This window comes from Monodelphis domestica, chromosome 6 (assembly GCF_027887165.1).
Source record: "Monodelphis domestica isolate mMonDom1 chromosome 6, mMonDom1.pri, whole genome shotgun sequence".
NCBI lineage: Eukaryota > Metazoa > Chordata > Mammalia > Didelphimorphia > Didelphidae > Monodelphis > Monodelphis domestica.
Window position 1 is genome coordinate 278356941 of NC_077232.1, and position 144179 is coordinate 278501119.

At 38.4% G+C, this 144179-nt stretch overlaps 2 protein-coding genes and 2 long non-coding RNA genes across 10 annotated transcripts; 1 reads left to right on the plus strand and 3 right to left on the minus strand.

Annotated features, from left to right (window-relative positions):
* The first annotated feature begins 2504 nt into the window (after nucleotides 1-2504).
* On the plus strand, nucleotides 2505-34263 carry COPS4 (COP9 signalosome subunit 4). Of its 6 annotated transcripts, none has more exons than XM_016422994.2 (10): nucleotides 2505-2737; nucleotides 16176-16255; nucleotides 19646-19797; nucleotides 20575-20678; nucleotides 24427-24580; nucleotides 25675-25825; nucleotides 27272-27442; nucleotides 29825-29940; nucleotides 32913-32997; nucleotides 33766-34263. In XM_016422994.2, the coding sequence occupies exons 1-10, from the start codon at nucleotides 2520-2522 to the stop codon at nucleotides 33897-33899; spliced, it is 1365 nt and encodes a 454-aa protein (XP_016278480.1). In that variant the 5' UTR covers nucleotides 2505-2519; the 3' UTR covers nucleotides 33900-34263. The 6 variants fall into 6 exon arrangements, with proteins under 6 accessions (XP_016278480.1, XP_001366158.1, XP_007495826.1 ...); XM_001366121.4 differs by having other exon boundaries at nucleotides 2505-2708; XM_056803278.1 differs by lacking the exon at nucleotides 2505-2737 and adding an exon at nucleotides 9623-9711.
* On the minus strand, nucleotides 8533-9715 carry LOC130455117 (uncharacterized). The gene is made up of 4 exons (XR_008913026.1): nucleotides 9500-9715; nucleotides 9110-9246; nucleotides 8923-9013; nucleotides 8533-8592 (listed from the first exon to the last, which is right to left on the minus strand). It is a non-coding gene; the product is annotated as an uncharacterized LOC130455117 (long non-coding RNA).
* A 331-nt stretch (nucleotides 34264-34594) lies between the features above and the next one.
* PLAC8 (placenta associated 8) lies at nucleotides 34595-72520 on the minus strand. 2 transcript variants are annotated; one of them, XM_056803281.1, is made up of 6 exons: nucleotides 72329-72520; nucleotides 55641-55659; nucleotides 46007-46148; nucleotides 41820-41944; nucleotides 35759-35874; nucleotides 34595-34835 (listed from the first exon to the last, which is right to left on the minus strand). In XM_056803281.1, the coding sequence occupies exons 3-5, from the start codon at nucleotides 46116-46118 to the stop codon at nucleotides 35770-35772; spliced, it is 342 nt and encodes a 113-aa protein (XP_056659259.1). In that variant the 5' UTR covers nucleotides 46119-46148; nucleotides 55641-55659; nucleotides 72329-72520; the 3' UTR covers nucleotides 34595-34835; nucleotides 35759-35769. The 2 variants fall into 2 exon arrangements, with proteins under 2 accessions (XP_056659259.1, XP_007495824.1); XM_007495762.3 differs by lacking the exon at nucleotides 55641-55659 and having other exon boundaries at nucleotides 72329-72518.
* Nucleotides 72521-97076: 24556 nt separating this feature from the next.
* LOC100026238 (uncharacterized) lies at nucleotides 97077-113074 on the minus strand. The gene is made up of 5 exons (XR_001622761.2): nucleotides 112969-113074; nucleotides 107358-107496; nucleotides 106103-106227; nucleotides 101133-101248; nucleotides 97077-97417 (listed from the first exon to the last, which is right to left on the minus strand). It is a non-coding gene; the product is annotated as an uncharacterized LOC100026238 (long non-coding RNA).
* Between the last annotated feature and the right edge of the window lie 31105 nt (nucleotides 113075-144179).

The following is a 144179-nucleotide window of genomic DNA, read 5'->3' on the forward strand; positions in this document are numbered from 1 at the left end:
CAGGAATGTATTGGGAACTTTTAAATTTACTCCACCCTAATTAGAAATACTTTAGGGGAAGATAAAGTTGTAAACTCCTGATTGAACAATGAAGGTACTTAACTCATACCTTATAATGAAGCTAGAACCTTAAGCTAGGTCTATTTTTAGATCTAATACAAAAAGGTGTTAAGTACCTGTAAAGGTTAAATTAATCACAAAAAGGTCAAGTAACTCACAAAAGGTGAACTTAACAAAGAAGTGTGAAGTACCTCAGAAGATAGAATCTAACCAGAGAAGGTGAGAACTAAAGAGTGGTGAGAACTAAGAATGAGCAGTCTTGGAAAAAAGTGTCTGAGCCAGAGCAGTTTAAATTAATTCTCTCTCTCTCTCTTTCTCTCTCTCCTTTCCTTAATTCCTTGTCTCTATATTAATTAAAATCTCCATAATTCCCAGCTGATTTGAGTATTTTATTATTTGGGAACTTTCCCTGTTGACCAATCATTTTAATTTAAGTCAAAACACTAAAATTATCTTACACATCTTTAGGCTTGGTTCTCAATCCACAGCTGCTCTTGTGTAGCTCGTTTAAAAAATAAAATTTACATTTTAAAATAAGGTCGTCATGTTGGTTCTAAAGCTGCTCTGGTTATTTATTTCCCTCCAAATTTCTCCTCTGTTCTTGTCTTGAAATTTAAAAATGTTTCATTGGTACATCTTTTCTTATTTCCTTTTTTTCTTGGCATCATGATCTTTAATCTCATTCCCCATCCCTGTTAACAACAGTAATCAAATAAAATGAGTGCACAAATTTGTCTTGTCTGAAAATGTTCGATCCCATCTATATTATTTTTTCAGTTAACCTTATTCTCCAAAGAGTAAAAGAACTAATCACATCTTATTTCTTCTTTTGTATCTCAAGAATTTATGGCAGTATTTTATATACCTACATTGTAAAATGGAATAGGCTTGCTAATTGTTCACTGAGAAATAATAGTTGAGGGGGCCAATCAGCAGCTTTTAAGCCAGTGGAGAGGTAGAGAAGAGGTGACCATCCCTGTGAAGGGTTTCCTAAAACAGTGAGGGGGTAATGTAACCATTAACTGTAGTTATGACAAGCAAAAAATGTTCAATGATTTCACCATTGTTATACTAGTTACTTAGCCAAAAGGTGACAGTGGATAGGACCTAGATAGGAAAGATAAAACTGGATGGTTCATATCCCATTAGATTTCTTTTATATTGCTATGTACTATGCCACATTGAAGAACCTTTTAGAGATCTTGTGCCCAAACTGCAGATGCCTGTGAGCTGCACCCCATCCATTTATCCTAGTAAGCAGAGGGAGGAAGTACTTGCATTGGTCTGTTGGATAGAGGGGTGAGGCATGTGAAAATTGTCCTTAGGTGTGGTGGAGAGGGGGAATGGAGCAGCCCCATCTAGCATTCCAGGGCATACATGCCACACTTTTGCCAACACAGGTATACCTTGGTTACTAAGGTTACTAAGATCATTTCAGCTATAGAAATCCACTGAGATATCTAGTTGCCCTGTAAGGAATGACATAACCATTACAGCTAACTAAAAGTTCAAACAGGCTCCCTCAGGAATAATGATGTCACTAGATTGCCTCAAGCAGAAGCTACTCAAAATGACTACTTATGTGTTGTACTGACAATTTTTTGATAATATGATTTGAACTGCTTAAGTTCCAACTCTTGAGATTCTATGAAATATATTAAATATTTCTTAACAATTGTGAAAAAGGAAATTCATACATGTGCAATGCATGGTATGTTGCCTCTAAGTCCCTAAACAGGAGGAACTGTTTCATTTCTGGCTTTGTGACCCCAGGGCCCAGCACAATGCATGGCATAGTGGCAGATTTGATTTACAGGTCAACAATTCAAAGAGAATGGGAGTCTCCCTGGCTCAGGGCAAATAGCAGGAACATATGGAGGCAGTCTACACTTTCTGTGAAATAGTACTAATAAGAGTAGCTTTATTTATAGAGCATTTCTATGTCTGCAAAGCATTTTACAAACATGCCATTTGAACCTCTCAACCACCCTGGGAGGTGGGTGCTATTGTTATTTCCATTTCACAGATGAAAAAGCCAAGGTAGGCAGAGGTAAAGTCAACTTGCCCAAGGTTACACAGCTAGTAAGGCTGTTTTTTAACTTTTTTCTTCCCGATTCCTGGTCCAGCCATTGTGCTACCTGTGGAGGTTGCCAATTTCAGGCTGTACTGAGTAGTGTCCTGGAATTGGAGTCAGGGAAGAAAAGACCTGAATTTGGATCCTGTTCTTTGGGACCTTGAGAAAATCACTTAACTTTTAAGCTCTATTATTATTATTGTATTGTTATTCCCTGACTTCCCTTTCATCATCTATAAAATAAGGAAACGCTAATAATTTCAAAGATTTCCTCCAGGTTCCTAAACAAGAATTCCATTAACAGCCTTTCCCCCGCCCCGCCCTCAACTTCCGGTCCCGCCTATACTTCTGGCACGGGATGCTCTAGCTTTCTCCCGAGTTCTCGATGGCACCTCCGGTTCCTCTGGCGAAACGCTGGAGGCTCGCACTCGTTCTCTCTTCCGAGAGAAAGCGTGACGTCCTGCGCCGGAGCTGGGGGCGGGGCCGGAGCCGGAGTGAAGATGGCGGCGGCTGTGCGTCAGGATTTGGGCCAGCTCATGAACTCGAGCGGGTCTCACAAGGACCTGGCGGGCAAGTGAGTGCCCATCGAGGAGGATGGAGAGGGTAGTGCGGGATGAGTCCGGAGCGCGGCGGGCCGGAGGTCGGAGGCGGGGCCCGCCGGGGCCTCGGGAGGCGTTGGGATGGAATGGGATATGATGGAGGGGGAGGGGAGCGGAGGCGCTCTAGGGGTGCGCATGCGCGGGAACCCATTGGCGCGGGAGCCTAACCCTGTCTGAGGCTAGAAGTTTGGTTTATGCCTATACCCTGGGAGCCCAGGGATGCTCAGAGAGCTAAAAGCTGGTTCTTGGGTAGGTCCTCGAGAAATCATGATTGGGGCTAGGCTCTGTCCTACGGATTTTCCTATTCGTGCATCGCGCTGCTTCACCTCATTCGTGTCTGTCCAGTCTATTTACATTTTATTCCCCTATCTCCGCCCGCTTTACCTGGAGATCCTGGGACACCGGGCTCCTGTCTCATCCTTAAACTATGCCCTACTTCCTACTCCGTGACATCCCCCTAAACCACGTCCTATCCTCCCTGACTTCCCATCATTCTCATCTACAATTCCTGCAGTGCCTCTAGTTTATCTTGTCGACATCTTATTTATGCCTAATTTTTTAATGTTGTCTCTTCCGTTCGATTGTGAGCTTCTTGAATGAGAGCAGGGTTTTTTTTTCCCCCCTTTTTCTACCATTCTCTGCATAGAAAGCATTAGAAAAAAATGCTTGTTTGACTGACCTGATTGGCTTCCCTGAATACTCACTCACATTCTGGCAGAAGTCAGCAGTATTGGTTGAGCCATGGTCTGAAGATGAAAAGTAGCACTCTTTCCTCTAGGGAAGTTCTTTCAATAAAATATTTTAATTATGAAACATTTATTAAGCACCTACTTTGTGTCAGGCAGAATGCTAAGCACTGGGGATGCAGACATAAGTCTGAGAAGCCCAAAGGAATAGCAGAAACAACATTGGATTTGGAGTCTGGAGCCCTGGGTTGAAATTATGGCTTCCCTCCCATTCAATTTTTTAGTAAGACACATAACTATTCAAAGCCTTATTGTCCTCATCTGCAAGATGAAGGGGATGACTTCTGAAGCCCCTTCCAACTCTCACTTTTTTTTTAAAACCCTTACCTTCCATCTTGGAGTGAATACTGTTTATTGGCTCCAAGGCAGAAGAGTGGTAAGGGCTAGGCAATGGGGGTCAAGTGACTTGCCTAGAGTCACACAGCTGGGAAGGGTCTGAGACCAGATATGAACCTAGGACCTCCCATCTCTAGGCCTGGCTCTCAATCCACTGAACCACCCAGCTGCCCCCATCAGCTCTCACTTCTAATTGCCCCCTAGAAGCTTACAGTCTCTTCCTATGAATACTTCATATAGAATATTATCATAGGCAGTAGAATCCTTGGTATTCTTAAAAGCTCAGCTCATACTTAATGCCTAGTGATTGAGTGGTCAAAGGATATGAATAAAGTTTCAAAATGAAGAATTGCAAACTATTAGTCATAGGAAAGAATGCTTAAAATTACTAATAATAAGAGAAGAACAAATCAAAACAGTTCTATCATATCATACCCAGGAAACTGCCAAAGGTGACGCAAGAGAAGAATGTCTAGTCAGTATTAGCAGAAGTGTGGAAAGACTGGCACACATTATAATGCATTGTTGATGTAGCTATGAATTAGTACAACCATTTTAGAAATTTGAAATTATTACAAATAAAGTAGTATATACCAAGGGCAGAAGCATCTGTGACTTAGTGGTTAAGAGCACTGGGCCTGAAATCAGGAAGACTCAAATTCAAATATAGCCTCAGATATATCCTAGCTGGGTGACCCTGGGTAAGTCATTTAACCTCTGATTACCTGACAAAAGAATCCACTGGAAGAGAAATGGCAAACTGCTGTACTTTCCTTGCCAAAAAAACCCAACATGGACAATGGTGGGATCATGAAGTATTAAACATGGTTTAATAACAACAAAAATACCAAGGAAATCATTGGTAAAGAGAAAAGCTTCCTTATTTGTAGCATCACTTTTTGTGATAGCAAAGGAGAGGAAACATAAATTGTATACTTAAAAATTTTGCAGAAATCAGGTAGAAGTAGCCAAAACATTGAATGACAGAGTCAGGATTTAAAACTTTCTTGAGAAGCTAGAATATTTGGTCAGGTCTAATAGTATGAGATTTAATAAGGATGAATATAAAGTCTTAAATTTCAATTTAAAAACACGACAAGCTACAAATACAGGATGGAAATGTAGTGGAATAGAAGAAGAGCCAAAGGCATAGAGGAATTAAAAAAAAAGAGAACTGTGGGGAAGCTAGGTGACTCAGTGGATAGAGTAACAGACCTAGAGACAATGTCCTGTGTTCAAATTTGATCTCAGACACTTTTAGTTATGTGACTCCCACTGCCTAGCCTTTACCACACTTCTGCCTTGAGCCACTATACAGTATTGATTCTAGGAGAGAAGGTAAGGGTTTAAAAAAATAGCTATGAAATGAATAACTTTGGTCTTATTTGAGAAAGAGGAAAGTCAACAGGTTGTTTTGCTGGTTATTGATGTTATGTATACTGTCAACCCCCAAGAAGGAGACTTGAGATGAGAACAGATTCATGAGAGTTATGCCAGATGACTTCTTGTGTGTTGAAAATCTTGGTTAAGATGTCAGTGAACATCTGTGTCCTGATGGTGCTATTATCTATTGGAAATTCCCCCCAAAGGATATTTGTTTTTGTTGTGAATTTGTTTTTGATGTGAATTGCAGACAGATTAACTTATAGCAAATAATGATATTATTGTTATAGAACATTTATTCATGGTACAGTATAGCAGTGGGACACACATTGACTGAACAGAAATAATGATTACTACTCAAGAACTCACATGCTAGGATGTTAGGAAAGAAGTCAATTTTTGTCACAAAGTGAATTTGCCCATAATTGGTTTTCTTGAGAACAAGAGGCTTCATAAAATGCCCAAATATAAGAGTGAATTTCATATTCTTCCTCCAGTACTGGAAGTGTAGAGAGATGGTGTCTATATTTTTAAAAGTCCCCCTTTTAAGTAGAATGCCACAACTAGGGAAAAGCTGGTGATGGACAAATGGTTCACCTGTGACATTATCTTACATAAATCTAATCCAAAGACTTGTGATTTATGTAGTTCAGAAGAAGAAATGCCGATTGACTCCTGGACAAATGTGCATTTTATAGCCACAGACTAGTCACATTCATGAGCAATCTGAGAAACTGGTCATCAATACAATGTATGATAGCTGGGGAAATATCAGGCTGTGAGGGGAGAGGAATGTTGAGAGGAATCTTGTTGAACACAGATGTCAGATGGCCCACTGAACTAGGTAAAAATGTAATTAGGAAATATTTAACAAAATAAAAATACAATTCAATGTGGATAACATTACATTTTATAACAATCAGTATGCTGACTGCAGGAAGCTCTCTGTATAAATTAGTGGCCCCATTTCTATTTGAGTTTGAGTTCACTGTTGAAGAAATTTTCATTCACATTTGAACTGCTGGCTACTGAGAACTCAATTCTGAGGTATCTGCATGGAAGAAATGGAATAGTCAACTCATTGTAGAAGTAAAACAACATTTTCTGGGACTAGTAATTTTTCAGTGACATACTTTCAGTAATTGAGATAATTTTCCATCTTTTTCCAGTATTTTTTCAATAATTTATTATGTTTAGTTGTATAGTTTCTCCTCTCTACAGATATATATAGTTTAAAATAAATTAGAAGGGTGAAATATATGAACAATGATTTTTCTTTGGTTAATGGAGAACTTTGGCATTTACCCAGCAAGTATGAGGCACTTTATATGTACCAGGCATTGTGCTAGACACTTGGGATATAGTAAAAGAAAGGAAAGAGCCCTACCACCAAGGATTTTACATTTTATTGGTAGAAAAACAGAAAAATAAATACAGACTACAGATAATTTTGCAGAGAGGAAGACAGCACCTGGAAAAGTTCAGAATAGGCCCCCATCACAGGAGATGTTCTACAAAGCAGGAGTGAGTGGAGATGGGTTTGGGCATAAGACAAAGGCTTGGAGGCAGGAATTAAATTATCGGAGAACAGCAAGTAGGCTGGCATGGGTTGGCATGCAGTTTGTGAAAGAGAGAAATGTGCAGGAGGGCTGGAACTAGATTTTGAAGGGCTTTAAATGCCAGATCAGAAGTTGGTGTTTCATACTAGAGACAAGAAGGATCTAACCAAGGTTTCTGAGCACGGGAGTGCATGGTCAGATCTGGGTTTTAGGAATATCACTTTGGGAGTTATGTAGAGGATTAATTTGGAGAGAGAAGGCAGAGACTGGTGCCTGGGAGACTAATGATAGCCTGTTTTGGTGGTTAAGGCCAAAAGTAGTGGCTATGTAAGTGGAATGAACGAGATAGGAAAGATACTGAGAAGGTGGAACCAACTGGGATATATTAAGGAGTGAATACTATGCTGAGTTCATGACTGGAAGAATAGGGGTACTTGGGGCATGGAGATTTTGGTTGGAAAGGGAAACAGCTTTGTTTTGGGCATATTAATGCCTGCAGAATATTCAAATCTTATCTTACTGCCATTGATCTTTTTCCAGTTATATCTCATATTACTTACTTTCTCACATGTCTTCTCAGTTGGACAGCTATATGTCTGCTAGACATACTGAATTCTACAGTCTCACTTTATTTCCTCCATAGCCATCTTTAAAATCTCCTGATTTACTATTTTCTTCCCTGCTGCCTACTCTTAAATCTCCCGTCCTGAAATCCTCACTTGACCCAACCACTTGAAGTCATCCTTGACTATTTTTAAAAAAACTATCTATTCTTATTACCTCTTCTTTCTTTCCTTCATTCACTTAAAACAATTATATTTCGGTAGAAATATTTTTTGACAATTGTTTTCTGACATTTTAGAATTTTTCTCCCCTCACCTCAATATGACCCCCTAGTAGTGGTAGTCTCTTGGTGACCGAGAATGACAATAGGTTATATATTGCTTATGTCATGATAGAAGAAGATACCTATCACGCAATTTTAAAAAAATTAATGAATAAAATAAAATGAAAAACGAATGCTTTGATCTGAAATCAGATTCCAACAGTTTTCTTTGGCTGTGGATATCATTTTTCATCATGAGTCCCTTGTGGCTTCATTGACTTTTCAACCCCCAACATTTTAGCTCTCTTCAAAATTATCAGTGGTTTAAAAAAATTTTAATCTATTGACAATTAAACTTGGATTAATCCTAATCCTTCCTGACTCCTATGCAACATTTTCCACTGTTGACTACCCTTTCCTCTTTGGGTTTCTGTGATGCTGCCAACCATATTTTCCCTCTGCTGAAGAAGTCTTTTTTGCCTCTAGGATAAAATATACACTCCTCAGTTAGACATTTAAATTTGGCATTTAAACCCTAGCTTACTTTTCTATACTTACCACACAGCAGTGCCCCTTCATGCACTCTATGTTCTAGCCAAACCATCTTTCCTGCTGTTCCCCATAAAGGACATTCCATGTCTCATTGCCATACCTTTGTACAAGCTGTCCCCCATTCCTTTAATATACTTCTTACTTATCTCCACTTCTTAGAACTTAGCTTAAATTCCACCTCTTTAAGTCTTTCCTTGTCTCTCCAAATTGATAGTGCTTCCTTCTGAAATTACCTTGTTTATTTGTGGCTTCTACTTTTGGATGTAAACTCTTGTTCAAAAAGACTTATATTTGCCTTTATATATCTAGCACTTGGCACAATCATTCATTTTTACCAAAGGAGCCTATAGACTGCCTGGCACATTATTAGGGGATTAGTAAATTCTTATAATAAACTTATCTCTGTGTACATGGCTCCCAGATTTCTTCTGGACTCCAGTTCTGCATCACCAACTGCCTGTGGGTGTTCAATAAACACCAAAAGCTCAGCAAATCATAGACTGAACTAGTTACATTCTCTCTCTAAACCCATCCCTTTTCCACACTTCTTGGGAGGGTGCCACCATTTCTTAGAATCATCAGGTTCAGACTTGGTCTTGTTGACTCCTTTCTCTCTAACCCTCCTCTGTCTAGCCATTGGTCAAGTATTTTCAGTTCTACACTCACACCATAAGAAGTATCTATCCCTTTCCCTCCATCCCTTTAAATCAGATGTTGTCTTAGACTTTCTCCTTGACTATCACAATTGCGTTTTCCTTCCTCCCTCTCCTTTCCTCCACAATCCAACCTTCACATAGGTGGCTGAATCATCTGCCTAAAGTACAAGTTTGACCTTGCCAGTCTTCCATTCTCAGTTAACTTCAGTGTCTCCCTGTGACCTGTAGGAGACAATACAGATTTATTTGCCATATTATGTCACAATCTTATTTCCAGATTTATTATGTATTATTTCCATTCACACACTCCATACATACTTTAGAAGATAGTGGATTTCCTATAATTAGAGGTTTTCAGATTGAGGTTGGAATAACTACTTGTTGGGAATGTTGTAGAATAGGTTTCTTTTCAGGTGTGTGGATTGCACTAAGTAACTCTTGAGGCTTTTTGTACTCTGAAATAATATGGTTCTGTTAAATCCAAGTCTTTTCTAATTCCACTATACTTTCTTTTAAAAAATTCACTTTAATTTAATTTTAAATTCAAAATTCTTCCTCTTTTTCTTTGTAGTTTTGCAGAAAAAAAAAGAAACCCTCAAAACTCTCATATTAACTATGTCCAAAAAAAGAAAATAAGAATCTGCCTTCTGAGTCTTTTCACTTCACTTTTTTGAAATCACCTCACTTTTTTGAAATCACTTCACTCACCGTCCTTAATGTTTCTTATTCTTTGTTGTTTCTACTGTGTGCTACCACACCAGAAAAATGGAACTTTGTCTTTAAAGCACAAAAAATTCAGAACATTGAAATAGATGTTTATTCCAAATAGAATCTTAAGTATCAAGAATGGAAATGTGTTGGTGCTTTCAGAAAATAGAACAGCGATGTGACAGTCTTTTGAGCACCAGTGAATTGTTTAGGTAGACCAACCATGTCTGTGGCTCCAGAGCAGAATGTTAATTTCTGAATTATGGCTTCCTACCTGTAAGAAGGTTTTTAGATTTCTTTGAGCAAAAGTATGGTAAAGTATTTTTCTGTTTTGTGGAAAAGATGGAGAGAGATGGGGTGGGTAGACAAGTACAAGTCAGAAGAGGAAGGAGTGCTTAGACAGGAGTTTGGGGAGAAAAGGATCTTTGAATTGGAGTGTATTCTATACTTTAATATGTGCGCTACAGTGCAGTATGTGGCAGTAGTGCCAGAAAGCTAATGTGAACTTGAAAGGGGGACAGTTTCTAGGAAGAAGGAAGTAGACCCTTTTCTGGGCAGACCACAGCTAGAGTATTGTATTCAGTTCTAGATGTTCTATTTTAGGGATAACTTCAGTAAGCTACAGAGCTTCTAGAAGAGGGCAAATGTAGGCTTAAATGTAAGGAAAAAATTCTAACAGTGGAACGATAGAAGTGGAATTATCTAGCCATAATCTGTTGGCTTTCCACCTTTCCCTTTGCCTTCCTATATAATACTAGGCTCTAGTATGACGATGAATGAAAATGGGAGAAAAATACTCAACTTATGATTAGGGCCAAGCTTATGTTATATGTTACATAACCTCAGCTGTGCCCTCGTGGCTTCTACCATACATAATCCTACCACACATTCCTTCTCAATTTACTCTTCTACTCTTCACAGCAGCTTTTCCAGACCATTTCATCTTTCTTCACACTCCCTCTGGCATTCCTTCTTCCCTATTCTAATTTGAAAACCTTGCCTCATAATGTGCAGAAAAAAATGAAGTCATCAGAGGCCATCTGCTGCTATCTTCTCTTTCACCTCTGACTCACATGAAGATGTGTCCCTACTCTTTACCCAGGCAATCCCACCCCATCCCACCCCACATCCTCTAGCAGATCATCCCCTCTGTCATCCTCACTCTTTCTAGCTCCTTCTCTGCTATCTACAAATATTGTCTTCTCCACTCTCAAAAAACTCTCCCATCCCCATTATCATCCTATATCCCCTCTGCCTTTTTTAGCCAAACTCCTTGAAAAGGCTGTTTACAATAAATGCCTTCACTTTCTCGCCCCTCACTCTCTTTAGCTCCTTGTCTTCTACCTTCTTCATTTTTAGTTGTCAAATTCAAAGACCTTTTCTATTTGATCTCTCTCCAGCTTTTGTCACTGTGGCTCACCCTCTTCTCTTTCCCCTTCTCTTCTCTAGGTTTTTGGGACACTACCCTTCCTTTCTATCTGACCGCTTCTTCTCAGTCTCTTTATTGGATCTTTATCCAGCCCATTCACTATTGGACCCTAAGTGCAAACTCTTATCTCTTCGCATGTGGATCATTTCAGTAGCCTACTGGTGGATGTTTGCTTTAAGTCATTTTCTCCTCTCCAGTCCTAAAGTTCAGGTCTGGCTAGGCTACTCTCCTACTCAATAAATGCCAGGTTATCATCACCTGGATCCAAAACAGAATCCTGTTTGTTAAAACTCCTTCATAAACTAGTTCCCCTAATCACTATTGCTCTCTCTTATTTCTTGGTTTCTTTCACTTCACTCTAAATCTGTTGATACAAGTTTTCCTAGGCTTCTCTGAAGCTGTCCCTTTGGGCTTTTTTTGTGACCCAATAATTTCCATTATATTCATATACTGTAGTTTTTCATAGATGCCTATTCAGTAATAGGCATCTTATTAGTTTCTAGTTTGCTATAACAAAAAGTGTTTCTAAATTTTTTTTTTATATATTTCTGATTGTGTAGTTATTTTGAATAGTATTTCCCTTTCTTTTTTTCTTCCTCTTGGATTTTGTTGTTATTATATAGAAATACTGGGGGCAGCTGGGTGGCTCAGTGAATTGAGAGCCAGGCCTAGAGATGGGAGTTCAAATCTGGTTCAAATAGGTTCAAATAGTTCAAATAGGTTCAAATCTGGCCTCAGATACTTCCCAGCTGTGTGACCCTGGGCAAGTCACTTAACCCCCATTACCTGACCCTTGCCACTTTTCTGCCTGGAACCAATACATAGAATTGATTCCAAGACAGAAAGGTTTAAAGGTTTAAAAAAATTATATAGAAATACAATTAAATTTTTTGTATTTCTTTTGTAGCCTGCCACTCTGCTGAAGCTATTGGCTTAATTAGTGTTTTTGATAACTCCCTGAGGTTATATATTTATTCCAGTTCTTTTTTGTTATAGTAAGAACTTGGAAACAACATACCTAACTGTTGTCAAAAGAATGAAAAATTCTGTTTTTTTTTTAATCTGATGGATTTTGTTGATAATACTCAGAAAAGCTTTCTTTTGTGGTTTTATTTTATTTCCTGCCACTTAAAAAATTTTTGTTTTAAAATTTTTTAGTTAAATCTTTAAGATTCTTTAAAGAACTTAAATTATGTAATCTTAAAGAGATAAAGTTGTTTCTTCAGAGGTAGCTAAGTAGTGCAGTGGTTAGAATACTGGGCCTCAAGGGAGGGAGGAACACAATTTGGATTTTATAATTTTGGAAAAGGTATGTTGAAAACTGTTATTACATAGTAATTGGGAAAATAAAACATCTTTGAGTTTAAAAAAAGAATGTTATTGGGCCTGGAGTCAGGAAGACTTGAATTCATATCTCTCAGACACTGTCCAGTTTGTATGACCCTGTGCAAATTATGACAATCAAATGAGATAGTATATTTGTAAAGCACTTAGCACAGTGCCTGACACATTAATAAATTCATGCTTCCTTTCTTTCTCCCTCCTTAACAACCCTTCCTTCCTCTATGTTGATTCCATTATTTTGTTCTTGTTTTAATGCTATAGCATTTCTATAATAATCAGATAATAAAATAACATTGGTGGCTATGAACATCCTTGCTTTGTCTTTGCTTTTGTGGGGAAGTCCTCTAGCATTTCTCTATCATAGATTACACTAACTCTTAAGACTTTAATGCTGATCATATTAAGGAAATAGGAAGCATTTATTCCTATGCTTTTTTTCTTTTCTTTTTTTTTTATTTTTAAATAATATTTTATTTGATCATTTCCAAGCATTATTCATTAGAGACAAAGATCATTCCCCTGCCGGTAGCCGACACGTGATTCCACCCTATGCTTTTTTTAAAGCATACATTGGTGTTATATTTTGTCAAAAACTTTTTCTGTATCTATTGATATAATCTTGTGAATTTTAAAAATTGCTTTGTAGTTCATATGGTCCATTACATTTATAGTTTTCCTAATATTGAACCAACCTTGTGTTCCTGGTATAAATCCAATATTGTTTTTTTCTGATATGCCGTTATGTAGCCTCTTTGTTAATATTTTATCTAACATTTTTAATATTCATTAGAGATACTGATCTGTACTTTTCCTTCTCCCTGCTTTACTTATGAGTATCATTTTTGTCTTATAGAGCTCTTTATTCTTACATAAAATTTATGACAAATTGCAGTTAATTGTTCTTTAATTGTTTTATGAGAATTCACTTGGTAAATCCATTTGGCCTTGAGGTTTTTTTCCTTCAAAATGTCCTTCATGACTTGTTTAATTTTTTTCTTTTTTTTGTAGATTGGTTTGTTTAAAAATCTTTTCCCTGTTTTTTTTTTTTACATATATATATATGTATATATATAAAATTCTATAATTGTCATGCCTGACACATTAATAAGTCCATCTTTCCCTCCTTCCTTCCCTCCCTTCCTTTCTTCCTATCTTTTCTTCCTTCCTCTATATTCCATTTTTTTCTCTTTTGCAAATATCCATCTATTTCATTTAAAGTGGTCAGTTTTATTGGCATATAATTGAGCAAAATTGCGTCTTACCAATTTTCTGTATTTCCTCTTCATCTGTTAGGAATTTTTCTTTTTGTCATTGTAGTTTTCTTTTTTATTAAAATTCATGTTTGTTTATTTTATTAGTTTTTTTAAATTAATTCATCATAGATTTAGAATAGGAAGGGGCATCATAGGCCCCCAATTCTAATTTTACTTCTGTTTGGTTTTCAAAATTTTTAGTTGATCTCTTGTTATATACACAATTTATTGGTTTGTTCTAGCGATGGAAGTGTTCAGAAATAAAATTTCCCTTAAGGGGTAATTTTGCTGCATCCCAGTTTTTGTACGTTATTTCATTGTCATCATCTTTGAAATTTATTTGAAATCTATTGTTTCTGTGATTTATTTTTTTAGCCACCAAATATTTAGAATCAAATTATTTAGTCTTCATTTAAGATTGAATCCCAAAGACCCTTTATTGATTAAAATTGTTATTTCATTATGGTCAATAAAGGATGTTTAGTCTTTCTGCATTCTTTGATGATGCTTGTCTCCCTCCTCTTTTTCCTCCCTCCTGGAATTCCATGGGGTTATACATATATTATTGCTCAAAACCTATGACTGTTGATTCTTAAAGGTTACTCAGCAGACAGCAAATTTTGGCAGGTTTTCCTAAGCTTAAAGGTTTCAAGCTTTGACTTGACAAACTTTTATGAGGACCACCCATGGCAAATTTAGATAGGCTACTTATTAGAAGATTAATCCCTAGGAATTAATTTATCTTAGTCATAGCAGGTCATGGAGAGCATTTGTAATCTATGTCAGTGTAGTATTCCACATTGATGAAATCATAGAGCCTTATTAATATTAAAGTAAAAAAAATTAGTGATTATGGATTTAATTGAGTATGAAGTGAGGATGCTGTCCCATACAGTATAATTTGTTGGGCAATAAAGAATTGTGTGTTGTATATCCCTATCTTTTTCTTCCTTTCAGAATTTCAGAAAGGTGTTTTTTTTTCCTTCTAATCTGTTGCTAAAGCACCTAGGAAACTTTCAGAGGTGTATGTCTAAGGAAGATAAAATAGTGTTTTCAAAAAATCCTTACTTTCTGTCTTACAATCTATCACCTAGGGGGCAGCTGGGTAGCTCAGTGGATTGACAGCCAGGCCTAGAGATAGGAGGTCCTAGGTTCAAATCTGGCCTCAGACACTTCCTAGTGTGTGACCCTGGGCAAGTCACTTAACTCCCATTGCCTAGCCCTTACCACTCTTCTGCCTTGGAACCAATACACAGTATTGATTCCAAGACGGAAGGTAAGGGTTTAAAAAAAAAATCTACCACTTAGTAAGGGCTAGGCCAATGATGGCAAACTTTTAAGAAATAGAGTGCCAGCCCCCCTCCACGTGTGCTGTGCCCCTCTCCTTCACCACATGCTGGTTATGCCCCACCTTCACCTCCCTTACCCCACAGAAAGCACTCCCCTTGGGCTGCTGGCTGGGGGGTGAAGTGAGGAATGTCCTCAGCAAGTATAGAGAGGGGGAGGGGAGTGGCTCCAGCGCTCTGCTCCCCTCCAGCTCTGCTGCCTGTGAGCCGTCCACCTTACCCGCTGTGTACTCTCATTGAGCTGCTGGGCAGAGGGGCTGGGAACATAAAAAAATGTCATTAGGCACAATGGAGAGGGGGAGGAGCTCTGCCCCAAGTTCCTCTGCCTTTTTAGTAATGAACTTGGGGCGGGGTGGGAAGAGAGGGTGGCTGAATGCCCACAGAGAGTGCTTTGTGTGCCATCTTTGGCACCTGTGCCATAGGTTTGCCGTCATTGGGCTAGGCAATAAGGATGAAATGACTTGGTCAGGATCATATAGCTAAAAAGTATTTAAAGCCCAGTTTGAGCCGAACACCCCACATCTCCAGTCCTGACTATCTACTGAGTCACTTAGCTACCCCTAAAATAATAGTTTTAATTAGGTTAAATACAACCAAATTTACTTATTTAATTTAAAAATTTTCCCATGGTTATGGTTACATGATTCATGTTGTCTCTCTCTCTCCTGTTCCCTCCTCCCTCCTGGAGTTAACAAGCGTTATACATATATTATCACTCAAAACCTATTTTCTTATTATTCATTTTTGTAAAAGAGCAATCCTTTAAAACCAAAACCCTAAATCACATACCCATATGCTATTAGTAGCAAAGTCAATTACATTTGATTGTCCCATAGTGTTTGTTACTGTGTATAATGTTCTCCTTATTTCACTCCACATCAGTTCATGTAAGTCTTTCCAGTTCTTATAGAAATCAAACAGTTCCTGAAAAGAAATTGATCCCTACATGGCTGCATATTGATTTAGAGAACCACAGATTCTTTGTTAGTGTTGGATTTTTATTTATTTTGTTAAACATATTTCAATTACATTTTAATCTGACTGGCCATATCAGGAGGGCAGTTGGGAGATTGATCCCTATGCGCCAATCTAAGCTAAAAGAAACTGACACCCAGAGTAGTGAAGGTCATCTCATAGGTCATCCCACAGAGTTGAGATTCAAGGGTGTAGCCTGGATGTAAAAATCTAGTGTTCTTTCTACTTTATCACACTATTTAGAGGACAGGTAATTAAGGCTTTGTCAAGAGAGTTTGACTTAAGTCCACTGAGCATCCATTAAAGTAATTTTAATTTTGTCTTGCTAGGTACCGGCAGATATTGGAAAAAGCCATTCAGTTGCCTGGGGCAGAACAACTTGAGGCTTTAAAAGCCTTTGTGGAAGCAAGTAAGTGGAACTGAAATTTCATATTTGGTTTCCTGTAAATTTGAAAATATTAAACATACAGAACTCATAAAAATGAAGCTAATCATATATGGTGCCTCTTGGTGTTTTTTTTTAAATACTGTATGGAGATTTTAAAACTTCATATGCCATGTGATAATTTTGAAACAAATATCCTGAAATTTAAGGAGATATTGTAATCTTTAATAGTAAATTTATAGTAGTTAATTTAAGTAAGTTATTTTAAAATTATGAAGTATATTATCAAATATGCTCATTTACTTCAAGGGACAGTCAGATTTTAAACATTTAATTTGTCATGAATCATAATTCAGTTCAGCAATAGTTTGTTGACCATCTATTGTGGTCTAAAGATAGCTAGACACTGAAGACAAAAATAACCAGGAAACGATCCCTGCCCTCAAGGAGTTTGCCTTCCACTAGGTGTACAAGTAAATACCAGATAACTAGAGGAGAGGGAGAAAACATTTACTTGTGGGGGCACCAGGCAGTGTTTGGGGAAGATTTTAACACTTGATCTGAGTCTCTCAGTATTTACTAAGCATTTACTCGTTGCCAAGCACTATACTAAGTACTGGGGTTACAAATACATTTTTCAGTTCTTGCCCTCAAGCAGCTTTAGATAAAGTGGTGACTAGGAAGGGCCGTTTTAAAGTTATAAAGATGGTTAGGGGGACCATAGGGGAAGAGGGAGGATTTTAAATTACCCTTTCCAGGATCAGTGACAGATTTGAATTAATGATAATAATAGTGATAGTAGCTATGTATTATCTCATTTGATTATCACAGTAATCCAGGGAAGTAGTTGCTATTATTATCTCCATTTTACAACTAAGAAAACTGAGAGGTTAGGCTAGTCTGAGACCAGAACTGAACTCAAGTCTTACTGACTCCAGGTCCAATGCTCCAAAAACCATGCTCCTCAATTTGATTTGAATAGAATTTTACAATTGCAATGGGGGGGGGGGGGTTTGGAGTGATGCTGACAATGTGGTGATTACTTGATGGGAAGAGAAGTAAAATGAGTTAGGGCATCAGCAATCAGGGCTTAGGTTCTGATCTCAGGACTGGCAGCTGGTGAGATAGTCTGGGAAGGGAGAATTTTGAAGATTGGGAAGGTTAGAGAACTCAAAAAAAGGTGGCATCCATTTTTTTAGGTAAGTAAAGATTCCTGGTCATCTGAAAGAGAATTCAGGGATGTTTGATGATGGAGGAAATTTGGAATGGTTGCTGTGATCCATGAACTAGGGGATATTAGCAGCTGAATCAGAGGATTCACAGTGAAGCAGGAGTCCAGGCAAAGAAAGAATAATAAAGATTTTTGTGGTGTACCAGTTGGCATGGTTTCATGACTTTTCTAGGAGTATTCTTCCCACCCCCCCCTCCCCCCCAGCAGTATTCTAAAGCTTGGGTATCAAGGCTAGAAAAGGAATGACCAAAGGTTTAAAATTGGTTGGGCATGAGTGACAAACAATTTAAGTGGCATTCATTGGGAGAGCTTCAGCTGCTGCTATTATTCCATAATAATCCAGGTCTAGTGTCCAGAGCTTTGCTTGTGAGAAGGGACATGGAACAATTGGGACTTCTGAAGAACTCCTATAATCCTCTGGAGAGCAGAGATAGAGAATTGATGATTGACCCCGGAGGTGGTCTGGAGGGAACGACTTTAATGACCAGGAGGAAAGTTTCTGGGCAGAGACAGAGCTGGCAGGGTTGGCTTAGAGCTGAGGAGGCCCTCACCCTGGTCCTTCAGGCAGAGCAGAGCAATTCTTCAGGGGCAGTCCTGCCATCCCGAGAGCCCCAGGGCTAGAGGGGCCAGCTCTTGGAGCTGGGCATGATTGGGCAAGGGGGCATTGGGCCACACCTTCATGATGACCCATTCAGGGAAACTTTTTTCCAGACATTTACAAAAGGAAAAATATCCCCAAACAATTTGTTCCTCAAATTCAAGTGTAGGAAAACAAAACAAAACTGTTGAGTCCCTCTGTTTATACCTGTTCTTTCATAAGAAATTTGGCTCTAGTCAAATGTAAAATAGGAAGGCCATGGGTTGCAGTGAAAGAGTGCAGAATTTGAAGCCTGCCTGAGCCCTCAGGCTGTTTATTTTATGGACAGAGGCCAGAAATGGGCCTCCCCAAGTGTCTACCCTGCAGGTGTCTACAGGATTTCAGCAATCTTCCCTGAGAGAATAAGGTGTCCTGCCTCCACCTTCCCCATTTAGTGTAGTCTGGGAGAACTTGACCTTCTCCATCCACTGAAGTTTTTCCTGGTGGTGGCAATGGGAAGCTTGGAGAACACAGAAGGATTGAAACTTCTTTTACTCAGCTGCTAGTTTTGAGTTTTGACTTCCAGTGTCCTTCAAGAGCAAAGTTAGGCTTTTTTTCTGACCTTTCAATGTCATTCTATAACATTTGAATTTTATTTGTATCCACCTTGCCTCAGCCTCAATTTCATTATTGTCTCTGTGACCCAAGACAAGACTTTTCTCCTTTTGGAGATCTCATTTTCTCTTCTGTCTCATCAAGGAATTGAATTACAAAATTCTTAAGGTTCCTTTCATCTCCAACCTGATACTTTAAATGTTGTTTTGGGGGTGCGGTGGGAGGAGGAGGGCCCTCTCCCCTAACACCTCTCTGTTATAAAGTGTCTGCTACTCTTCGCCTTCTTAAATGTGTCTTGTGGTGTCTGGGGTCTCTGCCTCCTCCAAGAAAGGAATGGCTGTTCTCTCTAACCCATCTCAAAAGGAGGGGGTTCTGGTATGCCATTTGCCCCTCAGTACACCTTTTGGTTTTGATGTCAAGATAAATAATTTTTATAGCTAGTGGCTCTGATAATAATCTATTCCCCTTATTGTTATCAGCTAATGAACAAAAATTACATACTGGTTTTTTGCTTTAGTAATAGGATCTTTAGTTTTGTTTATATATCTAAACTTAGTTTTTACAGTCAAAATGAATAAACTTTAGCAATGTTTGATTCATTTCATTCTGCTAAATCTTGCTTTTTTTATATTGGATTCATAACTGTTAATGCCATTATGTTTATACCCAAACTTTTAAAACAAGCAAGTGTAGGTAGGGGAAAGAAAGTACAATTCTCAGCTATTTATGCAAATTATCTTTGAATGTTATTTTTTGAAAATCAAATGTTTGATCATTCTGTTGTTTGGGGGTGCAAGTGTTTTGGGTTGTTTTTTTTTTCCATATAATTTGGCATCAGACCAAAATTCTTAATGGTTTTGTCAGATGAGTCTATTCAATTTTAGCAAACATGAGGTGTCTCCTGTATAAGAATTAAGCAAATGAAAATTTTGTCTTGCAAAATATTTGAAAAATATACAAATTACTCATATTTCTTTTTCTTCAAACCAAGTGGTAAATGAGAATGTCAGTCTAGTGATCTCTCGGCAGTTGCTGACTGATTTCTGCACACACCTACCTAATCTGCCTGACAGCACCGCCAAAGAAATCTATCATTTCACCTTGGAAAAGATCCAGCCCAGAGTCATTTCATTTGAGGAGCAGGTAAAAAGCAAAGAACCAGATCTTAGAAAAATCTAGAGCAGTGGTTATTTGTCAGCTTTTTAAGGACTTCTTAAGGGTTATCATGAAATTTGGGGGTGTTTTTGTGAAAGAAATAAACTATCAAGTGGTAGGATGCTACAATTCCTAAAAGACTGGGAATCACTGATCTTGTGCTCTGAATTTCCAAATACTTGCCATTATTCTTAAAAAGCTATTAAAAAGAATCAGTAATTAAAATGCAAACCTTGTGCTCAGAGTCTTAGAGCTAAGAAAATGCACCTTTCTTTTCATTGAAGAAATTGAGGCTCTGGAATGTTGCCCAGACCCTCAGTGCTGGTTGAGGTGTTGATTGTTCTTTGTTACAAAACAGTACTTGATGAGGAGGGAAGTAATTATTTGTAATACATACGTCAAAAAAAGGTAGCAGTAAAACAGAATCAGTAATGGCTAATGGAGTATAATAACTAATAATGGAGCATTTGGGTAATGCTAGTCAAATGTATGTAATAATATCTATAAGAGGGTTTTTAATGAATTGCCATTTCTCTTTTAAAAATGTATTGCGTCATATCACCTAGTTCTACATATTTGATAACTTTGAAATTTTAATTTTTTAAAATGTAAATCTTACTGGAAAAATGGTGTTTTATGAAAACATCTACTACTTGAGGACTTTAGGTCACCAATACTTAGAACTTGTTTACTCTGGACAAATTAATTTGATGGATCATTTGAAATTAGATCAAATTTAACAGTTGTTTTTTTCTTAAAACTAAGGTTGCTTCAATAAGGCAGCATCTTGCATCAATATATGAGAAAGAAGAAGATTGGAGAAATGCTGCACAAGTGTTGGTGGGAATTCCCCTGGAAACAGGACAAAAGTATAGTAAATAGTGGATGATGCTTTTTTTTTTCTTGTCTAATTTTTTTTTCCCATATTCCACTAGAACTTAGGTGCTAGCAGCCATGGTTATTTAAAATGAAGAATTCTCTGTTTTTTATTTTAAAAATCCTGAACTTTAAGACAAACATTTCTCTAAATAGAGCAGAATAGAAAAAGATGGTGTGACTGGCCATGAATTTATAGTGGACAGCTTTGCTTCTCCCTTCAATTATATGGCTAGTCTGAGGTGTAGTTTTCAGAGCTGTCCTGCTTGTCTGTATTTATTTTTGATCTTTGTTCTCTTCTGTGCATTTAAGAAACCACTTAAGTGACCCTTTTCTTTTTTTTTTAATTTAGTGACCCTGTCACTTAAAAAAATTGAAAGAAAAACCAAAACTTTATAAAAGAAATTCCCACATTAGCCAAGTCTGAAGAATTCTGTCATTCAGAAAGACAGATAGATATGTATAGATAGATGGAAAAATATTCTGTACTTTAATGTCACCTTTTTCCTCAGAAAGTAGTTAGCATATGTAAAGTTGTTTCCTTACAATGTTGTTATCGAACAGCTATTACTTTAAATCTAGTCATTTTTTCCTATTATTGTAACCCATTTCAGAAAAATTTAATGTGAACTGGATTGGTTCATTTATTTTATTTTACTAGTAAGAAAACTCCCTCCCTTGGTAAGTGCAGATCAGCACTTTCTTAGAGTAGCACTGTCTTAGTTGTCTAGGGGCAGTGAAAGGTTAATTGTTTTGTCTGGAGTCACACAGCTTGTATGTGTCAGAATTGGGAATTGAACCCAGGTCTTCCTAGCTTCGTGGACAATTAGATCATACTTCTTCCCATAGATTTATAGGTTCATTATATCATATTTTTTACTTTTCCTTTGAATATTGAAAGGATAAAGGCCAAATTTCTATGTATTCCAAAGCCAAACTGACTAGTCTTGTCTTCACAATGGAAAGAGATTACTGTATGACTTACTAAGAAGCTGCAGCAATCAAGATAGAACAGTCACAAAATCAGCCTCAAAGTTACTCTCTAGAGCACATTGACGAGGCCTTCTTTGCTTTTCTCATGATAAAAGATCAAAGTGAAACAAAATCATTATGTTCCAGATGATTTTCACTTGCATTTTGAATTGTTGACCTTAATTGTAATTCCTTAGTATATAAAGTACTTTGGCTTCAAAGCATGTTTTGTTTAAAAATTATTGATTTTTTAAAAAATCACTATGACCTTCCAGTACCTTTTTCTCTCATTCTTTCTGTTATAACAAAGAATCATTAAGCAAAATAATGATAGTATGTGATAATATCCAACAGCACACACCTCTATGTAGAGTAGGGCAGGTGTGACTTTTTCATGAGTCACAATTGGTCAGTATATTTGATCTGGATTCTGATTTTTGTATACTCTTTTCCTTTACATTATTGTAGTCATTTTTTAGGCTGTTGGTTATGCTCATCGCATGCTGCATCCAGTTCACGCTGACCTCTCCAAATTTCTCTGAATCCTTCATAGCCATCTTTTCTTAACAACACTGTTTGTTATCCATTACATCATTGTATGATAATTCATTTAATTAATTGTTCCCCTATCAATAGACATCCACTTTATTTTCAGTTTCTTATTTCTACAGAAAGTGCTCCTAGAAATATTTTGGCACACACGGAGCCTTTTTCCCACATCAAAAGTAAATTGCCATAAGGAAGATGAAAGGTATTAAATATTCCATTATATCACCAAAATCACTTCCTATTTTGGCTGGCAGATTTAAAATAATTCAGCTTTGTCAGATTTCAAAGTATTCCTCTCTAATCTTTTGCCAGGTGATTTAATCTCTGGCCAAATAAATATATTTTTTGTGATGGTGAGAAAGACCCCAGTGTAGGCTTCCTTACTACTTGCATTTAGATTATGGAACAGCTTGGTGACACTGAAAAGCAGTTAAATGAAAAACTTTGAAGGGGCTGTGAGGTGGCTCAGTGGAGATGGAAGATCCTGGGTTCCAGTCTGGCCTCATATACTTCCTTACAGTGTGACACTGGGCAAGTCACTTAACACCAGATGTTTAGCCTTACAGCTTTTCTGCCTTTGAACTAATACTCAGTTATCATTTTAAGACAGAAAGTAAGGATTTTTTTAAAAAGAAAAGAAAGAAAAAAGACCTTTGCTGTATGATAACCCATTCATACACAGCTTTTGATTTTAACTTCAAATGGACATTAGGTGACTCAGATTATTTATTCTTTCAGTACTTCTGAAAGGCAAGGTTTTCTTACTTTTGCCTTTATTTCTTCTAATAATATTGTCTTTTGGATTTTTAATATTTTTTACTCAAAAATATTTTCTCTTGTTCAAATCTCTGTGAAGATTGGATTTAGCTATCTCCTGATTGTAACAATAAAGATACTTAGTCTAACAAAATCAGGAATGTCTTGTGAACTTTACATTACTCCACCCTACTTAGTCTAACAAAATCAGAAATGTCTACACCCATACTTAAGGATGAAGTATCTAGGAGCTTTTGATAGACAATGTGCAGAAATAGCTAACAGACCCCTGGGCTGTCCTAAGTCAAGCTTAAGCTACCATTGGTACAGATGAGATGTAGGAAAGTGATATAAAGCCATCTATATATTTGGTATCACTTCCTCGCTTGGCTGTCTTTTCTCTGGAGAGGTGGCTCTGGCTGGCAGCGTGCTAAGCGTTGCAACATCTTGGTGTGGTGGCAACTATTGCCCGGTTTGGCGGTGAGTTTTCCTTGATACTATCCTGGGAGAAGCTGAGTAGCTAGTTCAGGTTTAGGCATCTTAGCTAAGCCCTCTTGGAGTTTAGGCTGATTCCTTCCTCCTTTACCTTCCAACACTATCCTCTTAAAAGCCCCTAATTTTAACTCCCCCTGCACAGGCCAGCCAGGAAAAATCCTACACCTTTTACCTCTCCCTTCTCCTTAATTGCTTTCCTCTATATTAATTAAAATTACCATAAATTTCCAGCTGACTTGGGTATTTTATTTCAGATATCCCCTGGCGACCAAAAATTTAGTTTAGGTCACAACCCTAAAATTATCTTACATCTGGCCTCAGACACTTCCCAGCTGTGTGATCCTGGGCAAGTCACTTAACCCCCATTGCCTAGCCCATACCACTCTTCTGCCTTAGAACCAATATACAGTATTGATTTCAATATGGAAGGTAAGGGTTTATAATAATAATAATAATTTCTCTTGCTTTTTCTTACAGCAATGATAGTTTAAACTCATTTGACTTAAATAACTAGAAAATTGCATAGTGGTTATTTGATTTAGCTGTGATTTTTGTTTTGATAGCAGTGAAATTACAGTCCTCATTGTTTGGGAAAACAGATTTTGTTATTGCTTTTTTCCATCTATGTTAAATTTAAGAAGCAATCATTAAAGCAAACATCTGCCAATGAAAGGCTGGCAAATTTTTGAGTATTTAGATAAAGTAGCTAAGAGGTAGCACTAATAAAACAAAAAAGGAAAAACATTAAAATATAAGCCAGGCCTGTGACATGAGAGAACAAAATGAGCTACTTTTACTAAGCTCAGTAATACCTTATTTCTAATAATATATAAATATTGTATATATTTGTGATTGCATCAGATAACTGAGGCTATTTGGGTACCTTCTGTGAGAAGCTAGCATTTCACTTGAGAGAAAGAACATTTTTTTTAAAGTTAATATTCTGTGTTCTTTATGTATTAATTGTAGGCAGTACAATGTGGATTATAAATTGGAGACTTACCTGAAAATTGCCAGGCTTTATCTGGAAGATGATGACCCTGTCCAGGCAGAGGCTTATATCAACCGAGCTTCCCTACTCCAGAATGAATCAACCAATGAACAATTGCAGATCCATTACAAAGTGAGCTCACTTGGATAGTTGTTCTTTTTTTCTCTCTCTCTTTCAATAACTCATAACAAAGATTTAAATACTTTTTTGATAGAATTAGGTTCCAGAGTGGAAAGATGCTCTGTAAGTATAGTGAAACTATTTATAAATTAGAGAGGACCCCAGGGAGAAAAAACCTAGTTATAACTAAGATCTAGGAGAGGTTTTTTAAGTTTGTTGGACTTAAAATTTTTTTTTGTTTCTGGCAACCATGACAAGAAGGAATAGAGAAAATCTCCCAAACAGACAAATCTCATTTAATTTCTTTTTAAATTCCATGTCTTTTTGCTATATGAACACAGTCTTAACTTACTAAATCTACCTCTTTGGAAAAGTTAGACACCAGCAAGGCTCAGGTCACAATAAAAATAGCTAAAGATTGATACCGGGGTTTTTTGCTAATATAGAATTTGAAATTATTAATGTTTTTCAGTCTTGTCAGGGCTCCAGCTACAAAGTGAAAGGGTAAGGAGATGTGTAATGTAATCATGAGTACCTGGGAGAACAACATACAGAAATCAAAGAACCTGGTGACAAAATTTCCCAGTGTAAAGGGGTTTACAAATGATCTTCCCAGAGGGGAATCCCAAGAGGGCAAACCAATGCCACCAGCATGGAGTTTCTCATCAGTTTTGGAGGCTTTGCCTTAAGCTCTTGGGGCCATAGTGCAGAAGTTCTTCCCTCCTTCCTCATTCTTTCTTTCTGCTGCATCATATGCCTGGTGTTTCTTCAGGCAATGGGTCATATTGTAGTGGGAAATCCTGTTTAATTTGTGATTGGACTATAGCCCAGATTCTTCATTTGACATCTGGGAATTGATGTTTTTAATATTTTGATAAATGAGTTTCAATAGAATTGGTTGCCTTTGGAGTCCTTTGTGCTTCATTTTATGGAATTTGAAACTTCGTTCTAAGAAGGGAGATAATTAACTTCCATAGGCAACTGCTTAGGGCTTTACAACACACTGAAGCCATAGATCCTTTGACTGAATGGATTTGGAGGGAGGTCCGTGGACTGGTTTTTTTATCTTGATTTTTGCTAATTTAGACATCTTCTTGCTGCCCCAGGTGTGCTATGCTCGTGTTCTTGATTATAGAAGGAAGTTCATTGAAGCTGCCCAAAGATACAATGAGCTCTCATATAAGACGATAGTCCATGAAAGTGAGCGACTAGAGGCCTTAAAACATGCTTTGCACTGTACCATCTTAGCATCAGCAGGTAAACACATTCAATATTCATTATCTGAATCCTATGCATCAAATGACTCTTTATAATAACTTAGAACTGTTTGTCACTATCAGAGTTCCTCTACCTATGGTTATTAAATATTCTGGGGGGATAAAAGTGAAACATTTTAACAAACAAAAGGGAGGTCACGGACTGAATAATTGCTCTTTTCTTTAATACCTGATTTCTAAATATATACTTACGTTGTTTTTTTTAAACCCTTACTTTCCGTCTTAGAATTAATACTGTGTATTGGTTCCAAGGCAGAGAGTGGTAAGGGCTAGGCAATGGGGGTTAAGTGACTTTCGCCGGGTCATACAGCTAGGAAGGGTTTGTGGTCAGATTTGAACCCAGGACCTCCCATCTCTGGGTCTGAATCCACTTTCAATCCACTGAGTCACCTAGCTGCCCCCTATATACACTAATGTTAATAATTCTTACATGCATACATCACTGGTACTTAAATGTGGTGCCTTGCTGTACTGTGAAATGCTTTGAGGTAGGAATCAGAACTCCAGTTTTAGGCCCCAGATCTACCACTCACTTGCTGGATCAAGTCACTTGCTGCCTCTGAGATTCATTTTCTTCATCTCTAAAATGGGATAATTCCTATATTCTCTACAAGGTTTTGAGAAGATTTAAGTGATGTCTCTGGAAGTACTTTGTGAATTTTAAAAGGTAATGAAGTGGGGCACCTACGTATCACAGTGGCTAGAGTGCCAGGCCTGGAGTCAGGGAGACCTGGGTTCAAATCTGGCCTCAGACATTTTCTAGCTGTGTGACCATGGGCAAGTCACTTAATGCCAGTTACCTAACCCCTACCACTCTTCTGTCTTAGAATTGATGCTTAGTGTAGTTTCTAAGGCAGAAGTGTTATTTAAAAAAAAAAAGATGTTGAAGTTATATAAAATGAGTGTAACCAAAAAGGTTTGTTCAAAGAAAAACTGAATCTGCTTCAATTTGATGGTGAAATTGCTATTATTGTGCTGCTTTGAAGCATTTAGATTCGTTGCAAGCTTCAATTCTAGGCCTTTCATTCATATGTCCCATACAACATATGAGAGGTAAAATATATATTTTTAGAAGCTATTTATACCAACCTGTGTAATATAATCACTCCAAGAAAACAAGAAGGGAATTGATGTTTAGTAACATTAAATGTGACTTTTGGAAATAATTCTGAAATCTTTTCATCTTGGTTTGTGTTTGCTTAAAAAAATAAATTTAAATTAAAAATACATTTGGCCTAGCTACATAAATGTAAAGCCAATAGCCTTATTTTTAAGAAATAAATTACCCAATGCTACAATAATTTATCACTGTTTAAAAGCTTGTTTGCTTACTTATAGTAAAATAGTTATAGAAGGATAAGAAACCATAAATATTAAGTTTCCTACTTGGAAATTGTTTTTATGATGCTCTGGTTTGTTTTTCTAGGACAACAGCGCTCTCGAATGCTAGCCACTCTTTTTAAGGATGAAAGGTGTCAGCAGCTTGCAGCCTATGGAATCCTAGAGAAAATGTATCTAGATAGGATTATCAGAGGAAATCAGCTTCAAGAATTTGCTGCTATGTTGATGCCTCACCAAAAAGCAACTACAGCTGATGGTATAGATAGATTTTACAAATAGCAGTAATACTGATGATCTAGCTTCATGAATGTCTTGATCCCATGAATCTTTGAATATTTCTATTTAAGAATTTCTAGATATTAGGTAGTATTAATTATAGGCCAGTGTTAATCATAGGCATTTTAATTTCTATGTCATACAGCTTGCACTGTTGAAAGTGTTGCATTTCTTAGATGCAAAGATAATTCCATTAGGGAAAATTGTTGCAGGTCATTAGATTTTTTTATGTCATTTGCAAGAAGGGCATACTTTTCCATACCCCAAAGCACTTAATAAATGTAATTATCCCCCAAAATCATGGATTAGTGTGAGCGCAGATACTATTAATCTTGTTTTAGATGAAGAACAATGAGGTACAACAACATTTGTGTACCACCAAACAAGTAAGGTAGGGGCAAAGGCTGAAATGAAATTTGTTTCCCCAAATTCCAGTTATTTCCCAGTATTACAGCATTTCAACTCTCTTTTTAAAATCCTTTTTTTTATCTTCATTATCCTCTTTCCTGACCTTCTTTAAAGTGCCTTTAAGAGACAGTATGATGTAAGGGAAAGAACCATGTGTTTAGGCTTAGCTCTGGCACTGATCAGCAATATGACTTTGGGTTGAGTCACTGCACATCATTTATCTCAGTTTTTTTCAACTTTAAAATTGAGACAATAATCCATGTTTCAAGTGAGAACTTGAGGTCTAAATAAGATTTTTCTTACTGTAAACATGAAACAGTGTTTTTTTTTATTTTTAATTTTTTTTTGTTACAATACTCACTTTTTTTCCTTCCCTCCCCTCCACCCACCCTTCCCGCAGCCGGCGTGCAATTTCATTGGGTAATGCTTGTGTCCTTGATCAGAACCTATTTCAATGATGTTATTTGCACTAAGATGTTCATTTAGAGTCTACATCCCCAACCATATCCCTTCGACCTATGTATTCAAGCAGCTGGTTTTCTTCGGTGTTTTTACTCCCACAGTGTGAAACAATGTTTTTTAAATCAACTTCATATAACAGTAGCCTGCATTCTTTGTTACTCCCTGGCATATTTTGCCTAATCTAGGAAATTAGCCACCTCTTCTTAGGGGGATCTAAAATCCACGAGGATGAGAGTCATCTTCTCTAGATTCCTTGGTACCACCGCATAGTCATTTTGGCACTATGGAGATTTAATTAAGCATCTGTAGTTGACGTCTGAGAAGATTTTTAAAAAATTTCTCTGATATTCATAGAACTCTTCTATTTGATTTTTTTTTTTCTGATCTCCTTTTCAATTCAGAAAAACAAGGACAAGAGGCAGTAGACTAATCAGTGCCTTTAAGAAAAAAAAAGATCCTAAAATCCCACCAATAAAACCTGTATTTTAAGGGTATATTTTTCTTCAACTTGTCTGGATTGTTGATTGAATAGTCTTACATTTTACCCACTTAGAAGCTAAGGAAACATATCGAAAAATTGTCTTTACTCAATAATTCTCTTGGATGGCCTGTTGTATAATAGGAATGGGTTCTCCTCATTGACTAGAAGTCTTTAAGCAAAGCCCTCATGACCACTTGTCAGGGATGTTGGAAAAGAACTGGCCCATCCAACCTCTGGTCTCCTGCCATGCTCTCTGAGATTCTGACTGATTAGTCACAGTGCATATAACTGGATTCTTGAAGAAATAATGCAATAAATTTGACCCAGGATTTCTTAGACCCTACATGTACATTAACCAGATTTGTTTGCATTTTTACTAATATTTTATTTATTTGGGATGTAGGCTGTGCGGTCAAAACCTTACAAATCAGTGCCTACAATAGTTTGTTTTTTTAAACCCTTATCTTCCATCTCAGCATCATTGCTAAATATTGGTTCCAAGGCAGTAAGGGCTAGGCAGTTGGAGTTAAGTGACTTGCCCACAGTCACACAGTTAGGACTTATCAGAGACCAGACTTGAACCCAGGACCTCCTGTCTCTAGGCCTGGCTCTATCCACCGAACCACCTAGCTACCCCTACAATATTTCTAGCTCAAGTTGTATGTGTGTTTTCATGACCAGTTTTAAAGGTGTATAGTCTTTTTTTTTAAGCTACCATTTATTCTTAACTTCTTTACTTTGGAAAACATTTAATCATTTGTTTTCTCTTTTAAAAGGTATGAGGCTATCTTTGTTTTAAGAAAACCCCAAAAGTTGAATTAGTTAAGCCATTCAGTGTTTTTATTCAAAATTAGTTCCACTTGATTGAATTTAGAATTTAGAACAGTCCCAAATGACCTTTTTCATGTAGTAGGAAGGATAATACAGATAATTATATAAATACTACATTTTTGGAATTCAAAGCAAAATTAGTTGAGAACTTAACCGTTGTCTTGTTTCAATTTACATAAGGTTCCAGCATCTTGGACAGAGCTGTCATTGAGCACAATTTGTTGTCTGCAAGCAAGTTATATAATAACATTACATTTGAGGAGCTTGGAGCTCTATTAGAGATCCCTGCGGCTAAGGTATTTGTTTTATGTTTGATACCAAATAATAGCAATAAATAAAGTTTTAGTGACAGAATGTTAGAATTAATTTGGGTCATTCAGCATCTGCTAAGTACCAGATACTATTACATTTACAAAGATGAATAAAAACAGTCCTGTCTTTAGGAAACTCATAATCAGTGGGTCGATATTTATGAGGATAGGTGAATAAATATGGCAAATGGCAGAATGTACTTGATATTTTAAGAGGTACAAACAAAGGACTGTGGAAATTCAAAGAAAGGGAAAATCAGAGATTGCTTCCTAGAAAAAGCAATATTTGATTTGGCCCTAAAGGATGTGCAACTACAACAGGTACTTAACGGGTTGGCTGGAGAAGGGCATTCATTTCAGGTGGAGGGAACTACATGAGCAAAGACAAAAAAGCTCGGGGTGGAGCATGAGGTGCTTTACGTGGAATAAATGAGGAATGAAAAAGGAAAGATTGGACCTTCCACCTCCAAAGTGTTGTGGTCTTTCACTCATAGAAGTGTGGCCGTAAGCATCCCAGTGCAATGATACAGAATTCGGGGCGTTCATATAACTATAACCTTCCACCCTCTGGACCTCCTTCCTCTGCTGGCTACTATTTGTATTCCCTTTGATGTCATCATTGTTGTACTCCTCAGGGACATTTTCCTTTTCAAGATTCACTCTCCTCCCTTCTCAGTTTTGGGCCTATAGTTAACCAGTTCTGTTCTATATAGTCTTAAACTCTCCAGTTCTTTGTCCTGCCCTTGTGTCTCTGAATACCTTGCCAGATTTTGAACCCTCTGTTACTTCCACCACTTGCGTTGGTTTCATTTTCTCGTGTCTTCCTGAATGGCATGACCACATTTATAAGATAATCTGAGGTCAGCTAGACCTTCACTGCTCCACAGCAGTTTTAAATTTTTTTTCCTGATTGATGCATCACATTGCACTGTACACAGTGGTTGTTTTAGACATTTTCTTCTCTTTTATGAATGTCCTCTTCAATACCTCACAACCCTGTAACATTTCCTATTCTATCCACCTTTGGTCTAGTGCTTTTTTTGTTTCATTTTGGTTTTTTGATTTGAGAAATTTTATTTAATTGATTTAGAATATTTTCCCATGGTTACGTGATTCATGTTCTTTCCTTCTTCCCCTTCTACCCCCCTCCCATAGCCAATGAGCAGTTCCACTAGGTTTTAAATGTGTCATTGATCAAGGCCTATTTCCATATTATTAGTATTTGCATTAGGGTGATCATTTAGAGTCTACATCTTTTGGTCTGGTTTTTGATGAAGTGTAGTGACCCTTCTCACCAAGGCCAGCTCTATTACTTGTGCCTTTGATCCAGTCCCAGTTGTCTCCTCCCACACATTGCCCTTTGTCTAGGACTCCTTCTATTCTTGATTAATCATTATTTGACTGTACCATTTCTTTCTGCTATTATTGTCTGTTTTCTCTTTTGTAGCCTGACTCTTAGATTCTTCTCTTTAACCTGTTTTAATTTGGCTTCAGACTTCATTACTTAGTTGAAACTCCTCCAGTGGTTACTGACAATCTGTTAATTGCTAAATCCATTGGCCTTTCTCATCCTTGACCTCTTTGGAGCATATTATCTCCATTCTTGAATTTTCATGAAATTGTTCTCATGTAATTTTCCTGCTATCTTCTTGGTTGTTTTTTCTTAGTCCCCTTTGCCTGAATCATGATTTGTGTTCTGCTCCTCAGATCCTCATAACAGTTATGTGATGTTATCCCCATTTTACAGTTGAAGAAACTAAGGCAGATAAGGGGCTAAGTGACCTGCCCAGATTCACACAGCTATTAAGTGTTTGAGACTACATTAAAATTTAGATTTTCCTATTGCTCTATCTACTGTGCTGCCTAGAGCTCTCTATGGTGAAGCTTATGGACTCTTTCAGAATAATATGTTGTTGCCTATAGATAATTGAAGGAAATGTTAAATTTCAGGTAGGTTAGTGCACATAAATATAAATCTTTTTTTGTCCTTCAAGCTCAAAATCCCCTAAAATCCCAGGTTAAGAACCTCTGCTCTTGGATATGTTGTTATAACATTTCCCCTCAATTTAACTTATGTCATTACACTCCATTTCCCAAGGAATTTCATTTTGTCTTGAGCATGTCTTTAAAAACAAGCCTCTCAGGAGAACTGATTTTCAAGACACAGTAAATTGGTAATAATGGGGATGGAGGGTTAATTTTCTAGGAAAAATTCCCCTATAGAATAATCACAGCTGATGTCAATTCAGGGCAACCCTTCAGTACATTTTCTGGTTAGACTTTCTAAGCTATGATCTTGGAGAGAAAGGGAAATAGCATGAGTGATTTGTCATCAGTCATCTGTCTTCTTTACATATATATATGAATATATGCCCCTAGATCCATGGCTGTCTACCTTAATATTGACATGACAACTAAGAAACAAAACCATGTCCCTAACCCCACTCCCCCTTTGCTTTTAATAGTAGCCCTCAGATTCTTTTTTTAATTAAAAAAAAAAGTATCTGAGAGAAAGTTAGGAAATCCTAAGGGTGAATCTGGCTTCAGACATTTCCTGTATGACCCTGAGCAAATCACTTAACCTCTTTTTGCCTCAGTTTCCTCAACTATGTAAAATGGGGATAATAACCTTACAGATAATAATCTTATCTTGCAGAGTTGCTGTGAGAATCAAATGAGATAATGTTTCTAAAGCACTTTTTTCAGATGTTTCTGGGTTGTAGATTTAAAAGTTTTGAATTATACCTATTGAAAAAATTGTGAAAAGTTAATACTTATTCAATATTGAATTTCCTAGGATTCCATATTATGAGAATGGCCTGCTTTAAGAGGTTGTAACTTCTTGTTAAAAGTCTCCAAGCAAAGATGGAGCACTTCTTGTGAACACATGTGGATAAGACTAAATGGCTTCTGGGATCCCAACTCTTAAGATTCTCTATGTAATTTCTTTTTTTCAGGCAGAGAAGATAGCATCTCAAATGATTACAGAAGGGCGTATGAATGGATTTATTGATCAGATTGATGGAATAGTTCATTTTGAAAGTAAGAAGGATTTACCATTTTTGTTATTAGAAATCTTAAAATGCATTTCAATAGCTGTTGATTTAAGTAGACATATTGAAAACAGAATTTCTTCCTCCAGTAGGTGGCAGTAATTTTATTTAGAACAAGTCTGTTATGTGACACAGTACCCAATATAAGTAATGTTGACTAATAATTATTGTAATTTTCTAAAAATAGTAGTAACCAATGTGCTTTTTGCTTCTCTGACACATTTTTATACTTTTTCTATCCATTGTTTCATAATTAACTTTCTTACAGTGAGATTTTTTTTAAACTCTGGAAGTAATTATTGAGATTTCACTCTGGAATTTTAATCTTGGTTTGACCCAGAGGCAGCTTGGTGTAATGGAGAGTTGTCCTGAAGTCAGGAAAATGTGGGTGCATCTACTGCCTGGGACTCCTCTTTCCTGGGTGACTCTGAGTCAGACTGAAAATCACCAAGGAGGAAGTGTTCAGGAGGTCCTTATATCAGCAGCGTCAAATTCAAATAGAAATTGATTTTGGGGGGTTGCACAGTGACTTGGAAAACCACAAGAAAATATTTTCTTTTTTGGATTATTTTAAAATTTAATTTGTTACACATTTTCTGATTACATTTTATTCTGGTTCTTGCTGTCTTGTGAGCAGGTAGCTTTACACTTCTGTCTTTCAACTGATAAAATCACAAGTCTAGTCCCTTTCCCTGACCCTTCTAGATATGTTTCAGTGATTAATGGAGATTTTTACATTTTTCCTCTTTTCTTTTAGCCCGAGAGGCTTTGCCAACATGGGACAAACAGATTCAATCACTTTGTTTCCAAGTGAATAACCTTTTGGAGAAGATAAGTCAGACAGCCCCTGAGTGGACAGCACAGGCCATGGAAGCTCAGATGGCCCAGTGACTCAACACTAATTTGATGGCTTCTGTGCTATCTTCTTCATCCTTATACAGATTAATTTCACTACAACTACAAAGAATCTGTATTGTGACCCTCCACATTTCAGTGTCCTCTTACAGCAGAATATTTAAAGAAGAATTATTTAAGAGGAGATGGTATGAATGAACCTTGAAAATGTCTAAATCCTTAGTCCCCCTCTTTGGTGGGTGTCCATCTATCAGTTGTTCTAAAGGCATTTGTTTAAATTGATGGAGTGAAATCTCTGTGACTGAAAATATTTGCTATAGTTCTTTACCTTGTAGTATGTTGTATATGTGCTTTATTCCTCTCTAATGTTCCAATAAAGAGGGGAATGAGCCAAATTAAATTTTCTGTTTTATTATTTTTTTCCTCCATCTGTTCCCCAGAATTTTTTAACAAAACCATATGTTCAAATTTTACATTTATAGATATTAATTATACCCAAAAAGAAAAAGCCCATAGTTACATTTGAGATTTGGACAGTTCATTGTATTTTTAGTTATTTTAAAATAAGGACAGCAGGGAAATGGAATAAAAATATTAAGTTGTTTATAGAATCTCCTCAAAAGGATGCAAGAATTCACTGGCAGTAAACTAAAGATTTCTGAAAATTAAATTATAAATGAAAAGTATTAAAATTAGTATCACTTAAATAATATAAAACATGTACACAGAAATTCTTATTCTGAATACTTTTATTTGCTTTCTATTAAAAAATCACATTACAAATCAAGAATTATGAGTCATGATACAGCAGAGATTAAAGCTTCAGGATAAACTGGCATGGCATTCCATCATTATTAAACTTCTAAAGCATGTAGCAATTTAGGACAAGAGTTAGAGGAATACTTAAAAGAGATATATTTTTCACATGTTAAAACTAATGTTGGTTGCTTCATCAAAAACACAAGACTTCATCTGCAAAAACAAAAAACCGAGTTAGAGTCCCCAAGTTATCACAAGATTTAATCATGTTCTAATTCTTATCTATTCAACTCTCCTTTTAGTTTTTTATCCACATAAGAGTTTTAAAGTTCAGTGAACAGGACAGTGGGCCAAAGAAATGAGCAAGAATCTCAGGAATCATGCCATCTAATGTCTAATGAGTCCTTCTCTTGCTATTTCCCCATTTTCTCTCTCTCTTTATTATATTCCCCTATTCTTCTCAAGTTCCAAACCCAAGCCAAGCCCACTCATTTTCAGTTGATCGTCTCACTTTTTTTTATTCAAAACGTGGAAATTATTAAGAGTTAAGTAAGCTTTCATCTCTTTCCTCGCTCTCACTCAGAATCCCGTAGTGGTCTCATTATCTTTATGAAAACTTTTTTTTTCTTTTAAACTCTTATTTTCTGTCTTAGAATCAATACTGTGTATTGGTTCCAAGGCAAGAGTGGTAAAGGCTAGGCAATGAGGTTTAAGTGACTTATCCAGGGTCACATAGCTGGGACGTGTCTGAGGCCAGATTTGACCCTTGCACTTCCCATCTCCAGGCCTGGCTCTCCATCCACTTAGCTACTTAGCTGTGCTGAAATAGTATTTTGCAGTTGTTACTCTAAAGGACTTTATGTGTAGTAAGGACTTAATAAGTATTCTTAACAGATTAAATCCTTAGTAGACTCTTGGGAAATCAAGCATACCAATTAGTTGACCCCATCCACTGAAATGGGGTACCAAACTAAATCAAATTTATTTTCCTTTGAAGAAATTAGCCTTTATGATTATGGTGACATGAGAGATCTAAGTTTTCTTGATTGAAAAAATTGAAAAAGCAAATTTAAGAAGTTCCACCTAGTTCATCTTAAAAGACCCATTGTGTCTGTGAAGAAACCCCACTGATTTACCATTAGTTTTTTCAGAAAGCATTCATTCCCCTCCTTCTATTAATGTCTCTCTTAAGTTGGCAAAGAGAACACACAGTACAACAAGTAGTCACCATGAAGTCACTGCAGATGGATCCCTGTTAAAAGAAGTAAAAAAGATCATTAAATCATTACATTGAACTCATTAAGTGGTTCCAAGATACTTGGATGGGGCAACAATAGGCACAGATCTTGGAATATTGAATCCAAGGTGATAAAAATCACATTCATCAGTTTAGTAAGGAAGGTTTTCTATTTGTCTTCCTTATCACATTTATGTTTTCTAATACTATATGGGATTAGGAATACTGCAGCATTTTAAAGACCTGGAATTTTCACCCACTAGTGCAGATGAGAAGACTTTCTCTATAATTCAGTAGGTGGTCTTTAGGAGTGATATCCACTCAATCTTATAACCAAATGGAACTTAACTAGACTGGTTATAGATATAGATATAGATAGATAGATAGATAGCAGGCAGAGGTCATAGGACCCATGCTTAAGCTTTTCCAGCTTCTGCTGACAGGCTGCAAAAGAGCTTCTGGGTTCCTCCCACAGAAAGATAGGGCATTAAGGATTGAGTAAAATATGTGAATGGTATCAGTTAATTAGCAGGCATGTAGGTTGGCCTGGTCAGAGTACTGGGCCTAGAGTCAGGAAGACCTACATTCACATCTGGGCTCAGATATTTCCTAACTGTATGACTCTAGGAAAATCACTTAATTTCAGTTTGCTCTAGTTTCCTCAGATGTGAAATGGGGGTAATAGCACTTACATCCTAGGGTCACTGTTTGGATCAAATGAAATAATATTTGTAAAGCACTTAGCACAGCACCTGACACAGAGCAGGTGCTCCATAAATGTTTATTCTTTCCCCTCTTCCCTACCAATCACTACAGAATAAACATCTTGTGTTTATTTGTATCAGTGCCACACAGGGTGAGACTAACAAAATAGGGTGAAATAATATGTAATTGATATTATACATAAAAATAGGATGCCCAGAGTAAATGTAGGAATTGTTAAAATACAGGGCATTCCAAAGGGCTTTAAAAGAATGCATGCCCTTTGACCCAGCAATACCACTTCTTTGTGCTGAGAATGCTTTCAAGTTATCACTAGAAACTGTCTCCTTGATTTGCTAAATCATTTTTTACTAGCAAGTTTATTGCATGTGTACCCTTTGCTGTTGAAATATCTTTATTCCTTTCTCCCCCTGTATCTTTATCCATTGTTCCATAAACCCTACTCCATATTTCTTCAACATCTTTCTCTTCTTTAGTTTTGTTTCCTTTTTGTACCCACTAATTGTATGTCAATGCAGTCCACCCCCACCCCTGCCCCAGTCCTTTTCCCCATTTCCTTTCCCAGCTTTGCTTTTTGCTATTACCCCCTTGCATCTGGCTTCATAATTGGCATTGTTTGGCAGCACCTGAGACTATCTGTGAATAATGTGATCTCACACCTTGGATGAATTTCTCCATGGTTTCTAAATTTGGGGCTTGCAATTACAATTGCAACATTTTGTATTTGTGTGTTGTTGCTATACTTTATGTTGCTTTTCCAGGACCCCTTTTTGTTAGAATGGACTAATTGTGCCTTTAAATAGCAGTCATGAACTATGTGTCCCAATTTCCCACATTTGGGTACATTTGTTAAACATTTAGGTACATTTCTCCTTTGATTGTTTTGTGTGTAATTTCTTGTTGGTCTATATTACTGCAGAGTAGCTAGATTTTTTTATTTCCTCAATTTCTTTTTGTTTAATTGTGCTATTTGCCTCCTTGAGCTTGGTTTTAAGCTCTTTTATTATCTCATCCTTTTCATTTAAGATTTCTTTATGACCTGCGAATATGTAAGTTGCAGTTTTTCTTAAATCTTCCAGGCTTAGCATTTCCCAGTCTGGGCATTGAAGTTTAAAATATGATCTAATAGGTGTGTTACTGCCTTTCACAAATTGTCTCCTTATGTGTTGGAGATTTTGTTCATTTAAATTTTCAAAGCCAAGCATGTCCTCTGGTACTTCGATTACCCTATCAATGAACTTTGATGGATATTCTCCACTCTCCTTCCTTAGCTTCTCAAATTGTCCCCAAGGATTTGCTCTTTTTGAAAAACTTTTCATTGCCTCTAATAGATCTTCTCTGGCCTTTCTTAGATAACATAGATTTGCATTATTAGATAAATTTTAAGTCTATCCCTTCCTGTGGCCATTGTATTGGAGGGGAATACTAAAAGATGGGGACTGAATAGATGTTACCCCAGGAAACAGGTTGAGGAAAAGGGGACTTGATTCTAAGGCACACCTTCCTTTTGTTCTCTCTCTCTCTCTCTCTCTCTGCTAGGCAGTCTAATGAAGTCCTTGCCTACCAAATGGTGTCAGCCCCTCCCCAATCTTCCCATTTGAATATTTAAATAGTCCCTCCTACTACAAAGTTAAAGACAGCTTCTTAGAGTAAAAAATCTAATTTATTCTCTTTTGGGAAAGAGGGGATAGGGAAATTAACAGGATCGAGGGGAAGGGGTTTCCCTAAACTATAAATCTATCTCTGATAGAAGGCTTCAGTTCAAAAGTCCTTTCTATTCAGTTGAGATCTTCACTGGGCAAGACTCTTTCAATTCAGCCAGATTAAGGAGGATAACAGCCAAGCACCTCTTCAGCCTTCCTCTTTTCAGAGAGGTTGGTCAGAGAGAAGTGAAGTGGTGTAGCCACCAGACCACTCCAAGAAGTGTCCAGAAAATCAGCTTTGGCCAATTGCCCCTCCCTTCCAACCTTTAGAATCTCTCCTTTCCCCAATGGGGTCTGTAAGGTTCCATCATGTTTCTCTTGAGCTCTTCTTTTGCATTTCATCTTCATCCCTTCATCATACTATGATGTTAAATTTGGATTGTTTCTAGTTTCATCAATGAACTGTTGCTTTTCCCTTTTTGAAAATAATTCTGAGAGAAGAATTTCAGTATCCTGGAAATTTGGATCATAAAACCTAATTGCTCTTTTAAATTCTTTCAAGCATTATACCAGTTCAGAAAACCAGGAAGTCATTCTTTTTTTCAGACTTTCAAAGTCTGCTGCTGTAAACGGCTTATGTGTTTTGATATGGCCTATGCCGGCATCTGCTTGTAGGCTTCTTTGATCTCTTAGTGGCAGTATTGGTATTCCCCCTTCAGCCCCATCTGTCTTTTCTTCCTCAGCTACATTGTCAGTTTTAAGTGTGTCTTGTTGTGTGTTAATAGCTTTGCCATTTTGTTTCTCCTCAGTTAGTTGCTTAACCACATTTGCTTTAGCTGTCATCTCCCTCATGGCTATAAAACATCATTACTGAGATTTCATTGTCTTTTGCTTTTTTCCCACAAATTAGATGCACATATTTTTTTCAGGGCATAGTATAAATGGACTAAGGAGAATAATACTCCAGCATATGTGGGAACAAATGGAATCAAGCGATCTAAACTAATCTTCTGCCATTTAAAGCTTTCATAGATGTTAAGTAGAAAATAAATATAATCTGGAATCATGACAAAAAATAAGGTGTAAACCATATAAAAGAAATGTCCCATCAAGACTAGATAACCAGGAGCAGCTGGGTAGCTCAGTGGATTGAGAGCCAGGCCAAGAGATGGGAGGTCCTAGGTTCAAATCTGGCCTCAGACACTTCCCAGCTGTGTGACCCTGGGCAAGTCACTTGACCCCCATTGCCTAGCCCTTACCACTCTTCTACCATTGCCTAGCCCTTACCACTCTTCTACCTTGGAGCCAATACAAGGTATTGACTCCAAGAAGGAAGATAAGGGTTTAAAAAAAAAGAATACTAGATAACCCATGGCAAGTAATAATCTCTTTGTTGTCTTGAAAAACCCTTTGCAATGGGAAAAAAAATAATGTCTTTATGTCTGGCCCTTTAATAGTTGCCTCCTCCCTTCATCATCATGAGTGGTTTCTTATTGGCTGTGGTGTTGCTAGGCAGATTAGCTGTACTTAATCAAACACTGCTGTCAGGATGACTACTTTCCATAGTCACACACCTTTGAAATGTATATAGGCCCAACCTCTCTGAAACCTTCTTGACACCTCCCGCTGCCTTCTTCACAAATTTTTGGTAAAAGAGGCTGGAAAACCTAGCTGGCTTCACCAAAACTGTAAGAAAAAATTCTACCTACAGATATTAATTTGGATTGGGTGAAATGGGGAAGAGGCATAACTTGAAGTTACCTAGAAACCTTTCTCCCTTGAGGCCCCCCCTCACCCTTACAAAGATTTAACTAAAGATGATTTAATAACAAGTCCAAAAGGGAAGGTATGAGGATAGAGGGAATGTAGGGATTGCCCTATACTTTAGCAGATTGGTTTTCAAGTCTCTCAGCTTTTGAGCTGAGCCCAGGCTTCACAGGTTTGTGGACAGTTTCTTTTATTCCTGTTCTATACTATACCTATGCTAGTTTTCTTAAGTTCAAAGTCTTTAGCAGTAGACAGCAAGAGGAAAAAAGATTCTGACCTTCCAAGCTGGTTTAGCCTGTCTTCAGGCTAATGCCCTAAAGACCCCCATTACAGTTCAAGCAGCTCCCCTTAAATCCTTTTGTTTGATGGCATGATCCAAAGGAATCCAGGTAGAGACAATAGTGGAGAAAATCCCAGGAATAGAGGTAGTTTCTATCCTGAGAGGCAGAGAGAGATCCTTCCAGTCCTGAGGTCCAGGAAAGAGTCCTCGCCAGAGTCACTGTCACCCTCTCAAGTCCTACTCCCTCCTCCAACTGCCTTTGTTGTCAATCAAACCTCTCTCCAACATTCCAAACCCTTTCTGTGCACTTTTCCCCACATAGGTTTGTACCCCAAAGAGATAAAAAAAAAAGATGGAAAAGGATGTTTTACAAAAATATTCATACCTGTACTCTATGGTGGCCAAAAATTGGAAAATGAGAGGTGTCCCTTGATTAGGAAGTGGCTAGACAAATTGTGGTATATGTTGGTATTGGAATACTATTTGTGCTTTAAGGAATGATGAACTGTTTGATTTCTATAAGAACTGGAAAGACCTATGTGAACTAATGTAGAGTGAAATAAGCAGAGCCAGGAGGACATTGTACATAGCAACTGAAACATTGTGGGACAATCAAATCAGACTTTGCTACTAAAAGCAATGCAATGACCCAGGACAACTCTGAGGGACTCATGAGAAAGAATGATGTCACTTGTTTATATGGGTATAAGTTCGGGGGTTTTGGTTTTAAAAGGTGACTATTATAAAGACGAATAATATGGAAATGGGCTTTGAGTAATAATATATGTGTAACCTAGTGGAATTGCTTGTCAACTCTGAGAGGGGGAAGAAAAAAGGGAGGGAGACAATATGAATCATGTAACCATGGAAAAACTTTAAATTAAATTAAAAAAAAAATACAGGGTATTCTATTATGCCCTTGAGCAGGGGCATAATAAATAAATAATATACATATAATAATATAAAAATGCTAATGAAACAACTTGGTTGTTTAAAAATGGGAAAATCAATATAATTTCTTCCCTTGAATCCTAAGGAATTTATTTTATATATTTAAAAACATTTTCAGAAGTGGTCAGATTGCCAAAGGCATACCAAAAAAAAATTTAAGGATCTCTGCCCTAAGGGGATTCTAATAAGAGTATGGCAGAAAGACATAGTTCTAGCTATTCATCTCCCTCCCCAAAGACCCTTTAAAAAAGAAAAACTAGGAAATGCCTGAGGCTTGATTTGAGCTCAGGACTTCCCATCTTCATGCCTGACTCTCAGTCCAGAGTCACCAACTACCCAACCCATCGTCCATTTTATTTCTCTTTCTCAGAGCATGAAATGAAGGGTGAGACAACATTGCAGGATAGCCAGTGTCTTGTATGTGGTCATAAATCTCTCCCCCTGGGTTAAGTCAAATCGAGCATTTTAGACCCTGGACTGAACACTAAGGGCAAAGAAAAGGTGAGGATCTAAGTCTCTTAACAATCTGAACAGATAGGATCCATTTGTATACCGATTCTGCCAGTATGATCATACAGGGGTGGGAGGTGACTCACAGTGATGCCATATCTGGTACGGTAGAGGGTCCTCATGGCCACACTTGATCCACACAAACAGCATTCATTCATGTCAGAAGCTATTTGGCAGGAGAGGCAAAGGGGACAGAATATCCCACAAAGACCTAATCATGGAGGAAATCACAAGCTGTAGTTACCTTGTTTTGTTCTTTCAAAGCTTGAATTCTCTAAAGCCTCCTTAAAGAGAAACTGCTAAATCCAAGGGTGGGGTGGGGATAAGAAAATCTCTTAACACTACATGCGAAGTCTGTTGTTTCTGACAGTGAAGAAGCACCCAATACTTTTCCCAGCTCCCCAACCTGGTTTTATGTGCCTGTTTAGCACCAGCGAAATTTCATGACAGATGGATGAGAGTAATATGGCTTATGTAAAACTTGACTATAGCTTTGGGGAGGGTAGAATTAAAAAAACATTTTTTTTTTAAATTTATGTTTTCGTTATCATGCAAAACACTTATGGGCCATTATTGTAAGAGCACACTCACACAAAACCACAACCTTAAATAAAACTGTAAATACAATGATGTAAAAGATACTCTGCTTATTTTCCTATGTGGGTATGTACAGTGTTTAATGAATGCTTGTTAGATTGATGGAAATGGCAGATAGGAGACTGAAATTTTTAAAAAAAATTCAAGAAGAGAAACCTAAGAATTAAATGTAAAGGTGGTGTTAAAATCTTTTTTTTTTTAAGCCTTACCTTAGAATCTATGTTAAGTATCAGTTCCAAGGCAGAAGAGCAGTAAGGGCTAAGAAGTTGGGGTTAGATGACTTGCCCAGGGTCACATAGCTAGAAATCATCCAAGGGCAGATTTGAACCCAGGTCTTCCCAACTCCAGGTTTACTCCCTATCCACCCCAATGAAGGTAACATCTTAATGAGGCCATGTCATTTCTGAGAAATAAAATTATTCAGGTAGATTGAGAAAATGCAGATGGAATAACAATGGTAAAAAAAAAAACTCACAAAAACCCAACCCTAAAACAACTAGGAGGCCACATATCTTTACAAACCAATGCCAAGAGAGCTTAGTGGGCAGAATTCTGCAAGGCTATTTAAGAATGAGAGCAGGAGGCAGCTAGGTGACTCAGTGGATTAAGAGCCAGGCCTAAGGAGGGGAAGTCCTAGATTTAAATCTGGTCTCAGGTGCTTACTAGCTCTGTCCTTCCCTGCTTGCCTCAGTTTTCTCATCTATAAAATGAGCCGAAGAAAAGAATGGAAAACCTTTCCAGTATCTTTGCCAACAAAACCCCAAATGGGGATCATGAAGAATCCATTATGACTGAAAAGTGACTGAACAACAAAAATCTAAGAATTATTTGCCTCTCCTCTCCAGTACAATGAAATCAAATACTATATTCCAGAATCTCAAGCAAGTAAATTGCCTAGAAATATTGGAGACAGAGGCCAGGTTCCAAATTGATAGAATCTATAGAATACTCACAGAGAGAAGTTTTTAATTGTTATTTACCCAGAAATATAGCCCCATATCCCAGGGCTTCAAGTAAAAAAAAAAATCTTGCAAATAGCCAAAAAATGTGAAATTTACATATCAACAATGTGGTAGGAACAGTATTTCCACGGACAACTTAGACTTAACATTCCTGGAGACTTGATTGTCTCAGAGGACTAAAAGCTCAAACCACTGACCTCATTTCTATTTCCCCTGAATACTGTATAATTGAAAATCTGTTACCCTAAAAAGAGAACTACATTTTCTAGGAGCCCACTGACTCCCTGTGGTTAGGTATTTCCTGTAGACAGGGGATATTAGGTGGGGACTGGAGGGTCCCGCCCTCTTTTTGGCTTGCAGTGAACATGGTGGTGGTAAGGCTGATGTTTTGAACTGGCTGATCAACCATGGGCATGTGTTCTTTATTTTGTATCTCTTTTATTCCTTTATTTCTAATGATCATTAATAAATCTTTTTAATATAATATTTTTATTATTTGAAATCTAATTTTAATTAACAAAGCAGCCATAAGGAGCTGGAGGGGGCTCTTAGGTACCTGGCTGATAAATCAAGATTGAAGTTTGCTTTGCTTGGCTGAATTACTTAAGAGGATTCTTAATGCCTTTACAAATATCTTTCTCCTGCTATGAATAAATAAAGCTTTTGTTAATTGTTGAATGACCCAAGAACATTTCATCTTGTTCCAAATTCAATCTAAGCTATCAGAAAACTGGCCCAGTCAGGCACAGTTTGAACAAAACAAGTACCAATTCACCCTAAAGAATTATTCAAGGGGGAAGCTGGGTAGCTCAGTGGATTGAGATTCAGGCCTAGAGACGGGAGTCCTAGGTTCAAATTTGGCCTCAGACACTTCCCAGCTGTGTGACCCTGGGCAAGTCACTTGAGCCCCATTGCCTAGCCCTTACCATTCTTCTGCCTTGGAGCCAATACACGGTATTGACTCCAAGAAGGAAGGTAAGGGTTTATTAAAAAAATTATTATTATTATTCAAGATCATAATGGGAGGCTGAAATTTAATATATTGAAAACAAGGGAAAGTTGCCAGCACTCCAAAATTGTCTCTCCTGAACATCTGAGCATACTTACACATCATGAGTAAATTAGGTGTTTTTTCGCAGATCAGGAAATTTTTTTCCATGTAAAAATTCCAGAACTAGGCAGTACCATTACCACTCACATTGGCCAAGGAGTTGACAACTTATGGAGATAATTTTGAATATGACTAAAAAATGTCTCAAGGTGCCAGCATGCTGGCCAAGGTGATAAATCTAATTGTAGCTTTTAAATCATACCTAGTGTAAGAGTCATTGAGAAGACAAATGGTGCTGAAAAATGAGGATCAAAAAGAAAAGGCTAATGGGGGGGGGGGGGGCAGCTGGGTGGCTCAGTGGATTGAGAGCCAGGCCTAGAGACAGGAGGTCCTGGGTTCAAATCTGGCCTCAGACACTTCCCAGCTGTGTGACCCTGGGCAAGTCAGTTGCCTAGCCCTTACCACTCTTCTGCCTTAGAACCAATATACAGTATTGACTCTTAAGACAGAAGGAAAGAAGGAAGGAAGGAAGGAAGGAAGGGAGAGAGAGAGAGAGAGAGAGAGAGAGAGAGAGAGAGAGAGAGAGAGAGAGAGAGAGAGAGAGAGAGAGAGAGAGAAAGAAAGAAAGAAAAAGAAAGAGAAAAGGCTGTTAAAAAATAGCTCTTGAGATTTTTAAATCTTAGTTCTTAAAAATAGCATTAAAATTTTACCATCAATATTTACTTGTGACATTCTTGGATTTATTCCTTATTGGTGTGAGTACTGGTATTATATTTGCCTCATTAAAGAAGTTGGATAGTCAAAAAAAAGCTAGCATTTATACAGCACTTTAACATTTGCAAAACACATCACAAATATTATCCACTTTATCGCAGCAACTGTATGGCTGAATAAAATCGGACAGGGTCAGAAAAATAATATTTTAATTACAGCAATCTAATTAGAAATATTAATAAAAATAGCTAATTATCAACAATACAGTAATCTAAGAGAATTCTGAAGGACTCATGAAAAATGCTCTTTAGTACTGGGAAAAGAGCTGATAAGAGTCTGAATGCAGATAGAAATGTTCTTTTAAATTCTTTGGTGGTGTGTTTTTGGTCCAAGTTTTATTTCATAAGAATGACGTATATACATATAAGTTTATATCAAATTGCTTGCCTTCTCAATGAGGGAAGAGGATAGGAAGAGAATTTGGAACTCAAAACAAAATTTTATATATATGTATATATATATTTTTGTCAAATGAGTATTTCATTGTAAAAATTTTAAATTTAAATATAAAAACAAATGTTATAAATGTTTACATGTAATTAGAAAAAGATACATTTTTAAATTACCATAAAATCATACTCTATTATTTATATTTTACATATGTATAATAAAAGTGGTGCTTTAAGGTTTGCAAAGCATTTCACAAATACTATCTCATTTGATCCTCACAACAACTGCAGTTGGTAGCTGCTTTTCACATTTTACAGATGAGGAAAAATGAGATGAATTAAATGTCTTATCCTGGTTCACACAACTATTAAGTGTCTGAGGCAGGATTTGAACTCAGGTCCATCCTGATTCCAAGTCCGACACTATTTAAAAATTTTTTTTAACCCTTAACTTACATTGTGAAATCAGTATTTAGTATTAACTTAGCATAAGGACTTACAGACTCCACAGTCACTGCAACAGTCTAAAAGGCCTGTCTGCCAATTGGAGCTTTGTGGATAAACACCACCCTGGGGCTGAGTCACAATGACCACGGGCTGTCCTTGTTGCATTTTTGAGGGCGGTACTTAGAAGAGCAGGGCCTGAAAAGACAAGGAGAGAAATGATTAATCTTCAAACATCTTATGGTAACTAATGACCCTGGCAATTAGGTAATGGCTGCTTGTCCATGTAGGGTGTAATGGAAGGAGCATCACTGTTGGCCCTAAAAGATGTGTTCCAGTTCCAACTGTGACCTTTCCCAGCTAATGTGGCCTCAGTGATCCATAACAGAATAAAGTAAAATTTAATAAGTGTTAAATACAAGTCATTTTAATTTATAATAATAAGCAATAATATTATAATAATTACTACAACTTAATAAAGTAATAAATTTGTTATAAGGGAGGGGAGAGTGGGGTGCTACATCACTGATGTAAAAACAGAGGACCTTAAAACATTTTTTAAAAATGAAAAGGAATAAAAATTAAGTGTACTAGCTAGATCATGGAGCTATGACAAATATGCTTCGCAATTTATGCGTTCATTCATTCACCTGTAAAGTTTTTGGCATAGGATCCCAGGGAGTAAATTGTCATTAATAGGAGAGAGTTGCCTAGATTAAATGCCCTGGAAATAGTTTATGAAACTCCACTTTCCCACCAGCCTTATCTTTGACTCACCACTCTCTCTTACCCCACATAGTCAATCTTGTTCATACCTCCCCAGGAGATCACCCCAGTTCAGGCTTTCATCAACTCTCACTTCTCACTTCACTTTCTTCCTTGTCTAGTCTCACTTCTTTTAATCTATCATCTTTTCAAATGCCAAAGAGATTTATCTTATTTAGAGATTGTGTGGACTGAGAAATTAGTGTGTTATTCTCAAGTTATTAATACCCACCCCCTCCTTCCTCAAGCAGGACAAAAGCCTTAAGAGTCTTAAGTGCAGTTGTCCAGGAATTTGCATGGTGCAGGTGTCCCAGACTGACCCAGTGATCAGATCATAAATACCAATCTCTTGAACTCCCTTTTGTTTTAGAAGTTTCTTCCATAATATAGGACTTCCTGCTTGACATCAGCTCCACCCAGATAATCCAGTCCTGACTTCCTCCTCTCTTTGTATAATATTCTTGTCCTTTATTTCTGGATTCAAACCTTTGTCTCTAACCCTTGTCCATTTCATTAAAATATTAATTTGCTTGAATCAATCCATTGTAAAGCTGTTCTCCATTTTCATTGGGGGGGGTTAATTAATTAATTTAGAATAATTTTCCATGGTTACAAGAATCATTCTTTCCCTCCCTTTCCCCCACCCTCCTCCTGTAGCTGATGAGCAATTCCACTGGGTTTTACATGTGTCTTTGATCAAGACCTAGTTCCATATTATTGATATTTGCACTAGGGTGATTGTTTAGAGTCTACATCCCCAATCCTATCCCATCAACCCATGTGATCAAGCAGTTGTTTTTCTTGTGTTTCTACTCCCACAGTTCTTCCTTTGAATGTGGATATAGCATTCTTTCTCATAAGTCCCTCTGAATTGTTCTGGATCATTACATTTGATTGTGCCACAGTGTATCAGTCTCTGTGTACAATGTTTTCCTGGTTCTGCTCCTCTCACTCTGCATCACTTCCTGGAGGTTGTTCCAGTTCCTGTGGAATTCTTCCACTTTATTATTCCTTTGAGCACAATAGTATTCCATCATCAACATATACCACAATTTGTTCAGCCATTCCCCGATATTATGTAACATACCAGGCATATTAGCATTTGGGAAGTATGATTTATGTATTGATATTGTACTACCAGACACATGGTCAGAACTCTTGATGTTAAAGGGACAGTCCTAGGCACTAGCAAAGGAGGAGCAAATTCTTGGGCTGGGCATGGAGACAGGTCATTAACATAGCGTGGTTTGAATTGCCAGCTCAGACTTCATTTACAAAAGTGTGGGATGGATTAAACTCCACCTCTTTGATTTTGTCATTGTCAAATTCGACCAATGTAAAAACCCATGTCATGATACATATACTTTCCTAAGACCCTCAATAAATACCAGGGGAAGGGCAATTTGGAACTATGCCCAAAGGGTGCTAAAAGAATATCTACCCTTTGACCCAGCCATAGCACTGCTGGGTCTGTACCCCAAAGAGATAATGGACACAAAGACTTGTACAAAAATATTCATAGCCGCGCTCTTTGTGGTGGCCCAAAACTGGAAAACGAGGGGATGCCCATCAATTGGGGAATGGCTGAACAAACTGTGGTATATGTTGGTGATGGAGTACTATTGTGCTAAAAGGAATAATAAAGTGGAGAAGTTCCATGGAGACTGGAACAACCTCCAGGAAGTGATGCAGAGCGAGAGGAGCAGAACCAGGAGAACATTGTACACAGAGACAAACACACTGTGGTATCATCGAACGTAATGGACTTCTCCATTGGTGGTGGTGTAATGTCCCTGAACAACTTGCAGGGACCCAGGAGAAAAAAACACTATTCATAAGCAAAGGATAAACTATGGGAGTGGAAACACCGAGAAAAAGCAACTGCCTGAATACAGAGGTTGAGGGGACATGACAGAGGATAGACTCTAAATGAACACTCTAATGCAAATACTATCAACAAAGCAATGGGTTCAAATCAAGAAAACATCTAATGCCCAGTGGACTTACGCGTCGGCTATGGGGGGTGGGGGGGGGGAGGAAAAGAAAATGATCTATGTCTTTAACGAATAATGCTTGGAAATGATCAAATAAAATATATTAAAAAAAAAAGAGGGAAAAAGAAAAAAAAAGAAAAATAAAATAAATACCAGGGGACAAGCACCGACTCCTCCCTTCGGCCTTAGCTGCCTCTCTCAAACTCCTCTCTTACCCCTCCTGACTCCTCTCTTGCTCTCTCTTACAAGCTCTCTCTGACTAGGCCCTTCGGCCTTCGCTGCCTCTCTCCTCTCTCCTCTTACCACTCTTGCTTCTCTGTATCTCTTTCCTTGCGACCCCAGTGCCTCCTATAGGAGACACCAAGGAGTTGACTCCCACCTTTCTTAGTGACCCTGTCGCCCCAGTGCCTCGGTGCCTGGGAGTGGTGGCTCCCCTCACGAATCTAGCCCTACAGTCACCCCCCCCCCAAGCTTCCCATTGTTGTTCAGACTCTACTGTCTATAGGAGTATCAAGGGGTTGATACTCCCCACCTGTCCTCTTGTTCCTCTTGCTTCCTGTCAGCTGGATTCAGGAAACAAGGCTGACCAAAGAAAAGATTCAAGGATCAGCTAAAGTCCAACTTGAAGTGGGCTGGCATTACACCAAAGCAACTAGAATTCGCTGCCTCTGACAGAAGCAACTGGCGAACCCACATTAACCATGCCGCCACCACCTTTGAAGATGAGCGACGTCGACGTCTTGCCGCTGCACGTGAACGCCGACACCAGGCCACAACCGCACCTCCCGTAACAACTGGAGTCCTATGCCCCATGTGCCACAAACTGTGCGCCTCAGCCTTTGGACTTCAAAGCCACATGAGGGTACATCAATAGATGATAATGCACAAAGACAATTGCCATTCTTGGTCACAGAGAGACCACCACTACAATAATTAGAATCTTTGAATTTGACCTCCCAGACGCCCCTTAAGTATTTCCCAAAATTCACTTTAATCTCTCCAGTGCCTCCTTGATTGAGTGATTCGGTGATTGTATTTAAATGGTGGTAGCTCCTCCCATGTCCTCTTTCTCTTGTGACCAGGCTGGATTTAGGTACTTCTTTTTCTTTAGTTATTATTAATAAAACTTTATAAAATATACTTTGTTATTGATTATTAATTTTAAAACCCATATTACTAATATAGTTAAGTTTGTATCTTTTTCTAATAATAAATCAACCCTGAATTTCTGATAAATCCAGTCATAGTCTTTGTTAATATTTTATTTAAGTTTTTGCATCATTATCACCAATAATGATTTGAGAAAAATCCACAATGGAAGAAAATTTGGGATTCAAATATTGTGTTTCAGAATGGAAAAAGGAATGCTACATTTTTTTATAAATCTACTTATGGAAAAAATAGAGGACAGATGGCAGGGGAAGATACTAAAATGGGGTGGAGGGGAACACCCTTATCTGTGAAGTATTTATGGTTCTTAAATGAGCAATCAAATTAACTTCTGGCCTTGTTTAATTTGATAAAAAGCAACCACACCCCTCCAAACAAACTGAAATCCATTCTCTCTAATCAAGAGTACAGGGAAATGAAACAAAGAAAAAAAATGGAATTTCTGTTCCTCATAAAAGTCATAATGCTTAGCATTAACTGGCCCTGGGAAGACTTCTCAAATAGATAGGAGTTACCTTTGCCCCTCCTATTTGTTTTCTAGAGCTCTTATTAACAGATCTGACTAAAAGTTAAATGAACTACACTCATCTATTAAAAGAAATCAGAGCTTAGTAAAAATAAATGTTACATAACAATAACTCACCTTCACATAGTTATTTAATACTGAAATAATAATAGCTAGCATTTACTTAACTTTCTCCCCTCTTCTTTAAAGCACTTACCTTCTATTTTATTATCAGTTTTATGATAGGAGAATAGCAAAGGCTAGGCAATCAGGGTTAAGTGACTTGCACAGCTAGATAGTGTCTGAGTTCACATTTGGATCCAGGTCCTCCCAATTCCAGGCCTGGCACTCTACATTATCTACAGCTGCCTCCATTTAACTCTTTAAGGATTTGAAAGTACTTTATTTAGGATATCTTATTTGATCATTATAAGAATTTAACAACGTAACAATGTGTTATTATTTCTCCCATTTTACAGATGAAGAAACTGAGGCTGAGATATCAGATAACTTACTTAGGTCCTTGCTAGTAAATATTAGGATCTCAGTGTCTTCCTGATTTTTAAATCCAGCACTCTATATCCACAATAGCAATCAATCAAGAAACATTTAATAAATGTCTACTATGTCAATAAACATTTATTAAGCACCTATCAGATGTTATGGGCTAAGCTAGCTACCACCTACCTAGTCATTTTAAGAGAAAAAAAGAGAAGCCACTTAACTTCCCTCAATCTCTGTTTCCTTATTTGTGAAATAGGGTTAATAAATCCCAGTTTCCCAGGGTTGTTGTGAGGTTCCCCTGCAAAAAATACTATTTGGAAAGCACCTTGCAAACATTAAGAGGCTATTATTATCATCATCATCATCATGATCATAGAGACCAAATTTGACCCAAGAAATGAACTGAGAACTATGGGTATGGAATATTACTTCTGTTTTTAGATGTAGTTGATTTTGCTGTATTGCTTTTTTTGACTTAAAAATTTTTATTAAAAGGAATGGCTGCTGGAAGAGGGATATATCTGTGAATTAGGGTCATGTAAAAACCAAAAGCATCAATAGAAATCATTTTTTTTCTTTTATTTAAAAAACTTAATATAATATATTTCTAGGTATTACAGTTCCTCTCCCCTCAAGAAGGCATCATCAGGTAAACAGATAGATGCATGTGGATTGTGTCATATACAGTTTCCACTTCTCAGTTCATTCTCTGGAAAGGTGATATTCACAAGTTATCCTCCAAATATTAAATCTGTAACAGTATATAACATTCTCTTGGTTCTACTCATTCCATTTTTCATTATCTTATAGTTCTTTCTAAGCTAAAAAATAATCAGCTCATTGTTTCTGATAGTGCAGTCATATTCCATCATAATACGAAGAGTGAATCAAACTTTGTCTATTATCAATCAAAAACTTAAACACCTCTACTTAACACTAAGAGAATTCCCAAGTCACTTGCTTAAAGTACTGCCCCACCCCTGGGGCGAGGCAAATTGAAAGACTGCAATTAGATCCCATAAAGTAGGGAAGGGACAGAAAGTGACATGGAAAAAGGACTATAAAAAGACCTGAACATCCTGTCTAAGGACCTTCTCCTTAGAACTTCTTCTTTGGATGATGTCACCTTTTGGACTTTGCCTTTGAGACTTGGCCTTTCGTCTCCTTTGGAGTTCATCTTGAGAGACTCTGCGTCAGTGAGCTCGACTGAAGGGGGAGACTCTTTCCCTGAATCCTGTGTTGGATTGCTGGGTGAATAGCTGGCCGTCTTTTCCTTGCTTCTGAAGAGATTGGTTCCAGAGAGGCCTTCCTTTCCTGGAGGAGGTTGTGCTGGTGGAACCCTTGCTGAAAACACCACCTGGTCCTCTGGCTAAAGGTTATCAAGCCCTGCCAGGGCTCAGCCAGATACTGGAGCAACATTCAGGGTGATAGGCTAGACATTTCTCTACCTTCTTCTTTAAATAAAACTACTAAAAGTCATTTTGACTTAAGCTATATTTTTAAATTGGCAACCACAATATTACTTTAGAACTTTCATATTAGCATAAAAACCTAAATTTTTATATATTTTATATATTTTTATATATTATATATTTGTTTAGGATCTTTATTCTTTTACTTTTCATTTTAATTTTTCATTTTATTTTATCATGGTTACATGATTTTTGTTGTCTCCTTACACTCTTCCCTCCCCACTCCCAGAGTTGACAAGCAATTTCACTGGGTTATCCATATATTATCACTCAAAACCTAAATTAAAAAAAAATTTTTTTTTAAAAAGCTAAGGGCACTGGGTTGAAAACATGGCTATTCCCAAGGTTCTTAGGTTCAGGGTGCTGGATTATCTCCATCAGGGCCTGAGAGGAAAAGGTGGTCAAGGTGATGGTGGTTTGACTTGTTTGGTTTATACTGCCTCAAGTCTCCCCACCCAGAATGCCCTGCTGCTTCAGCTAGTCTGGTCTGCCCACCCTGTGAGTGGCAGTTAGTTGGCAGTTGATGAGCATGGCTGGATCCTTTATCATAAGCTTCACTCCTGGATTATGGCTATGAGGGCTGGGCTGGTAGTAGGTTAAGTGTTCTGGTGGAGGCTGCCTACTGTTCCCAAGGCTTCAGTGCTCATTTTAGTATCTTCCCCTACCATCTATTCTCTATTTTTTTCCATAAGTAGATATATAAAATTGTTTTCCTGACTCTAATCAAGTCACTCTTCATCATTTCCTATACATGATTCCCTAGTGTCCCTTAATTTGTTATTGTTTAGTTATATCAGTCATGTCTGACTCTTCATGATCCCATTTGGAATTTTCTTGGCAAAGATGCTAGAGTGGTTTGCTATTTCCTTCTCTAGCTCATTTTGTAGACGAGAAACTGAGGCCAACAAAATTAAGTGTCTTGTCCAGGGGCACATAGCTAGATTTGAACTCAGATCTTCCTGACTCCAAGGATAATGTTCTATTTACTGTGCAACCTAGTTGATACTTGGAGAAGAATTCATAAGGATTAGAGATGCATATATTTTTTAGTTTTAACCTTTATACAAAGACTATTATGTGTTAAGCATTGTATTAAATATTTTACACATATTATCTTTTGGATCCTTAAAACCATGGAGGGAAATAGGTGCTGCTATTTTATTTCCATTTTATAGTTGAGGAAACTGATACAGGCAGAGGATAAGTGACTTTTCCAGGGTTTCACAATTATTCTCTAATCTGAGGCTAGGTTTGGACTAGTCTCCCTGAAGCCAAGCCCAGTACACCTAGTTGTTTTGATAATATATTATGGGGTATTAGTATTTTATGAAAAGATATTATTTTATCCCTATATTACACTTTAGGAAATTGAGGCAGATTGGTTAAGTGGCTTGCCCAAAGTCTCAAAACTAGTAAATGTCTAAACCACCTAGCTACTATATGTAGTTCCATACTTCCCACAACTTCAGAACCCCAGGCAGCCCACCCAACCATAGCAATAAAATTCAGTCTCTGATGAACAATTTGTTATCTGTTTGGATGAAAATAACCTTCCATGTGTACTCATTTAATCCTCTTTGGTACTTTTAGACCTTTTAGCTTGTTTGTGGCTCAAAACTCCTCTTAAATTGTTTGTTTTTTGTTTGTTTTGTTTTGTTATGTAGAGATAATCTAGTCAATTAGAGGTTAAGGAATTGACATTTTTTGGTAAAGAGGATAAAGGAGTCAACAGGATGTCCCTGTTGTTTCCATATGCAGATATCTGATGATGGAATCTGCCCCTACCTCATGGCTACCATGGCATGACCTCTGTGTGTGTATACATATATATGTTAGCTAATCTTTATGTAGCATCTACTAGGTGCCAGGCAAGTACTGTGCTAAGCATTTTATAATTATTATCGCATTGTATACTCACAATACTTCAATGTAGATACTATTATCTCTGTTCATTATGATGTAAATAGAAATTAAATGATTTCTCTAGAATCATACCATTGGCAAATATATCTGAGATGAGATTTAAATTCAGGTCTCCTAACTCTAGGCCCAATAATCTATTAACTGAAGCACTGTACATCATCTTGCTACTCTCTCTCTCTTTCTCCCTTTTCCTTCCTCCTTCCCTTTCTCTGTCTCTCTCCCTCCCCCCCCATCCTCTGACTCTGTCTCTCACTGTCTCATTTTCATAAATATATATATTTCATATATTAATTTTCTAATTACATGTAAAAACAATTTTTAGCATTCATTAAAAATATAGTCATCAAAACAATATGGTACTGGCTAAGAGATCAGTGGAAGTGACCTCAGCAAGACAGCCTATGATAAACCCAAAGGTCACAGCTTTTGGGACAAAAATCCACTATTTGATTAAAACTGCTGGGAAGACAGTGTCGGAAAGATTGGGTTTGGATCAATATCTCACACCCTACACCAAGATAAATTCAGAATGGGTGAATGACTTGAATATAAAGAAGGAAACTAAGTAAATTAGGTGAACACAGAATAGTACACGTCATGTCTTTGGGAAAGGAAAGATTTTAAAACCAAGCAAGAGTTAGAAAAAAAAATCACAAAATGTAAAATAAGTAATTTTGATTACATCTTTGTACAAACAAAACCAAAGCAACCAAAATTAGAAGGGAAGCAACAAATTGGGAAACAATCTTTATAACAAAAACCTCTGACAAAGGTCTAATTTCTCAAATTTTTAAAGAGCTAAATCAATTGTACAAAAAAAATCAAGTTATTCTCCAGTTGATAAATGGGTAAGGGACATGAATAGGTAATTTTCGGTTAAAGAAATAAAAACTATTAATAAGCACATGAAAAAGTGTTCTAAATCTCTTATAATCAGAGAGATGCTAATCAAAACAACTCTGAGGTATCACCTCACACCTAGCAGATTGGTTAACATAACTTCAAAGGAAAGTAATGAATGCTGGTGGGGATGTGGCAAAGTTGGGACATTAATGCATTGCTGTTGGAGTTGTGAATTGATCCAATCATTCTGGAAGGCAATTTGGAACTATGCCCAAAGGGCACTAAAAGACTATCTGCCTTTTGATCCAGCCATTGCACTGTTAGGTTTGTACCCCAAAGAGATAATAACGAAAAAGACATATTCATAACCAGGTATAGATATATATCAGGCCACTGGAAATTCCGAACAATCTCTTGGGAGAGACAAGCTGACAGCATTTATATAGGTTGGTGGGAGATGAAAACAACTCATGAGACATGAGAGAGAAGAAAACGAAGAGTTTGAGAAGCTCACTTTGTCAGGATATGAAGACCTGGAAAAGAAGAATGAGAAGAATCAGTCAGTCAGGAAAATTGGGACAGAGGTGTCACAATAACCTAGGAAGGGCCCAATCAGTGTCCAAATGAGAGGTGAGATAGAAATCCATATTATGAATCTTCAGTGAGAACAGAGGACATGGAAGCTAGGAAAAAAAGAAAGGAAGCTTTTTGGGGGGTTGTTAAATGGAAGAGAAATATAGCATCCTCACTCAAGGATTGGCAGGACCAAAGGAAGGGTTTTTGGGGGGGTTGTTTTTGTTTTAAGGATGGGGAACATCTGAATATATTTGAAGGGAACAAGGAAGGAACCTTGGAGAGATAGCAAAAAACTGAACATAAGAGCCAGAGGAGATCCTTGAGTAGATAAGTTGCTAGAGACAGAGAGGATAAGATCAAGGACACAGAAGGAAGAATTGGCTTTGGAGAGAAGAACAAACTCTTTTCATCAGAGACTGGACCTGAGGAGACATAATTGAGGGGGGAAATAACAAAATACATGGAACACTGATGAACTGTGAATTTCAAAACTACTCCACCCTATTCATACCATTCTTTAGAAGATCGGATTTAGCTATTTCATGATCAATAACAATAGAGATACTTGGAATAACAGAATCAGGTCTTGGAAACTACAATCTCCACCCTACTCAGTGAAACAAGATTAGGAAGGGCTGCAGCAAACTCAAGATTTAATTATTTGAGAATATGGCCTTCAACAGAGATGTGCAAAAAGGACAGACCTCTGGGCGGTCCTAGGTCAAGGGAGAGCCACCATTGGCACATGTGAGATGCAGGAAGTGAGGTAGAGGACAGCCTCTGGAGGTCTCGGGACTTCCTGGGAGGAAGGCGAGAGGAGTGTGGAGGCTGGAGCTTGAGGTAGAGGAGCCCTGTGGACTATTTCCCTTTAGATTGCTCATGTCAGTGATAAGGACTGATCTCTTTTCTTGCCTTGGCTATCTAGGGCCTTTAGGCATGCTTTGGCTCAGCCTGAGCAAAGTGGGTATTTAAACCCTCTTCCCTTCGCTCCCCTTTCCTTTTCTCTCTCTCCCTCCCTAATACTTTCTTCCTCCTGTTTGTAATTAAAACACCATAAAAAGGTTGGCAGCTGACTTGAGTGTTTCATTTAGGAATTACATAGCTGAATTCCTTGGCGACCTTTTAAAGTGATTTCAATATCACAGTTCTGGCTGATCACGAATGAAAGATTTCCCTCAATAAATTTCCTGAATTTTCTTGCTTATTACTCTACTTCCTCCTCACCTAGTCAGTCCTTTTAACAGCTAACTTGGCTTAAAGACACAGCTGCTAGAACAGGTGAGTATTAAAAACTTTTTCTCTCTTCTCTTTAAGTTAAAATTGGAATCAGCAGTTTTTTTTCCTCTTTTTTTTCCTTCCCTTTTAATCTTAAGGGGCAACTGGGTGGCTCAGTGGATTGAGAGCCAGGAAAATCTGACCTCAGATACTTCCCAGCTGTGTGACTCTGATAGCTAGATAGACAGCAAAATATGGTTAACTGATCCTTGTTGATTAGCAGCGAGGAAACTCTGGGAAATGGAGCCCTTGCTTTGATCTCGCAACAAAAACAGCTAGACCACCAGAGTACAAAGCCCATTTTCCTGCTTTCGGGTTTCTCTCCTTAAATTAGATAGAACACAGCTGTTTAAAATCTTAGCAACAGGGCCCTAAGGTCCTGGCTGGGAGAGCTGTTTCTAAATCTCCTTTCCCTTAGGAAACAACTGCCTAGATTAGGAGGGAAAAAAAAAAGCCTGTAGAAACTTTTGGATTTGTCCTGCTCCCAACGTGTTTTGTGAAGACCGTTAGAAAAATAATTACAAAAAATACATATATATATAAATGAATACTAGATTCTTTGGCATTTATATGGTGATTGAAGAATTAGGGGCATTGAGGAATACAGGATACCTCCAATTTTTTATATTAATAGGTAATGTCATTTTTGTACTCCTCAGCACTGTGTTTAGAGATGCTAACATAAAAAAATTAATTGCAGCTGCAGTTCAGAAAAACACTCAAAAAATTGAGGATAAAATGCAAGCCCAATTAGAAGATCTAAAATGTTTCTTACAGGATAAATTGGCAAACATCCACCCTACCAGAAACAGACCTGTTTCAGAACCTTTGAATGAGGAAATTTCCTTCCCTGAAATAGAGATGGAAAAAAACAGCTATATATGTTTTAAAGGGAAACAAAGAAAGGGAGGAAGAAAATAATGATGCCATGGAGGAAATGAAGAAAGAAATGAGATGTGTAAAAAAGATAGCTAAATTAGAAAGTGGACCTGATAATGAACAAATGACATTTGCCCCTCTCCAGAAATCTAATTATCAATCCATTATCTGCCACTTCTGTGGGAAGAAGGGCCACAATACAGTACAGTGTAGAACTTTTCTCAAGATTATAGGAAGGAATATGCGGTTTAATAACAACTACAGAAATGATAATTATAGAAATACATATAATTATGACAATGAAAACCACAACTTTAGAAATGATGACTATAGAAATAGATATTGGGAAAATGATAACTCACAAATGACTCCACAACAATATATAATAATATATATATATATATATAATGCTAATGCCCCTGAGGGGGGGCGCCTTTCAGGGGGGTGCCCAAGGAACTTCCCAAACACAATGAAGGTGTCAGGGGGCGGGGCTGAGGCACAGGAATCAGAGGATACAACCTTTGATTTTCCAGACCCTGATGTCCTACTACCCGTTGTCCCTATCCACTGCTCCCCCCCATACTAATGAACCCCATGTTACTTTAAAGGTGGGTAACACCTATTGTGATTGTCTATTAGACAATGGAGCTTCCTGGTCTGTATTAAAGAGAACACCTTATTTACAATGTTATTCTGTTGGCTCAGAGAATGTAATGGGAGTATTGTGAATCTTAAAAATTCTCAGACCCTACTTCAAAAGATTTGGTTAAGACCATTCCCCATTTTAAACAATGAAGGAACTTAGATCAGGAATGTGAGACCTCTACTCCACCCCTACGTTAAGCATGCTTTAGGGGAAGAAACTCCTTGCTGAACAATGAAAAATACTTAAACTCATACTTATAGTAAGGCAAAAGTTCTTAAGCTGTGCCAATACAAAAGGGTCCTAAGTACCTATAAAGGTCAGGCAACTTGTGAATTTACTAGGAGCAAAGAGGTGAGAACTTACTCAGAGGTTTTTTCAGGTGTGAACTTAATCAAAAGTTTAAGTCCACTCAGGTATGAATTAAGAATGGCCTGTCCTTTGGAAAAACGTCTACTGTGATTGGTAGATGTGAGAACTTAGGGGAGGTGACATAGGAGAAAATTCCCTTTAAAAGGAGGTCAAAAAGGAGGTCTTGAGAGATTCAGCTGGGAAAAGGTGAATTGGAGGAGGCAGCTGGTGTCTCTCTGAACACTAGAATCTTGCTTGGGACAAATCTTGTGGTGAGTGGATAAAAGACTGACAGATCTCTCTCTTAGGGTTTTCAGCCTAGGCTGGCTCATGCTGGCCTAGGCTGGTCTAGCCCTTTTTCTCATTATTTCCTTTCTCTCTCTCTCTCTTTCATTAATTCCTCATTTGTATTAATTAAAATCTCTATAAAACCCAGCTGACTTGTGTATATTTAATATTTGGGAATTTTTCCCTGGCGACCACCTTATATTTGATTTAAAATAAGACACTGTCTTGAAACCATATTTTCTGCAGTCATAATTTAAGCCAACCACTCTTTTATCTGTAACAGTTGATGACTCCCACTATTTTAACTCTTACAGTATTAGGAATACCCCAAAAGAGTTAAAAGACTTCCCCCTAGAATGATGTCTGTAGGACCCCTAGAGATACAACATTCCTTCCTTTTGATGCCTGACTCCCCTTTAAATTTGCTGGGCAGGGACCTTCTATGCAAACTCAGAGCCACAATAACTTGCTCCCCAGATGGTTTCTTATCATTGGAAGTACCAGAGGAATCTTTAAATTTACTCCCTATAATTCTCTGAGAGTCAGGAGGAAAAGGAGCATCCCACCTTTGTAATACCTGAAGATATACCGGAGTCTTTTTGGGCCACGTCTTCTACTGATGTAGGCTTACTTAAGTCAGCTGTTCCTGTGCAGATAAAAACTAAATCTAGCCCACGTCCTTCAATTACTCAGTATCCCCTCTCAAAAGAGGCAATAGAAGGGCAGCTGGGTAGCTCAGTAGATTGAGAGCCAGGCCTAGAGATGGGAGGTCCTAGGTTCAAATCTGGCCTCAGACACTTCCCAGCTGTGTGACCTTGGGCAAGTCACTTAACCCCCATTGCCTATCCCTTACCACTCTTCTGCCTTGGATTGACTCCAAGACAGAAAGTAAGGGTTAAAAAAAAAAGGTTTCTCTTGGGGGCAGCTGGGTAGCTCCATGGATTGAGAGTCAGGCCTAGAGATGGGAGGTCCTAGGTTCATATCTGACCTCAGACACTTCTCAGCTGTGTGACCCTGGGCAAGTCACTTTGACCCCTATTGCCTAGCCCTTACCACTCTTTTGCCTTGGAGCCAATACACAGTATTGACTCCAAGATGGAAGGTAAGGGTTTAAAAAAAAAAAGATGCAATAGAGGGAATTGCCCCAGTAATTAACTCATTAATTGATCAGGGAATAATAATCCCTTGTAAATCTGAATACAATATGCCCATCCTGCCCATTAAAAAACCAAAAAGAGAGCCGATGGCAAACACCTCTATAGATTCGTGCAGGATTTGAGGGCTGTGAACAATCACTTTATAAAAAGATACTCTGTACTTTCCAGTATCAATACTATTATTTCTTCTATTCCTAGCACAGCTACATACTTTACAGTAGTAGACATGCTCAGCCTTCTTTTCCCTACCCATACATGAGAACTCCAGGCATATCTTTGCTTTCACCTGGCAGGGCCGTCAATACTCCTCGAGTTGTTTGCCACAAAGTTTTGTAGATAGCCTGAGCTTATTTGAGCAAATTTTGAGCCAAGATACAGATAACATAAAGTTTAAAAACAGAAAATTAATCAAGTATGTAGATGATCTACTCTTGGCTTCAAGAGATGCGGAAACATGTCAGGAAGATAGCAAACACCTTCTTTTGGAATTGCACAAAAGAGGGCATAAGATCTCAAAGGATAAGGTTCAGTGGTGCCTCCCAAAAGTAGAATATTTGGGGTTCATCCTGACTGCAGGTGCCCACTTTATTTCTCCCAAACGAATTGAGAATATTCAAAATTTAAGCACTCCTACCACTAAGAAACAGTTGAGAGCAATTTTGGGAACAACAGGGTTTTGTAGACAATGGATTCCTTGCTATGGGGAAATTACTAAACCCCTTATAGCACTAACAGGGGATTCGGTCCCTGAACCCCTCAAATTAGAACCAGAACACCTGTCAGCTCTATCAGATCTAAAAAAGGCTATCCTGTCTGCCCCAGCTCTAGGCATCCCAGATTACAACAAGCCATTTACTTTGTATGTACATGAGCGAAGACGGGTAGCTTCAGGTGTTTTAACTCAGACTTTGGGACCTTCTCAACACCCAATTGCTTATTATTCTGCCCAAATGGACCCAGTAGCATCAGGAGCACCACCATGTCTTAGAGGAATTGCTGCTACAACCTTACTAGTGACAAAAACTGTTGATCTAGTATTGGGATGCCCATTAACAATGCCCACATGAGGTAGAAGCATTGTTGCTAAGACATAGAACACAGGCATTTTCTGATCAGAGAATTGCAAGGTATGAAATAACCTTGTTAAACAATGAAAACATTACCTTGAAGCTCTGTTCAACTCTTAACCCTGCCACTTTGCTTCCAGATTTACCAACTTCAGGAGAACCATTACATAGTTGTGAAACACTAGTGTCCATGACAGAAAAGCCTCAAAATGATCTCTTGGACACTCCCTTAAACAACTCAGATCTGGTCTTATTTACTGATGGTTCTTCTTTTATGAGAAATGGCATATGCTACACTGGAGCTGCTGTAGTCACAGAATTTGCCACTGAGTGGTCAGCTTCACTACCCTCTAATATTAGTGCTCAAGGGGCAGAACTCATAGCTCTGAAACATGCCTGTATAATTGCCAAGGGTAAAAAGGCAACAATTTATACAGATTCTAGATATCCTGTTGGCATTTGTCACTCAGTCGGGATGCTATGGCTCCAGAGAGGATTTTTAACCTCAGCTGGAAAATCCATAGCTAATGCAGAAATTATTAATGAAGTTCTTTCTGCTCTCAAACTGCCTGAATCCCTAGCTGTAGTTCATTGCTCTGCCCATACAGGTGGCTCTGACCCTGTCTCTAGGGGAAATGACCAAGCAGATGCCACTGCAAAGCTAGCAGCCATAGAAGGACCTGGATTAATTTTAGCATTAACAACCACTGATAATTTAAATTTATCACTTTCCTATAATGAAAAGGAAGTGGAAAAATGGAAACAAAAATTTAAAGCAAAACAGATTAATGGAGTATGGGTGTCATCTGAAGGAAAACCCCTGCTCCCTAGAAGTTTCTATCACCAAATTTGCCAATCTGTTCATAAAAATGGTCACTTTGGTACCCAGGGCATTGTGGACTCTGTTAGGAGAGTATGGATAGCCCCCGGTTTAACTACCATAGCCTCTAAAGTGTGTTCAGCCTGCTCTACCTGCCAGGCATATAACCAACACGCCTTTTGTGGCAAAGCTTTTGGTGGGTGTCCTCTGGCTTACACCACTTTTGAGCACCTACAGATAGATTTCATAACAATGCCAAAGGCCAGACATTATAAATTTTGTCTAGTCATAGATCAACTGACCAAATGGCTGGAAGCATTTCCTGTGACCCGAGCCACAGCAGCTTTTGTTGCTAAGGTGCTTTTAAAAGAAATTATTCCTTGTTTTGGCCTGCCAGCACGTATTGATGCAGATAGAGGAAGTCATTTTACTGATTCTGTCTTAAACCAAATATATTCTTGCTTGGGCATAACTCCCAAATTCCATGTTCCATATCATCCCCAGAGTTCAGGCCAAGTTTTAAGGATGAATAAAGAACTTAAAACTATGATTGGCAAATTATGCACTGAGACCCATTTAAAATGGCCTGAAATCCTACCTCTGGCCCTATTTTATCTTAGAAGCAGGCCTAGAGGAGACTTACAGATCTCACTATTTGAGATGCTTTTTGGACATCTGCCTATACAGGCTAAGCATTTCTCCCCGCCATATACATCACTATTAGGGGGAGATACTACTATTGCTTCCTATATATAGGAATTACAGCATAAACTGCATGAACTTCATGAATCTGGAGCTGCAGTACAAGCCGGACCACTAGACTTTTCACTTTAAGACCTGAACCCAGGAGACACCTTGTATATTAAGAATTTCCAGCATACTGGAGCAACTCAGCCTTTGTGGGAAGGACTATTCCAAATATTGTTAACTACTCCAACATCTATAAAGGTTGGAGAGAAGGACTCTTGGATTCATTGCTCACATGTAAAGAAAGAGAGCATCTGCTGAAACTGATTGACTGTATCCTATTATATGCATTGAAGATAATAATCCATTGACAAGTGGATGCTGTTTTTTCAAAAACATTGAATTCCTGATTTTTTTCTCTTTTCTCTCACTTATTTTTTTATTATTGCTTTTCTTTTGAATATTTGAATTTTTTCCCCTTTCCTCATTTCTTGTGCAAAAGGTATGTACAATTAAATTTTTTTCTCTCTCTGCAGTAATATGTTTAAATATACATACTTGCTATATTATTAAAATATACCCAAACAGCTTTAGACTGTGGCAACCTGCCATTCATTGATAAAATGTTATGGGACTTTGATTAATGTTTGTGTCTGATTCCAACAAATGGGATAAAAACAAGGAGCACAGACTTAACCTGAATAGTGCCAAAAGAGCACATAGGGAATACTAATGTGGACTCGAGGTTGCGATGCTTGACATATGTTAAGTGGTAGGACTTCCTTGTATCTACACTCTTTATGAAGTACTCATACAAGTATCAAAATTTGACTATCATGCTGGCTCCCTACATCCCTGAGAATGAAAAAAAAAAAGTCAGACCTGGGAATGACACTTCCCTATCAAAATAGAATTCTAATTCCTTTTCCTTCTTATAGTATGGCAACTTCCTGTAGTCTTGGCTGCAAATGGGTAAGTGAAATATTACTGCATTCTGTCCTACAGACTTGTGGGATAGACATTACTTTAAATTGGATTTGTACAAGAGCCTATTGCTTACTCAACATTTTATATACATAGATTTTGGTATTTTGATTCTGATTTTGAATTTTTTTCCTTCCCTTTCTCCCAAAAAGTTTAACTTTCTTCCATATTTTCCCTCTATATTTTTGTTTGTTTTGTTTTTATTGTTTTTGAATTTTTTAAATAACTGACTCATATACCCCCATAACTCAACAATGCATCCTGAGCTGATCTGGAATTTTTTTTAATACCCACTTCAGGGGGGATTGTATTTTAATAAAAATCCAAGATTTTGAAAAGTTTTTTGTTTTGGTTTGAGAAAGATCTTCAAGGAAGAAGCTTGCTAACTCCTAAATCCAGAGAATGAACTGTTGCAGAAAGATGCCAGAAAAAACTACATTACATCAAGATCAAGAATGAACCTTGGGGTGTGGTTGATTGAACTGAAGGTTGATTGAATTTATTTTGAATGTACACTCTTCTGCCAAAGGGGACTGCCCCTTAATTGGCTTTTGTCAATGCTCTCAGCAAAACATTGGTTTTGTGGTCTCTATCTCTCCTATTTCCTCTTATCTCTAACTATTTCAGTTTCATAGCTGGTATGTTTACAAGTCCCATCAGAGAGACTAGTCTTCCTCAGGCCTCAGGGGGAAATTGTGAATTTCAAAACTACTCCACCCTATTCATACCATTCTTTAGAAGATCGGATTTAGCTATTTCATGATCAATAACAATAGAGATACTTGGAATAACAGAATCAGGTCTTGGAAACTACAATCTCCACCCTACTCAGTGTAACAAGATTAGGAAGGGCTGCAGCAAACTCAAGATTTAATTATTTGAGAATATGGCCTTCAACAGAGATGTGCAAAAATGGAGACCTCTGGGCGGTCCTAGGTCAAGGGAGAGCCACCATTGGCACATGTGAGATGCAGGAAGTGAGGTAGAGGACAGCCTCTGGAGGTCTCGGGACTTCCTGGGAGGGAGGCGAGAGGAGTGTGGAGGCTGGAGCTTGAGGTGGAGGAGCCCTGTGGACTATTTCCCTTTAGATTGCTCATGTCAGTGATAAGGACTGATCTCTTTTTTTGCCTTGGCTATCCAGGGCCTTTAGGCCTGCTTTGGCTCAGCCTGAGCAAAGTGGGTATTTAAACCCTCTTCCCTTCGCTCCCCTTTCCTTTTCTCTTTCTCCCTCCCTAATACTTTCTTCCTCCTGTTTGTAAAAAGGTTGGCAGCTGACTTGAGTGTTTCATTTAGGAATTACATAGCTGAATTCCTTGGCAACCTTGAATTAATATATATCAGTCTTTTAAAGTGATTTCAATATCAGAGAACCCAGAGGATCTGTGTTTGAGTCCTACCTGACACTTTTTGGGTGACCTTGCTCCAAGTATTTTGTCTCAGTGTCTTCAAGTGTAAAGTGAGACTGGACTAGATGGCTTCTGGAGTCCCTTGTAACCTTGTCCTTATCTCCTGCCTCTGCCTTTTCTTTGCAATGTCTATTCCCTATGCCTGGAGCCTCTGCTTCTTGAGATCTGTTGTTTCTTCAAAACTCAGTTCAAGCATCACCTTCCACATGAATCCTTTCCTGACACTTCTCCACTCCAGGCTTCTCTCAGACCTTATATTTATTTTGTTTATACTTATATATGTCACATTGTTTCCCCTAGTAAGCTCTTAGATTGTTTCATTTTTGCCTCTGTGTCTGGAGTGAAAGAGGTACTTAAATTGAGGGATTTTGAGGAGTAGATGAGGGGAGATGACATCCTTTTCTCAACCGACTATGAGCCAAAGTCCTCTGTATGGGTGAGGACAAAGGCTGTGGTTATGGGAAGGTGTGCCAGAGGGTCATTAATAGCGGGTAAAAGGCAATCAGTCAACAAGCTTTTATTGACTGGTTACTATGAGCCAGGTTACTCAGATGAGATCAAATGACACAGGTGTGGGTAGCTATAGGACTTCCTCTAGCACCCTTTGGTAAAGGGTAAGGTCCAGTAATTATATGAGGGCAAATGAGAGCAGGTGGGGGGTGGGGCTAACATAGGACTTGTGACTGTTGATAGAACTCTAGGACAAGGGATTCAAAAGCAATTCAACTGGTTTATTATAGGACATACACACATACAGATAATATGTTTAAACATATATGTATAGTTCTTTTTTGTTATTCTGAAGGTAAAAAACACCAACATAGGCCCCATATACAAAGGACAGAAAAAGAGGGTTGTGTGTGAACTATCAATTACATGTGTCAACTCGAAATCTGGAGACCCCAAGTCTGCCCTTTATCCCATAAGAGTTTGCTGCAAGAGAGGTCTCAGACTAGCCATTTCAGATTGAACAATAGACCTTAAAGTAATGGATAATCCTGGTTTAGGTGGGAGACCTAATCAAATGTTAAGTACACGTTTAACCTTAGAAGCTTCTCCCATTGTATCAGAGATCTGTTCCCAAGAAGAACACCAAAATCTGGACTTAAAACATCTTTTTAATAACCATGGTCATTAGGCCACTCCCTGATATCCCAGCCTCTGGCTATGGTTTCACTTCCTAGCCAGTTTATATCCTGTCCCTGTAGTTTGGACATACCCATTTCCTTGTAGCTTCAGTAATGTCAATCAATCATATTTCCCTGTCTTAGTTCTCCAAAAGGGTAAATAAGTTCCTCAAGTTTTATTGTTCCTCAGAGACATCATCTAGCACAGTGATCCTCCCAGGGATACATTCCCAGAATCCCAGGGTGTAGGCCTTGTAAAGTTCTTAGTGCTGGGCTCTGTGTAGGGGCTGAATATTGAACTTATCTCTTTCCTGATTAAAGACTTAAGTTTTTCTGATTACTTTAGTAGTTCTGTGTTTTTTTTTCCCAGTTAACACATGTAAATCATTTTTTAATGGTACATAAAAACTTAATAAGTTTCCAAATTGGTGCCTTAACCAGTTTAACTCCTGTTGTCTATTTGTACTATCTGGGAAAGAATAAGAATAATAATACCTAGAGTCTAGATTGCATTTTAAGGTTTGCAAAGCAATTTACTTATATTATACAAGGTAACTCCAAAATCTTAGTGTATTTTAAACTTACTTAAAGTTTAAAAGGAGAAATATAGGAGCTTAAATTAATTTTAAGCTTGCTTGAAGCTTAACAGGGAAATAATGGCAGCTTAAATAAACTGTAAGCTTTTTGAAAGCTTAAAACCACACCAAAAGTCTTTGGAGACACCCTGTATATATATATATATATATATATATATATATATACTCTTGGAATAGAAGTTTTTATAAACTCTTAGAGATTAGGATATATGCTCACCATTGTAGTTGACATTTAAGGAGCATTTTACGGTTTTCAAAGTGCTAAACAAGGATTGTCATCCTCACAATAACCCATGGAAGATACTATTATTATTCCCATTGAACAGATAAAAAGTGTGGCTTAGCAAAGTGTCCTTGATGTAAAGTATCATGTACTACACAGATGATATGCAAAGTACTGAACACTATAGATGCAGGCCCAAGAGAAGGATGAAAAAACATGGCCCAGTCTAGCAACTGTTGGGGCAGATGAGGAGTTAGCCTACCAGCCAAGTGACCTGTCTAGCCACTTGTTCTGTTGCATCCGTTCCTTGAAGGAAATGGCATTTTGATTGGAGTTCAAGACCCGACCTTCTTCTGGACAAGGCATAATTTACTTTTCTGGAAATGAGAGGGCTAGACTATATGACCTTTGATGATCTTCTCTCCTCTCTATCTAAGGTCCTATGGTTAAGGTCACACAGCTATCAAAGTCAGAACTAAAATTCTAACAGATTCCCTTGGGTTCAAACACATCTCTTTCTGCAAACATTTAATGAAAAAAGTCTTCTACCAAAACTTTTCTTGAAATAGTTTTCTGAACAAAGTCCATTCTTACCCCATTGAAAGAACTACATTGGGGCAGATAGGTGGCCCAGTGGATAGAGTTCCAGACCTGGAATCAGGAGGACCTGGATTCAAATGTGACCCGATACTTCCTAACTATGTGATTCTGGGCAAGTCACCAAACCCTAGCCCTTGCTCTATGTCTTACAGTTGTTACTAAGACAGGAAGTAAGAGTTTAAAATAAAAAGAACCATACAGAACATTTCCTTTTATTGCTTTCAATTTAGAAAGGATGTGGAGAGGGTGTTGAGAATTCACCCATCTGTGGCCTAATAAAAGCAGCTAGAGGTAGGAAGTTCAGAACATCTCCTCTCCCTTTCTGGGAAACGGCAAGAAAAACCACAGTCTTCACTTCCTTGAAACTCTACATTCAAGAAAATATCCAAGATGAGCGGGAGAATGAGTAGTTTGAGAAAAGGAATGAGAATGCTTTGGAGCAAATTTGTAAACTTGATAGTTAATCTGTTAAATAAGTGTACTAAGTGCCAGGCATAGTACTGTGTGGGGAGGAAATTGAGGGAACCTTGAAAATGTCAATGTTCACTCTCTTTAAACACTATTAAACAATACAACCACTTAAGCTGTAATGCTTTATTGAGAGAGAGAAATGTAGGGGCACTGTCTCAAGTCATTGACCCAAGGCAGACACCCCAAGAGTTTATAGAAAGAGAAATGGCCATGAGTGCCTCGGACTCACCAGAGACAGCTTCACTGATTGCCTTACAGAGAAAACTCTGATATATTGTTCCTGATACAAAATATTCCCAGGTTTCCAACTAATAGGAAGATACAATAAATTGAACATTTCAAGAGGTTGGAGACAGAATTTAGTATTCTAAATTCTTCACAATGGACACACTCAAGCAAATTCACATCTTCAAGAAATCGGAGAATAGCTTCCTAGTGGATACATCCAAGCCAATCAATATTTTAAGAAAGATACAAAGAGGGCAGTAGTTTGGGACTGGCTTATCTGGGAGGTGCTGATGTGAGGATCAGTCAAGCCACAGAGCTGGACCTCAAAGAGGGTTCTATAGATACTAGCTAAAACAAAGATACAATAGGAGAGAACCCTAAAACAAAAGGGTACTCAAGACAGGTACTTCAGATTTGATCCTGGGTACTTCAGGGTCTAAGAACAGTCCTGCCTTAGGCAAATTTCCAAACTCAAAGGACTCAATTCAAAACAGTGTCCAAACAGGTAGAAGGATGGAGTAATCTTGTCTAGTAGGGAGCTTAGAGAGAAATGAATGAGGGAGAGGGGGGAAAAGCGTTTATACTTTGGGGGTATATTAATAACTCTGAATAACTTGAAAATAGCACACTGATTTCTCACTCCACACTGTACACTCGAGGTGAAATCTGGACCCCTCAATTTTACCCCTGCCCTTTGAGAAACCCCAGGACCAGGCACATCTATTTGGGGTTGAACTGTAGACCTTAAACTGTTTAGAGACCGGAGTATAGATGGGATCTATGAACATAGTCAAAATGGTGAGTGCCTTTGTTTGTTTTACAAGTTTCTCCCATTGTATTACAGTCCTCTCTCAGGAAGCCAGGCTCTGGCTCTAAGTTTGACCCTTTTCTTTGAAGTTGTTATAATTGACTGCTCCCTGATACCCCTGAGGCTGGCTGCAGACCTCTTTGCAGCCTGCTTGTAGTTTGTCTATGCATGCTTGCCATACCAAGTTCTCCAGAGGGTATAAAAGACCCCCAAGTTCTGTCCCTCTTTGGAGCTGGCATCCAGTGCCCAGTCTTCTCCCAGGAATACATCCCCAGAGTCCCCAGAGTGTAAGCCCTGTGTAGATATTGGCGCTGGGCTCTATGTGGTTGCTCAATAGTGTACCTATCCCTATCCTGATTAAAGACTTAGTTTTTCTGACTATCTAATAGTTCTGTATTTTTTCTAAGGTAACAGTACTAAACCTTGAGGATACCTTTGGGGGATAAGGAAAGGCAGAAATTCCCTATTCTCAAGAAGTTCATAGGTAACAAGAGTGACATCAAATTATTGTTGTTCAGTTGTGTCTCTGTGACTTGCCCAAGGTCACACAGCTAAGCACGTTCAGATTTGAACTCAAGAAGCTGAATCCTGACTTGAGGTATCCATTGAGCCAACTAATTATCCATTGTCAATATGGAATCTAGGAACCTCAAACTTGTGGCCTAGTGGGATCTGGTGAACCCTCAGATTTGACCCTGTACCTGTGAGAATCCACCCTGAGTGGAATCTCAGGCTTAACAATCCACTTCAGATGGAGACTAAGGCCAAGCAGAAGCCGAGTGACTCTTTGGTCCCCAGTTCGATCCTCGGAAGGAGGGTGTGATATACTCTTGGCTTTGGCTTGGGCTTAGTCTCCATCTGAAGTGGATTGTTAAATCTGAGATTCCACTCAGGGTGGATTCTCACAGGTACAGGGTCAAATCTGAGGGTTCACCAGATCCCACTAGGCCACAAGTTTGGGGTTCCTAGATTCCGTGTTGACACCATCATTCAGTACAGACAAATACTGGATAAATTGGAGATGATCAACAAGTGGTTGGTTAGAAGACTATCAGTGTCTGAAAAGCTTTCCCCCATATTTGACTTGCCTATTTTATTTCTTAACTATTTAGAACATTCCAAAATTATATATCTTCCTTTGTTTAATGCTTTCCAATCCCCCGGGTCTATACTTAAAAGTCAGGGGATCTCATTTTCTCTCCTTTGCATGTTTTGTATACCAGTTGAGAAGAATCATGCTTGGCTTTTTCTTACTAATGTCACTCATACTCTTACATTTTGTTTTTTAATGAATAAAGTTTCCCATAGACAGCTAGTGTGACAAAGTGGATAAAGTACTGCCTCTGGAACTCAAAGACTCATCTTTGAGTTCGAATCTGGCCTCAGACATTCACTAACTATGTGGACCTGGGCAAGTCACTTAACCCTGTTTGCTTTAGTTTTCTCATCTGTAAAATGAACTGGAGAAGGAAGTGGCCAAATTTGCCAAGAAAACTTCCAGTGAGATCAGGAAGAATCAGAAAAGAGCAAAATGTCTGAACAATAAATTTCACATTCTAAGTGCTGTCATAATAAAAAATTACATCCAGAAACTAAATTGGAAAGTAATAAATTACATTGATCCAAAACAATTCCACAGGACTCATGAGGAAAAAAAGCCATCCATTTCAGATGACATGGGCACTGTACCCCAGAAACCCAGGCCAACTATTATCAGGGAAACTCCCTTGCCTTTGAGTCCTCATGACTCTTAACCTAGAAACACCCAATGACCCCACCTAGGGTCCGGAGATGTTTACCCTCTTTTGCCCTCTAGATTTAAGATGGACAAAGAGATGAATCTTTATGCCTCCAGGCAGGCCCCAGTCAGATGACCACCTCATCCCACCAAATGCCTGAGGGACTAACACTCTCAAAGTCACATCCACACCAGGACATAGCATCTAAAGAGTATATAAACCCCAGAACTGATGTTGTCTGGGGGACAGCCTTTCCATCCATGCTGTCCTCCCAAGGAATTGCTCCCCATCTTGCTGTCCCACCTTGCTATCCTCCTGGCCACTCTCAACATTACTTTCTAAATTTAATAAATCTCCTTTTTGTTTTAAGTTAAGTTTTGGAGTCTTGCATGCTTGCAAAAGGTACCCTTCCCACCCATAACACAGAGAGAGTACTCATTAACAAGTAGAAGTATAATTTTCTTTCTTTAATTTTTTGGCCTTTTTTCAGGCAATATTGCTGATATGAAGATATGTCTTGCATGATTTTTTTGTATAACATTTATCTTCTGAGAGTAAGAGAATTTAGGACTCAAAATGTTTAAGGAAAAGAATGTTTTGAATAAATAAATAGCAAAATTTGAAGAAAAAAAAAAGAAAGGTATAAACTGACCCAAATCCTGAGGTGAAAATTCAAGTATCCCATGCTCTTAACCTGAGTGAAACCTCCAAGCTTAGAAACCTCAGATCTTTAAATTCATTAAATAATTTGAATAGATGAAATGAGTCTCTTTAAATTCATTAAATAATTTGAATAGATGAAATGAGTCTATCTTAAGACAACAGTTGGATCCTTAAAAAACTTTTGTAGAAAAAAAGAAGAAAAAGAAATGACAGGTATGCTCAAATGTGAATGTACATGGAGATGAGCAGGGAATTAGGGACCAACTTGGCAAATGTAACTCACTACACCCACTAAAAGCAACTTTTGTTAAAATAAATTAAACAACAAAAAAAAATCAAAGTTTTAGACTTGAAATTTAGTCCCTTTTCATTTGAACAACACAACAGAAGGTATCCTGCAAAGTCTTGCTTTAGTATAATCTTCAGAAATGATCAACCATCACTTGTTTATCTAGAGTATTATGTACTGGACACACAGGAAATCAAGTACTTAAGAAAAATAATGCCAAAAAAAAGATAAAAGATTAAAAAAAATGAACCTATTTGTTATTGATCTGATCAAACACATATTTATGGTCCTAAGCTACTTGCAAAGTTGAAAAGAGGAATCTTACCTGCTTGGAGTTCACAGGAGAAATGAAACCTATGCAGGGCAGGGGGAAGGCACAAATGTTTCTCTGAGAGTAATTAAGTGGAATAAAAGATAAGCTCCCAGGCACTCAGTGACCATGGGAGTTTTGAGTGTTTGTGGCATCCAGAAAAAAAGCAGCTTCCTGAAAAGAGAACTGTTTTCTGTAGCCACATTTTGAGCCTACCTAAGGTTTCACTAGATTGTGGTCAGAGAAAAGGGAAGTTCTATTTTGCATTCCAATGTGTATTTTACAGTTGATGGGTTTTACGCAAATACTTCCAGGTCCCTAGTAATGTGCACAGGCAAATGTGTTACCTCCTCATAAAGAAATTAGAGAATTACATCAGTCAATACAAATCAATCCACTGTCACCTAATTTGTGTGTGTGTACAAATATCATACAGTCAGGGGGTATAGAGGTGTCCCTGGGGTTCTGGAAGGATGACTTTCACAAGAATGCATGACAGGCCCCAGTCAGATGACCACTTCACCCCACCAAATGCCTGAGGGACGAACACTCTCCTTGGTAAAAAGTATAATATCCCCAGAACTAGTGTCCTCTGGGGGACCGCCTTTCCATCCATGCTGTCCACATCTTGCTGTTCCTCCTTGCTATCCTCCTGGCCATTCTCAACATTACTTTCTAAATTAATAAATTTCTCTTTTTGTTTTTAAAGCTAAGTTTTGTAGTCTTGCATTCTTGCAAAAGGTATCCTTCCCAAACCCCAGGGGTACACATCCAAAACCCCCATAACATTAGAAAAGTTATCAGATGTTTTGGGGTTAGGAGTCACAAGGACAGAAGGGAGCAAAGGAATTTCCCTGTTTACAGTTTGCTTGGGTTTTGGGGGTACGATGCCCACGCCTGTGTGAGGTAAATCTAGGGAAGGAGGAAGGGAAGTTTTTGTTTTCAAAAGTTGACCTGCAGCACTTATATGGGGTGTCAACATGGAATCTAGGAACCCCAAACTTGGGATCTGATGAACCCCAGGTTTTAGGACTAGCTTATGAATTGGAGACCCCAAAGTTTGCACTTGTTCCCTGTTCCCATGGGAATGTACCCTGAAGGGAATCCCAGGTTAGCAGTTTCAGACTGAGTGGGAGACCCTCAGGTGAATGATAAGCCTAGTTGGGTGAGACTAATCATATGCTAAGGACCCTCTTTGTCTTAGGTAGTCTCCCCTATTGTATCAGACCCTTTCCCAAGAACATCCACACCTGATCAGGAACCATCTTTTAGTATCCATTCTAAACAGCCCCTTCCAAGTTAAGGGGGGGTAGGTTTCCTGGGCACTCCAAATCTCCAGAGGAATCTCAGGTCACAGAGTACAAGAAGAATTTCCTATTCTTGCACCCCAGTAGTGCTGGCTAAAGGAAGCCCACTTGAAAGGAACTGCATGATAAAAGGAGTCTCTGAGAGATATATTTCCTTTGCAGAACTGATATGCACCTTCTCTCATGGCCAGGAACTGCTGTGCTTTTCACCTTGCACCTAGTCGCTGTCCCTAAGGGGTATAAAAATTCTGAACCCCATCTCTTCATAGAGGCAGACCTTTACATGCACCTTCCTTGGTCACTCAACTGAATAAATTTCTCTATTTTAAAAGATAATCATTGAAGCCTGTCATTCTTTTTTTTTAATTTTTTATTTAATTAATTAATTTAGAATATTTTTCCATGGTTACAAGATTCGTGTTCTTTCCTCAACCCTACCGCCACCTCCCTCCCATAGCCGAGGCACAATTCCATTGGGTCCGAGCCTGTCATTTTTGAGGGAGCCCCCTTCCCCAATCTGGGTAAATCTCATGCTCTCCTAGAACATGCTAATATAACCCAACTCAGGAGCCAATTCCCTACCTGAAGTTATGGAAGTGTATATATTTGTGGAGGGAGTCATTCTCTGCCAGTATCCCAAAGCCTCCCAGCATCTGGGGTACTCTTCAAAAGATTCTTCACCTAACCTCCCAGAAGCATGCCACCATTGTCTATGCAAGCTCATTCTTGGCAGCCATCAAATGATGTTAATATAGAAGGAGTCATTTGGCCTTGTGGAAAGATGCTAAAGAATTCCTGAAATTGTTCACTATTGGGAAGATGCTTATTACACAGGTTAATGGGGTTATTGGGATCCTGACTATTAGTGGCTATTCCAATCAATAGATCTTCCATGAGGCAGACCTGAAAATAGGGCCTGCCACTATCCCAGGGGTAGAATAGAGCAAATCTGAGTCACTCACTTGGAAATAGAATAAAGTTAAAGAAAACTGGAGCAATATTTTCTTTTACTCTCATTTTGTGGTAGAAAGTGAAAATGTTAGGGCAGTGGAGGTCTTTCTCCAAGGAAACTTTTGGCAGATGGATAATTTAAATTATAATTTGAAAAGGAGAACTGGGCCTTCTTCCTTCTTTCTCTTGATAATCCTTATGTCCATCCCTTCTGCTTCTTGGGGAAATGAAACTGCTTAATTTGCAGTAATTGGTAACATATTAATATCTTATCTAAACAGGGAGAGTCTCCTTCTTTAGCCTGTGAACAGGGAATGATAAACACTGATTCAAACCCTGAGAGCAGTATTCAGAATTAAAGTTACATAGGTTAAAAAAATAGGAAGAAAAAATGTCAGTTATACCCAAGGGGGAGGTATACCATATCACAACACATGCTCAGCTTTAATGGAAGTTTTCATTTTGACCTCATATACAATTTGAGCTATTAAAGTTTGTATAATATTTACAAATTAAATAATCTGGGCCTGGGAAAAAACCCATCCTCTTTAAAATAATAAAAGTTGTTTTTCTGTGCTGTGGTGTAGATAAAAAGTATTTTTGTGTCTTAACTACTTGGTACTTTTTATTTATTAATTTATTACCTGGGAGGTGAACTGAACAGCAGTGTCTATACTAATAATTTGGATTCAGAGGGGATTAGTGTTATGGGGGTCAATGTGTACCCCTGGGGTTTCCCTCTTTCTTCTGGGTGCCAAAATGTTATGGGCGGGAAGGATACCTTTGGGGTTCGGAAAGGATACCTTTTGCAAGAATGCAAGACTCCAAAACTTAGCTTAAAAACAAAAAGAGAAATTTATTAATTTAGAAAGTAATGTTGCGAATGGCCAAGAGGATAGCACAGTGGGACAGCAAGATGGGGAGCAGTTCCTGGGAGGACAGCATGGATGGAAAGGCCGTCCCCCAGATGACATCAGTTCTGGGGTTTATATACTCTTTAGATGCTATGTCCTGGTGTGGACATGACCTAGAGTATTAGTCCCTCAGGCATTTGGTGGGGTGAGGTGGTCATCTGACTGGGGTCTTCCTGGAGGCATAAAGATTCATTTCTTGGTCCATCTTAAATCTAGAGGACAAAAGAATCTCAGGACCCTAGGTGGGGCCATTGGGTGTTTCTAGGTTGAGTCACAAGGATGCAAAGGCAAGGGAGTTTCCCTGATAATAGTTGGCCTGGGTTTCTGGGGGTACACTGCCCATGTCATTAGGTTATTGGGACTTTTGCAATTCAGAGGTGGCTGTTAATTAGTTATTCCACTCATTTTCTAAGCCTTCTCAACAACAACAACAACAATAATAATGTTATTGTTGTTCAATTGTCTGGTGATCCAATTTGGGATATTCCTGTAAAAGAGAATGATTTGCCTTTTCCTTCTTCAGTTCATTAAAAAACAAAACAAACAACCCTTACCTTCCATCTTAGAATCAATACTGTGTATTGGTTCCAAAAAAGAAGAGCAGTAAGTATTAGGCAGTGGGGGTTAAGTAACTTGCCCAGAGTAGCACAGTTAGGAAGTGACTGAAGCTAGGAATCCAAGACCTCCTGTCTCAAGGCCTGGCTCTCTATCCATTGACCTATCTAGCTGCCCTCTTCTTCAGCACATTTTACAAATGAGAAGTTGAGGCAAATAGATTTAAGTGATTTGTCCAGTATCATGCAACAAGTAAGTTATCTGAGGTCAGATATGAACTTGTGAGGATGTCTTCCTCATTCCAAGCCCAGTATCTATTTAATGCATCAATAATAATAGCGACCATATATAGAGAATTTACAGGGTTACAAAGTATTTTATAAATATAATTTCATCTTAGTCTTGTTAACTAGAAAAAACACAGAACTATTAAATAGTCAAAATCACTTTTTAATCAAGGGCAAAAGGGTTCAGAGCTAAAGGCCTCAGTGCTAATAGGCCACGACAACAGAACTGCTCTCTCCCTGTGACTGCACAGAGTCCAAAGATTGAAGTCTGGCTGCCCTGGTCACTGACCCCCTGGGAGTGCCACCTCTCAAGATGGACTCTGGGAGTTGTGAATTGATCCAACCATTCTGGAGGGCAATTTGGAACTATGCCCAAAGGGCGATAAAAGACTGTCTGCCCTTCGATCCAGCCATAGCACTGCTGGGTTTGTACCCCAAAGAGATAATAAGGAAAAAGACGTGTACAAGAATATTCATAGCTGTGCTCTTTGTGGTGGCAAAAAATTGGAAAATGAGGGGATGCCCTTCAATTGGGGAATGGCTGAACAAATTGTGCTATATATTGGTGATGGAATATTATTGGGCTAAAAGTAATAATAAAGTGGAGGAATTCCATGGAGACTGGAACAACCTCCAGGAAGTGATGCAGACCGAAAGGAGCAGAACCAGGAAAACATTGTACACAGAGACTAATACACTGTGCTACAATCAAAGGTAATGGACTTCTCCATTAGGGTCAATGCAATGTCCCAGAACAACTTGCAGGGATCTAAAAAACACTATCCACAAGCAGAGGATAAACTGTGGGAGTTAAAACACGATGAAAAGCAACTGCTTGACTACAGGGGCTGAGGGGAAATGACTGAGGAGAGACTCTAAATGAACACTCTAGTGCAAATACCAATAACATGGAAATGGGTTTGAATCAAGAACACATGTGAAACCCAGTGGAATCACGCGTCAGCTATGGGGGGGGGGGGAGAGGAAAAGAAATTGATCTTTCTCTCTAATGAATAATACTTGGAAATGATCAAATAAAAATTATTAAAAATAAATAAATAAATATTCTTAGGGAAAAAAAAAAGATGGACTCCAGGGAACAAAAGAATTTGGGGAACCTATATACCATTTGGGAGATCCAGGGGCAGAGAAAGATGATTGACATCACTATAGCTACAAGGAAAATGGGAGTGTTCAATATACTGACAGGATACAATCAAGCTTGGGAAAGGAGTCATAGCTAGAGGCTAAGATGTAAGAGAAAGGGCTACTGTAAAGGATGGTTTCTGCCCAGGTATGGGTTTCTTGGGAAAGGGTCTGATACAATAGGGGAGACTACCTAAAACAAAGAGGGTCCTTAGCATATGCTTAGTCCCACCCAATTAGGATTCTCATTCCCCAGAGGGTCCCCCACTTAGTCTGAAACTTCTAGCCTGAGATTCCCTTCAGGGTAGATTCCCGTGGGAAAAGGGAACAAGGACAAGCTTTGGGGTCTCCAACCTCTAAGCTAGTCCTGAAACTTGGGGTTCACCAGATCTCACTAGGACACAAGTTTGAGATTCCTAGATTCCATGTTGACAGTCTCATAACAACCCTTGGAAGTCAGTGTAATTATTAGCCCCATTTTACAGCTGAAGAGCTTGAGTTTAAGTGATTCACCCAAGGTATCACAGCTAGTAAGAGTCCAAGACTAGATTTTAACTCCTGAAAATTAATTCTTGATTCTGGGTCAGTGATCTATTCACAGTACCACCTAGCTTTTTCTGAGAGTAGCAGATTCTATTTTGTGTGATATGAGTGGGGATGTCTAATACATAGAGGCAGCTCATTAGTAGCAAGGATTGATATAATTTGGGATCTGGCCCACTTGTCAAGAGGAAGCTTCTGCCTACCAAGCCAGCTGAGGGGAATGGAATAGCAAAATCCAGGACTGACTGCTCAGGTTGAGATCTAGTCTACAAGAGAGACATTTCTAGACTTATCTCTATCTGCCACCCCTCAAATTTCTCTAGTCTAGTAGTATAATTCTCCAAGTCTAGAACAAAAGTCACTTCCCTGAATACTCTTGAGCCAGAGTGTGTGTTTTAGCTTAGTCAACATTTTAGCCCTTTCCTACAAATCATTGCTTACAAAAAGAGAATCCACCCTGAGGGGAACCTCAGGCAAGCAGTTTCAGACTGAATAATGAACCCTCAAATGAAAGATAATCCTAGTAGGATGGGACTAAGCATATACTGAGGACCCACTTTGTTTTAGGTAGTCTCCCCTATTGCATCAGAGACTTTTTCCCAAGGAGATCCACACCTAGGCAGGAACCATCCTTTAGTATTCTTTGTAAAGTAGTCCCTTCTCTTACACCTTAGCCTCTAGCTATGATTCCTTTCCCAAGGCTAGTCTGAATTTGGGAACAACTTGAATTGAATTAAATGACAAACAAATTTTCAAATATTTATTTTTTGTATGCCATCTCTTCAAGCACTTGGAAGTATAATCATTAGAATTTCCCTACCAGTTAACTTGGGTTTAAAGTCCAGTACAGCCACTGCCATATTTCACAGGGCGGATGACTTGCACTGCTCTACATACAGTACTCCAGCCAATCAATTGTGTACCATGTTCTTTGTTAAAGGAAACTGAATTTCACAATAGGAGAAATAGGTTCCTCATTCCTAACACTTACTGGTTGATAAATTGTGAAAATCACCTTACCCAGCTACTCTGGAAAGTTGATTATTTTTGGCTCTAGTATAGAGTCCCCTAAAAAGGGGGAAGTAAAAAAAATGGTAAAAATTAAAAATATATATCAAATACATAACAGTTTGAATCAAATTTAGGACATTTCTTTATTGCTACAAAGAAAATAATAAGTATAGCATGCTTAACCACAGTGTGCATTAACAGAATGATTTAAATAAGATTCACTATAGAAAGACAAATGGATAAATAGTCGATTTGACATGGGCACTGTACCCCCAGAAACCCAGGCCAACTATAATCAGGGAAAACTCCTTTGCCCTTGCATCCTTGTGACTCTTAACCTAGAAACACCCAATGACCCCACCCAGGGTCCTGAGATGTTTACCCTCTTTTGTCCTCTAGATTTAAGGTGGACAAAGAAATGAATCTTTATGCCTCCAGGCAGACCCCAGTCAGATGACCACCTCACCCCACCAAATGCCTGAGGGACTAACATTCTGGTCATCCACACCAGGACACAGCATCTAAAGAGTATATAAACCCCAGAACTGATGCCTCTCCATCCATGCTGTCCCCATGGAGGAACAGCCTTTCCTTTCATGCTGTCCTCCCAGGGAACTTCTCTCCACCTTGCTGTTCTACCTTGCTATCCCCCTAGCCACTCTCAACATTACTTTCTAAATTACTAAATCTCTTTTTGTTTTTAAACTTTTAAACTAAGTTTGGAGTCATTGCATGCTTGCAAAAGGTATCCTTCCCGAACCCAAAAGGATATCCTTCCATGCCCATAACATTTTGACGCCCAACGTGATTTTAGGCTCTCCTGAAAGCTACGCCTGTACCCTGGATCGGACACGGCTTCTCAGGTAGGAAAGGAGCCTTTTCTTTGACTCCTGAAACCCCCATCTTTTGGGTGATATTTTTGTGGAAACTCTTTCGTGCTCTCTCTCCCATCGGCCCTAGATCAGTCTGGCCACTGGAGTTTGGGTCTATCTGTTGGCTCCCCGTCATACTGGAAGACGGTTCCAAGTTGTGTTTTCAACTGAGCACTTTTGGTCGGGCAACCTGTGGACATGCAGCGTTGACCCTCGGTGTAGAATTGGCCAATTCTGCATCTAAATGGGACAGAGACAGAGAGATTCCCCTGAGATTCCCCTTTGGGGCATATACTTAAACATTGGAAAAAATTGGCACTAAAGAAAAGGCAACCAATTTCTTTTTGTAATGCTGACTGGCCACCTTACATTTTTGATAAGCAAGAGGCACTTTCCATGGCAAATCCTTTTTTTTTTCCAGCCTGAGGTCAAGCCAGATAGGGACTAGTTCACCCAATTAAGACAAAGGGAGAAGCATGCTTGCAGGCCTCTCCTGTTGGGAGGAGATCAAGTCTAAGAGCCTGAGAGAAAATTCAGTTGGATTTTTTGTTTGTTTGTTTTCTCTCATGTTAAATAGCTGAGCAACATCAAAAAAAAGATGAGGAAATTGACTTTTTGTTACCCTAAAAATTCCAACACCAGGTGGCAATTGGACATATTTTATGGACAGAAGCTCTTTACCTTTTAGCTTTATTCTCTCACCAGGCTCCCAGTTCTCCAAACTCTATTTTCCACTTGGATTTTAAGGCAAAGGGCCCGCCTAAAAAATCCAGGTGAAGATGGGGGGAAGGAAACGGGGAAGCTTTTTTAGTTCACTGATCGGATCTGCCTTCCTCTACTGCAGAGAGGAAGAAGGATTGATTCTGAACAGAAAAACTGGTGAGGCACCCCTATTTTGGGGATTTTTAAATGTCTTAAAAGTAAGGGTTTTTTTTCCCAACTTGTAGAACAACCTATTAATTATCGTCTGTTTTGAGGTGAACAGGGAGAGATAAGAAGACCTGATAAATCTCCTTTCCCTGTCTGCTAGCCAGAAGGAAGTAATGCTTAAAATCTATTAGAGGTATTTATTGGTATTTTATTTCAAAATTGTGATCATGTATTTATATGGGTTTAAAAAATAACATCCTAATTTTAATTTTGTCAGACAGTGAAATTTGTTTGTATAGAAAAGCCACAGATTGGTTTTGTAAAATAGGTTTTTAGCAGTATAGCCTTGAAAAGACTGCATTCCATCCTTATCTACCTTTAAAGGAAAAATTCGTTAAAGTGTTTACATTTACCAAAAATGGGTTTTTGTTTAAAATTGTCAAATGGTTTTCATCCCAGTGTATTAAAGTTGCATTAACTTTATTATTACATCTAATTTCTTGGTCTTGAAAATAGATAATCAGCCTGCTTGTCAAAAGGCTTGCTTTAAGGTTTACAGTCCTTAAAAGGTTTCAAATCTCTAAATTTAAAATAGATCCTGTAATACTAAATGCTTTATGAAATTTTTAATGTTATATGAGTTGCTGTTGAAATATGTATTTTAAATATTTTTTGGATGCAAACAAAAAGCTCATTGCAAACCATAGATTTTGTTCAATACTCAGTGGTTACCTCAGTTTACCAATTTGTACTATGAACTGAAACTCATAATGGATGAGTACTATGCTAAAGATACAGTATTTCAATGATCCTTTAAATCAGAATTCTTTGGGTTACCGATTAGCAATTGAAGCGATATCAATAGAATGTGTGACTTATGATGGTAAAAGCAAGTCAGAGAAGGTGAAGAGTTATGTTGGGTTTGAATTCAGAAAAAAGAGGGACTTTGCTCTAAAGTCCATAAAGCTTGAGTATGTAGATTTGTGAAGGAAGAATGGAAGTTGTGTTCTGGCATTTTAAGCAGAGGGTTTTGAAGGAAAAGAGAGAGAGAGAGAAGGTGAAAGAAAACAGATATTTTGCTTTCATAATTGGATCTTTAACTTAGGGATCATTTCTAGAATTGATGTATGTAGTTTTGGAAAATCAAAATTCCTTAGAGATTCCTAACTGGTCTTGTCTTAGTTCCTTCAGATGGTCTAAGGTCAGGATATGATTTAGCCTTGATTTGTATTTACTGTAGAGCTAATGAATTCAACATTCCTGTTCAGGTTTTATGACTAAATTGTGACTAATTATTGCCAAAATATGTAAGAATAACTGCTATAATGTAGACTTATAGGCTTTAAGGAATCCTTAGAGAGGGTAAATGGTCAGAAAAGCTTCTTTGTGGGTATGGAAATTTGTTTTTGGACTGCTAACAAGCAGAATTTCTCTGAGCTGTTAATGGGTGAGACTTGTCCTTTAAGGAAAAGAAGGCCTCTGGCAGCCAGTGGCAAGTGCTCTAAGGAGAAAGTCCTAGGATGGTTATAGAGAAGGCAGCCCAAGGCTCACTGTGGACTGAATTTTCCTGACCATCTAGGTTGCAAATCCTTGAGTGAAATAATAATGGCAGTGCCAGCCATGCTTGGTACACGAAGCCACTCACTGTGTCCTTTGTCTCATGTGAAGATATTTTCCCTTTTGGACCCTCTTCCTTTGTGACATCCCCATAATCAGCACATAATACAAATTGGAAAATTAAAGTTTCCATTTCCCCAAACAACCTATTAGGTTAAAAATTGAATGTTCTCAAATTGTTAGGGAACATACTTTGAGAAGTAGGTGAAGTTTATTTGCAGCCTTAAGTGAAGTTTGGATCTTGAGCTTAGAATAGCTCAAAGCTTTCCTGAATTTTCCCCAGAATCTGGGGTAAAGAAATTCAACTGTAAAATATTGTTATTCAAGTGTTTATAGATGTTATAGTTAATGTATACTTTGCAAAAGGATATTCTTTAACAGAAACATCACATACCAACTCTGCAAACAACTCAGGAATCCGATTTCCTAAAGGGATCTTATTCCTGTCAGAAGATGATTTCTGAAGGTCTGTTGGCTAAGATACCCAAATGCAAATGTGTAATGCCAATTGTTATTGCAGTCACTGGACATTCCTCACATCTCGGAAGCAGGTTTCCAGCTACCTAGAACCCAGGCACTCACTGAGGACATGTCCCTAAGACCCTGTGCCCACAGCCTTTCCATCCCTGCTATCTTAACCCCTTTTACTTTAGCCTTTAACTACCTGACCATAACTTTCTTTCCTTAAAATTTGGGTCTTCTATGTTTTAAATCATGCATACCCAGCCGGCCAGACATATAATTCTCTGATTCAGCTTGGGGAAGCGTTAGCCAAAGTGGGTCCTTCTAACTTTTGGGTTTGTATGAAGCACCCCCAAAGTGGAGAGAACCCCAAGCCTCTAGCCCAAGATTTCAGTACCTCTGAGGTGTATCCAAGACCTGAGGTTGTACTTGTAACCTTGTCATCTCTAGTTGCTTCTAGGGTAAAAGCCCTTATGGGAGTCACCCAGATGCCAGATTCCACCATAACCCCGGCAACCATCCCAGCCTGATGCTCTGGACACTGTCTACAGTCAATGCCTCTCTCTCCTAAGGACCTCTCTACGCCCATTCTCAGCATTGAAGAAGTTACAGAAGACAGATCACCGTCCTGTTTTCCCTTACATATTGGAAGAGGGGGGAGATGACATGGGCACTGTGCCCCCAGAAACCCAGGCCAACTATTATCAGGGAAAACTCCTTTGCCCTTGCATCCTTGTGACTCTTAACCTAGAAACACAGTCCTGAGATGTTTACCCTCTTTTGTCCTCTAGATTTAAGGTACAAAGAAATGAATCTTTATGCCTCCAGGCAGACCCCAGTCAGATGACCACCCCACCCCACCAAATGCCTGAGGGACTAACATTCTGGTCATCCACACCAGGACACAGCATCTAAAAAGTATATAATCCCCAGAACTCATGTGGTCTGGGGGACAGCCTCTCCATCCATGCTGTCCCCATGGAGGAACAGCCTTTCCATTCATGCTGTCCTCCCAGGGAACTGCTCCCCGCCTTGCTGTTCTACCTTGCTATCCCCCTGGCCACTCTCAATTTTACTTTCTAAATTAATAAATCTTTTTGTTTTTAAACTAAGTTTGGAGTCATTGCATGCTTGCAAAAAGTATCCTTCCCGAACCCAAAAGGGTATCCTTCCATGCCCATAACAGATTCATTAAATACTTATTATATGCCATATATATATGTATATATATATATATATTTCTATTCTAATATAAGAGGGAGGTAGAAAAAGGAACACACTTCAGTGGTAACATGGCAGGGAGATATATGGAAAATATTGTGGAAGACTAGACCTCAATAAAATAAGGCAAAAGGTTGTCAAATAGAAAAAACGCAGAACTATTAAATAGTCAAAATCACTCTTTAATCAAGGGGAAAAGGGGTTAGCTCTACTAGGTTACGACAACAGAGCTGCTTCCTGAGACGGCACAGAGTCTGGACACCCTGGTCACTGACCCCTGGGAGTGCCACCGAGGAACAAAAGAACTTGGGGAACCTATATACCACTCTAGATGCCCTGGGGGCTTAAAGTGAGAGGGACAGTTGACTGACTTTATGATGGTAAGAAAAGAAAATGAGGAGTTCCAGACAGGAATAACAGTGAGGAGCTGATGCCCTACAATGGACACAAAAGGGAAAGACCCAGCCCAGGGCTGGGCTGCCTTGGTAAGGGACCTAGGCCTAGGGGGAGAAACCACTGGGATAAAAGGGATTAGCTGCTCCCACCCAAACTACTAGGATGTCCATTGTCTGGTGAAGTGGGACCTTCCCTCGAGGGAAACCTCTCCTGTGACAAGGTCAAAACCTGGGGTTTCTACCCTCAAACTAAATAAACTGGGGATTTCTATATTTCCGTGTTGACAAGTTGATATATCATAATGGTGAATTTAGGGGTAAAGTCCAGTTTAATAATATGGAGGAGGGGGCAGCTGGATAGCTCAGTAGATTGAGAACCAGGCCTAGAGACCGGAGGTCCTAGGTTAAAAATCTGGCCTGAGACACTTCCCACCTGAGTGACCCTGGGCAAGTCACTTGACCCCTGTTGCCTAGCCCTTACTTGGGCACTGTACCCCAGAAACGCAGGCAGACTATTATCAGGGAAACTCCCTCGCTCACTTCTATCCTTGACTCTGAATCTGGAAATACCCAATGACCCCCCCAGGGTCCTGAGATGACTATCTACCTTTGAACTTCCTCTAGACTTAAGATGGACAAAGAGATAAATCTTTATGCCTCTAGGCAGACCCCAGTCAGATGACCACCTCACCCCACCAAATGCCTGAGGGCTTACCACTCTAAGTTACATCCCCACCAGGGTATAGCATCTGTTGTAAAAAGTATAAAAACCCCAGAACTGATTAGCGTTTCCTTTCATGCTGTCCTCCCAGGAACTGCTCCCCATCTTGCTGTTCCACCTTGCTATCCTCCTGGCCATTCTCAACATTACTTTCTAAATTAATAAATCTCTTTTTTTTTGGAGTCTTGCATTCTTGCAAAAGGTATCCTTCCCAAACCCCAGGGGTACACATGGAGCCCCATAACATTACCACTGACTGGGAAAAAACACAGAACTATTAAATAGTCAAAATCACTCTTTAATCAAGGGTAAAAGGGGTTCAGCGCTAGGAGGCCTCAACACAGAGCTGTTCGCCACACACAACTGCACAGAGGACTCAACTCTGGTTGCTCTGGTCACTGACCCCTGGGAGTGGGACCAAGATAGATGATGACGCCAAGGAACAAAAGAATTTGGGGAAGCTATATACCATTTGGGGGAAAACCAGGGGCAAGGAAAGATGATAGCTACAAAGAAAATGGGAGTGTTCAAAATACATTGACAGGATATAATCAAGCTTGAGAAAGGAATCATACTTCTTGGAAAAGGATCTGATACCATAGGGAGACTACCCAAAACAAAGAGGGTCCTTAGCATATGCTTAGTCTCACCCAAATAGGATTGTCATTCCCCTGAGGGTCTCCCACTCAGTCTGAAACTGCTAGCCTGGGATTCCCTTCAGAGTACATTCCCAAGGGAACGGGGAAAAAGTACAAGCTTTGAGGTCTCTAACCTATAAGATAGTCCTGAAACTTGGGGTTCATCAGATCCCACTAGGCCACAAGTTAGGTTTTCCTAGATTCCAGTACCTAGTATTGATTCTAAGATGGAAGATAAGGGTTTAAAAAAATAGTATGGAGGAGGTAAAGGTAAAAGTGACATATAGCTAGAGTGGGCCCAGAAGCAGTATCACTGGATCAAAGGATAGATACAATTTAATTATTTTTTTGGTTTGGTTTCAAATTGTTCTCCAGTATGGGAATTCATATGAGTGTATTAATGTGCCTGTCTTCCCATAATCCTTTCAATAATTTCTATTTTCTTTTTTCTTTTTTTATCTTTGCTAATCCCCTGAGTGGGAGGCAGAATCCCAGACCTCTTAATAATAAAATTTGATGACATTTCTTTTTCAGGTATATTTCTTGACCTTTCTGCTACTTCAAAATACAACTAACCATCCTTTCTTCCTAGATACTTTCTAGTCCACTGGCTTCAGAGATGCCAACCTTTGGTTCTACTACCAATCATCCTCTAAATGAGGGGTGTTCCTCAAAGGTCTGCCCTTAGGCCTTTGAGTTTATCCTGGTCAACTTGGAATCTGGAGACCCCCAAGTTTGCCCTTTGAGCATTGTTAATTTTATGGCTGGATTGAATATATTTAATTGGTCACGAGGGCATTTATGGTAATTTATTTTACAATAGAGGGAAGATATTAAGGAAGAGAGAAAGAGAAGAAAAGGAAAGAGAGAGAGAGCTTCCTCTGATCCAGGTAGTGATTCTAAGGCCCCAGCCAGGAGAAAGGAGTCTCAAGACAATGGGCCTTTCCCGGAGGCTCATCAGCCTCCGGGAAAGGCCAAGGAAAGGAAGTCAGCCTTTACACTCATCCTTTGTCAATTCAATTAGCAGATTCTGTATCAGCCTCAACTCCAGGAGACCTGCTTCTTACAGGAGGTTCCACTCAAAGTGTGTCTCTTTCAAACTCCCAGAAGAACCAACAAAAACAACCAACCTCAACAACAACCAACACACTCAGGCCTTCATCTCTTTCTTTTAAAGACATTTTTTCTTGTGTCACGTCCCCTAATTCCACGTCTACCAATCACAGCTGACACTCTGCTCTAGGACTGCCCAGAAGGTAGTTAATTGATTCTAATTTGTTACCACTGTTGCACATGTGGGTCACAGACCTCCCACTTCATGATTAATTAACCTTTGGTGATTAGATCTAACATGGGCAGATCTTCCCACTCAACTTTAAACACTGTGCTTATATTTTGGGGGATTAAATCAACAAATAGGCAGGGGATTACAATTTAATCTTCACTGCTAAGTACCTTCATTGTTATGATGAGGGGAGAACAAAATCCAATCATCACAGAATTAAAGTACTAGGCACACCTGAATTATAGACCTTTAAATGTTTGGGGAACTCAGTTTGGGTGGATTTGGTAGATATAGTCAAATGCTGAGCACTATTATTTGTTTTAGTAGCTTCTCCTATGGTATTAAAGTCCTCTCTCAGGAAGCCCAGCTCTTGGCTTGATCCTTTCCTTTTGTATTCATTGTAGTTCCCCATTTCCTGATACCTCAGCTGCTGGCTGCAACCTCTTTGCAGCTTGCTTCTAGCTTGTCTATGCATGGTTGCTGTACCAAGTTCTCTAGAGGGTATAAAAAACCTCCAAGTTCTGTCACCCATCAGAGCTGGTATCTAGTGCAGTGCATTCTCCCAGGAATATGTCCCCAGAGTCCTAGGGTATAGACCCTGTGTAGATATTGTCTTTGGGCTCTGTGATAGAGACCCGATATTGAACCTTTGACTAAAGACCTGGTTTTTCTGACTACTTTAGTAGTTCTGTGTTATTTCCAAGTTAACACTTTTGGCAATATAACTGAATCTCACACCCTCTACCAATTCCCCAACACTCAATTTTTTCAAAAACCAGTTTGATCTTTCCCCACTCAACCCTCATTATTTCTGCCTATGGCAATATGGCCACGTCTGTATACATATACATCTCAATTTATTACTATTAGTACAGTCAGCTGGAATGCTAATATTAAAGTCTGTTTGGGATAGAAAGCAATTTTCTTTTTTAAACCCTTACCTTCCACCTTAGAATTACTATTGTATATTGGTTCTAAGTCAGAAGAGTGGTAAGGGCTAGGCAATGAGGGTTAAGTGACTTGCCCAGGGTCACAGAGCTGGCCAGATTTGAACCTAGGACCTCCCTTCTTTAGACTTGGCTCTCAATCCACTGAGCCACCCAGCTGCCCCTTAGGAAACAACTTTCGTAAGACTTCTAATTAGCCATGTTACATTTGACTTTGTTTGGTACTGTCTAGTAACTTGTTCTTTCCCCTGGCTTCTCTCAAAAGCCAGATCTTCCCTGGGGCTAGCTCATTCCTGACATTGTTTGGACATTGTTTCTCTCATACTCTTTGGGTTCTGGGGAAGCTCTAGACCTATGGACAGTCACAAGGTTAATGCTAAAGGAAGGAAAAACATAAGAAAGGCAAAGGTAGGCTGGGGTCTTAATATATGACCCTTAGTATATGACCACCTAGTTGAGTTCATTATATTCTGTCCGGTTCTGGTTTAGATTCCAAGGAGGACACACACACATGGTAATGCAACACACAAAAGGAACTTTATTAACCAAACTATAGCTTGGGGTTCAGTCCTAAAAGATGGTTGGCCCTGAGTCTGGGGTTTGCAGGCTTTTTATACACTTTTGTGGTAGAGGGAGGAATTCCTGGGGTGGGGGGAGTGAACTCCTGGGGCTGGGGTCCTTATCAGTTCCTGGCATATGTCAGGAAGGGGAGGGACAAGAACTCCTGGGGTTGGGGTCTTTATGGCTCCTGGCCGGTGACTTAGGTCAGGTCAGCGAAACCTGAAGTCTTGAGATAACATATGCTTATGGCAGTACATAAATAAGGACATGTCAATCTTAGTTCTTGGGACAAGGGGCCCATTAGGGTATCATCTGGAGGGCAAGTTCCCATAGTAACATTATGTTTCTTCAATTATTCGATAATAAACTCATTGAGGGCATAGATTGCCTTTTGACTCTTTTTGTATCCTCAGCTCTTAAAACAATACCTGGTTCATAGTAGGTGTTTAGTGAATGTTATTGATTAATTGACTGATGATTCATATGTGGAGTGGTATCTCCCACTGCCATTATGCCAGAGTAGAGAGGGACTGTCTTTTTAAACCCCTCACTGAAATTACATTTTGTTACTTGGATGGTATTCTAGATGCAGGTGTGGTACCATGTTTTATCCCCTCTCCTGAATCAGTGAAGGAGCCCCAAGCAGGGAGCTGCTTGGTCAGTACAGCACACTATAGAACATCTGACCAACAGACCCCTGTCAGGGAACCTAAATGTGCTGACGCCCAAAATGTAGAATCCAGGAGAAACTTGTGGGCCACATATGGTGGCTAGTGATATGCTGTTAGGCATTGGGTATAAAAGACTCTGCACTCACAACTGCAGGCGGAACTCTTGTGCTGAGCTTCTCCTAGTGTATACCAGAATAAAGGACCCTCCTGCTTGATTGCATTGTCTGTGGGTCTTCCATGGTGGTGGGTGATGAACTGGACCTTAACATTTGGGGGCTCGACGGTACCCCTCCACCTTGGAACCCCCAGGACAGGAGGGCCTAAGGCACTGCCTTGGACCGGACCTTCAGGTGAGCTGAGTGTTGTGTGGCTGTGGGTGCAAATGGTGACCAAATGTGTATGGGGGAGATGAGGACCCCTGATGGGCATAAGGCTCAGTGGGGCATTCATTCTTGCGGTTTAAACAAGAGCCCCTATGCCAAGCCCCAGGGCTCGCCTTTTTCTAAGGCAAGAGGCTTAGCCTCGAGGCATCGGTCCGACCCTCCCACCTGTTTCTGAGTGCGGACTTGGGAGTACCTCATTTCTGTGTCCTTTGAGAGAAGGCCAGTCGGGAAACTGAGGAAGTGTCTGTGATCAGCGGTGGGGAAAGGATACAGTCCAGGGCAGGTGCTGAGATCGGAACTTCCAGGTGGTTAGAGGCCCCTGAGGACAGAGGTCTGACTGCCATACGGAGTTAAAGTCTCCGTCAGGTTGAGAGAGCCCTGAGCTTGGAGCTCCGTGTCTCCACCAGGTGGACACTGCTCTCAACTGGTTTGAAGGGAAAGGGGTTTGAGTCCCCTTTTGGGAAGATATTGCACCCCTAGGAGAGACTGGGGGAAGCCCCACGATCTCTAGGTGATTTTTAGACACACTGAGGTTTTTTGCCACACAGAGGGATCAGGTGGCCAGCCGCTGGCTGCTTGCCCCTGACAGATAGCCGGAAGCAGCCGAAGGAAGCTGGAAACAGCTGAAGGGAGCTGGCCACTGATGAGTAATTGCGAATATCAGGTTTCTTTCCTGATTAAAACTAGCTGCTTTAAGCAGTTGTTAACCCTTTCCTTGCAACTTCTTGTTCTCAATAATAGAAAATCAGCCTGTTTGTCAAACAGCTTGCTCAAGGTTTTATGGTCCTTACAAGTACATGCCAAGAAATGAGATCTTAAGATAAGTTCCTAGGATTGGGGAGTTTACATGTCCACATCTCTGTTATTTGTCTTCTGGCTTATGCTGTTTGTCTTGTGTGTCTTTCTGTATTTGGACGCAGGTATGTAGATGTGTGGGAGAAGGTGTCCTATAGGGTTCTTTGAGTCTTTGTTGTGGCTGGATTAAAGGGAAAGAAAAAAAAAGGGGGGGAGTTTGGGATGCAGGGTTACAAAGGAGAATAGATTTTGCACCCCTGCTCCCTCTTCCTGTGTTCCAACCAGGCAAGCTATGATAAAGTAACACTGTGACAGGCTTCAGGGCGGGAGAGAGTGCAATTACCCATTCAATGATTTTTCCCTCCTTCTCCCTTTGGATGGGCCCCCAAAGGAGCGGAAGAGAGAAAATTCTGAGCAGAAAAGGGAGATTCTTACTCCACAGTTAGAAACTTTCTCTTAAAATTAATTCTCAAACTGGGTGGATTGCTAATGATTTTGATACGGTACAAATGTAATGTATTGTAGTTACTGTTTGTCAGATGTGAAATGTTGCCAGATTTTTATTGAACAACAAAACTCCTGATTAGAAGTTTGCTTTGTTAAACCTTGCAATGCATAATGATTTCAGTGAATTTGAGAATTGTATAAATGTGATTGATAGCAAGTCTGATGCAGAGAGGAAAGTTTATTCTGTATAGACAGGAAATTGTACTGACTACTTTATAGATGTAAAAGTCATTCAGAAAAACTTGTGTTGTTGAAAAGAACTTATTCTAGAATTTGAATTTGGGAATCCTTCAAATCACATTTATTTTAATATATGTGCTGTCAGAAATAGCAGCAAGAAATTATATTACACACACAAGAAGTTTTTTTTTTCTTTTTCAAAGTGGTTAATCTGTGCATGGCATTAATGAGATAAATGCTAAGAGTTGATGTTTTACAAAAGAGGAAATTTTTAAATAATGTTTTTAATCAAGGTTATATGAATTGTTTTTAAATGTGCAAAATGCAAAATGCATAGGAAGGAATTTGTAATCTAGATGCCAAATGCTGGAAATTAGTAATGCTGAGTGAATGCTAAATATGTATGCATTATATGATGAAGAGGATTAAGTTTTCCACCTAAATAGGTTAAGGGTATATGACATACAACCTGTGTGCCCTTAACAAGATAAATTCAACCAGCCCTGTAATCGAGAGGGCTTTTCATGAGGATTAAATACAGTCTAGCTTCAGATATATCAAAGAGGTCAGGCTGAAATGCCAGGTAACATGAAGCTAAGTAGGGAAAAGTGATTAAGTACATGTGAAGGGAAATAACTTTATGTCTTATAACCTATCTAGATAAGTTAATAATTGAATTTTGGGGTGTCTGGATTCATTTTATGAAGTGCTCCACTTCAATAAGAGTAATGAATAGAGATACTAATTGATACTATGAATTCTAGTGTGAAATAGATACAACAAATTATAAATTGGAATAATGTTGATGGATTTAAATTAGGAATGTAGCAATGTTTTGAGCTAGAAAGAGACTAAACTGGAGGTTCTATTCTACTTTAGACAGGTTTGAGAGAAGTACAGGTAAATGCTTTGCACCTCAGTTTGGTTACACTGAAACATTGCTAAATCAGAGTTATTTGGAAGTGTGGAGTTCAAATTGAAATCCACTGAGACTAAATTATTATGAAGGGGGTTTGATACATTCAAACTTTTACATTATAGTGAGCTCACTGGTTAAAGAAGGATGGGCCAAGGTTGCTAAGTAATAAAATCTAAGTCAAGTCCAGCAGCCTTGGGATAAAATTGCTCAGAAGCTATTAACCCCTTCCTTGCACCCAGGAAGAAGAAAGAAGTGCTTATAACATTATGATGCCATATGAACTGACATGGGGGCTTCAAAGAGTTAACAACCGCTGTGTGATAGAACTTAAAGATAAGTATATCTGAATTGTAGAAACTGAGGTTTTAAGGTGCTCAAGCAAGCAAATATTGCCAGCCCTGGCTGACCAAAAAAAAAAAAAAAGGCTTGTTTGCAGCTGTGGAATCTCACTACAAACATTCCAGGTCCAGAATGATAAAATGAGTTGAGTGATATGTAATTGATGAAGTTACCTCATACGAGTTCTGGGGATTGTTGGGTGATATTTTGATTACATTTTAATCTGTATAAGGATATATGTGACAAACAATAGCCAAAGAATAGGTGGGGTGTTAAAAATGGCATATATGTGAAAATGTTTGCTCAGAAATCTATGATTGTTATGTGAGTGGCTGCTAAAATGTGTTTAAGTATCATTTGGATATTAAAAAAAAACCTCACTGTAAATCTAACTCAACCATATAGTTTGTTGCCTCAGTCTACCAATTTGTACTATGAACTGAAATTTATAATGGTTGAGCTCTATGCTAAAGACTGTTCAATGATGTAATCTTTTAAATCAGAATTCTTTGGGGTTACCGATTAGCAATTGAAGTGATACCAGGGGGCTGGTTGTTTGACTTATGATAGTAAAAGCATGTTAGAGAAAGTGGGGAGGTATGTTGGGTTTGAATTTGGAGGAAAGGGACTTTGATTTAAAGTCCATAAAGCTTTAGTATGTGGGTTTGTAAAGGAAGAATGGACGGTGTGTTCTGCTTTTAAGCAGAGGGTTTTGGAGGAACAGAAAGGGAGAGAGAGGGTGAAAGGGAACAGATTAATGTTCTGCTCTCATAATTGGCTCTTTAATTTAGGGATAATATATAAAGTAATGTATGTGGGAATATCACACATGATTCTTTAATTTCTCCGGACAGTTACCCTGAAGTGATTCCTGCATGACCTTGTCTCAGTCTGTCAGATGGCCTAGGTCCAGGAGATGCTACAGCCCTGGTTTATAGGGAACTACTTAATTCAGCACTCTTGTGACTACACCTGATGTGTAAATACATGAAAATAATTGCGTGATCAGCCTTGTAGGGATATTAAAGGCTTGTTTGGGGGTGTGGAGATTTGTTTCTGTATTGCTGATAAGCAAATTTCTCTGAGCTGTTAATGGGTGAGACTTGTCCTTTAAGGAAAAGAAGGCCTCTGGCATCCAGTGGCAAGGGCTCTAAGGAGAGAAAAAGTCCTAGGATGGCTATAGAGAAGGCAGCCCAAGGCTCACTTTGGACTGAATTTTCCTGACCATCCTCGAGTGGAACAACAGTGGCAAGTGACAGCCTTGCTTGGTGTGTCTTTTGTGACTTGGAGATATTTCCCTTTCAGGGCCTTCTTCCTTCGTGACAATTCCCATGATCAGCACATAATGCAAATTGTGATATTAAAGTTTCCATTTCCTCAAACAACCCTAATAATTGGGAATTCTCAAATTGTTAGGAACATGCTTTGAGAAATAGATGGAGTTTATTCCTAGATGGCATGTATTATAATACATGCCTTAATTTACCACAGTTGAGGTTTGGTTCTTGAGCTTGGAAAGATAGCTCACAGCCTTCTTGGTTTCCCCAGCCTCTGGGGTAAGGAAATACATCTGTAAGATATTGTTACTCCAGTGTTTATAGATGTTAGAGTTAATGTGTACTTTGCAATGGGATATACTTTAACAGAAATATCACATACCAGCTCTGCAAACAACTCAGGAAGGGATCTGTTCCTGTCTGAAGATGATTTCTGAAGATGAAGTCTGTTGGTTAAGATACCCAAATGCAAATGTGTGATGTTCATTGCTATTGTATTAATGTCCTGTTCCTATCTGCTATTGGCCCCAGTACACTTCTCTCTTAGGGGCTGACTTCCCCTTGTGACCGGTCTGCCAATTGAGGGAAGGAGTGTCAGGACACCCTTCAGATCTCCAGGCAGTTCTTCACCGACCTGGGACCCTGGAATCCACTGAGGACGCGCCCCTAAAGACACTGTCTGCAGCCTTCCCTCCCCCTCATATTCCCCTCCCTCTCTCTCCTACACATAGGTAGGGACAGCTCTACACCCATGCTCAGCACTGAAGAAACTACAGAAGATCTGGACCTCCGCCCTTTTTCCCTTAGACATTTGGAGAGGGGAGGGGATGGGATGGCAGGGGGCACTGAACCAGGTGGGGCCTGAGACTCTGGCCCTCTGGGAGGCTGTGTGGTTCCCCTATGGATGGCTGGGCTGGCCAGATGGCACGACTCACCAGAAGCAGTGGGAAAACAGCTAGCAAAAGGAATACATGACCCACTCGCTTCCATTACTTCACTTTCTCCCCCGCCTCTTGGTTTCCCCCTCCCTTGTCACAGAGTATCCCTCAATCGGGGAAATATCTTATCCCACCCGCAGGAGCGCACTGGCTGTGCCCCCGTTCTGGCCTACAGCCCTGGGCCTCCCCCAACTCCCTCACTGCCCGCTGCACCCCCTCACAATAGTACCCCGAGGGACTTACTATGCCAAGCAGGACCCCCTCTTCCTTAAGGAGAGGGGCCTCTGTGCAGCCTTGGGTGAGGAATGTTGCTTCTATATTAACCACTCAGGGATTATTAGGGACTCCCTGAGCAAGCTACGAGAAGGTCTAGAAGCCCTGACGGAAGGAGAGGGAAACTGCTGGCCCCTGGTACGCCCACCTTTTCAATTCTTCTCCCTAGTCATGTCCCTCATAGGACCCCTCATAATCTTAACCCTACTCTTGACATTTGGCCCCTGCATTTTTAACCGCCTCATTCGGTTCATGAAAGGCCGGCTGGGTGCCACCCAGGTGTTGGCCCTCCGACAACAGTACTGACCCCTAGCGAGCCCCGGGCTGAAAGCCACGAGCTGCCTCAGTGGACAGGCCTTCCCTCTGCCCCCTAAGAGAAAAAGAAGTTGGGAATGAAGGAGCCCCAAGCAGGGAGCTGCTTGGTCAGTACAGCACATATCACTATAGAACATCTGACCAACAGACCCCTGTCAGGGAACCTAAATGTGCCGATGCCCAAAACGTAGAGTCCAGGAGAAACTTGTACTGATGCCCAAAACATAGATTCCAGGAGAAACTTGTGGGCCACGTATGGTGGCTAGTGATATGCTGTCAGGCATTGGGTATAAAAGACTCTGCACTCACAACTGCAGGCGGAACTCTTGTGCTGAGCTTCCCCTGGTGTATACCAGAATAAAGGACCCTCCTGCTTGATTGCATTGTCTGTGGGTCTTCCATGGTGGTGGGTGACGAACTGGACCTTAACATCAGGAACCTATCAGGGGACTCTCAACACTTAGTTGTGTGTGGAGTGAGAAATTAGTGTGTTATTCTTAAGTAATTAAGAATTACTGATATCTAAAAGCTGATGTTTCTCCCCCTCCCCCCATCCATTTCTCTTCAATCTCCCTTCCAGACAAGAGTTTGAGTTGGATCTTTGGAGTTTGTTTGGGAATTTGCCTGGGGCAGGTGTATCAGATTGATCTGATTAAATCTTAAGTACCCCTTTCATCTTAGAAATCTCTCCTATTATATTGGTCAAGCCCAATGACTGGACTGATTCTCACATCAGTCCCTCCCAGACAATCCAGTCCTGAATTCCTCTTTGTATCTGTCTCCAGCTTCCAGATCATTTCTTCAAAATGTTAAAATGCTTGAATATACCCACTGTCAAACTATTTTCCAATTTCTTGAATGTGTTCATTGTAAAGCCTTGGTAAAGTTATTCAGCATTCTGTTTCCAACCATGGTAAAAATGATATAATCCCTTCTGGGAGGCTTGATTGCATCAAGATTCTCCTATAACTAAGAAATCTTTTGTGTGTGTGTGAGTTTTTGGGCTGTTGTCTTTGGTCAATGGCTTGAAACAGTGTTCCCTCCATTTCTTTTTCTATCTCAATAAAGTACTATATTTCAAGTTATGATTTCCGCTGGACATATTTTTTTTCTTATAATGGTTCAAGAGAGTTTTCCTTGAAATTTTCAAGGTCCCCTCAACTTCCACTCCATATATAAGTTTTGGAGTCTTGCATTCTTGCATAAGATACCTGTCCCAAACTTGGGATTCACCTCAAGTCCCACACAACACCTTTAAATTTCCACTTCATACAGACATCTTTGATCAAAAGCTACCCTTTCCCCTCAGTTCCACCAGAAGTAGGCAAAGAATATCTTCATATTCTTTGGTCCTGGGTTCAAATCTGACCTCAGACATTTCTTAGCTATGTGACCCTGGGCAAGTTACTTAACTCCCATTGACTAGTCCTTACTCCTCTTCTGCCTTGGAACTAATATAGAGTATTGATTCTAAGATAGAAGGTAAGGGAAAAAAAGACTACAGTTCAATATAGAAATTGTCTGCATCAAGGGAAGGAGAAAAACAGCTCCATTTTGGGAGCTGTAATGCATATCAGGGACAATCTAATGGTGTATGTGTGTGTGGGCTCTGTGGAGATGGACATAGCTTTGGTTTGTTATACCTCCAACCTGGATCTCTAAGCCTGACTCTCAATCCACTGAGTTACCTTTGATCTACTACACCGGCAGTTTTTGACTTCTAAGGCACAGAAAACACTACCTAGATATAGTGGGATTCAATGAGGAATTTTGTATTGAGGGAGAGAAGTACTCTGGTGTGGATAGGTTTTCTAGATATTTGAAGAGTTGGAAGTGGAGAGAAAGAAGTCGATCTAGTCACAATTTTGAACTCCATTACAGGTTAGGATAACTCCCTGCTTATTTATTGTAGCATTTTCCTTAGAAACATTTTTTTAAAAGTCTCAACTTTCCAAGAAACAGTATTTAAAGAGAATAGAACAGTAATCAATTTCACTAATGGTAATCATCTTGTGGAAGAGTCAGGAAATACATTGATGTTGGCATTTCTTAGGGCAAGTTATGAATTTCTTGTGGATCCTGAAGTAAGACTCTGAAGGAATTTGGTTATTAGGCAATGATTCATTAGCAGGACGCAAATAGTGCTCAGTTAAATACTCTGATGACTGATGCTCTGTTTCCTCTGTAGTAAATGCAGGCTTAGCCTGTAATATGAAGACAAACACAAATGCAGTTCTCAGTTGTATTTTCTTACAAAGATTCCTCTCAATATCAACTCTTTTCTCTTAAGAGTCTAAATATTCAACTGAACCCTAAGTTATTTACATTATTTAAGGATCAAAATGAAATGTTATCCAATGGGTAAGAGTAATACGAGAGAGACATTTTAGAGGGAACAGAGCTAAAATTTACATATCTCTTTAGGGTTTACCAAATAGTTCCCAACAACCTTATGAGGTAGGTAGTGATAGACTTGCATCTTACAGATGAAGAAACTGAGGTTTAATGCAGTATTGTTATATAGCTGATAACTAGAAATCAGTAAATTTGGTTTTCAGCTTTTGTCACCATACAAAAGGGACTCTATGCTGTTGGCAAGATTCAGGTGATTTTTTTGGAGTTTCCAAAGAAGCCATGTGATGATATTTTCCTCCATTTGTAGTATTCAACCATTTATCATCAGTCAAGTTAGTTTCACAGTGGGGTCAAAGTATACCTTTATGGATCTGGTATCTGTACTTACAAATTTTAGCACTCCATTGACATTCAATTCTGGGCAAAGAGCTTAGATGCTGTTTGGATCTATAGGTATTAGCCACCCTAGACTCAAGGTAGGTGAGAAAATAGTATATAGGGGAAAATGGATGACTACGATCTCCCCAAACCCCCAGATAACTGATGCATAGTGAACAAGGGAATGGTGACATCCTACCTGAATGTTCAGCCAGTTTGTAGGCAATTTGAAAAGAAAGCATAATATTACTCCATCACAATCACATGTCACAATTTCTTTAGCCATTCCCCAATTGATGAACACCTCCTTGATTTTAAATTCTTTGTCATCACAAAAAAAGATGCTATCAATATTTTTGTATGTATATGTCCTATTCCTTCTTCTTTGATCTTTTTGGGATATAAACTTAGTAGCAATATTGCTGGGTATGCACAGTTTTATGGCCCCTTGGACCTAGTTCCATAAAGTTCTTCAGAACAGTTGGACCAGTTCTCTAATCTGTCATTAGTGTACTTGTTTTTTCCTCATTCCCTCAAACCTTCCAATAGGTTTGAGATGGTACCTCAGAGTTGTTTGAATTTGCTTTTCTTTAATCAATAGTGATTTAGAGCATTTCCCCATATGATTATAGATGGCTTTTTATTTATTCTGAAAACTGCCTGTTTATGTCTTTTATCAATTTGGGAATAACTCTTGTTTTTATAAACATGACTCAGTTTTATACTCAACATATACTTGACAAATGATGTCTTTGCCAGAGAATCTTGCCATAAATATTTTAAAATATCAATTAATTTTCTATGGTACTTTTAAGCAAAATGTTGTTTTTCTCATCACAACTTTTAATTAGTTCTATTTTTGCTTTTGCTTTGTCTGAGATCATGCTGATCTACTACTGCCTTTTTTCTTTTTTTGGTTTTGCTGAAGCAGAATAAATACTGCTCTAGACCTTTATTTTATTTTTAAACCCTTACCTGGAGTCAATACTGTGTATTGGCTCCAAGGCAGAAGAGTGGTAAGGGCTAGACAATGGGGGTCAAGTGACTTGCCCGGGGTCACACAGCTGGGAAGTGTCTGAATCTAGATTTGAACCTAGGACCTCCTGTCTCTAGGCCTGGCTCTCAATCCACTGAGCTACCCAGCTTCCCCCTTCCAGCCCTTTATTTTAATTGTGTGACATCTTCCTCTTTCAAGTGTGTCTCTTCTAAATGGTACATTTTAAAATTCTAGTTTCTAATCTATTCTGCTATGCACTTCTGTTTTATAGATGAGCTCATCCCATTCACACAGTTACAACTAACTGTGTATTTCCCTCTATCTTATTTTCTTCTGTTTCTTCCATTTCTATTTTTATCCTGTTCTCCCTCAAAAAAAAAAAAGCCCATTTTGGCCATAAAAAGCTACTACACTGGCAAGGTGTGGCCTCTCAGCCCACGAGAAGCCACAAGGTAAGAAGATAGAAAAGGGATAGAAGTTTCGGATTCCGCGAGGGGCGTGGCAGAGCCAAGTTAGAGATATGAGATGGCAGAAATGAGTCAGAAAACCAGGCCTTATTGATTATAATGGAGCCACAGCAGAACCCCGATCAGTGGACTTCTCAGAAAGGCTAATTCCCGTCCAGTGATCCAAATTTAATACCACACACAGGTCGGAGACATGATAGAGAAAAGAAAGTGCCTGGCCGAAGGCCAGGTCCCAGGTGAGAGAGATAGAGAAGGAAAGGAATTAAAGATGGAGCTTGTCCAGAGGCCAAGCTCCAGCAAAGACAGACATAAGTGAGAGCTAAGATCCAAGAGAGGGCAGAGATTGCTGTGGCTCCCCAAATATACATAGTACATAGGGATGATTATCATTGGCTAATGACAAGGTATAGGTGTGGTTTATCTTAGCCAGGCAAACACAAAGAAACCTGTTTTTCCCACCTAACCTGGGGGAAGCTGGGATCAAGGGTCAAAAGCTTTCCTAGCCAAGACTGAGCATGCTCTCTTCTAAGCCACTCTGTGCATTCTAACTGTTTCCCTTGTCCCTAGATAGGGGTGGACTGCTACACAAGGAGAGCAAGCCATTATCTCAGAAGACAATATGAAAACAGCTACATACAAAACTTCAAAGAAAAATGCAATGAATTTAGAGTTAGGGTTAGGGTTAGGTTTAAGGTTACTGTTGCTGCTACTATGTGTGGGCTCTGGACAGGCTTCTACCCCAGTGACACACACTTTTCCTGTTAACCTATACATTTTCTTAGGTCAGAAAAATTTCTTACCCTGATTTTTTGTTGATTCTGATGCTCTAAAATTTGACTTGAGTAGTTATTTTAAAGTTCTTTTGAGGAGAATTTTGAGAGAGTTCAGCTGTGTTTCCCCTAATCTGTCATCTTGTCTGTTTCTCAGACTCCAAAGTATCATTCTGAGAGTAAAATTCTTATACTCTTATTCCAATCCCACAGAACTGACTGAAGTCAAGGAAAAATAGTATTTTGGAGGTTTGTTATCAGGGAGAAAAGACAAGGTGATGTTGAGCAAAATATTATTTGGGATATATAGGTATATATATATACATATATATATATATTTATATATCATTTGAAGATTTCATTTCAACATTTGAAGAATGTTATCAATATTTTCCCATGAGTATGTTCTATAAGATTACAGTCTTCATTAAGGGGAGACTGTCATGATGGCTTCTATTAGTGGTTTCCATGCTCTGAGCTACAGCCTCCATTAAACAGACACTGTTATGATGATCTCAAACCTACCAGGTCTAATTTTATAATAGTAATAGATGTTTTTTTAATGACTATATTTCCTTCAACTCCTCATATCCCTCACTTCTTACTGAACAATGATATTCCATTACATTCATGAATTATTTTTTTATAGCTATTTTTTAGTTCAGGTATCTATAAATTTGAAGAGGGTGAGGGATCTGCCTTATATCCTTACAAAGTAAGTTATTATTTTACCATCTTTGGATAGTCAGGCAAATATACCAGGAAGATCTTGGGCTCACATTTATCCTCATCTCACAACACATAACAATACAGAAATGAATGTCATTCCTTCCTCACATACTATGGTTAGGTTCAGGGATATTCCAAGTTTCTATGGAAAAACATTAGGGAAGATGAAAGAAATATTTGTTAGTTCTTAAGTCTCAGCAAAGACAAATTTACAGGGACTTACCAGGAGTTGTTCTAAAAAGCATTCATTTCTTTCCTTTTTTCAATATCTCTTTTAAGTTGACAAAGAGTACAGTTAGGGCAACAATACAACCAGAAGAAATCATTGTAAATTGATCCCTGTATTTTAAAAGAAGAAAGAAAACTTATATGTAGGTCTTAAGTATTTGTTTCTAAAAACTATTTTATTGATAATCTTGAAAAAATTTCCATCACTTCCTAGAAATTAGCCCACTCTCCACCAATAGAAACTTCTGTAACCAGGTACTATTGAATAAGACTCATGAACAGATTTGCACCTGACAACATATGCCTTATTTTGCACCTATCATTCACTACTTCTTTGCTAAGAAGATGGAGGCTTGTTTATCTGTTGCATTTCTGATGATGAGTCATTGTGCTGGACAGCTTTCAGGTCTTCTGGTGTTTTGTTTTATTTTGTTTTTTATTATTGCAATCATTACATAAATTGTTTGCCTAGTTCAGTTTACTTTGTATTAGTTAATGTAAGTTTTTACAAAGTTTTCTGAATTCTTCACATTTTTGACTTTTTTTGTAGCACAGTAATATTACATTATATTTCTATACATAAATAGTCTATTTAGTTGTTTCCTATTGATTGGTAGTCATTTTGTTGCCAATGTTTTGCTACCACAAAAATAGTGCTGTAACTAACTATATGACAGCCTCTGTCACTGATTTCCTTGGAGTCTAAATGCCCAGTAGAGGAATTCTTAGTCACTTTTCTTGCATAATTCCAAATTGTTTCTCAGAATGGTTGGATCAGTTCTCAGCCAGACCAATAGTGTTCCTATTTCACATGCCTATCTTCCTACAGTTCCTCCAATTCTGGGTGTGCCAATCAATGTTTACCATCTGTAATTGGTAATTTGCAATACCAATTTTGGGAAGGAGGGAAAGAACACATGACAAACTTTTCAGTTTTATCAACATTATTAAAATTTTTTCTCTCACTTGTTTAAGTCTAGACATTGACCCAAAGGATAACTCAAGCCTTGATATGTAGTGTTTGTCTATTTCCAATTCATCTCAGGGGATGGGGTAGGAATAATGATGATGATGATGATGATGATGATGATGATGATGACTAGTACTTTAGTCTTTCAAGTTTGAGAAGTGATTTAAATAGTCTCTTCTGAGTTTCCCAATAACTTAATGCAATAAATAGTTATTATCATTCCCATCTTATAGATGAGGAAACGGAGTCTCACAAGAGGTAAATGACTTGCTCAGGATCATGCAGCAACTAAGTATCAGAGGTGGGATGAGAATCTTCTTGATTTCAAGTCTAGCACTCAAGTAGGAAAGCATTTATGAAACATCTATTCTGTGCCAGATATTCTGCTAAGTGTAGAGTTAATAAGGAAAGGCAAAAAACAGTCCCTACCCTCAAGGAATTGAAAGTCTAATTACAACACACAACAAACAACACACAAACAACTATATGTAAACAATCAATATATATGTTAAATGGGAGATAATCAGAGTGGGAAAATATCAGCTGCTATGCAACATTTTCACTAACTAGCTATGTGAATTTGAACAAATCACCCCATCTCCCTGGACTCAATTTTCTTTGTAAAATAAAAATGTCAGATCAGATGATCTCTGAGGTCATATGGAGCATTTACAATTTATTATTATTATTATTATTTTTAAAACCCTTACCTTAATACTAAGTATCAATTCCAAGCAGAAAAACTGTAAGGGCTAGGCAATTGGGGTTAAATGACAGGGTCAGACAGGAAGTGTCTGAGGTCACATTTGAACCCAGGACCTCCTGTCTCCAAGCCTGGTTCTCTAGCCACTGAGACATCAGGCTGCCCTCATATAAGTATTTATTAAGTGTTTTACAAATATAGTCTCATTTTATCCTCACAGCAGCCTTGCTAGATTATCATTCCTATTTTTTACACCTGAGGAAGCTGAGGTTTATAGAAGTTAAGTGTCTTGGCCAGGGTCACATGGCTAGGAAATGTCTGAGGTCAAATTTGAACTCAGGGCTTCCTGACTCCAGCCCCAGCATTCCATCCACTAGTCACTAGAGATACCTGGCAAGACGGAGTGGAAGAACACAGATCCTGGAGTCAGGAGTCCTGGATGAAGTCAATGCTTTATACACTGTGCCTCCAAAATAGTCTCTTAATCCATTAAACTTTTAAATTCTGTGAGAAGTTGACCAGTGGATAGAATCCAGTGGAATTGTGTACAGGCTATGGGAGGGGGTAGGGGAAGGTGAGGGAAAGAACATGATTCTTGTAACCAGGGAAAAATATTCTAAATTGACTAATTAAATAAAATTTTCAAAAAAAAAAATCACCCCAAAAACAAACCCTGTGGATTTGCTCATTGGCTCTGGGAGGAAGAAGAGGGAAGGGGAGGGAAAGAATATGAATCATGGAACCATGGAAAAATATTCTAAATTAATTAATTAAATTTTAAAAGATATTTTAAATAAATCATAGATGGGTTTTAGTAAAGATCCAGGCTAAAAAATAAAAATAAAAATTTTCTGCTTTACAGGATATGCAAACTACTTTTTCAAATAAAATAAAATGCAATTTGGGGCCTAAAAAAGTCTTTGGCTTGATTATGGTCTATAAAACATGTGAACTTTGGGCTTTACACCTTCAACCTGAAATTAAGCTATATATTATGGCAATTACTTCCTGGTTACCAGTGTTAGTTGAAGGAATCATATTTTTGGCCACTTTGTTAATGGCACTGAAGAAAATGGACTGCTTAGAGTTCACAGTTGATATAAAAAGATAACAACATGCCGTTGCCAAGATCTGTGGGTCCTTTCCAGTCATTTCCTTTTAAGCAAAAGAAATATGACTAAAGCCTCACCCCTGCCAAAATACAGAGTAATAGAAGAAAGTAGAATAATAGTCATGTAGGTATGAGGCTCCATGGATCCAGCCAGAACAAAGACATCAATGGGCAGAGTGTGACATCAGTTCAGAAAGACCTTTAATTAAATAAAAATTTTCAAAAGTATAAAAGAAATAGAAACCCAGTGGAATTGTGCATCGACTACGGGAAGGGTGTGGGGGGAGGGGAGGGAAAGAACATGAATCTTGTAACCATGGAAAAATATTCTAAATTAATTAATTAAATACAAATTTTCAAAAGTTCAGGAAGACCTGAGTGTGAATCCTACCTCTGAAGCTTATTAGCCGTGGGACCCTGGCCAAGTCATTTAATCTCTCTCTGTCTCAGTTTCCTCATTAGTAAAATGGGAATGATAATAATTGTACCTATCTCACAGAGCTATTGTGGTGATCAATTAAGATAACACATGTAAGGTGTTTTGAAAACTGTAAGACACAACGAAGATTCTAGCTAAGGTTGCAAGAATTTCTAAGCTCTTTGCTAGGCAGCAACAGACTACAGACAGGTAAAGTGCTATTTATTTATGTAACTCAAAAGTAGAAGAGAGACATATGTGTCTCATAATTCTTCAGATAAACATTTCTATCTCTATCTTTCTATTTCTATCTGTCTATCTTTCCATCTATGTATCTATCTTTCCCTCTCTCTCTTTTTCTCTCCCTCCCTCCTTCTCTCTTTCCCTCTCTCCCTCTCTCTCATTCTCTGTCTGTCTCTCTCTGTCACTCTCTGTCTCTCTCCCTCCCTCTTTGTCTCTTTCATTCTCTCTCTCTGTCTCTCTTTTTCTCTCCTTTCCTCCTTCTCTCGTTCCCTCTATCTGTCTCTGTCTCTCCCTCCCTCTCTCTCATTCTCTCTCTGTCTCTCTTTCTCTTTTTCTCTCCCTCCTTCCTTCTCTCTTTCCCTCTCTCCCTCTCTCTCATTCTCTCTCTCTGTGTCTCTGTCTCACTCTCTCTTTTTCTCTCCCTCCCTATTTTTTTCCCTCCCTCTTTCCTCCTCTCTCATTCTCTTTGTCTCTGTCTCTCTCCCCACCTATCTTTTTTTCCCTCCCTGAGCTATGTGACCTAAAAGAAGTGAAGAGGTTTTGTGCTTCATGTTAGTTTTGGGTAAAATGTTTAAATTGTTTACATTAAGGAAAAAAATCTGTCTTTAAACCAGGCCAAAGACAATAGTTAATTAGCACTTGTTGAGCTCCTGCTATTGTGGTTCCATGTTGGTCTCTTCCCAAGTCCATGGTCTATGGGGGTTTTTGGGCAAAGATATGGGAGTGGTCTGCCATTTTCTTCCCCAGTGGCTTACCTTTTGTCAGAACTCCTCCCTATGACTCTCTGTCTTGGGTAACCCTGCCCAGCATAGTGTCAGAGGTTGAGAACTTGGAGCTCATCTAAGATTTTGATTCGAGTGTCCTCTGACAAAGTCTGCCTGAGAGCGAGTACAAGTGCCCTCTCCCTCCCCTTCTTTAGACCTCTCATAGTAATACCTGCCTATTGCTGGCAGAGACTTGCTATCCGTTCAATGAACCTTGATGGTGTTTGGGTCATCATCTTACCCCAAGTGCCTCTGTCCTCCATCAGTGGGCAAAAACGCTTTCGACTTCATACTGCTCTGTTATTATTTTGATTCTTAGCTTTTCCCTTGCCCTTTCCTGTAGGCAAGGTCCCTATCATTTCCACCTTTATTATTCCTCTATTATTTTCCTCATTCCTTACCTGCAGAACCCTGGTCTCAGTCCTGCCCCTCCTTGGGGGCTTTAACAGCATAGCTCCTAGGGTCAAGGCAGTGATACAGGAGTGGTACTGTGCTACATCCTTATTAGACTGGATCAAGAGAAGGGGGTGAATTTGTGGAACTATTCAAAATTCTATGAGTTTTGTTTTTTTGTAAAGGAGGAAGGGAGCTGAAGGGGGTATTCAATATATGTCAAAAGGCAAGAAATAAAGTGACTGCATAGGACAAAATGGAGTCTCATATTCTCCCATAAGAATTTAACCTTTAACATTCATAATAGTAATTAATTGGGATTCAGGTGCCCACCTCATCAAATATTTTAAAAAAACTACTCACAGGGATGCCATATTTGGTCCGGTAGAGGGTCCTCATGGCTACACTTCCTCCACACAAACAGCATTCATTCATGTCAGCAGCAATTTGGCATGAAAGGCAAAGGGCACAGAATGTCCCACAGAGGCCTAGTCATGAAGGAAACCACATGCAGACATTACTCTGAATTGTCTCTACTATGGCTTTACTCCCTTTGCTTCAACCCAGATTTCATGGAAAATGTGCTAGCAAACATCTGAATAGGAATGGCCATTTGGCTCTTTCTTCTAAGCACACAGAATGAAAAGACGAAGAATGCAAAAACACTTACAAAAGAACCCTTTAGGGGAAAAAAAGGAACATAATTCTAAGAGAAATATTTCCTATGTTATTAATATTTCAGCATTTCCAAAGTTTTTTTCTTTTGATGATTTTTAGGCTTATATTTATGACATCAGTGACTTGGAGATGTCGGAGAGGACCGATTTGAAGTTTCTGAGGCCCCTTGGGACCTTAAAATATTGAAGAGCTGTGTTCAGGAGGTGAAGTAGAGAGAGTCAAAAAAGAATAAGTAGATACTTGAGAGGCATCTCTAAGGAGTAAAGATGATTGTGGAAAGGAGAGAAGAGAACAAATGATTTGGGGATACTATGAAGTTAAAGGGATAGCTTAAAAATAAACCTTGACACCAGAGGTTCATAATTTGAGGACTGTTTTTCAAAACTTTTTTGGTTAACTGTTTCAATACAATCAATTTCCTTTATAGTCCTTTTTATTTTATGCATTTAAAAACTTTATTATAAAAAAGAGTCCATAGGCTTCACTACCTTGCCAAAGGGATTTGTGACACAAAAAAGGTAGAAGTATATATTTCCTATCTTCTATGAGTATTAGCTCCCAGCTATCTAAACAACCAAAGTAACTGAAACTCCTTTCAAAGGTCCCTGGAGTCACTTTCTGTCTCAGTAACACTCTAAGACAGAAGGGCAAGGGTTAGGTAATCAGGGTTAAGTGACTTTTTCAGGGTCACACAACTAGGAAGTGCTGGGGGCTCATTTGAGAAGAGATTAAATAAGACAGGAGGATCAGTGCTACTAGCAACCATGTAAACTAAGGAAAGCCTTGCTTATTTATTGATTAATTGGTTTCAGAAGACTATTCTGTAGAGAATTTGAAATGTCCTTAAACAAGAAAGGGAGGAAGGACAAGCATTTATCATTATTTTGGTTATTTCTGTTATAAACTAACTCAAATCCAGAAGAAACTGAAGTCCACTTACAAATTCCCCAGTCATCAAAACAGTCAAATATTCCAGTTTGCCAATCACTTCTGGTTCCATAGCCTGTGGTAGCCCCAAATTGTGGCTGGTTTACAACAGGGTTCATTTTCAAAGAAGGAGGAAATCACAGGTTTACTGGCTGTGGAAGCAAGAGAATAAAAAGTTCAATTGTCTGGGGTTTGGAAGATATGGGTAGTAGCGGTAGTGAGGAGCCTAACTTCACTCCTCCTTTGTTGATTTGGAGTTATGATGACAAATGAATCTGGAAGAAAAAGGAAAAGAATATTATTTCTTTATTTCCTTCTTCCCCTCTTCTCTTTTCCTCTCTTTGCTCCTTCAATCAATCAATCAACATTTATTAAGTGTCTCCTCTGTGCCAGTCATTCCACTAAGTGCTGAGGATACAAGAAGAGGCAAAAAATAATCCTTGCCCTTGAGGAGTCTTTGAAAACCATCTTTGACAGTTCCTCTCTTCACACTCTATCCTGATACCAAAGTTCTCATTCATTCCTTTCTGCTTTCAGTGGATGTTTTAGTTGAAAAGGATTTCTGCAAAACGGTGTCCTTAACCTCTTAATTTGGAAAGTGACATTAACCATGTCATATTCTGCATAATATGAATTTTGCTCAGACTGTCTTAGCTGTGAGAATAACTGAATTTGTTTAATATTCTGATCAGGTGTCTTCTATGGAAATGTCAGGTCTTATAAGAAAAAAAAAAGGAAAAAATCTCCACAGAAATACATACTGGAACTACTGCAGAAATTCAAGAATTATGGAAAGACCACTTATAATGAATAATAAATGCCTTTAAAAAAGTGGAGAGTAGCCAGGTGGCACAGTGTATAGAAGGTCAGACTTAGACTGCAAAGTCCTAGTTCAATTCTGGCCTCAGATACTTCCTAGCTATGTGACCCTGAGCAAGTCACTTAACCCCTTTTGCCTAGCCCTTATCCTTCTGTCTTGGGGTAGTTGCTAAGACAGAAAGTAAAGATCTGAGAAAGCCAAAAGATCTATTTTCTCATGTTTCTTTTAATTATTTACTCATCACTTTTGAGAGCAACCAACAAGGATTTATTAAGCAATCTGAACTTTGATTTCCATTGAATTAGAACTACTCTCTCCAAAGTTACTAACAATATTTTACCTGCTAAATCCAGTGGCATTTCAAAATCATAATCCTTAATACTTGACCTCTCTTGATCAAGATGTTATTGTTTGACACTGTTGATCATCTTTGTGAGCAGTTGTGTTTCCTAGTTCTCCTTTTTTGTCAAACTTTTCCTTAGTTTCTTTTGCTGAATTGGCACCTATGGCTGATTCTTTTATGGGGGTGTTCTCTAGGATTCTCTCTTGGACTCTTTTCTCCTTTTTTGTTTCCCCCTGGGTTTAACTGTCTCCTCCATGAAGATGAATCCTAAATCTAGCTATTCTCTTTCACCTCTCTCCTGCCTCACTAATTGCTTTGAGATGTCTCTTCCTGGATGTCCCACATATACCTCAAATTCAGCTAGGTGGCACAGTGGATACTCATCTTCTTGAGGTCAAATCTGGCCTCAGGCACATACTAGTTGTGTGACCCTGGGCAAATCACTTAACCTTGTTTGTCTCAGTTTCCTCATCTGTAAAATGGACTGGTGAAGGAAATAGCAAACCATTCAGTATCTTTACTTTAAAAACCTTAACTGGGATCATGAAGAGTCATATATGACTGAAAAAATGGATAACATGTTTAAAACAGAACTCAATACAAATATTTTGCCTCCAAAAGTCAACCCTTTCAAGGCACCAACATCCTTCTAATCTCCTATTCACAATGGTGGTGTCATCCTTTCCTCTCTTCCAATCTCCATGTCATGTAAATGACCAAGTATTGCCAATCTTCCACAGTGTTTGTCCCTTCTCTTAATTCATATAGCTCCTATCCAAGTTCTGGTCCTTGTCACTTCTTGTATGGGAATTGTAATAGCTCTCTAATTGGTTTCCTTGCTTTTTTTAGTCTTTTCCCTTTCCAATCCATTCTCCATACACCTGTCAAATTAATATTCCCAGAGCCCAGACAAGGCCATGTAATTTAGCTCAATAATCCTTAGTGATACCCAATTCTCTCTAGGATAAAGTACAGACTCTTTAGCCTAGACTACAAAGATCTGATTGGTGTCTATCCCTCTTTATATTCTTATTTCACATTTATTCACTTTCCATTCCAATAAAACTATCCTGGGTATTTCCTGGGGATAATTTTTCATTACTCGTTACTACACCTTTGCATTAGGTGTTTTCAGAGCACAGTCTCCTCCTCCCTTCAAACCCTAGCTTCCTCCATAGAATACCTGCTATGTCAGGATTTTCCCGATTAGGGCTCTTTCCCTCTTAGAATTCCTTGGTTCAATTTTGCATATGCTCCAAAATTCCTTTTCTGTTGCCATGTTATATCCCCCAGTAAGTAGTAAGCACACACCTAAGTAATCTGTTCAATTAAAGTGATATCATCTCTGCTTTCTAAGAGCAGTCTAGTAGAGGAAACAAAGTATAAACAATTAAAAAGTCAGTTGGACTCCACAGAATGCAGGATTAGATGTCAGAATCTGGAACTGAGCTTGAGCTTTGCCACTCACTGACTGTGTAACCTTAGGTAAAGCGTCTCTCCTCTTTGGAAGAAAATATTTTAAATTGGCAATAATCTTTGATTCTCTTGTTACTAATCTGAGAGAAAGGGGCTTCAGAAAAGGGAACCATCAATGTGGAATGGAATTAGTTCACAAAGGATCTAGATTTCACTCAGGAAGGGTAGCTAGGTAAATGCTGCTGTGGGTAATAATGTCATCATTCAGAAGACAGAAGCAATTTTACAGGCTGTATAGCACAATTCCTTCATTTCATGATGAGGAAACTAAGGCTTAGGTCAAGGAACTTGTCCAAGGTTACTCAGGTAGTTAATGTCATTTCAATTTGAATCCAGGTCCTCTGACTTCAAATCTAGTGTTTTTATTTCTACTTTTTTTTTTGGTGGGGCTGTTTGCAATTTATTGATGATGCTCTTTCCACAGCATCACATGGATCCACTTCCTGATTGCATATAATAAATAAATTAAGTAAATAAATAAAACAAAATAATAATATTTGAAAATGTAACTTGTACAGAAGTCATTTTGTTTTTCCATAAAAATTTAGAGCACATCAGCACATCTATCTCAGAAGGGTCATAACAATGATGGACAATGAGTTGGGCCTATAATTCAATGGGAAGAAAGGTCTGATTGTGCTTTGAAAACTACAGTGTGCTTTAAGTCAAATGAAAAACAATTTTTTTGGTAATTTAATTCAATGCAACATAATGAACACAAATAATAAAGTGCCTGTTCTTTGCAAGACACCATACTAGGTGAAAGAAATAATATCTGCCCTCATTGAGTTCCAATTCCATTGGGAGGAGGAGGTGAGAGTATGAATAGAAAGATAAGTACAAAGTAATTTCAAGCAGAAGAGAGGGCTAAAGAGATGGAAGGAGAATCAATCAATAAGTATTTATTTAAGCTCTTAACAAAATAAACATGATAAAAACGAAACATTCCTTCCTCTAAAAGAGGTTATAGTCTATTGAGAAACAACATGTAATAATAGGTATACAAAATATATATGAGTTAATGCAAGGTATTTTGGTAGGTGGAGGTAAGGAAGATCAAGAAAATCTTAGGAGAGATCATTTGAACTAAGCTTTTTTCTTTTCTCTTCTTTTTTTTTTAATCTTTACCTTCTCTCTGTCTTAGAATTGATACTAAGTATTGGCTCCAAGGCAGAAGAGCAATAAAGGCTAGGCAGTTGGGGTTAAGTGACTTGCCCAGGGTCACATAGGTAGGAAATATCTGAGACCAGATTTGAACCCAGGACCTTCCATTTCCAGGCATGGCACTCTTTTCATTGAGCCATCTAACTGCTTTTCAGTGTTCAGCAAGATTAGCAAGAAGGACTGTCCAGCAGAGAGAGAACAAGGGGCCAGCAAGCCCACAATCCAGTTGAGGCTGCTTCTAACAACAGACTAACAAGCCCAGAGAAATACACTAAAGACATCCTCTCTAGAGGACAGCTAGGTGGCTCAGTGGATTGAGAAACAGGCCTAGAGATGGGAGGTCCTAGGTCCAAATCTGGACTTAGACACTTCTTAGCTGTGTGTCCCTGGGCAAGTCACTTAACCCCATTGCCTAGCTTTTACCAATCTTCTGCCTTGGAACCAAAACATAGTATTGATTCTAAAGATAGAAGGTAAAGTTTAAAAAATAAAATAAAATAAAGACCTTCTCTCCATACATATTTTCTGGCATTTTCTACATTGGTACCCCCATCAGGCACATAGCTAGGAAGTGAGATCTGAATCTAGGACCTCTGGTCTCCAGGCCTGGCTTGCTGTTCACTGAGCCACCCAGCTGCCCCCTGGGGGGGAAAAACACTAAAAAAAATCCATCCATATTTTTTCATCATATAGGAATTGTTGCCCTCTCATACCCGAGATTGCAAAAATTTGTGACTTTTCTTGGTGTAAGTGCCTCCTTGTCCACTTTCTCCCCTTTAGTTATATAGCACTTTAAAGTTTGCAAAATGCTCGTTTATTCTCACAGCCATCCTGGAAGGTTGTTAGGTGCTATTATTAAACCCATTTTACAGTTGAGGAAACTGAAGCAGAGAGTCACATAGCTAGCAAGTGTTTGAGGATGGATTTGAACTCAGGCTTCTTGACTCCAAGTACACAGCCACTGCATCACTTAGGTTAGATCCTTAACACCCCCCCCCCCCCCAACCCATACTTAAGAGAATCAGCTTCCTGAATTGTAGTAAAAAAGAAATCAGTAATCAGTATCTTGGGTCTGGGGCAGAATAGGGTGGTCATACCTCTTTGTAGAAACCTTTCCAAACCTCCACAGATAAGGGAAGGAACAAATATTTATTGAGTACCTCCTATGTACGCTTTGTGTCACTCTGCTAAGTGATTCCGTTGTCAACTGAGTCAACTGACAATGAATAAGTAGCCAGACCTAGACATGAAGCTTTCCCAAATTGGTATAAGTTCTTAGAGTTTATGCTTAAATAACTGATGCCATGCCATAAAGAAGACAATGCAGAGGGGCTTTGTAAAGGAGAAACATCCTCCTTATATGCCATAAGTGAGTAATAGTCGTATTCCCTCCAGGTTTTTACCTATTATAAAAGCAACATCTGTTGATTCTGGTAGATAACAGACTGGGAATAGCATCATGCTCTCCTCAGATGTTTTCTGCTAGTTATTCTAAATTAACTTTGGAAAAACAAACGAGACTACTCAACACAAATAGCTCAAATTATTAGGAATAAAAGTTGCAAAGGAAAAATTGATACCAAATAAAAAAATTTTGTGAATAGAATGGAATTAAAAATAAAACCCAAAAGAAATAAATCTCAATGATACTTGGATTTCTTCAATAATTTAAGTCTGAATAGGGAGAAAGAGAGAGAGAGAGAGAGAGAGAGAGAGAGAGAGAGAGAGAGAGAGAGAGAGAGAGACAGAGAGACAGAGAGACAGAGAGAGAGAGAGAGAATTTGCAATTCCAGAAGACATTTGGTATTGTACAATACTTACAATTCTGTGGTCAGAAGCAGGTTTTGATAAATAGCTTCTCAACAGACCAGGAACAACTGAAGGAAAATCCTGCTTGTGGATAAGAAGCTGAAACAATTATGAGACTCCCCTCCCAGGGGTTAGGTCAGAATGGGCGGGCCAGGGAGGTAGTGAAGGATAAATCTTTTAGAGAATTTTGTGACTCCTCTGCATCAGGGCAATACTATGGCAAGGTGGTATATATATATACATATATTAATATATTAAACCCTTACCTTCCATCTTAGAATTAATACTGTGCATTGGTTTTAAGGCAGAAGAGTAGTAAGGGTTAGGCAATGACTTACTCAGGATTGCATAGCTAGGAATTTTTTTTAAACATTGTGTATTATTTTTTATACCTTTCTCATTTCTTTTACATCATAGCCACATAATTTTTTGGGTTGCCAAACATTTATTTATTGCCTTCTTTTTAAATTTTGTATTTAGAATATTTTCCCATGGTTACATGATTCATGATCCCCCCCTGCCCCTCCCTAAAAGTTAACTTATATAGTAGAAATGTTTATTGAAGATTCCAGTCTTTTTTAAAGGCTTAGGGCATGTTTGGAATTTATGCTTCACTTAACTTACAAGTTAAAAAATAACAGAGCTAGTCCCTTGATTAAAAAAACAACACAAGACATTGTTAAGGTAAAAAGTACACATAGATACAGGAATCTTGCTAGCTATAATAATTGATGAAGGTGGACTCTTACAATATAAATAAGATTGAGAAATCTGCCAACTATGTATAGCTGAAAGGTTCTGAAATGTGCTGAAACCAGGAAGCAGGCAGAGACTATCTGTAAATGGCCTTGTTGTGGGGGTGAAGAGGTGCACCCCTGGAATTCAGGAAGGATACCTTTTGCAAGAATGCAAGACTCCAAAACTTAGCTTAAAAATAAAAAGAGAAATGTATTAATTTAGAGAGTAATATTGAGAATGGCCAGGAGGATGGTACAGGTGGAACAGCAAGATGGAAGGCTGCTCCTTGGGAGGACAGCATGGATGGAAAAGCTGTCCCCCAGATGACATCAGTTCTGGGGATTTTATACACTTTACAACAGATGCTGTGTCGTGATGTGGACAGGACTCTAGAGTGGTAAACCCTCGGCCATTCAGTCAGGGTTTTGGTTATCTGACTGGGGTCTGCCTGGCAATGACCCTCATAAAAGATTCCTTAGTTTTAGGGAACAAACAGATGTCTGAGATACAGCCTGATAGAATTGAGGTGCAGCCTAGAGGTGCATTTCTCTGTCCATCTTAAATCTAAAGGACGATCAAAGGAGGATAATCATCTTAGGATCCTATGGAGGTCATCAGATGTTTTAGGCTCAGTCACAAGGATGTAAGGGAGCAAAGGAATTTCACTGATAATAGTTTGCCTGAGTTTCTGGGGGTACAGTGCCCATGTTAGCCTGTCTACCCATGTTAAACTGTTCATGGAAGATAATTAATGTACTTAAAAAGAGACATACTGTATACACAACTGATGACATTATGGAGGAAGTTTCTTCAAATGTCCCATGGACATTTGCTGTGTTGCTCTCACTAGTTTTTATCTCCTTTCAGATGTTTGAACATAAAACTAGAAACAACTGAAGTTATTTAAACATTGCAACATGCTCTTTTTTTATTATTATGTTTATAACTGAATTGTTCTTTGTATTTGAAGATAAATTTTAAATGAGTAATAAATGAATATATCTCAATTTGCTAATAATTAACTTGGAAGTTTCCACATTAGTACAATAAATGTTACCATGTATCAGATGACTAATATTTATTTAATGATGGACATTAAATTCTGTACTAAGTATTATGGAGCAGGGAGAGGTATCTCTGTATGAGTTTGTGTGTGTCTAAGACAGAAGAGTGGCAAGATTAGGCAACTGGGTTTAAGTGACTCACCTAGGGTCACACAGCTAGAAAGCATCTAATGTAAAATTTGAACCCATGCCCTCTCAACTCCAGGCCTGGTACTCAATCCACTGTGCTATTTCTCTCCATGTAAATGAAATCTGAAATGTCTTTATCTGATCACAATCTGTGATTACCTCTCTCTCTGCCTTGAAACCTCATATCCTATTCTTCATCCACATCGTGATCTCCAATCCCTCAGTTTCTCAGTTCTTTCCCAGACCATCATTATTATACTAGCTACCTCTTTCCCCCATCTTGATCCCTTGATGAACAAACAGTTCAACTCTACACATTTCTCCCCTTTTGTACCTTGCCCCCTTGTAAATCTTACCCTTCTAGGGCTTACTCTTACACTATCTCCTGCCTTAACTTCTACCCCTGTGCTGCTGAATGAAGCTGGAGAAAATAATGAAATTGTGCAGACTAGGTCCACTACAAATTTATGTTACATAACCATAACAGGGCTCTCAACTAATTAACTCACTATCCCACTCATCACAGCAGCTCTTCCAAATCTTTTCATCCTTCCCCTAACCTCTCATAGCTCTGCCTTCTCATCTAAGAACCTTTATATTTTACTGAAAAACCAGGCCAGTCCCCTTCTCCTTATCTCAAATCATCAATACACCTTCTGACACTGCCTCTTACTTCACTCTATAAAGTGGCTCTGCCCCTGTCTCATCTGTCTCCTCTGTTTCCTCTGATCTCTCTGCTCAGGCAGAAATCCCACTTCAGGAGAAGAATCCTCTTCCTACTTCTGCCAGCTCTGCTCCCTCCCTTTATCTGTCTTATACTCTCTCCCCTGACACCACCTCCTCCTCCTCTGCCTCCTCCCTGTCCAATCCTTATCAGGAGCTGTTTGTCTTATGCACTGCTGCATCTGATCTGCCCCTTGAGGGAAGTGGCTCTGGGGAACAGGAAGGTGTGAGTTTGTGTCCCTTTTTCCATGCCAAATTTGGCACAGATCAAGAAGAAATTAGTCAGGTATCATGAAAACCTCAACCATTTCATTGACAGGTTTAAAGCAATCATCTTGAACTTTGATCTTACCTGGAGTGACATTGACCTGTCTAATTGTTGTCCACTGGAGGAAAAGTGGAGAATTTGGGGTCTGGCTCAGCAGAAGGGAAGTGACCTAAATCTCTCTCCATGTGCTCTAGCAATTCCCACTAATTTTGGGATACACACAATTTAGAAAGTGTGTATATGATGTTTTGGATGTAACATCTTAATTGTGCCAAACTTAGAACATTTTTAGGTACTGAATATGTCATCAGAATTTAGTATATACTGTGTGTATTGTTATCTAGCCAGTTCCTATCCACAAATTGTGACATTCTGAGATTTTCCTATCAAAATAATTAACCTACTGGTTAAAACTATAAATCTAGCATCAAGCTTGCTCTTTCTTGCTCAGCAGAGAGTGAAGTTTGTTCTCAGATCAGCCAACAACCAAAAAGTGTGTAGAAGCAATTAAGAACTAAGATTTTTCATTGTCAAGAAAAACTATTCACAAGCTCTGTTACATATCTAAGATACTAGCAAAGGAGAAACTTTTGAAACTAAATTTAGGATGGAACATCTATCAGAGTGAAGTTTATTTGGATTGTGAAGCAAATAGGACTGTTAAAAGCTAAGGAAAAATTTTGTAATCTGGAGAGTTTAGCACTGACATCTGTGACAAGGAAATCACTTTAAAAGACTGATATATATTAATTTAAGGTTGCCAAGGAATTCAGCTATGTAATTCCTAAATGAAAACTCAAGTCAGCTGTCAACCTTTTATAGAGTTTAATTACAAACAGGAGGAAGAAAGGAATTAGAGATAGAGAGAGAGAGGGAGAGAGAAAGGGGAGAGCAGGGAATAGGGCTTAAATATCCCCTCTGTTTAGGCTGGGCCAAAAGGCCCAAGCCCTTAGATAGCTGGGGCAAAGAAAGGAGATCAGTCCCTATTACTCACGTGACCAAAATGGAGAAACAGTCTCAGGGGCCTCCACCTCCAGCTTCCTTCAGAGCAAGCTTCTCAGAGCACCTCTCCAACCACTCAGAGCCAAAACTCTCCAACCACCCCCTCAGTCCTCAGACTCCTCTATCTTTAAGGAAACCATCCAAGTTCCCTCCCCTCAGTTCTCACATCTACCAATCACTGTCCATGTCTTCCCTGTGCCAATGGTGGCTCTAGCTTAACCCAGGACCGCCCAGAGGTCTGTGGCTTTGCACATGTCTGTTGAAGGTCATATTCTCAAATAATTAAATCTTGATCCTTTGCTACAGCCCTTCCTAAATCCTGTTACCCTGAGTAGGGTAGAGATTGGAATAATTAAATTTTGATCTATGCTGCAGCCCTTCCTAAATCGTGTTAGGACTGAGTAGGGTGGAGATTGCAATTTCCAAGACCTGGTTCTGTCATTCCAAGTATCTCCATTGTATCAATTCTAAAATCAATCATGACTCAAAGAAATTCCTGTTCTATGCTTAAGCATAGGTCAAAGCCCTTTCCATTGTTCAGCAAAAGGTTTCTGTCCTAAAGTAATCTTAAGAAGGGAGGAGGAGGAACCTCCCATGCCAATGGGGTTCACATTCCAATAGAGTTCCCACTCTCAATAGGAAATTTTTCAAGTATGAAATTTCCCAATGGTGAAGTTTCCAACATTTATAAGTCTAAGAAATTTTAAGGTTTACACATCTTGAAATTAAAAGTATAGTCAAAGCTGATCCTAAAAGACAATGGTCTAGGGACAGGCAGTTTTCTTGTTATGGCTATATTAAAATTCACAAGATTGATGAGTAGTGAAACCTTCTATAATTAAATTGATTTGAATTAACAAATAAGAATGCATGAGACCGGAAACAAGCTTAATTTGTCTTTCTCAAAAGAAGTACATCTTAGAACCATGGAAAATTATCCTAAATCATCTAATTAAATAAAATTTTTAAAAAAGAGAAAAAAAAGAAGCACATCCTCCCAGCTCCCGAAATCTTCAGAGTAAACAGATTCTTTATCTCTCAGTTTTCCAAAAGTTACTTAGCAATTGGTTCTCTTTAAGCATAAGTACACAGTCACAGTTCTTAAGGCAAGAAAGGAACACTATAGATAAAATGCATTGCAGAGGAAGCTCAGTGAAGCCCATGCTATATTATACTTTCCAGGAAATCATATATGCCTATTGTAACATATTTTTAGAATCATGGAAGTTAGGGAAAAAAATGTTCTTCATTAACAGTTTTTGTATTATCTGTGGAAACAGAAGTTGCAACTGAATCCTATCAAGACCTGCTCCTAAATAAATAGACAACCCTCCAACTCCTGCTTGAAGAGGCTTCAGGGTACTTCCAACACCACTTTCTCTCTTTCTCTGTTCCCTATCTTTGTTTCCTTCACAGGTTAAAAACCCATGTCTTTTTATGTTGTGCCGGACACAACATAATCAACTTTAAGAAAAGGATTTGAAGATATAAGGTGTGAATGCTTTGAAGCTAATAAATTTAAGCTATCTTCAATGGTTTAAGAGAAACCAAATAAGTATTTTTTTCATCTCTAGGTACAAAAACACCTGGGAGTTGAAGCCATTAATCAAGTGTAAGAAATTAAATTAAGGGTTTGACTAAATATGTGAGAATTCTAATATGGTGATCACTGATTTAAGGTATTATAGCTCAAGTTAAAATGATTTTTAATAGCTTTTATTTACAAAGAGTAGAAAGAGTGAAAGTAGGGCCTCCTCCTCCAAGAGGGGAGAGTCTCTCCAGAGCTAATCTCTCTCCAGAAGCCAGGAAAGGAAACCCAGCTATTCACTCACCCAAGAAACACAAGGTAATGTTAGTGGAAATTTAACTCCCTTCAAAATTATTAACCCTTTTTCTGACTGAATAAAAAGAGGAGAAGATGTATGAATTGGGAAGAATTTCCAGATATTTTAAGCATTGTAGTGATATGGGGAAAAAAATCTTATCAGTTAGGTCTATTATTGAATGGTGAGGCTCAGAAAGGACTGGAAAAATATTGGAAAGTAAAATTGGTAATCATTGTGTGGAAAAACTGAAAATACAACAAACCTTGCACATTTTCCTTTAGCTGTAACTTTTGATTTGTGTGAATAGTCACTAGCTCTGCAAAACAAAAAGCTTGTTCAGGTTATGAAATTTCTAAACTATGGAATTGGATCACTGAGAATATACAAGTCTGTTTATAATATAGCAATGATTTCTAATAATTAGTCTTTGTACCAGGATGACTTAAAACTTAAGGAGAAGAGAAGAGAATAAAGTAAAAGCTGTGAAACCAAATCTCTTTATTGTGCATGTGAATCCTGGACATTTTTCAGCTCTAGGCTATAATTGGTAAAATTTGCCATTTGAGGTAAAAGCTTTTGAGGTTGCAACTAATATTATTTTGAATTTTGAACTCAGGTATAGTTGTCCAATGGATCATTGATTAGTATGTTGGTAATCTACCATTCAAAAGAAAAGTCACAAGGTACTAAAATGGAGTGTGATCCTGACCTGTCACAGATGGAGGTCCTTATCTGTGTGAAGCTTGAAATTTCTCAGAGTTGTGAATGTTAAAAATTCCCCATTGGGACCATTCCCCATTTGGGCAGTGAAAGTAACTTAGATCAGGAATGTGAGAACTCTACTTAGATCAGAAATGTGAAGACCTCTACTCCACCCGTACTTAAGCCTGCTTTAGGGGAAAAAACTCCTTGCTGAACAATGAAAAGTACTTAAACTCATACTTAAGCCATGCCTATTTTAGGACTAATACAAAAAGGGTGCTAAGTACCTATAAAGGTCAAGCAACTTGTGAACTTACAAGGAGCAAAGAGGTGAAAACTTACTCAGAGATTCTAGTCTACTCAGGTGTGAATTACTCAAAAGATTAGTCTACTCAGGTGTGAACTAAGAATGGTCTGTCCTTTGAAAAACGTCTACTGTGATCGGTAGATGGGAGAACTTAGGGGAGGTGACATAGGAGAAAATTCCCTTTATAAGGAGAAGAGCAGTCTGTTGAAGGACAGTCTCTTGAAAACAGGAGGCTGTTGGGAGAGGGCTCTGGAAACAGGTCCTCTCTTGAGGACAGTCAGAAGAATCCCTCTCTGGAGAAGGATGGCTGGCTGAACTGGTGTCTATATTCTTGCTTGGACAGATCTTGTGGTGAGTGATTAAGGACTGACTGATCTCTCTCTCTCTTAAGACTCAGATCTAGGCCATGTTGGCTTAAGGCCCTTCATACTTATTCCTTTTTTACTCTTTCTCTTTTTCTCTAATTCCATATTTGTATTAATTAAAATCTCTATAAAACCCAGTTGACTTGGGTATATTTTAATAATTGGGAATATTTCCCTGGCGACCACCTTATATTTGATTTAAACAAGACACTGTCTTGAAAACATATTTTCTGCAGTCACAACTTATTCATCCACTATTTAATCTACTACAATTTATGTTCACAACCATTTTAACTATTACAGTTTATGGCTGACCACGAGGTTGGTGAGAAAACCCTCAAAAAGTTTCTGTGAAATCTCTTTCCTTTCTCTCTCTCTTTATTACTTGCTCTATCAGTCAGTTTTGTTTTCTTTTTTAACTTGGCTTCAAAAATTCAGCGCAAGAATGGATTAATAAAAAACCTTTTTGATTCTCCTTAAATTAATCTGTTTTAGATCTTAGCAACAGGGCCCTAAGGTCCTGGCTAGCAACTGCCTAAATTAGGACTAGAAAAACCTGGGAAAGCTTTTGCCTTGTCCTGCTTCCCACGTGTTTACTTTAGAAATATGGAGTTACAGCCAGTTCAGAACTTAGTTAACAACTGGTGTTTCAGTAAATACTTTGTTCTTTTCTTAGTACAAGCATTGGTCTGCAACTTACTTAATAGCTGGCTCATCAGCTCCATGATCAATCTTATAAATACAGACTTCCTTGTCTCTCTGAAAGGGCTCATCCCATGGAACTTATGACAAAATCTAATTGACATACTACTTTCTGTAATGGTAGAAATTTTAGGCTTCTGGGAGAGGTTATGAGCACTGTAATGGTTAAAAATGTGGCTACAGGATTTATGTAATATTGAACAATGGCCGCCAAGGAATTTACTTATGAAATTCCTAAAATGAAACACTCAAGTCAGAATGAAGTTTATGGAGGTTTAATCACACTGGGAGTAGGGAAAGGAGAGGGAGAGAAGGAGAGAAGAGAAAAGGAAAGGGGCTGCTCAACCTCTGACCCAGGCGGAGGGAGTTTTAGGCCCAAAGGGCCAAGGTGGAAAGAATCAGTCCTTAACTCACATGAGTGATCTGAAGGAAAGCTGTCTGCGGGCGTCCTCCCTGTCCAAGCTCCTAACACCAACTCCCCTCTAGCTCTCTCCACAGGAAGTCAGCGAATTCCAGAGGCTGTTCCCTACCTCACTTCCTGTGTCTCACAAATGCCAATGGTTGGCTCTAGCTTGGCTTAGGACAGCCCAGGTGGGCACTTAGTTATTTCTGATTTGTCATTGACTAGCACATGCCTGTGTAGTGTGGGTGTGCACAATTTTTGGGTGCTAGACCAAGATGGAGACTTTTAAAATTCACATTTCCCCTGAGTTTTTGATTGTTGTAATTATAATATCGGATCTCCTTGAAGAACTCATTTCTCAGTTAAATATACCTCCAGCTTGCAAAGAGATAAAGAAATATGGTTGTCAACATTCAACAGTGTGTTTCCTTGTCTGAATAGGGAATAGAATGTTTCCATCACCTCAGTAAAGACTCTTATTTTGGGGACTGGAAATATACCCAGAAGGGACACTCAATGTAGGCAAGAGAAAAAGGGGAAATGTCTTAGGAAACTAAAGAAGTCTTTTCTTTAGGAAAAAACACTATACTTACAATCAGGGACCCACATTAAAATCCCTATGCCATCACTTTAATAGCTATATAACCTTGGGAAAGTCTCTTCATCTGAGCCTCAATTTCCTTATGTGAATTTTAGATTTCCTATGTCCTGATTAGTTTTTAAAATCCTAACAGGAATATCTACACCCCTACTTAAGGATTAAGTGTTGAAGAGGATGGCCTATAACAGACATGTGCTAGCAAGTGTAACAGTTAAATTAGTTTCTCTACTAAAAGTATTATATTTTTAGAGGTTTATTAAAGATTATTAGAATTAAGAAATAAAGAAATACAAAATAAGAAAAGCATTTGCAACCTACTCACTACATCTTGCCTGCCCAGTAGAGAGATGTGTGCTTAGAAGCGAAAGCAGAGAGCAAGTAGGCGGTACAGTCAGTTTAAATACAAATTATTTTCTCGGCCTAGGTGAGGACTCAGGTGAGATTATAGGGCATTCTGGGAAGTGCCAAGGATTTCTGGGGATTAAAGTCTGGGGTTCAAATCTCCATTTTTACACAAGTGACAAATAAGAAACAACTGATATACCCCCTGGGCTGTCATAAATCAAGCTTAAGCTACCATTGGTACATGTGAGATGCAGGAAGTGATGTAAAAAATGGTCTATATATTTTGCAACACTTACCCTCTTCAACCTCTTTCATGGAGACATGGCTCTGACTCTCTCTGGTGGAGACATGGCTCTCTCTCTGGCTGGTGTGACTTGTGGCAGTGTGCTGGGCATCCTGGTGGTTTGGCGGGTTATGGCTTGCTGGTGTAACAGTTAAAATTTTGGGAAACTGAGGCAGGTAGAAATTAGTTTCTCTCTGCAAGGAGTATTATATTTTTAGAGGTTTATTAAAGGTTGAGTATTAAAGAAAATACAGAATAAGAAAACACATGTCTAGGCCCAGAGAGGCCTAGACACAACCTTACCTACATTATCAAAAGAGCCGCCTCTGCTTGCAAGCGGAAACAGGAAAGGCCAAGAGAGTCTGCCGTGGGCGGAGGCCCTCTAAATAATGATTTTGCTCTTGGCCCAGGTGAGAATTCAGTGAGATTACAAAGCATTCTGGGGCAGTGGAGCAAGGATTTCTGGGGATTGAAGTCCTGGATTGAAGTCTATTTTTGCATACCTCTGTTTGATTGTTATTGGGGAAAGGTTTCCCCAAAAAGGATCATGAAAATATAATCAAATTAAAGATTACAATAATTTGAGGATAAGGAGAAGAACAAAACCAATAACTGCTGGATGCATTGACAAAAAACCAGTTAGGGGGCAGTCCCCTTTCTGGCAAGTATACATACAAATAAATGTTCAATCAACTACACCCAAAGTTCATTTTTGTGCAGCTTGTGGTCTGGAGGCTTCTTCATGGTGTCTTCTCCAACAGTTCAGTTTCTGGATTCAGGGAAGTAGTATCTTTCTTTACCTAAAATTCTTCTCAAAAGGAATTTAAACTTTGCAATTTAAATAATGATATTTTTTACATTCCCCCGTTAAGAGGATGATTGAAAAATACAGGATCACTTAAGGATGCATGGCTGAGGTATGAGGTATATGAATCAATTGGTAAGAGAAATTAAAAAGATATCAGAAAAAAAATTCTGGATGAAAATATAGACTATCAAAGTCTTATGTGTAAAAATTCCAAGTAAAAAGAAAAATAAATCTATAACAGGCCCTTGAATGAGGGCCCAATCAAAATGATCTAAGCAATGATGCATTTACCCAGTCAATAGCCAGGACTTCAGAAAGGTACCACACTATGAAAGGCAGAAAAGGGGACTGGATTATATGAGCCAAGGTTTTGGGGATACTCATCTGTGAGTATTTTCAGAGTGAGTGTGGACACTATGTCATAAAAAATGTTAAACACAGTAACCTCGAGTCTTCACACTAGGTTCAAGATCTTTGTATTGGCCTAGAAGTACATCAATCCATCCTGGATTGGCTTTTCTTTGGCTCTGTGCAATGACTCTTTTGTGTATATCTTGTCCTCGAATCAGACAGAATCATTAAGCAAAGTCCCATAATTTTTCTTAAATAATTAGTGGCATCATTTTTATAGTCTCTAGCTTTTTGGGGGCATGCATTAGCAAATGTATCTTAAACTTATAGTACTGAAAAGTAAAAAAGTTGAAGAAAATCTTAATACTGGTGACATGCTTCAAATATAAAAAAGGAGAGAAAATATATAAAAAACCTGAAAAAGTATATTGCACATGTAAGAAAAATATAATAATAAAAGTCTTTAAAAAATTCAAAAATATAGCTTATAATCATTGACACTCTGTGTCAGCTAAGAAAATATAGAATACAAGGCTTTCTCACCAAAAATGAGATCCATTTCCTCTTCATGCCTGGCCATGATCTACTGTGAATATAAGGCAAATGAATTGAGCAAGGTAACATTTTTCACTTTTAAAGAATAGTAGTACAAATATGTGTTATCAATATCCCCCAAATTCTCAATAGCCCAATTAATTACAATAGCAAACAAACACACTATCATATTTCACATAAGTTGCTGTATGGCATTTTTAAAACCTATGAATTGATAGATACTTGTCAAAAGTTTGTACAATCATAGCAAATCTTTCAACCTTGGTAATAAACATATTTTTAAAAAGAGTAAAACTCATCTTGGGTTTAGAACATCATGAAGAAATCTATATATCATTCTGGTGGAAGTAAATAGTGAGCTGAAGTGTATAAATGAGGGATGCTCCTTTTTTTGGAGGCTTTTTTAGGGGTACAAATGCCCTGAGATTAACTGCCCCAACTTCCATTCACATATTTAGAAATGCAGGAAGGTTGGAGGTTATAAAATGTATTTTACTTCAGCTATGGGCCTTACACCTCATGTTAGGGGCAGGCAAAAATAACCAGAGATTGTTAAAAAAAAATCCAAAAAATCATATTTAAAAAACCTTTAAAATCAGTTGAGATATTTAGCACATTAAATTTTCCAAAGGTTGTTATAGCAATTGTAACCAGTTCTGAAGTCCATCTATCCTTTATGTGTCAATTTACAAAGTCAAAATAGAAGGGCTGTTTATAGGGAAAAGCAACAGAATTTAACAGTAGTTAACCCAGTACATTAAGATGAACAGTATAACAGAATAATATTGAATACAGTAATATATGAATTTAAAATCATAAAGTTATATCTTAAACAAAACAAACGGTAAAATGCAATAGAATACAGAGATTTTTTATAACCATTGGAGTCTGAAATGCCTTAAAATATATAAACTCTAGTCTCTCTTAAAGTTCCTTGGGTTATTATCCATTTAAATGTCTATTGTCTGAAGGCAGAGTGATAAGGGCTAGGCAATGGGGGTTAAGGGACCCATCCAGGGCCCCACAGCTGGGGAGTATCTGAGGCCAGATTTTAACCCAGGACCGCATGTCTTTGGGCCTGGCTCTCAGTTTGCTGAGCTGCCCATTTGCAACTTCAAAGTTAAAGTTAAATCTTTGGGCTGAATCTTTCTTCTGGCACGCAGGTGAAATCAATGAAATTACCAGAACAGTCAAAAGGTATCCTTTTTAATAGCCCATTGCTTTTAAGTTCCTGTTTGGAAAAGTCTGTTTCTTCTCCTCTCCCTTTTTCTCTCTCCCCTCCTACACTCTGATTCGCCCACGTGGAGCCAATACCCCCGTTTGTTACAAGCTGGTAGAAATGAGTCCTGAGAGATCTGCTCCAAGGATCTGGGTTGAACAAGGACCGGGTGATCTAGAGAGAACACCAGGGTAAGCCAGGAACAACAGGAACGCAGGCAAGCAGCAGGGCCGGGAGCCGCGGGCACCAGGTGAGAACGGAAGTCAGGAGCAGCAACAGGAGAAACAGGCAGGCAGAACTTAGCAGCCAGGGTCCAGGTGGGTGGCAAATGCAACAGGTCCTGAGCGAGCCTGTGAGCTATCTAATGGCTGGAACGAGCAGCAGCTTTGCAAGGGTAAAAAACCTTGGCCAGAGAAATGTGGATCAAAAAATTTCTAGGCACTAGCTATTAAAAACTGAACTTAAGATTAGTAAAGAAAAGAATCAGAAGATTGAGATATTTCATTTTCCCAAAGTGGTAAGCCAAAACTGTAACAATTAAAATTTTGGGAAACTGAGGCAGGTAGAAATTAGTTTCTCTCTGCAAGGAGTATTATATTTTTAGAAGTTTATTAAAGGTTGAGGATTAAAGAAAATACAGAATGAGAAAACACGTGTCTAGGCCCAGAGAGGCCTAGACACAACCTCACCTACATTATCAAAAGAGCCGCGTTTGCTTGCAAGCGGAAACAGGAAAAGCCAAGAGAGCCTGCCATGGGTGGAGACCCTCTAAATAATGATTTTGCTCTTGGCCCAGGTGAGAATTCAGTGAGATTACAAAGCATTCTGGGGCAATGGAGCAAGGATTTCTGGGGATTGAAGTCCTAGATTCAAGTCTATTTTTACACCGGTGAGGTAACTGGGAGAAGCTCCGTAGTGTGAGTCAGGTGAGGTGTCTTCCCTGAGCTCTCTCAGAGTTTAGGCTGATTCTTTTTTTTTGTTTGTTTGTTTACCTCCTATCCTCTTAGGAAGCTGAACTAGCTAGACCACTTACCTGAGTTCTCTGAACTCCCCTTGGTTTGGGCTAGGCTGGAGAAATCTTATACCCCTTTCCCTCTCTCTTCTTCTTAATTCCTTCCCTCTATATTCATTAAATCACCATAAAATTCCTAAACTGACTTGAGTATTTTTATTGGGATTGAATTAAATCTCTGGCAACCATTAGGATAATATATTAATCAAACCCCCTAAATTTAACCCTTACACTTACCTGCAAAAAGCAGACAATCATATTTACATTGTCTCCTGCAAAGGTTGCTGCAAGGATCAAAAGACTATAGGGCATTTAAAAATCATAACATCATCAATATTCTGGCATTTATTGAACAGATAACATGTGTTAGACAATCTAGATATATAAAATATGCACAGTACAGTGGAAAGGGTTGAGATTTGGCATCAGAGGACACGAATTCAAATTCTGGCTTTGTGTGACCTCTCAGTTTCCCCATCTGTAAAGTAAGGGGGTTTGGACTAGATGACCTTGAATATCTCTTCTATCTCTAAAGCTATCAGACTACCTGGCTCCTGCCTTCTGGGAGCTTGGGTTCTAATTTGAGAGGGAGATTGTAGACATTAAAAAAAAGATAAATAGTAATAGAAGATAGACTATGTTAATTATTTAGAAGTATAAGCAATAACTATTGTAAGGAGTTGAGAAGAGGGAGAAAAACTACAATGATCCAGGAATGCTTTCTGAAGAAACTTGACAATAGACTTGACTTTGAAGGAAGGATAGGATTCATATAATAGGAAAGGATAGGGGAGGAAATTACTGGAAGGGAGATTAGCCTATGCAAACATCTGGGAGGGAGAATTTGCATAGTGTACCCATCAGTTTTGATATAATAGTAGAAAATACAAGAACCAGTAATGATAAATTTTTCTGTAATTTTGACTTCTCAGTTTGCTGGGTAGGCAAGATGTAAGTAGATCACTATTGAGAACAATGATGTTTTCTTACAAGTCTTTTGGATCAGTCTAGTCTCATTTTTAGAGCTGTTTGATCTTTAGTTCTGGGTTAAAACTGAATTGTCCTATCTGTATTCCTAAGGAAGTGTGATTTTATTGTAGAGTCTCAAAAATCTACCTTCATATGCTACTAAGGGTGAGAAAGCAGCTTGGGAAAATTTTCTCCTAAGTAGAGTCAGTTTCCATTGTCCAATGGAAAGCCTTAAATCTCCATAGCTCTGAAACAAGACATCAAATTGAAGAATGGAAGAATAGAAGGAAATGCCTGGAACCAGACACATGTAAAACCATGCTCAAATAATAATTATATCGTTAATTAGAAAATTGTGTATTGAATGGGGCAAGTAATGGTTTACCTAGTTTTCAGACTAGGGTTCTCCACAGAGCCAGGTTCAACTATGTCCCATTGAAAGAGTCCAAGAGGTTTAGCTTTAGAGAAAAGTAATGCACCAAAGGAAATTCCTTCAGATCTTCTGCCTTTACAGTCAACGTTTAACCTAGATTATCAATGAATTGCATGAGGTTATCCTAAACTGAATAGGGAAGGTCACAAGAGGAACAGAAACCACAAGAGTTCAAGTTGTTCTTACTGTGCATGGGCTGGAGAAAGGACTTGTCTTTATCATAATTCTAGCCTGGTGCTAGTTTAAGATGCCTATGGGACACACAAAGGTACAGTTGTCATTAATGCATTAATTATGTGAATTGATCCAACCATTCTGGAGGACAATTTGGAACTATGTCTAAAGGGCAATAAAAGACTGTCTGCCCTTCGATCCAGCCATAGCACTGCTGGGTTTGTACTCCAAAGAGATAATAAGGAAAAAGACTTGTATGAAAATATTCATAGCTGTTCTCTTTGTGCTGGCAAAAAATTGGAAAATGTGGGGATGCCCTTCAATTGGGGAATGGCTGAACAAATTGCGGTATATGTTGGTGATGGAATATTGTGCTAAAAGGAATAATAAAGTGGAGGATTCCATGGAGACTGGAACAACCTCCAGGAAGTGATGCAGAGCAAAAGGAGCAGAACCAGGAGAACCTAGTGGCAATGCAGTGATCCTGAACAACTTGGAGGAATCTATGAGAAAGAACACTATCCACATCCAGAGGAAAAACTGTGGGAGTAGAAACAGAAGAAAAACAACTGCTTGATCACATGGTTCAGTGGGGATATAATTGGGGATGTAGACTCTAAATGTTCACCCCAGTGCAAATATTAATAACATGGAAATAGATCTTGATCAATGACACATGTAAAACCCAGTGGAATTGTGGGTTGGCTATGGGAGGGATTGGGAGGAGGGGAGGGAAAGAACATGAATCATGTAACCATGGAAAAATATTCTAAATTAATTAAATAAATAAACTTAATTTTTTAAAAATGTGCAGTTTTCAGTTGGTGACATGGAACTGAAAATGAGGAGAGAAACGAAGATGGAAGTAAGGCCACTTAGAACAACCCATGCAGGTGTTCTATATACTTCAATGTATGATTGACATAAGATGCTTTAAAATCTCTATTTTGTGGAGTCTCTGGCTATTAACAAAGAATAAAACTTCACAGGAAGGGGAGAAGTGTGGATCATAAAATGTACCAAATCATAAAATAGATAACAAATCAGTCATATTGAACCAAATTTTAATAAGAAAATCAGTTTTCTACTTTTCTGAATTGTTCAAATATGAGTGTTTTGGAAATAATGCAACTATATATAACTAAATGATATTAATATCATCCTGTTGATATGGGATTACCTTGCACTCCCAAATTATAGAGGTGTTTCAGGCCAAAACATAAGCAGAAAAATTCCTTTGCTTCCTTGTATTCTTGTTAAGGCTAAAGAAAGGGTTGGCCTGGACTTCAAAGGCTAATGATAAGAAAGACCTCTGAAAGAATTGTCCTCCTTGGATCCTCCATTATGTTTTGAGATGGACACAGAGATACACCTCCAGGCTATGCTTTGATACCATTGGGTTGTATCTAAGACAGCTATCTGTCCCCTAAACTATGAGTCACCCCCTATGGCTTCAAGCTGACTCTGGTCAGATGACCAACCCCTCCTCACCTTGTGCCTGAGTGTATACCCTCCTCAAGTCATATATTGCCTGTTGTAAAGAGTATAGAGACCCCAGAACTGATGTCCTCTGGGAGGCAGCTTTCCATCTATGCTGTCCTCCCAGCCAAATTCAACATGAATTGAAAATTAATAAATTTCTCTTTTTATATCTAAGCTAAGTTATGGAGTCTTGCATTCTTGCAAAGGGTACCCTTCCCAAACACAGGGGGTTCACCTTAAGCCCCTCATGACACTATTATCAATGCATTTTTGAGACATGTGTAAGATCACTTTAGTTCTCATCTATTAACATTTTCTCTAATTTTGTTCTAAATAGAAGTCCAAAAAAAGACAATCCTTACCCTCAAGGAGCTTATATTGTAAGGGGTGGGGAATGGGAGGTGGGAATGAAAGGGAGCTTAAAGGTAGAGGAGAAAGGTAGGAGGTTACCAGTCTGAAGACTACTGAGGGGGTAGAGGTATCTTCAAGAGGAGAAGGCCCTTGGGGAGGAGACGGAAAGATCTGAATAGTGTAGAGCTAAGCTAGGAGAGAAGTGAGAATGGATGGCTTGTTCATTTCCTTAAATGGTGATTCAAGTCAAGAACTCCCTATTTGGAGAGGGGATACAACACTATTAGGGATAGAGGCATTACTAGGCAATTTTATTTTTGTGTTCCAAATTTATGTCAGTTTTAGATTTAAAATTTTTTAAATTTTTATTTATTTAAAAATATTTGTCCATGTTCACATGATTCATTTTCTTTCCCTCCCCTCTTCCCTCACCCTCCCAGAGCCTACAAGCAATTCCAATGGATTGTACAAATGTTATCCCTTGATACCTATTTTCATATTATTGATTTTTGATATAGAGCAATCTTTTTAAGACCAAAACCCTAATTCATATACCCATATATACAAGTGACAAGTCATATGTTTTTCTTAGATTAAAACTTCTGAACATAAGTCCAGTTTCTTCTGATTTTGCCCTAGTTACAGAAATATCCCTATACTAATTTCTCACTTTCTTGGCATACAACTCACTATAAATGCCTGAGACAGGTTATTCTGCCCTTCTTTTCTCAACCCCTCCTTCTCTAGGAGTGTAATGTTTATTGGGAAAGGAAATGGGGGGATAGAAAAAAACAGGGGATATGGGAGGTTGTAGTAGGGTATGGAGGAGTTGAGGTAAGAGAGGGAATATCACTCAGTGAAGCAAAGGAGAGAGATGTCCCCTGCTGAGAGAAAGCAGCAGGGGTCCAATAAGGTCTATTTGTCTTTGAATGAATGAACTGAAGTTCAGCTCCCTATATGCCCAGAAAGATAGTCCACTTCTGCGAGTTCAAATAATATAAAGTTTATTAACAAGTTGGGATTGGAATATTTTCTCACCTTCAGAGCTGAGGCCAGGCCCAGAGGCTGGCAGAGGGTTTCTCCCACTCCCATCTACTCTATATCAGTCCTCTCTTTGTCTAATTCAGAATCTTAGCAGTAGACAGAAAGCAAACAAGAACAGGTCTGACCTTCAGAAGTGATTGGACCTGAATCTTCGGGCTGAACCAAGAAGAGGTACACCACTCCAGACTGGGCTGAACCAGCTCCTCTCTCCTCCCACACCAGGAAGGAAGTCCAACCCGGCAGGAAGGAAGTGCTAGTCACAAGACCCAACTGCCACCCCCAGTTGGCCCTTCCCCCACCAACTGTTAGTCTAGTTTCCTTTCCACAATTGTCCCCTTTTTTTGTTGTGACCTTCCCAAGATCACTTATTTATATGATAGTTACCAATTTACTAAATCTACTCTAAGGAATTCTTAGCAGGAAAGTTTGGGTAAGGGTAGTTTTGGGGTTTTACAAGAAATTTAGTACAATAAATGTTTAAACAAAACTATTACAAGAAATTTGAATCTTAGTGCTAATACTACTTTTGCTAAGTTAACTAAAACCAATACATTATTTACAGAAATTATTTACATATAAAACAACAATACACATTGTTCCATATCATGATGTCAGTCAAATAGAATTATCTATTTATCTTTCTATTTGCCTAAGACCTTATGGAATTAACTATATACATATTTACATTTTGCATAAATACAATTTCAGACACTTGTTTATATAAACAAGGTCTCTCAATATGTCAGTTTGTGATTTTGTGTTTTGTATCTAATAGTGTTGTGTTGAATTAATACTTATCAAGTTTCTTCAGATTTCCAATTCTCATGTTGACTGATAGATCTCTTCTTTCTTCCATGTTATGTAGTGATGCATGCTATTTCCCTAATATGTGAAATTACTTTTGTTTTATTATCTCAACACACTCAGTCTTACATATAAGTCTCATTTCTATCTGTCCTCTTCTTATATAAACAAATTTACAAAGTTCAAAGTCTTAGCTGTCCATTTCAGCTTTTTTTTTGTTTATTTGTTTCATTTCTCTAGCATCTTTCTTGATGCTTTTCCTCTGGGCTGGTTTAAAATCTTTTCCTCTGGGATGCTGGGTTGCTTTTCCTCTGGTCTGGAAAGTTGTCTCAAACATTATGTGTCACTATTGTTTCTTTGTGCTGTACTTTTTATGTTAATCAGTTTTTGTTTTCATTTCTTAGCCCTGTCTTTTGTCTAATTCTCTTCTATGCCTGTTACAGTGGTGCTGAATTTTTTCTAGTTTTACATGGGAACAATGGAACCATGAGTTTTTCCCTGCAACTTTTATAGCTGTTGGGGTAGTAAGCAATACTTCATGTGGTCCAGTCCATTTTATGTCTGTAGCCAATTTTCTATTGAAATTTTTTAAGTATACTATGTCTCCTGGTTTGATGTTGTGCAAATTGTAATCCAGGGGTACTGTTTGTTGTATCAAGCCCATTTCATGCAATTCTGCTATTCTTGTCTGAAAAGCTTGTATATATTTTGTTAATTGACAGTCTCTACCTATCATTGCAATGTAAGCTGGTTTACAAATCCTTCCTTGCCAAATTGTGGATCCATATAACATCTCAAATGGAGAGATGTGCAAATCTCCACTGGGTCTTGTTCTAAGATGAAACAGAACTAATGGCAGAATGTTTGTCCACTTTTGGTGTGTTTCTGCACAAAATTTTCCTATTAATGTTTTAATATATTTATTTAATCTCTCCACTTGCCCTGAACTTTGGGGGATGATATAGTGTGTGGTATGTTGCTTGTATTCCTAGATTTTTATAAATTTCCTTTAATATTAACTGAATAAAGTGACTTCCATGGTCTGAGTCCAATTTTGAGGGAATCCCAAATCTAGGTATGATTTCTTTTAATAGGATTTTGACCACAAATGCTGCGTTGTTCTTTTTGGCAGGAAAAACTTCTGGCCATCTAGTCAGTCTGTCTATGATGAGAAGGCAATACTTAAACACTTTGTCTTTTGGCATATTGATAAAATCTATCTGTATGCATTCAAATGGAGTATATGCTAAGGGACGACCTCCTAACCCTTTGGTCTTATAAACTCCCTGATTGAACTGCATACAAATTTTACGTTTTTGACAAACTCTTATGTCATATTAGGATATTCCTGGTGCTGTCTAAAATCATCTCACTGAATTGATCACAACTTGGGTTCCACAGATTCCTTGTGCATGTATTGCATTGCACACGTGATAAGATAAATTTTTAGGCAGGATGGGCTTGCCTACTTGCAAAAACCATATTCTTCTCATTTGTTTTGCTCCTAAGTTCTTTATCCATGATTCCTGCTCATTATAGGCATTAGTTAGATTGTCCTGTTCAACTATTGAGAAATTCTATTTTGCTGTAATGTCACATATCACATAGGTTGTCATCATTTTACATAAATTAAAGATACCAACAAGTTTATATAAATTAAGTCTCTCTTGTTTTATCTTTTTGTTTACTTTCTGGAAATAACATTTTCAGTTTCGGTTCCAGTTCTTCTAAAATTAGTTCTGTGACTGCATATAATATTCTCCTGATTCTACTCATTTCACTGTTCATTACCTTGTTCATTGCCTCATATTGTTCTTTCCAGATTTAAACAAAAATCAGTTTGTGCATTGTTTCTTATGGCATAGTAGTATTCCACAATCATATAACAATTTATTTATCCACTCCCCATTTGATCAGCATCCCCTCAGTTTTTAATTCTTTGCCACCATAAAGAGAGCTGCTATAAATATTTTAGAACATATGGTCTCTTTTCTTCTTTCTCCATTCTCCTTGGGAAACAGACATAGTGTCTATGAGTATACACAGTTTTAAAATTCTCTGAGTATAATTCCATATTGTTCTCCAGAGTGGTTGGATCAGTTCATTGTTCCACCAACAGTGCATCAGTGTCCCTGTTTTTCCATATCCCCTCCAACATTTTTCACTTTGCCTTTTTGTCATTTTAGTCAGTCTGATGAATGTGAGGTGACATCTCAAAATTGTTTTGGTTTACATTTCTCTAATCAGTAGTGATTTGGAGCATTTCTTCATATACCTGTAAGTGGTTTTGATTCCTTCATCTGAAAATTGTCTTTTCATGTCTTTTGCCTCTTTATCAATTGGGGGATGACTCTTATTCTTATAAATTTGGCAAAGTTCACTATATATTTTAGATATGCGACTCTATCTGAGGTAATATCTATAAATTTTTCCCTCAATTTTCTACTTTCTTTCTAACCTTGACAGTGTTTATTTGTGTAAAAACTTTTTAATTTAATGTGTTCAAAGTTAGCCATTTTACATTTCACAATGATCTCCATTTCTTGTTGACTCATAAATTCCCCTCGTATCCATAAATATGATAGGTAATATATTCTCTGTTCTAATTTATTTATGGTATTTCCTTTTATGTCTAGATTATTTATCCATATTGACCTTATCTTAATGAATGGTGTAAGAAAGTGATGGAGAATCTATGGCACACGTGCCAAAGGTGGCACGCAGAGTACTGTCTGTGGGCATGTGGCTGCCTTCCCCCTACCCAGAGTTCATTACTAGAAAGGCATGGGACTTGGGAAGAGCTACTCCCTTCCCCCTCTCCACCACATCTGAGGCCTTTTTTTCACATCACCCACCTCTCTGCCCAGCAGCCCAATGGGAGCCCATAGTGGGTAAGGTAGATGGCTCACAGGCAGAAGAGCTGGAAAGAGTGTATCCCTTTTGTAGGATAAGGGGGGGCTGGACAAGCCCAGCACTCAGTATTGGGGAGGGGCACAGCACTTGCATTCGGGGAGGAGGAGCTGGAACTCTGTCTTCAAAAGGTTCGCCATCACAGGTGTAAGATATTAGTCTATATTTAGTTTCTGCCAAACTAGTTTCTAATTATCCCAATAATTTTTTCCAAATAGTGATTTGTTATCCCCAAATCATGGATCTATGATTTTATCAAATGTCAGATTTTATCACTGTTGAAAGATCTTCTTTAGCCAAACTTCTGCCTTATTATGCCTCCTCCATCTTTGTACTTATGAAGTTGATTTTTTTGAACATAGGAGATAAGATTTTACATGTTTTTCCCTCTTAAATTTCACTATATTCTATTTGATTCAATATTGTAGTCTGACAGGATCCTTATGAATTCTGATTCTTTCATCCATTGTACTAGCTATTTCACCAGGATTGGTGTCATCTTCAAATTTAATGGATCTATTAATTATATCTCTATCTAAACCATTGTTTAAAGATGTTGAATGACACAGCGACATAGGGCATCTCCATGTTGCTATGGATCCATTAATAATTGACTAGTCTTTGAATTTGGCCAGTTCTGAATTTATCTAATTATAGCATTATCTAAGTCACATTTTTGTTTATTTTCCTCTCTTTTCTTTTCCTTCCTTCCATCATTTCTTTTTTAAAAACTTAAAAAAACCTGAGGTCTAAATTCTCTTCTTCTTTCCATCCCTTGATAAAACAAGCAATATGACTCTCATTATACATATGAAATAATGCAAAAAAAATTTCCATACTAGTCATACTCACATTTAAAAAATTAAAATCTTTTCAATTATCAAACATTCAAATCCCACTTCCCCCCAATAAAAAAGAAAAAAATCATTGGGGGGGGGGCCCAATTAAGTGACTCAGTGGACAGAAAGCCTGACTGGAGATGGGAGGTTCTGGGTTCAAATTTGACCTCAGACACTTCCTAGCTATGTGGCCCTGAGCAAGTCATTGCCTACCCCTTACTGCTCTTCTGCCTTGGAACTAACACTATTTTTGATTCTAAGACATAAAATAAGAAGTTTTAAAAATCCTTGTAACAAAATACAAGCAAGCAAAACCAATTCCCATAATAGCCATGTCAAAAAATGTTGTAAAATTTAAATTAATATCCAATAACTCCAAGTATTGTATTTTGTAAGATTTATTAGTAAAATTGAAGTGGAAGAAATAACAGAACAAAAGTAAAAAAAGCATGAGTAAAAACATGTAGATAAATTCTCCTGCCTGGCTCTCACCCAACCTCCCACCATGACCTTCCTGAGAGCAGAGAGAGAGAGGTGAGGCTACACCAAAATATATCCTCCCTATGTTAGCATGTAATGTGAGAAGGAAAATGGAAAGCTGAGAAAGAGAGTTTTGGGGAGAAAATTCTAATTACACAATGTCTATCTCATTCTTTATACTAAGCTCAACCTCTCTCTGTCAGGAAGTGGATAGAACATCTCATCATTGATCCTCTGCAATCATGGTTGATGTTTGCATTGATCAGAGCTTTTAAGTCTTTCAAAATTGTTTGTTTTTACAATGTTGTAATAGAAGAAATTGTTCTCTTGTCTCTGTTTCTTTTACTCTGCATCAATTCATACATATCTTCCCAAGTTTCTTTGAATTCATCTCTTTCATCATTATTATGGTGTTCCATAATATTAACATATCATAATGTGTTTGAGCACTCTCCAGTTGATGAGCATCCCCTGCCCTAATTTCTAGTTTCTTGCCATTACAAAAAGATCTGTTATAAATATTTTTACACATATACAACCTTTTCTTCTTTCTTTGATCTTTTTCAGGACATAGGCCCACTATTGATATTATTAGGTTAAAAGTGAATGCATAGTTTTGTAACTTTTGGGGCACTGTTCCATAGTAGCTTTCCAAAATGGCTCCACAAATTCATAGCCCCACCAATAATTCATGGATGTGTGTGTCTGGTTGTCACAGCACCCCTACCTCAAATTTGCCTTTTTTCTTTTATGTCATCTATACCAATTTAATGAGAGTATGTGGCACAACCTTAGAGATTCTTTAATACATGCTTCCCTAATAGGATTTGGAGAATTTTTTTTTTCAGCTGACTATAAATAGCTTGGATTTCTTTTCTTGTGGACTGCCTGTTCCTAACCTTTGATTCATGAGATTATTTTTTATCGTGTCCTTCAATAAAATATTGATAAATTGTCATAAAAGAAAATTTTTGTTCTGACTTTTGTCCTGATGAAGAAGGAAAAACTCAGGAAAAAAGAGAATTAAAAGGAGTTTTAAAAAATACATTTTATAAAAAAAAATGTAAACCATTGGTTAATATGATTCAAAAAGAGAGAAGAAAATCAAATCACTAACATAAAAGATGAAAAGGGTGAATTTATCACTAATGAAGATGAAATCAAAACAAATATTAGAATTATTTTGCCCAATTATATACCAACAAATTTAATAGTTTAAGTGAAATGGATAAATATTTACAAAAATATTAATTGTCTAGACTAACAAAAGAGGAAATAGAATATTTAAATAAATTTATTCTAGAAAAAGAAATTGAACAGGCTATAAAAGAACTTCCTAATGTATTAGGGTGGTGTTGGGGGTGGGATGAGATGGATTAAATTGGGCCAGTAACAAAATGTTACACTGTAGGTTGAAGGCCAACAGTTACCTCTGACCAGGGCAGAGCCAGGTCTGAGATCAACACACAGACCACTCAGTAACTGAGAAAGTAATTTAATTTAATAGGAAAAGGTTAAAAAGGAAATAGGATAACCCTAATGCTAATTTCCACTATCTAAATTCCTCCAGATCTAAATGTCTCCTCATGGACAGTCTTCAAAGAGTTGGTTGGACTACTCTAATCCTTCTTATCACTTACTTAAAAAATCTCAGTCCCTGCTCTGGCTAACCTGCACTCAACCCCCCTTAGTTGGTATTAAAGGTCTGTGGTAAGTTTGGCAGGGCCCAGGGTGGGTCCTAGATTCAAACTGGACCCAGACCTCATCTTACAGTTAGTGCAGACAGTTGGTTCAGGATCACAAGGTTCTTCTCCAAAGGAAATACAATAACTGGATAACAATAAGGCAGTAAACAGGAAGTGACAGTAAGATAGGATCAGCAATTCAAGGACAGTCAGCTACTCTTCCTAGGTACACCTGGAGAGAGCTAGCTCAACAGTCCCTGAGATCTTGCTCAACCCCCTTTTTCATCATTATAGAATTCTTTCCCTGTAAGTCTCATGCCTCTATCTTCTTGCAAACTTACATTTTCTTATTAACATTATCTCTTCTTTATAACAGTAAGAAATAAATATAAGGACCAAATGGACTACAAGTGAATTTTAGCAAACATTTAAAGACCACCTAATTCCAGTACTAAATAACTTAAACAACTGTTAAACTTTCATAAAACAAATATCATGCTGATACCTACCTTAGGAAGAGCAAAGGCAGAGAAAGAACATTATAGGTCAATTTCATTAATGAATATAAATGTAAAAATTCTAAAATATTAGCCAGGAGATTATAATAATATATCACATTCTCACCAAACAGGATTTATACGAGGAATGTAAGAATGCTTTAATATAAGGGAAACTACTAACATAATTGTTTAAATCAATAAAAAGTAACACAATCACATGATTATGTCAATAGATGCATTAAAAAGTTTTTAACAAAATGTAACACCCATTCCTATTAAAAACACTTGATGATGGAATACTATTGTGCTAAAAGGAATAATAAAGTGGAGGAATTCCATGGAGACTGGAACAACCTCCAGGAAGTGATGCAGAGCGAAAGGAGCAGAACCAGGAAAACATTATACACAGAGACTGATACATTGTGGTACAATCGAAGGTGATGGACTTCTCCATTAGTATCAATGCAATTTCCCTGAACAATCTGCAGGTATCTAAAAAAAAAATACTACCCACAAGCAGAGGATAAACCGTGGGAGTTAAAACACCGCTGAAAAGCAACTGCTTGACTACAGGGTTGGAGGAGATAAGACTGAGGAGAGACTCTAAATGAACACTATAATGCAAACTCCAACAACAGGGAAATGGGTTCGAGTCAAGAACACATGTGATAAGCAGTGGAATCATGCGTCGGCTATGGGAGAGGGAAAGGCGGGGGGGGGGGGGGGGGGGGAGGGGAGGGGAGGAAAAGAAAACGATCTTTGTTTCCAGTGAATAATGTATGAAAACGACCAAATAAAATAAAAAAAAAACACTTGAAAGCTTAGGCTTAAATTAATAAGAAGTATATATTTAAAACCATCAGTATACATTATCTATGATGAGGTTAAATTATAAGCCTTCCCAATGAGATCAGGAATAAAAGAAGGATGTTCATTATCATCAATATAGTAATATAATACTAGAAATGCTAACAAGAGCAATAAGAGAAGAAAAATAAATTGGAAGTATCAGAATGGGCAAAAAGATAATAAAACTATTTCTTCAGGAACTGATGCAGAGTGAGAGGAACAGAACCAGGAGAACATTGTACACAGAGACTGATACACTGTGGCACAATCGAATGTAATGGACTTTACTACAGTGCATACCTTTTGACCCAGTAATACTTCTATTAGCTTTATTTCCTAAGGTGATCAAGGGAAAGGGGGAAGAAACCACATGTTCTAAAAAGATTTATAGCAGTTCTTTTTGTGGTGGCAAAGAACTGGAAACTGATTAAGGAATGGCTTGGTAAGTTGTGGTATATGATTGTAATAGAATACTTTTATGTCATATGAAATGACAAACATGACCACAAAAAAGAACAAGAAAGACTTACATGAAGTGATGCAAAGTGAAGTGAGTAGAATGAGAACATTGTACACAGTAACAATAATAATGTTTGATGATCAGCTGTGAATGATTTAACTATTATCAACAAAGCAAGGATCAAGAACAGCTCTAAGGCACTCATGAAGGAAAAGGCTATCCATACCCACAAAAGGAACAGATGGAGCCTGGATGCAGATTGAAATATAGCATTTTTCACTTTATTTCATCCATGAATTTTTCTCTAGTGTAAGCAATATGAATCTTGTTTCCCAACACAATGAACTGGGAAATATGTACTAGATAATATGTTCAACCTGTATCATATTACCTCCCTTCTAGGGAAGGGGTGGGAGGGAGGGGAAAAAAAAAGAATGAGACATAGATATTTGGACATAGATAATTTGAGAATTTATTTCTCTCAGATAAGCATATTTATTATAATTTATTACACATTTATAACAAATCATATACATTATATTATTGCCATGTTATATGTATCATGTTATATATATAATAAAAACATATAATAACAAATATATATATACATATATATATATATTGAGGTAGCAACATTCTGATGTCATTAGAGATCAGCAAGGCATTCAAAATGGAGCCAGATTTTATTGATAACTCCTATAATAAGATAAAAAAACAGCGAAGGGGAATGGGCCATTGCATCTCAGCTTCTTTTCCACACCACAAGGAAATGAGATTATCGATAAGGGGAATGGGCCTCTCTGTGTTAGCAAACAGGTAGGGGGAAATCTACTATGATACCTGGTAATGCAAAAAAGCTGCAATGGGTGAAACTTCCCTTAATAGAGTCTCTTTCAATACTGATGAAAAAGAATCCAGAAAACAATCCAGACTAGGGGTTCCTACATAAATTTCCATACTGTATTTAATTGACCTTGACTTTGGTAACCTTTTCCAGGAAATAAAAGTTAGTCTGTTCTTGATGAAACAATATTGGTTCTTTGCAATCACTGTTTCCCTCTCCCTCTCCTCTTTTTCTTTCTCTCTCTCCCTCTCTCTCTTTTAATACATGTTCACTTTTTCTTTAAGAACAAACTGTAAAGTGTGCCAGGAATGGAAGTGGAGCTTACTGATGGATAGTCTGAAAAATCCATTGTTTTCCCTTTTTACAGGGTGGGGATTGAAACAATTGATTGTAGTTGATCATGCATACATTTGATGGTGTAATGTGAAAATGTTGCATTTAGATTCAGAAGATCTAGGTTTAGAGTCTCAACTCTAGAGATAATAACACTTCTACCATCCTTGGATTGTTGAGAAAATCAGCATGGTAATGTATGCCAAGAGCTTTGTGAACCAGAGTATTAGGAGTGGATTCATATAGGAGGTGGTATTTGAACAAAGAAAAACACCTTAGAAAATTCCTAGTACCTCCTACTGCATCAATATGACAGAGAGCTTAGCTCCAAGAGTAGGAAGGGTTGAGAAAAGAAGGGCAGAATAGCCCATCTCAGGCATTTGTAGGGAGTTGTATGCCAGGAAAGAGAGAAATTAGTACAGGGATATTTCTGTAACTAGGGCAAAATCAGAAGAAACTAGACTTGTGTTCAGAAAAGTTTTAATCTAAAATTGAGATAAATTTGGAACACAGTCAAAAAGAACATTGCCTAGTGATACCTCTATCCCTATAGTGTCTCATCCGCCCCCCCACCCCAATTAGTGAGTTCTTGCCATGAATTACCATTTAAGAAAGTGATCAAACCATCCATCCTTACTTCTTCTACACTATTCAGACTTTTCCATCTCCTCCCCAAGGGCCTTCTCCTCTTGGAGATGCCTCAACCACCTCAGTAGTCTTTAGACTGGTAACCTCCTGCTCTTCTCCTCCACCTTTAAGCTCCCTTTCATTCCCACCTCCCATTCCGACTCCTTACAATATAAGCTCCTTGAGGGTAAGGATTATCTTTTTTGGACTTCTATTTAGAACAAAATTAGAGAAAATGTTAATAGATGAGAACTAAAGTGATCTTACACACATCTCAAAAATGTATAAATAATGGGATGATATTAATATCACTTAATCATAGATAAACAATTCAGAAAAGTATATAACTGATTTTCTTATTAAATTTTTGGTTCAATATGATTGATTTGTAATCTAATTTATGATTTGGTCCAATTTGTGATCCATAATTCTGCCCTTCCTGCTGCCCATGAAATTTCATTGTTTGTAATAGCCAGAGGCTCCATAAAATAGAGATTTGAAAGCATCTTATGATGTCAATCATATAATGAACTAAATGGAACACCTGCATGAGTTGTCCTAAGTGACCTTCCTTCCGTTGATTATATTTAACTTATCTTGGGTATGGTTTGTTTGTGCATAATCATTTGGGTGACTCAGCTCCTTGAAATTGGGACTATTTTTTACCATCCTTGGTAGTTCCAGAAATTGGAACAGAGTTCAGTACATTGTTGTTGTTAAATAAATGTTTGTTGATCAATTGATTGGTGGTCCTGTGAAAACTAGATTTTTAAAAATCCAGATAAAGGGTAGTTAGATGGCTCAGTGGATAGACACAGAAATCTGGAGATAGGAGGTTCTGGGTTCAAATGTGACCTCAGACACTTCCTAGCTGATTTATCCTGGGAAAGTCATTTAACCCCATTGCTTAGCCCTTACCACTCTTCTGCCTTAAAATCAATACCCAGTATTGATTCTAAGATGGAAGATAAGGTTAAAAAAAAAGGCAACCGAGGAAATACCAGTACCTGTCTCTTTTCCATCTCCTTTCCCATTTCTAGGAAAACTTGATTCAAAGTCTCCTACACATATTGAAGATATACTGCTCCCATAGTTGTGAGGAAATTAAAATATGTGCAGTGTGCTAATCAATCAATCAATCAGTAAGTCAATCAATATTTATTAAGCATCTATATGTCCCAGGCACTGTATTAAGTGCTCTGGATACAGAAAGAGGCACAAGACAGTCTCTGCTCTCAAGGAGCTCACAACTATTGAAGATGCCTCTACCACCTCAGTAGTCTTCAGACTGGTAACCTCCACAGTTCAAATTCAGGAAGCTACTATTATTTGTCAGAAATTGTCAGATATTAGAGATGTAGATTCACAGGTGATGGAATGTCATATGTGTCCTGTGTGAATTTGACTGGACCATAGAGTATATGAAGGACAGTGATGTGCAACCAGTCTAGAAAGGTAACTGGATTCAGCTTGGGAAGGACCTTAATTGACAAAGAGAGGAGTGGGTATCTTATTCTAGAGGCTAGAAGGAACCTCTGGAACTTTTTAAGCATGGGAGTGACAGAGTCAGATCTGGGCAAGGTGAATTTGAAGCTGTTTGGATGAGGGGAGAGACTAAAGGCTTGGAGATCAATTGAGTAGTGATCCGAATAGTTCAGGCAAGACATAATGAGGGTTTGAACTAAAGGTGTTAGTGAGTGTGGAGAGAAGAGAAAAGAAAAGAGAGAATCTGTGAAATTAGATGGGACAGAGACTTGCTTGGCAACTGATGGGATATAGGGAGGTAGTGAAGAACTGAGAATGACTCTGGTATAAAGAAGAATGGTGGTACTCCAAACACAAATAGGGATGTTTCGAAGAGGGGTGAATTAATAGGAGGAAATGATACTGAGTGCTGCTTGGGGCATATTGTTTCTGAGGTGTCTATGGACCATTTATTGAAAATGTCTGATGGGTGATCCAGAACTAAAACTCAGCAGAAAGATTGATTGAATATGTAGGGGTCAAAAGGTGGTTCAGGGTGTGACCCTGGGCGAGTCACTTAGCTACAATTGCCTAGCCTTTACCACTCTTCTGCCTTGGAACCAATATTTAGTACTGATTCTAAGAAAGAAGATAAATGTTTTTTCAAACAGACTGGATATGGAGATCTGGAATCATTTGCTTATGATAGAGAAAATTAAGCCCACAACAGCTGATGAAGGAGATTATGTAGAGAGAAAAGGGCGCAATAGACTGCCTGCAGATAGGGATGATCAATCTAGGAAGAGATCCTGAAGAACAGCTAGGCATATAGGAAGAGAGAACACTGTCACCAGAAGAGAAATGACAGTGTCCTGGAGAAGAGGTGTCATATGCTACAGGGAGGTCAAGAAGGATGAGAACTAAGAAAAGCCTTGGTGACCTTAGTGAGAATGATTTCAGCTGAGCAATAAAACTGGAAGCAAGGTTGAGAAATGCCTGAGAGAAGAGGAAGTGTGGAAATAAGTAAAGACAGCTCCACCCCCGCCCCCCCCCCCCCAGGTGAATGACTGTGAAAGAAAGGAGACAGGACAACAATAACTTGAGAAAATAATGAGGTTACATGAAGTTTTTTCTTTCAAGAAAATGGAAGAGATGGGTATATTTGTAGGCAGTTGTAAAGGAACCAGTAGAGAGAAGGAAATTTAATGCTCTAAAGCAGGGTGTCCATACTCTTAAAAAAAATTTTTTTTTATAATGATAGTTTAATATGATTAGTTTTCCTTGTGATTCCATGTATTTTATTTGTTGTTTGGTCCTTTCAGTCTTGCCTCATTCTTCCTGACCCCTGTTCTTGGCAAAGATACTGGAATAGTTTGCCTCATTTTACAGATGAGGAATCTGAAGCAAATAGGGCTCAGTGCCTTGCCCAGGCTCACACAGGATTTGAACTTAGGAGATGAGTCTTCCTGACTCCAGGTCCAGCACTTTATTCACTGCACCACTTAGCTGCTCCCTGTATTTTATTATATGTGTTCAAAAACATTATTCTGAGAAGGGGTTGATAGGATTCAC

Bases quoted from the DNA above. Each gene is read 5' to 3' on its own strand.
- COPS4 (XM_016422994.2), top strand. From the start codon at position 2,520: ATGGCACCTCCGGTTCCTCTGGCGAAACGCTGGAGGCTCGCACTCGTT. The intron at 24,581-25,674 runs GTGAGCTCACTT...TTGCTGCCCCAG, and splicing joins AATTGCAGATCCATTACAAA to GTGTGCTATGCTCGTGTTCT. The intron at 27,443-29,824 runs GTATAGATAGAT...AATTTACATAAG, and splicing joins AAAAGCAACTACAGCTGATG to GTTCCAGCATCTTGGACAGA.
- PLAC8 (XM_056803281.1), bottom strand. From the start codon at position 46,118: ATGCAACAAGGACAGCCCGTGGTCATTGTGACTCAGCCCCAGGGTGGT. The intron at 41,945-46,006 runs GTAAGTCCTTAT...CTCCATGATTAG, and splicing joins TTGCAGTGACTGTGGAGTCT to GTCTTTGTGGGATATTCTGT. The intron at 35,875-41,819 runs GTGAGTCACCTC...TTCTTTTAACAG, and splicing joins GTACCAGATATGGCATCACT to GGATCCATCTGCAGTGACTT.